This window comes from Mya arenaria, chromosome 9, assembly GCF_026914265.1.
Source record: "Mya arenaria isolate MELC-2E11 chromosome 9, ASM2691426v1".
Lineage (NCBI taxonomy): Eukaryota > Metazoa > Mollusca > Bivalvia > Myida > Myidae > Mya > Mya arenaria.
In genome coordinates, this window is record NC_069130.1 from 29,135,020 (window position 1) to 29,252,519 (window position 117,500).

General features: G+C 37.2%; 11 protein-coding genes, 2 long non-coding RNA genes and 1 other non-coding gene across 17 annotated transcripts in view; 9 read left to right on the forward strand and 5 right to left on the reverse strand.

Annotated features, from left to right (window-relative positions):
* The window catches only part of LOC128245919 (uncharacterized), a 675-nt gene extending 565 nt beyond the window's left edge, over positions 1-110 (forward strand). The window contains exon 2 of the mRNA XM_052964139.1: positions 76-110. Within this exon, the coding sequence (XP_052820099.1) occupies positions 76-110 (35 nt within the window). The remainder of the gene's footprint in view (positions 1-75) is intronic.
* LOC128203132 (rho GTPase-activating protein gacK-like) lies at positions 10-7,612 on the reverse strand. Its single transcript, XM_052904416.1, has 3 exons — positions 7,250-7,612; positions 3,223-4,303; positions 10-412 (listed from the first exon to the last, which is right to left on the reverse strand). Exons 1-3 carry the CDS (start codon positions 7,302-7,304, stop codon positions 151-153), a joined length of 1,398 nt encoding a protein of 465 aa, XP_052760376.1. The 5' UTR covers positions 7,305-7,612; the 3' UTR covers positions 10-150.
* Positions 7,613-27,225: 19,613 nt separating this feature from the next.
* LOC128203074 (uncharacterized) lies at positions 27,226-33,818 on the forward strand. Its single transcript, XM_052904336.1, has 3 exons — positions 27,226-27,281; positions 31,863-32,349; positions 32,846-33,818. Exons 2-3 carry the CDS (start codon positions 31,878-31,880, stop codon positions 33,382-33,384), a joined length of 1,011 nt encoding a protein of 336 aa, XP_052760296.1. The 5' UTR covers positions 27,226-27,281; positions 31,863-31,877; the 3' UTR covers positions 33,385-33,818.
* Positions 33,819-38,379: 4,561 nt separating this feature from the next.
* On the reverse strand, positions 38,380-40,570 carry LOC128202843 (uncharacterized). Its single transcript, XR_008255815.1, has 3 exons — positions 40,475-40,570; positions 39,758-39,828; positions 38,380-39,099 (listed from the first exon to the last, which is right to left on the reverse strand). It is a non-coding gene; the product is annotated as an uncharacterized LOC128202843 (long non-coding RNA).
* Positions 40,571-40,621: 51 nt separating this feature from the next.
* LOC128202842 (uncharacterized) lies at positions 40,622-45,767 on the forward strand. The gene is made up of 3 exons (XR_008255814.1): positions 40,622-40,766; positions 42,815-43,307; positions 44,447-45,767. It is a non-coding gene; the product is annotated as an uncharacterized LOC128202842 (long non-coding RNA).
* A 137-nt stretch (positions 45,768-45,904) lies between these two features.
* On the reverse strand, positions 45,905-58,452 carry LOC128202841 (uncharacterized). Of its 3 annotated transcripts, XM_052903998.1 has the most exons (4): positions 55,114-58,452; positions 51,075-51,567; positions 49,160-49,453; positions 45,905-47,871 (listed from the first exon to the last, which is right to left on the reverse strand). In XM_052903998.1, the coding sequence occupies exons 2-4, from the start codon at positions 51,475-51,477 to the stop codon at positions 47,795-47,797; spliced, it is 774 nt and encodes a 257-aa protein (XP_052759958.1). In that variant the 5' UTR covers positions 51,478-51,567; positions 55,114-58,452; the 3' UTR covers positions 45,905-47,794. The 3 variants fall into 3 exon arrangements, with proteins under 3 accessions (XP_052759958.1, XP_052759957.1, XP_052759955.1); XM_052903997.1 differs by lacking the exon at positions 45,905-47,871 and having other exon boundaries at positions 48,819-49,453; positions 55,119-58,452; XM_052903995.1 differs by lacking the exon at positions 45,905-47,871 and having other exon boundaries at positions 48,819-49,453.
* LOC128245920 (uncharacterized) lies at positions 52,139-53,125 on the forward strand. The gene has a single exon (XM_052964141.1). It carries the CDS (start codon positions 52,139-52,141, stop codon positions 53,123-53,125), a length of 987 nt encoding a protein of 328 aa, XP_052820101.1.
* LOC128245921 (uncharacterized) lies at positions 53,223-54,017 on the forward strand. Its single transcript, XM_052964142.1, has one exon. The coding sequence runs from the start codon at positions 53,223-53,225 to the stop codon at positions 54,015-54,017; it is 795 nt and encodes a 264-aa protein (XP_052820102.1).
* LOC128245922 (uncharacterized) lies at positions 54,115-54,840 on the forward strand. Its single transcript, XM_052964143.1, has one exon. The coding sequence runs from the start codon at positions 54,115-54,117 to the stop codon at positions 54,838-54,840; it is 726 nt and encodes a 241-aa protein (XP_052820103.1).
* On the reverse strand, positions 57,532-61,938 carry LOC128245923 (uncharacterized). Its single transcript, XM_052964144.1, has 2 exons — positions 61,875-61,938; positions 57,532-60,127 (listed from the first exon to the last, which is right to left on the reverse strand). The coding sequence occupies exon 2, from the start codon at positions 60,124-60,126 to the stop codon at positions 57,532-57,534; it is 2,595 nt and encodes an 864-aa protein (XP_052820104.1). The 5' UTR covers position 60,127; positions 61,875-61,938.
* A 4,002-nt stretch (positions 61,939-65,940) lies between these two features.
* On the forward strand, positions 65,941-68,531 carry LOC128245631 (hairy/enhancer-of-split related with YRPW motif protein 1-like). 2 transcript variants are annotated; one of them, XM_052963836.1, is made up of 4 exons: positions 65,941-66,186; positions 66,690-66,785; positions 66,997-67,084; positions 67,390-68,531. In XM_052963836.1, exons 2-4 carry the CDS (start codon positions 66,705-66,707, stop codon positions 68,151-68,153), a joined length of 933 nt encoding a protein of 310 aa, XP_052819796.1. In that variant the 5' UTR covers positions 65,941-66,186; positions 66,690-66,704; the 3' UTR covers positions 68,154-68,531. The 2 variants fall into 2 exon arrangements, with proteins under 2 accessions (XP_052819796.1, XP_052819795.1); XM_052963835.1 differs by having other exon boundaries at positions 65,943-66,182.
* Positions 68,532-90,143: 21,612 nt separating this feature from the next.
* On the forward strand, positions 90,144-92,591 carry LOC128245618 (transcription factor HES-1-A-like). Its single transcript, XM_052963820.1, has 3 exons — positions 90,144-90,335; positions 90,499-90,594; positions 91,200-92,591. The coding sequence occupies exons 1-3, from the start codon at positions 90,255-90,257 to the stop codon at positions 92,025-92,027; spliced, it is 1,005 nt and encodes a 334-aa protein (XP_052819780.1). The 5' UTR covers positions 90,144-90,254; the 3' UTR covers positions 92,028-92,591.
* Positions 92,592-103,530: 10,939 nt separating this feature from the next.
* LOC128245924 (Golgi integral membrane protein 4-like) lies at positions 103,531-111,261 on the forward strand. Its single transcript, XM_052964145.1, has 6 exons — positions 103,531-103,602; positions 105,172-105,267; positions 105,508-105,855; positions 106,579-107,031; positions 107,292-107,836; positions 111,210-111,261. Exons 1-6 carry the CDS (start codon positions 103,531-103,533, stop codon positions 111,259-111,261), a joined length of 1,566 nt encoding a protein of 521 aa, XP_052820105.1.
* A 6,133-nt stretch (positions 111,262-117,394) lies between these two features.
* Positions 117,395-117,467, reverse strand: Trnak-cuu (transfer RNA lysine (anticodon CUU)). Its single transcript has one exon. It is a non-coding gene; the product is annotated as a tRNA-Lys (tRNA).
* Positions 117,468-117,500: the final 33 nt, after the last annotated feature.

A 117,500-nucleotide genomic window follows, 5' to 3' on the forward strand; every position in this document is an offset into this window, starting at 1 on the left:
AGATATGGGTATGCCAAAGAGCAATTTCTTCGATTTTGTACAGATTTTGGACCCGTTGAATACGTATCTCTTAAGATATTGGCTCTACATTTAATCATCCTGCACTCTGAAAGTCATACTGTTAAGCATATCTTTGAAAGATCCGCCTTGTCATTTTCTGCCCATGAATGGGAAGGGATATTGGGCAGACGCCATTCTCTTTTTGTGTAACCTCTGAAGCATGGGTGGCATTTCTTCCAGCTCCGGCATTTGACCGTTGCTAGCAGCTTGTGTTTGTTGTCGTAACAACTGAATTTCCAGCTGCAGCTTTGTGATCTCGAGGTTTTGCTTTTTCATTTCTTTATCAAAGAAAGCTTGTTGCTTTTCCGATGACGGCTCCCAGGCATTATGTTCGCTTGCTGGGTGTGTATCACTGGAAAAGATAGAAAGTATGTTGTATATATATATTTATTCGTATATTTCTATAATGTAGTGAATCAATCATATAATAAAAACCATCTATATCAATTACTGTTACATTTCAAGTATCTAACTTTTGAAGATACATTTAGACAAGCCGTTCATTGATTCATTTAAACGAAACTTTATTAAAAAACAGTATATCTTGAGCAATTAAGGTCAAGAAATATCCATATAAGCGATATCTAGGATAATTAATCCGTTAGAAAAAAGCTTTGTTTAAGTGTTTAATTGACTTTCAATGAATATGTCATAACACTTAAAACAAACTACATAAAATTGACAGTTTAGCTTATGAAACAACAGATGACTTGTGTTAAAGGCACGGAAGTTGCTACATTATACACCGTTTGAGTATGTCAAGATACAATAGTTATTGTACTGTTTTCTGACAAAACTTAGAGCACAGGAGTGAGGTAAACACATGCAATATTTTGTTCATATATATATAAAATACATGTAGTGAAATAACTATGCACATAAGTTAACCACCGCACATGTTTCATGCAATTAACACACTTGGTTCACGATAAATCCTTTCCGTGCCAACAAACTTAGATTCACGATGAAACGAATATTGAAGAAGGCTGGGCTTAATCCAAACATACGACTGTCTTAACACAGCGCTAGAACATTCCTTGTCCAGAAGTTGAACGACAACAATGTTCCTGCGAATCAGACTATGCAAATATCGAGACAAATGCACATGGCATTTGTTAACAACTAAGCCACATAAATCCAAATCAACACACGGAAATATCCAACATCCTGAACACTAGTGAATATACCCTGTTTACGTTTATGCGAAATGTTCTGTCTTAGCAGTTCGCCAGCAATGGTCACGTTCACACAGTCACACTGATTCCACATCAAATCTCACTGTTTCTGGTGGATTTTACAAAATGTTTAGACTTTAGTGCTCCAATTCACAGAGGTAACATCCATGTGAACATTCATCAAAATGACTAAATCCATATGGTAATCCACCAGATGGAAAGCGAACTCATCATTTAAAGCGACAGTGACACAGACTAACGGTCTTCAAATTCCAACCGCCAAACGACATGTACATACTCGCGTTTTAACAGTTTTGGCATTGCTCTTATTATGGATTGAAATATGTATTTTGTTGATTTAAAATGAAAGCTTGGAAAGTCGGTTGATAATTGATACATGTTTTTGTTTGTGAATAAAATTATTTATGTGGGACTATTTTCTTTCCTGCGGAAGACAGCAGCCTAATAACAACCAATGTGAATTATTTGCACTAGGACACGAGAATGTGTATTAAAGACACTTTGTATCAAATTTATTAAACTTGTCGTTTTAATACGACGATGATGATGATGATGAGATGATGATGATGATGATGATGATGATGATGATGATAAAGGTGATGGTGCCAATGGTTCCCGTAAGTATATGTCCTATGCATCATACAGAGTAATACCCTATTAGTATAGGCAACATATTGATATAAAGACAATTTCTCATGATAGATTCTTTAATTTGCTTTGAATAATGTTGTAAAAATTCAGTTATGACATCTTGTTTGTGTTTTGGGTTGTTGTTTTTTTCTAAAAAAATACATCAGCAAAAAAGTAAAATAATGACAAATTGTTAATATCATAAAATGACAATTTCCTTTTTAACGATTGAATCATTTTAACGGTACCAAAATAACAATCACATTAGTAAGGATGTAATACAATGAAGATTTGTCAGTATCATGACTTTATGTTCTATAATTATCATGTTTTCAACAAAAATGTCAAATAAAGTTTCACTGCAAATAAATCAAATAACGAAGCAATTGTTGACAGTGAGTGGCGTGCCTGTACATGTCATGCATATCTCTCAAACATTAATTATCATAAAATTAAATATTATTTTCTGTATATATTATTTATCACAATCAATACAATAAGCTAGTAAATGTCACTCTAAAAATAATCGCAAGGCATAAAATGTAGGCGGCATAACAAACCTTTTTTCTGCAAGGACTCGAAGCTACGATTATCCAACGATGAAAGTAGTCATATGGTTTAAGTAATCGATTTACAACAAACATTAACATTTCATCAACACATTGGCAATAATGCTAAATTGTTATGCCTGGTGGTTATATCAGTTCGGTATTAATTAAACGGCATCGCTTGCTGATTGCTTATGAGAATAATATGTCAACTAACTCACGAAAACACTAGGAATGGGGTTAATGTAGTTTTTGATTTTGTTCATATAATGACCTTTTTTGAAAATAGTATGTTTGCTTTCTTTGCAAATCAAACCCTTGCAAATAGTACCTTAAATGATATGTCACCATGAATCCGAAATGCATCAGATATAGTCGAAAGAAGGTTTTCAAAAAAACGCTGTTGACCCTAACATTTGACATTCTGATCAAAATACAATCTGGGTTAACTTTTTGTCAAGGGCTACCTATCAAGAGGTTTCTTTATCAGTCAAACCGTTCTAAAGTTATTGTACGGATAAGTTTTCATAAGACTGTTGATCGTTACCTTGACATTTGAACTACTGACGTGAAAACAAAATAGGCCGCATTTACTGATCATACGCAACTTACCACTGAAATGTTTAGGTCACAAGCAATTCGACCTACCAACTTTTGAAAACCTATATGCCCCTTTTTCAAAAGCTAGGCATGATTTAACTAAAAAGGATAACGGAGAAACTATGCCATACAGTGATATAGTGAGACATGCTTACGTTTTCCTTATTGCGAATATATATCTAACTTACACTGGAGCAGCTTCAGGTATTGGTAACTCTGTAGTTGGTGTCGTTATTCGCTGTGTAACTGGAGGTTGTGTCGGTGCTGGTGCGCTTGTTGTGGGAATAGTCGTAACTGGAGCAGGTGTTGTCGTTGTAGTTGTTGTTGTAGCTGTAGTGGTGGTTGTGGGTGCTTGCGTTAAGTAGACTGGCGGTCTTGGAGGTCTTTGTTTATGAACATACGGCACGACTGTTGTCGACATTGAGTCTTGAAACACTGTTGGATATGTAAATGGTCTCTGGGGAGGAACAGTCTGACGAACAGCGACAGAGTTTCGTGGGAATGTACCGATTTCTTTGAGCTGTAAGGCGCCCGTTTCTGGTGATCGAATGACAACATATCTTGGTCCCGAAGCGTACTGCTGTGGTGGAGTTTGTTGTGGCATAACACGCGGGAACAACACATGGCGTGAAACCGACTGTGGCAAAGCCTGCATGGGAATCATGGAATCTACTCCCTGCGGTATACTCTGTGCAGCCATCTGAATTGGTCGGTTAACATATGAGCCCTGGTTTGTTAGAAATTGATTATTATGAACAGTTTGAAGGGCAGGCTGACCTTGATTAAGAAGCATTTGATGTAGAGCCTGCTGTCCCTGCATTGCCGGTTGACTAGCAACATTTTCTTTCTGGTGTATTGCTGTCTGAATATCAACACCTACATTATTTGGTACAGGTTGCTGGTAAACAGGTTGGATAGGAACAGTTTGACTAAGGCTTTGCTTTGTTTGAATTGCATTGTCTACAAAATCATTGCTCTGATATCGCTCGGGCTCTGCAATGTTTTTCTGAAAAGAGCCGGTATCGGCAGTTGTTTTTGCTGGTTGATTCTTGTGGATTCGTTTAGCTTGCCTGGTGAGGTAATGAATGGCTTCTGCTAAATTCGGAGGTGGCTGGTCTTCCTCCCCATTTACATTCGGTGCTTCTGCTACTGGTGCTTCTTTTGGGATGTCTTTTACGATATTCCTGGAGTTGACGTCAAACTGTTCAGTGGAAGCGATCTTCTTACTTGATCGCTTCGTGATGTACTTTCGTTGAATAAGGCCGCCATCTATAAACGCAAGATAGTTTGTTTCATAAATGCTAACATATCAACATACTTATTTAGTGTTTATATCCTGAGTGCTCTCTGCATATATTGAGAGCCATACTTAATTCATAGAATTCTTGAGATTTGGGTCGAGCACTCGATATTTCAGTCGAGCACTCGACATGTGCGTCGAACCCTCGAAGTGTAGGTCGAGCGCTTAAGATGGCAGTCGAGCGCTCCACATGTAAGTTGAGCACTCGAGATGGCAGGCGAGCGCTCCACATGTAAGTTGAGCACTCGAGATGGCAGGCGAGCGCCCCACATGTAAGTTGAGCACTCGAGATGGCAGTCGAGCGCTCCACATGTAAATTGAGCTCTCGAGATGGCAGTCGAGCGCTCCACATGTAAGTTGAGCAATCGAGATGGCAGTCGAGCGCTCCACATGTAAGTTGAGCACTCGAGATGACAGTCGAGCACTTAACATGTAAGTTGAGCATTCGAGATGTTAGTCGAAGCCTCTACAATGGTGCACTCCATATGTCAGTCGAGCGCGCAAGATACTGTGTCGAATGCTTGAAATGAGAAACGTTCTTTATGAAACTTAAATATATGTCCTTAAAGTAACACTGTCCATTGCTATAACAACACCGTTGCATGATAGGAGATGTCTTATCCTTGATCATCCGTGCCTATGTATGCCATATCGGTACATAAATCCGTCTTAACACATAACTAAGAATAAATTATCCTATTATTTTCATTTAAGTTGTATTCGCTAATAATTAGTTGAATATTACCACGCCAATCATACCCGTGTATAACGACGTTTGGTTTAAAGACGTATCGACATTTTGACTTGAATTTCATACATGGCAAAGCGAAAAACGTTCAATTGTTCAATACAATGATATTTTAACTCAACAAAAACTTAACTGCGTTTTCCTTTTACAAACTCAATACATACTGAAGTTGCAATTCGGACGAAGGATAGCTTTAGAAATTGATATTTCTAGAGATATTTTATTTCCGTAGAATTTCAATAAGTTAATAATGAGCACTTTAGAATGAACTGATCCCAGTGAGCATGGCCATATCGGAAAGTTATCAGATCTGTTCGGAACGTCGGCAAGTCGGCCAAATGATGGCCAAAACCGTCTGTTTTTCGTTATTCTTCCGGTATTTGTATTGGTACACTGTAGATAAATGTAACTTATATATTGAAGAACTAGAATTATCTTAATATATGTTGAATACTCCATGAGCGCTTTTGAGCCGAACAGGGGCTATATCAACATCGGACCGATATATTCTAAAATCGGATATATATCGATAATTATATAGGTTCGATTTTCTTACGGTTGGTGAAAATATTTCTTCCTGAACATATGTATTACCTCCCTTGATTATAATTGGCTTGATATTTTCGTTCATTTGTTTGAAAAATCCATTTTCAATATCTTGAATATCATCAAAAAAAAATAAAAAATATGAAAGCAAGTATTAAGACTGTTGCTTTAAATATGGGTTCATGTGAATGTCTGTAATTATAACAATCTGAATAGCTTAGAGCATCGTGCCTGCATCTGTGCGGCTGGCATGACGGGCAAGTCCAGAGAAATATGTTAACGTAATTAGTAATGCCCATCATTGAAAAGGTGGATCTTATTATACATATATGTGAAGCCACAAGATATCTGGAAAAATGTCGAACCGATGACGGACCATTGCCATTGACGGAAAATAAACTTAAGTTATCAATATCGATATCGGCCCGATCGGTTGCCGACAAGATATCGCCCCGACTTGTATCTATCCGATATGGAATTGCTAGATGGGGTTTATTTTTGTTTTATAAAAAAAGCTTGTATTCAAATGTTATGACAACTGTTTAATAACTTTAATATAATCATTATCCATCGACAAACACACTCGCATTTGTCTTAAAAGCGGCCGTTTTTTTAACACTATGCGCAGCAAGTTGTTTACAGTACGTAGTTTCAGCATTACATTGTTATTTCCTGGTCTACGCCCAAACGTCCGATGCCCACTTTAAAATAAGTCTGTATTTGTGGGGACAAAATATATCAATCAATTTATCAAAAGCGATGGTAACCTCGTGTCTTGAATGATTTTTGTATTATCTGTTTGACGTTTTGCATTATTCACAACTGTTGAAAACCTTCCACCAGTAAATTCTTTGAGACCATAGACCAGTTGTATCAAGCTGGATGAAATATCTACTAGCTATTATAATGAGGACTTAGCATATTGGCAAACTGTGATTGATTAATATGAATTAATGAATCATTTAACGCTCTTAGCTCATTTGGCAAAATAGCAGTTTTATATCAATTGTATTGAACTTGAGGATGTGCTACGTGTCATTATAAAAAACATATTTTATTCAATGAGTTCAGAAAATTTATTATTGAGGAAACCTTTGGTAGTGTTAATAACAAATTTCCTTAACTCGTTATATAAAATTATGTATATATATTCTATTCCATGTAAAAACAGACTGAATACTGAGATGATATCCAGTAAAAATCACACCATTTACACTATAATTTTAAAGAATTTTGCTTCCTTTTAAATGATATGGTCACATCCGTTAAGATGATGTCATCATCGTGTTGTATGTTTGAGACGTCATTTCATGTTTGAATGCAGGAAGTGACGAACGTTTAAAAATATTTTTATGAAATAGAGAGGAAATATTTATTTTTTTAGTTTTTATTTCAAGATTTCAATGGAAATTTAAGTGCTTTATTTCGACAGTTTTCTATTTAAAAAAATGAGAAATAAATGTATGACTTTTTGGAATATCATTTTACCTATAATTGTTTGTACTAAATTGGTTACAAACAAGTCATATTAAAATACACATATGTAATAAGAAAATGCTTGATTGCTATATTAATCCGGAAACAATGTGATAAAAGGTAAAAAGAAATGAACATAACTTACATGCATCCAACATAGACCATGAGGCCAGAAAGAGAACGAAAGAAACAACTCTCATTGTTATCTCACTATCCACCGTCGTTTATGTTGCTCCTAGCCTAAACCACCGCGCCTACTTAATTCCGCAGACTTGACAGGTGATGCACAGTTTCACATCGTGGTATAAACGTAAACTGCTTTTGAATGATGAGGTGCGATTAAATACTGATTTTTGTTCGGTTTTGAATATCAAATTTGAAAAAATATCGGAATGCATGAATATGGATTTAGAACAGAGAATAACTAAAGAATATATTGTACATTGTTGATATGATAACACCGTATTAAAATACAATCGACTTGTTTCCGTTGGTGTATAAGTGCTCCAACCTTCTGGCCACATTCAGCGCTGTGCCTGAATATTTGAGTCAGTTATTCAGTGAGCCAGTTGCTGTCAAAATTATTAGATATCAAGATTTTCAACTTAAAGTGACTCGCTTAAGATTGTAAAAATTGTACTTTTTTATTTCGAAATAAAGTGTGGCAAATCATAAGGAGTGTTAGAACAATAATACCAAAAGCTGGAACCCTTCAGCAAATATTGATATTTGCTCAAATATCGTTTTTGACCACAATTTTCATTAGCGTTTATAATGCGACTGCGTGATTGGTTGATTTACATTATCACGCGATGTTGTCAATGTATCCTTAACAGGTCAACATCGGCATGGGTTCGAACCTCACTTAAACCAAAATACTTTTTTATGTTATAACTGTATTTTTTTCTGCAATTTCGATATCATTATCGAGTAAAATAATGATAAAAGTGTTTTCATATGCATTACCGGGAAAACTTTTCTTTGGTCCAAAAACATGAGCGAGTCACTTTAAATTCCTTTTATGTGACGTCTGACATGCTCCTCAATGCTACTAGTAAAGCCAGGCATCGTTGATAATTTGATTCGACAGTAAATTAAAAATGAAGACAGCACTACACAAGGTTGGCCTTTTTTGGAAAAAACAAACTAATTTCATGACTTTTCAACATAGTAAATTCATATAAATTCATATATTGCGCCATTCATTCGTCATAATAATCATTAAGTTATTATTATAATCATAAAATAAATACGGCGACGGTAAAGTGACATAGTGTCAGGAAAATTACTGAACCATAATTAATTAATATTTATAATTCATTTATTTCTACAAATGAACAGTGTTCAGCATGTCACGAATTATATTAAACCCCTTCCTGTCTTTACAAATGATTTCGTTAATATGACGTTTTAGAAACTTTTGTTAACAAGGTTTCCGCTATGAATAAAGTTGATATGTGTTTTACTGAGTATTAATACATAGGTAACGAAACGAAGTGCTTGCTTAAATGCAAGTGGTCAATGACTTAACATAAAACTTATAGGAATGATAAAGTTAAATTCGAATCCTCCCAAGTGAGGTTTCCATAGAGGCCGTATTTGTTAACTGCAGGAGACTAGATACATCAAAACAATCGATTTATCATAGCTATTGATTCATTTCAGTCCATAATTAATAAGGAACCAGGATACAAAATCGCCAGCATACTGGATTAATCCCTACATTGGTCGGTTGTGATGGGGGGTCGATTGCTTAAGTTGGTATTATATGGTATTGATGGTGGTCGGTTGCTTAAGTTGGTATTAGATGGTATTGATGGTGGTCGGTTGCTTAAATTGGTATTAGATGGTATTGATGGGGTAGATGCCTAAAGTTGACGTTGGTTGGGCGTGATTGGGGTCGGATGCTTAAGTTTGCATTAGATGGTATTGATGGTGGTAGATGGCTAAAGTTGACGTTGGTTGAATGTGATGGTGGTCGATTGCCTAAGTTTGCATTAGATGGTATAGATGGGGGTAGATGGCTAAAGTTGACGTTGGTTGAATGTGATGGTGGTCGATTGCCAAAGTTTGCATTAGATAGTATAGATGGGGGTAGATGGCTTAAGTTGTAATAAGTTTGTAGTGATTGGGTTGATGATTTAAGTTGACATTAGGTGGTAGTGATGGGAATTATGGCTTAGGTTGATATTGGTCGGTAGTGATGAGGATAGATTTAGGGTATACCGTTCCTATGTAAGAATCTAAACTTGGATGTACATTATCATGAAGTGACACATATAAGATTCTTTTACATATTTAAGAAATAATGCATATACTTAATCCGCCTTATTGTTTTTGTTTGTGATCCCGGTTTCGTATTTAGGCCGCGCCCAATTTATTGCTTTGTTTCAGATCTTAACCAGAAATATTGGATCGAGCTGGCGAGACAACCCATGTTGTTACTCCCATCTATGTAGCCGAACACCATATGAGTTTTATATCACTGGTCCATTTACCCTATAAGTACAAGATAAGGAAAGAAAGTACAATTTAAAAAGTGTTTAATTTGGTGTGACGTCGCTTTACAAGAATAATTCGGAACTCCTTGGCCATTTTTATGGAAAACAACCTCGGATGTATGCCGGCACATCAGTACAAGTAGTTCGTAAATATCATGAATTAAATGTAGTGTTTTAGCTTGTACTTATTGATCTAAGTTTAAATTGATTGCCAGTGAAGTGTATAATTTCAAACATAATTAAGATTCCCAAGACTTAAGTCTCATTAAGTTTAACTGCTAGATTAAATTACTACGCAATATTCTTCACGGATGCGAAACAGTGGCTCCAGCTCTTTTAGGAGCTGTGTATAAAAAAGAGCCAATGACACTTCCGAGCTAGAGCAAAAGAATGGACATCATCGTAAAACGTAAGTATGACTCGTTATTTTATCTAATATCACAATTATGAGGGCTTATTTGAGAAATCGGGGAATGCAGTGCCATATAAATATGTTTAGTCTTCACACGTATTTCGGTTATTTTGTAAACATATTTTTTACGGAGTCATAAAACCGATTCTCCCATCAAACACATGCATGTTTACAAACGAAAATAGAACATGTTCACCAATTTTCAGCTGAATTTCACTCAAGAAACTTACATTTAAGATAAAACCAGTATTGTCGAGTGCTTTTATTTTGTCGGGAATAAAAATGACCGTTTGTTTACCGGAATAAGCATGTTTATACTCTTTTTCTGGGTTGAGCTGGAGCCAAAAGCCAAGGAGCTGGAGCCAAAGCGTGGAGGCTGAGCCAATACGTTGTATAATAATGCACTTAACTGGGCATATTTGGAATAGTTGAAGTTAAACTAGTATTAAGATATTGTTGTATTTTTTAAATATATAATTATTTATGAATAGTTAATGCAAATCATCAGATGATGGGCGTTGCAATCTCAGAAATGTCGATGGAGCAAAGCAATCCTTTAACAACATCTATTTAACTATATGGTTACTGTTTCTTGACCAGTTTTTACTCCAATCAGATGCCAAAATAAATTAATTGTAGTGAATCAAAGAAAGTGTGCCATTTAACAAAGATTAAATAGATAAAAAACTGGTAAACTTAGAAATAAAATGACCGCTAGTACTCCAATCGGATTGAATACGTGTTAGTGTTATTTTTCTTATGTATCTGTACATTTGATTAATATTTGCTATATATAGGGGATATTAGGATTGGACGATTTTCTGGTGACCTGTATCACGTCTCGTTCGGTGTGTAAGCACGTATCCGTCGAGACCGCAGGTTTTCTCACCGAACGAGACGTGATGCGAGTCACCAGAAAAGCGTAATATTCCATTTATTATATACCTGCCTATTTAATTATTCCTTTTTATTTTTTCGGTTTCAATTTGATTTAAATTTACCACCATCTTTCAAATGCGCGTATGAATTCGAATGTGTTACGTAGTTTTGTGTAATGAAGTCAAGGGAGGCTACTACAGCGAAACGAAGTCAGAAGTTACAGAACTCACTTTATTGAGCAAAATAAGAACACATTATTTTATGTTTTAGCATAATTAACAAAATGCTGCTACAAAAACATTTATTAAATGTCACAGCACAAAAATAAATAACAACAAAAAGGCACTTATTTTACGAGTATTCACTAATCGTCATTTCATGTAGGTCTACGTAACGCGGCCATTTTTGGACTAGGGCACTTGTGGCCTAGTTCATAGCCATAACCGCGATATTTGCATTTTCAAGCCGCATCTGTGGGTTCACTGACGTAATGTATTCATACGCTGTATTTTGATTGGATTGCCGTTAGCGAATTTGAATAATCAAAGTAGTACCAGAACTGATTACAATGAAAACATCCAATAAAAATAGTTCTCCTAACAATTCAAGCTAACTGTATGTTCTTTTAATGAAGCACAAGAAATTCATACGTAGCGAGTGATTTAATCGGGTTAACTACATGAATATTCTTGCATACGGTCAGATTATATGCAATAAGAATATGAACATATTGGAAAAGTACGCAGCGAGATGTTTCCGTTCAATGCTCTGTATTGATAGACTGGTACCCTCTTTCTCTTTTATCCGAAAAGAAACCAGTATCAGCTAACCGCGGTGCCCGTCGCGCATTCGAAATGTCTTGTGAATTCATACGTAAAGCGAAGAAAGCGTGCGGTCTAAGAAAAAAACAACCAGGAAATTTGGTTTAAAAACAGTATTGTTATCCTTTACATACAATGTTGGTATTCCGAAGTCGGTCCCTGTTCTTTTTTTCGACATAATTTTCATGTTTCCGTGATATTTTCTTTTCGACACGTTTTTTTTAACTAATCATCGCATGGCACTTAGCACATTTTAAATACAACACGATTTTTGGTATTTATTGTTCAAATACTATTAATACTATTAATGTTTACTAAAAACCATATGCCCCGTAACTGTATAACTTTATATTTTTGAGGAAAAGTAAATCAGGGTACCAGTCTACTTATTGACCTCAAAATTTACTCTGATCAGAGCGGCCGAATGATTCAGACATACATGTATGTTATGCTACTTCCGGATGCTGATGATGTGAATTTCATAGTGTTTTATTGAGGAAATTTATCAATAAAGCCGCCATTGAATGATTACCACCATCAAACGGATTTATTTTCATCTTACCGTGGGTAGCATTTTTAATTTTGACACGTAAATTTTCAAGCAATACAAGTTCGTATGAAAAAATCATGTGATTTCAATTTTGCAAAATGGAGATAAAATTTTTTATCAAATATGCGCATACTTATTTATGAAGTTTCATTCTAAATGAAGCCAAATATATGAATATGTGCACAGCATCTATGAATAAGATGATTGTTTATGTGCATAGAATGTCTTGGAGCCACTCTCAGTGTAAGTACATGACATTGTGATAAACCATCGCCATTGATAAAACAATTTTGCATGCTTAATTTTGATTTCCTCTCTTACCACTGGGGCAGGTTGCGTTGTTTTGACATAAGTTTTGATAAAGTTATGGCTTCTGAAACAGGGTCATGTCAGCAAATATATGGAAATTCAGGGTAAAAAAACAAAACTAAACGAACAGGGGCGTGGTGTGTCAAAACAACACAACCTGCTCCTGTGAAATGCACCAGTCAAAAATAAATATCAACATTAAAGTTATGGAAGCCAGAACTAGTGTCCTCGCAATGCCGGGTGATTGCGGTGGTTTTGTCTTCCCTCAAAATATATCAGGGAATTGCTACTATCTTAGATCCTTTGGGTGCCGGGGGGTTATTCACGGGATTTTACCACCAGTTCGTTCTCGCAGGACAGGGATTTTACCGGGGATTGGACCGAAAGTCAAAGTACCTGCTATTCCCTGGGGGAGGGGGGCGTGGTTTGTGGTTACAATTGACTGGTGCATACTTTACAAGTTCTTTTTCTGAAGACGCTTGTGCTCACTTTTTGTTTTCTAGCCAAGAATGAATATCAAAAATCAGTCAAAGATACTGTATGGTGATGCATTGTTGTTGATAGATCAATATAAATTCGTGAAATATTTGAGGGAAAGGTACTTGGTTAAATAATTTACAAGTGTAACTTTTGAGTTTTATTTAACAATGCAGTGCCGAATATTATGGAGATAGAATTGAATTTGTATTAATTAATCAGTTGACTTGTGGCGTTTAGGGAACAAAATTAAAATCAAAATATTCAATAAAGTTCCCTTATCACCCAATGTTGTGGAATAGTGAAGTAATGAAGATTTAACTTCACAGCAGTCTTTCTCAAATGCTGTCCAGGCTTTTTTATGCTTAAGAATAGCTAACCTCGCGATGTCAGACCAGAAATCATCTTGGCATGAGATTGGATCACTATGGATCATTATGCACCAGTCAAGTGTAACCACGGCTCCCACATCCGAGGGTATACCGGGGATAGCCGGCGAAATGGGCCATGTTTTAACCTTTCAGGTGGCCCCGCAGTGCCAGGTCTTCCCGGAAAATACAGTGTGGATGGGGCTTAACATAATGTCCCTTGGGTGCGGGGCATTTGGTGGGGACTTTACCATCAGATTATCTCTGCAGGGTGGGGATTTTAGCTGGGGTTGGCTGGACCGAAAGTAAAAGTCCCCGCTATTCCGGGACCGGGGGGGGGGGGGGCGCATGGTTACAATTGACTGTCAGATGCATTAGCTTGTGTATTCAGATAAAGTTAAGAATATATATTTATTTATATAAGTTATACTTTCCAATCTAAATCAAAGATTTGAAAAAAGTATCCTTTATCAATAATGCAAGTATACATAAATGACTGTGCAAATCTTTATGTATCATCCAAATATGAGTACCTTGCAGGGTGAATGTTATTTGTAAAAAATATACTAAGTGAGCTTTCAAGATTACCTTTCCAATCGCATACAAAATGCAGTTTGAAACCTGGATAATTAAAACAAATCTTGGTTGTAGACCATTACTATTAAATATTTGATAAGTCACAGACATTAAAAGGTACAGTTTAAAGGGGCTGTACTCAGTTAATGATGAAAAAGCAAAAGTTTAAAGAAAATTGTAGAAAATTGACATAAACTTGGTATCGATGCGTACAATTAATGCATTGAAACTTACTACTGATGATCCCCATAGTTTACAAATGATTTATTAATAGCAGTTATTTCGTGTTTTTCCATTAAAAAAAGATTACTAGGTATGTCTACCGAGTAGAATTTATTCCTTATGCGTGATCTGCCGTTGATGTTATTACATGATATTAGCGAGTTAGGTATACATCTGGAAAATTCCACCAAGTAAAAGTAAGTCTTCATAGCATAGTGGATACGACACTTCACTGCATTTTTTTTGGTATTTTATTTACAATAACGATATCAAAGAGTAAAATATTTTATTAGAAAAGTGTCCTTAGATTCGTTACAGGAAAAAAAAAAACTTTTTTGGTGCCAATCTGGTGTACAGTCCCTTTCATAAACATCAAGTGTAGCCAATGCTGTATTAATTTGAGACAGACAAAAAGAAGACAGCATAAAGTTTAAAAAGTGTGACCAATGTGGGAATACCTTACATAATCTGTAAATTTTCATGCGATTCAGACAATTTTAATGCTAGAATTCACAAAAAAATCATTCCCTTGAATTATTCTTGTCATAGTTTAAAGCTGCACTCTCACAGATTTACAGTTTTTACAACTTTTTTTTCTTGGAAAGAGCAAATTTTTGCGTAAACATCTTCAAACCAATGATATCAGATTGCTGACAAACAATCAGCTCGTAGTTTGTCATATTTCCGTTCGAAAATTAATGTTTTATGGCTTAAACCGTTACTAACAGTTTAAGAATAATGCTTAAAACATCAATTTTTTAACTTTAATATAAAAATCTGCCATCTAAATTTTGGTCAGCAGTCTTATATAACTGGTTTCCATGGATTTTCGCAAAAATTGGCTCGTTCCAAGACAAAAAATAAAAAAAGTTGTCAAAATGAGAGTGCAGCTTTAAACTCATAATAAAATTTCAATGCACTACATTTGACATAATTTTAAACAGATGAAAAATTGTTATTTTTAAAATGCACAATATATCCTTTATGTGACCTTACATTATAATGAATTTATTCAGATCATTATTAAGTGACTTTTCTTGCACTTAAATGTGAACAAGAAAGCTTGGGATTGAACACTAAATGAAACAAGAATGAAATTACATGAATCACAAAATATCAAAATTATACATACAAATGTTCTTTGATATACAAAAAAATTAAACTTTTTAGACTTTCAAATACGTAACATTTCTGTATACGGTTATATAAAATGATGGATACATTTGTAGGATTTGATATCCTACTAGATGTAACTGGGCTTCGTTCATTTTTCTTAACTTTCTCTCAGTGATGAGGAATAAATTTTATTCACTGCAGTTGTTTTTTAAGTTTATGAAAATAAGAACAATTGAAACAACTCTTTAACTACTGTTGATCAGTGCAGATTGTGGGAGGTCATGATTGATTTCAATGAACCACCAATAAGCCTTGCCAAAATTGGATACTGATTGGTCAGTCAGGTGCTTTTGGTAGGCATAATTAGCATGAATGTTAATTTTAACCATCATAATATGAATGTTTACAAAATCATTGAATATTGAAATAACAAGCGAAATGTTAGTTTCAATGATGAAAGCCATGAAATATGTGAAGTATTCAAAAAGAGACCATTTTTTCAGCTTGTGTAAAACATGAGAAAATTGTTAAGTATTTTTTTTTATTGTTTATCAGGAAAATGTTGAAATCTCATGCCTATAGTGATCATACTTGATTGCTATGTTATTGGCACTTATTGCAATATGTTTTATTCATTGCAATATTTATGTAAAACATTAATTATTATGTTGACTTAAGTTTGTAGATAAGAACTAATGGTATAGGTGATGTGAGAATGATCTCGTAAGTCTTTAAAACTCCTTTTGGTATTGTGAGTTTTTTGCTCCAGTCTTGTTCAGTTAAGCTTTTGAAGATTTTTAAAGTAAATGCAAAACAAGTCCAGCACGCTGTCTAGAAAGACTATGTCAAACCCTGACCAGATATAATTTCTTGTCTTTTCAAATTACCAACTTGGCAATGGTTTTGTCATAACATAGGATATTGGTTTTAAAGAACATATTAGTGTTTTTGTATGTGGAATGAAATATCATAAGGCCACACCAAATTAATGTTTAGTTCCTCGGATTTTTGCCAAAAAAAATGGAGCGAGCGAGCGAAAAATATATTTTTCCTTATATTCAATATAAATAAGAAATATTTTCAAAATAATTGCCCTTAAACCCATTTTAATGCCACCTTGAACTGAACCTCTAATGGACATTGGGAAAATGTCGGAAATCATACTATTTATTCATCCGTGTTTAGTACAAACATTATATGGATAAATCTAATTTCTTATATAATTAATACATACTTTAATATGACAATCATTTATAATAATAAATAACCCTGCTTTTAGTAAAAAGTTTGAAACAACTAATATAAATCTACCTGAATCAGTTTAACATAATATGCAACTGTATTTAGACATAACTTAGGATTGATTTTGGACTTGTAAAAAATGATCACTTACTGGCATCATCAAACATCAGACTCCATATAACATAGACTAAATTTTGTTTATATCATCACAGGAAATGCAATGACATGTGCTTATTAAAACAAAAAGAACCAGGGTATTTTTCAGAGTACTTTTTTTGGTTTTTTAGATGTTTTTATGCACCAGCTAATTGTATACGCCCCCCCCCCCCGTCCGGAATAGCGGGGACTTTGACTTCCAGTCTCTCAAAACCCGGATTTTACCCGACTGCAGGGACACACTGCTGGTAAAATCCCTGTTAAATGGCCCCGCAACCCCGAATACATATGTGAGGCCCATTCCCGACTATTTTCAATATGAAGACAAAACCACATTCACTAGGCACTGCGGGGCCACCTGAAAGGTAAAAACACAGCCCATTGCCTCTGCTGTCCCCCGTATACCCCTGGAACAAGGGCGAGGGGTGGGCGGGGCAGTGGTTACAATTGACAAGTGCATTACAATACCGGATTATGCCGCAGATAAAAACAAAATATAAGGTGATAAACTTAGGCTAACTTATGTTGAGGTATATCCAGACCAGTGTTTATATCGCTATTTGTGAAAAGATATTTGTTCATAACTGTTGTTTTGTCAGAATTTGATCAAAAATGAGATTGATACATCAATTTGGACCAAACAATGACTCATGTTCCAGTTAAGTTGACCTGTGACATCTTCAGCATCGTCGTAACGAGGTAAAATTTTGGTCCCTTGTATTATGACTTGAATAAAATAGTACTAAGTTGATCATGCCGATTTCCATTCAAAACGAGTCACTAATTACGCAATATAATCATTACCAGTCTCAGATACACATGCTTTATTGCATAATGATTGCTTTAAATAATGATCCTTTAGTGCATGAGACGATCAACAATGGCTTCAAGCATGCTCAAAACATATTTATTGTCAAAAATAAGATTTAATTTCCAAACTTCGAGCCACATTGTTTATACCGGAAGCGGCCATTTTGATTGAATTTATTGAAACCCATGCTAAACCGATCGATATATAGTATAAAAACACTACCCATCGGTAACTTCCCTTTACAAAAACACGAAAACTAGCGTAGAAAAATTATACTTGATTATTTTTAGCCTTTTAATAAATTATTACCTGAAAAAAATCTGCTTGGCGATCAAAATGGAGGTGCGGGCGCACAAAAAAAAATATTTTTTTTTTTACATTTTCAAAAAAATAGGAGCGGTAAATCCGCGGAACGAAATATCAATTTGGTGTGGCCTAAGTGACACTAAATTGAACATAATTTATAGTCCTCATTGATATTACACATAGCCCAAAGTACATGTTGATCTAAGATTTAAGGCTTGGATGGAGTCAGGGCAAGAAAAATGCATATTAATACATTGTACTTTCCAACGCAAGAACTTGATGACAGGATGAAAAACTGGTCGTGTAACGGGTTTTAAAAGTAGTAGTAGTAAAAGTAATGTCCGGAATACACGGTTAGTCACGAAGTCTTAGTCGACTATGAAGCGATGTTGTTATAACTATTAGTTGTCCAACGCTCACTTCGAAAGTATCCAAGTAAAACAGCATACAAGTTTTAAGTGTTTTATTTGATTGTGATAATAATGAATAACAGTGGTAACAATTCCTTTTCACTAGTTTAAAATGTTCATATATTTTGTAATTTTGATAGGAAATCCTAACAGAGGTGTATCCTCGACGCTTGTCAAAACCAGCATAATGTTTTATCAGTATCTTTTGGTCAGTATCTACCACGTGACTGTCACAAGGCTATTAATAAGTTAATATTACATAACTTTTTTCCATGCTGGACTGCCGCATTTAGAAATAAGACGTTTTAACAACAAAATGCGCTTAGGCCGATATGCATTAAAGATAAATATCTAAAGCATGTACTTGTAACGTGGTGGATACGTAACGAACAAAAGAACATTGTAAAATTAATATGCAATGTACATTTGAATATTGCAAAATATATATGTATTCTTATAAAATAAAATTCAGTGACTAAAATGCTATAAGTAAATTATTGCAAATAATTGGCGTTGTAGCAAACTGTTTGTTTATTAAAGTAAATAAAGCAATCCCCACACCAAGGAAGTGCAGTATTGCTTAACCAGCTTAGTTGACATTATGAGTTGGAGTTCAAATTGCTGCAATTAAAGGCACATCTAGTTTGTAGAATTATTCAAACTCTGATTTAGCAACCTTAATATAGTTATATGAACTACTTTTGCGAAATGAAAGCTTTTTTAGATTTACAAGGACGGGTGAAAAGTATTTGCCAAATGTACTGCAACACCTGATACCTGTTGCCTAGGAATCCAACAAATTATTGGCACTCCAAATGTTACAGTACTATTCAATTTGGAGTGCCTGAAAAGAAAGCTTCTTGATTCTACATTCAATATCTTTTTTCTGTATGACATATTGGACCAGGAGAATCATGAACCTACAACCTTTTGCATCTATTGAGATAGGGAGCTATCAGGACAGTGACAAATAACAATACAACTGCTGCAATTATTGAGTTATCTAATGCATACAAATTAAGATGGAGAAAATAATTCTTAATTTTTCCAAACTACTTCCTTAAGCATCTTGTATGTAGTTGTCTTTTACAATGATTGTTCAAAGTTACAATGGCCGTGTGGGTTAAAGATGCTCTGTCCACGGGGTAACAGATTTTGTTGTTCCTGCGTTTTGATCCAGGAGGTTGTATTTAACTCAAGTAGATTTTTGCAGATTCGGATTTCACAAGGCACAAGCCGAGTAAAATCAAATTTACAAAAAACTACCAGAATCAAATATGACATTCCGCCATATCCGGATCAAAACGCAGTGCTAATAAACCTTTTATTATATACATTACTGATTAGATCACTTAGAAGCCACATCTTTGCATAATACATTTCATTTTAAGGATGCACTCATTGGTTTATTGACGTCAATTTAATATTGCGCAACATACTTGTTATGACGTGACGTCACAATAGTGGTATATGGCCGTATTGCACTGGAGCAGAATATTGGTTCAAGTCTTTTGTGATATGTATTGCATGTGGATTGATGATGGGTATATAATAAAGAATAAAATTATTTTTGGTATTCCATTCTCACTAGCAGTGTGATGAACTGCTGACACCATGTTATGAAATTTGATTGTCAAAGTATTTAAAAGACATTTCAATATTTCATACTTTGAAAACGATATCCATCTCATCTTAGTCTACTCAACTTGCTTTGCTATGTACAAAAGTCTGCAGCAGTAATATGAATAGCATTAGACAGAAGGCAGTGCCTAATATTTATCAACAGCACTAAGTTATCATGGTAACATGTTATATGAATTGAATACCAAGCACATACTAAGAGGAAGAATATTATTCTTCTCTTTTTAAATAAAAACTACTTCCTAGTAGCATTGTGTATGCAGTCTGACATAGGTGTACAATGTAGATGTCTTTTTACAAAGATTGTTCAAAGTATGGCCCTGTGGTTTAAAGCTCCCCTGAAAAAGAGGTGACAGGTTTTCTATATAGTATATAATTACATCATTGAAAGTCTTCTCTGAAACTGCAAATAACAGACCTTTGATATAAAAGGATTTGATCAAATTAAAGAAGTATGTGTGCCCCCCCACCCCCTCACTTTACACACACTTAACTTGATTTTTCAAATTTCCTTTGCAGCTTGCAAGCAGTTTTAGTCTAAAGTTTAAGCTAGCCCATTAAACAGTGACCCCTTGTGATGTGAGCCGATTTTTTCAATGCTTAAAATATGGTTGTCAACATTCCCCTAGTCCATCAGTGCTTTCAGCACTTTGATTAACAAAGTAAATATTCGTGGGATTTTTTTACGATCATAATATCCAGAATTGAGGGAAGTGCGTGAGTCAATCGCTTTTTCTATCGATGACGCGAATTCGCCTTCTTCTTTGTGTTGGCGATCTGCTGATATTCATGATAAGAAACATGGATAATGCAACAATTTATGTACTTCGAAATCGCAAACACCTAGTTCACTGAAGTACATGTGTAGCTGTCTAGATAGATTGGAAGTGTTCACTGTTTCGTGCTTATCGTCATGGTTCTTTGAAGAACATAAGAACCATGTTACATTTTTTTCAAAAACATTTTTTTTATTAAGTTATCTTTATTAATAAAGAATTTAGCGTTCGGAATTTGCCGATATTTCTCATCAAAACGTGCACTATTATACAGCGTATTGGCTCAGCCTCCACGCTTAGGCTCCAGCTCCCTGGCTTTTGGCTCCATCTCAACCCAGAAAAAAGAGTATAAACAAGCTTATTCTGGTAAACAGGCGGTCATTTTTATACCCAGCAAAATAAAAGCACTCGACAATACTGGTTTTATCTTAAATGTAAGCTTCTTGATTGAAATTCAGCTGAAAATTGGTGAAAATGTTCTACCTTAGTTTGTAAACATGCATGTGTATGATGGGAGAATCGGAATTATAACTGCATAAACAATATGTTTTCAAAATAACCGAAATACGTGTGAAGACTAAACATATTTATATGGCACTGCATTCCGCGATTTCTCAAATAAGCCCTCGTAATTGTGATATTAGATAAAATAACGAATCATTACTACGTTTTATGATGATATCCGTTCTTTTGCTCTAGCTCGGAAGTGTCATTGGCTCTTTTTTATACACATCTCCTTAAAGAGCTGGAGCCACTGTTTCGCAGCCATGTACTTGCAGCGGACTTAAACATACCGATTTTGAGTATGTAAATCGTTCATATACATCCGAGGTTGTTTTCGATAAGAATGCCCGCGAAGCTCCGAATGTACAAGAATGTGATAAGTTTTTTTTTTCTTTCGATTTCATATGTGGAAAGTTTTCCACAGCTTTCTGGACAAAGGTGCGGTAAACCCAAACGAAATATCACTTTGGTATGGCCTTATATGTTCATTCAACGCTTGTTATAATTGGGAGCATAACCCTTGAAAGAATCTGATGTAACCGCAAATTTGACGAACCCATAAATATTAAACAGGAAAAAGATAATTCATATGGTTTATGTCGTTGCATTTTCATACTGTTTCAACTGTATGCACGAAATAGCCTAGAGGGCGTTTGCAAATTTATTAGCTTCCTTCTTAATGTCTGTTAAATGTTATCATTTGGGCAATCCCTTTTATTTATTGTCATCAACCTTCAGACTGTACTGCCCGTCACACTCTCATTATACTATAATAATACTAGTAATGTCTGTCACGTGTGTCCCACGGTTCCGGATAGAAAGCCTCGGGCAGCGCAGGTGCACTCGTGACGGATTTTCTGGAACGGACACACGTGATTGATATTTTTCTAGCATACCTTAAATTATATTTTAATTGAGTAAAAAAATACATTTAAAGCTGCACTCTCACAGATTGACCATTTTGACATTTTTTTTTATTTTTGCCTTGGAACGAGCCAATTTATGCGGAAGGAAATTCGTGTAAACTCGCTGTGTCGACGTCGGATATCTCGACTTTCCGGTTGTGCCTTTATTTTATTAATCGATGATAAAATAATTTAATCCATGTAATTCTCCAATACAACAAAAATCTCCCTTGAAAATGCCTAATGCAAAACATATACGATCAATACACTTACTCAAGCTTATTGAAGACGAGACATATTTTCATGATCCCGTTATAAAATGTCAATATATCATACACGTCAAATCTCACGTCTGAAGTTAGTGACAACTGAATATTTGAACTCTTCTAATTAGTACAGTGTAATGTCTATCTGTATAATAGCGGAATCTTAATAATCACATGACGATGGCGAAAGGTAAGGAACAGAAGGAATATATGCCTCACTTTTCAAAACCCTAGGCAAAACGTTGAACTGTACAGACAGAGATTCTATAAGTAGACAGGAAACCTGACGAGGAATGAAAACTATTTTCAATACAGGGAAGTACGGAATTTTCCGGAATGCCGCTGTCTAGTTTTCTTTTTTTTACAGAAGATCGGAGAGAAAAAACAATTCACGAGACGTTCCAGTGGTTAACAAGAAACGTGACGTGTTGAGGTAAAGTTAGAATATATTCCAGTGGAAATTCCAGGGCTATTTCTTGGGGATCATGTTCGTAGTATTTAATGAAGTGGAAACTTACCCAGGTGCATTACATTCAACAAATGCGGGAAAGTGAGATATGTGCACCACTAGCCATCCAGGAGTCCGCCGCCATAGACTATTCAACAGGAAGATAGAAGCTGAACCCCGCTCCATTAGCTCCATGATTCAAGTGGTGTTGTTTCTAAAATGGAAAACTTTTCTGCGTGACCGTATAACTCCAATTGCAAGTAATAACTCTCAAATCCTCTTCAACTTTATAGTCTGAATGTTTAGCATATCTCTCCGATAAGCACCATTAATAACACTGCTTCCTCACCGCGGCCATCGGACATAATCAGCGAACTTCATGCCGTTTATTCCGACCCGAGAAGAGAGAAAAACGTATAGCTGTCATCGGCGATTTCATATTGAAAGCTTTTGACAAACGTTGGTTGGCTTATACGACTGATATAAACACACACCCGAGATATGGTCCTGATTGTATTCCACTCCCACAAATGTTATAAAATATATTGGAGGCAATGATGCTGAACACTGCGATAACAGTAACCCCGACGATACCTCCAGGCATCTGTGTGACCATTATCTAACATGTACGATTAAGGTTGTGTAGCGGTATACCTCTGCACCGTTGCTCCCTGAGAGGATTTGGACGGTACACGTGTCAACGGTATTCTACAAGAAGAGTGTTACTAAGTAAGCCAAGTCATCCCAAAGGTCAATATATACAGGTCGTCTGTGTTCGGCGACTCTCAATAAGGCTCAAGACCAAAGTTATCTGCCCCCGTTGACCCCCGTTGATCCGGATGTTAATACAGAAAAAGAGTGCTTGTGTTCAAGTATCAATATGTTATCAAAGTTGAATGAAAGAGAAGAAACGGGTGTTTTTTTGCATACAGCTTAACATGATTTGACACTGTATTGTTAAAAACGATAGTTTTCAGTGTAAAAATTGGAAAAATCATTGCCTGCGGATCTATGTAAATTGGTTGTTTGTAGCCTTATTCCACCTTGACCTCATGTTCATGAACTGTATTTCTACTCAATTTTGTGGGACACCGCATTGGTCAACCCTATGTTTTCTTGTGATGAAATTTTGTGTCTTGCATTCTACAGCAGCCAGTTACTTGTTTTTCAATTGGGACTGTTTTAAAGTGAAAAGCTAGGTTAGTATATATATGAAACATATAGTAAAAACAACTGTGGTCTTAGGGCATAAGTAGTTTCATGATCCATTGAAAGTGCATTTCAGTGCTAAAACTGAAACGCCACGTCTTGCGTGGCGAACATACAATTTTGTCGGAAATGGAAATTGGACACCAACAGATATTTTCGGGAACAAATTTTTTTGTTCATTATTTCCCAGAAATTACCACATGACGAGAGATTGCCTACGACAATACGTGCGCCAGGAAGTCAGCGACATACATTTACAGCTGATATAAATAACACTACTTATAAAGTTCAGTATTTAAAAACTTTAAGCTGTGGTGCAATCAACCCGTGTGTAGCCGTGATATAGATTCTGGAAATCAGCATTACAGAGATGCATGTCATCATTATAATGATACTTAGTGTAATAAAAATTGTATAAATAATTGTAATAATAATAATATACGTCTTCATCAACTGCTGGTTGAAAAAATACAGCTTTCAATTTTATTTTTACTAACTTGCAATCTAATTATTCAACATTGAATTTCTAAGGAAGGTGAGGTAAAGTGCTAACTAAACTCGCTTGCTATGTGACACATTTTACTATGATGAAATTAGATTAAAAAGAGTGCTATATAAGGAAATATACTATTGTTCATCGGTTATATAACAAAAAGGGGGACGAAATTACCATACACAAACGAAATCTCTATACCTTCAACGTTCAGACAGAACAGAAACATGTACAAATTATGCATCCTTAAACACACTCACTTCGTACCACTTCTGTGTATCGGCCATCAGACTCAACAAATGACTTCATTTTGACATGTTAAAAAGCAGAAGTCTTAAGATTATCCTTATACATGTAATGTAGAATATTGTTTGTGAATTTAACGGGACATATATGTTGAAACTTGAAACACAAGAAGAAGCTCTACAAACCTTGAAAAGTGATGAAGACACGGGATAGAACGCAAAATCTGCGCCCAATTCATGTTTTTGAGAATATAGAATACACAAACAGTACAGTAACAAAGGTCTTAATCTAGGGAATAGTACGTTCAACCACATGTGTATGAATTTTTCCAGAAATGACTACATCAACTAACGTATGTGGGTTCTGGAATTGTCACGTACCTGGAAAATGCACGTTTTAATACTGTTACTAGTAAGAATAGTCTGCTCACTCTAACTCGATTAGCAATACATTAAACAGTTTATCACCATGCCATTTACAGCAGGAACATGCAAACTATACGTAATGAATAATAAAAGCAGTCACAGGGGTTCGAATGGGCCAACAGTTAAAAAAAGGACAATCAGAGGGATACTATTCGGATCCCGTTATTTTTTTTGTGCACACTGATATCACATATTTGTGAATCCATTTAAAAGTTAAAAGACAATGTATGTGAAGTAAATCAAATGCTAAGACTTTTCACACACACCCCAAAAAAAACCCTAAAACAAAGACTTTTCAACCCCCTAATATACGAACACTTTTCAACCCCTTAATTTCTCACATTTTTTCGGTATAACTTCAACAATAAACAATTTATTTTGAAAACATTTTTAAAATCAAGAATATATTAAGACTAAAAATATATCAAACAGATCAAAGAAAATACAAATCTTTAATTGTATTTAAATATCAATTTGTGACTGGCTGACAAAAAATAATAGGGACTGAAAAGTCTTTGAAATAGGGGTTGTAAAGTCTTCAATATGGCTATTAAAATATTTCAGCTAGGGGTTGAAAAGTCTTTGATATAGGGGTTGAAAAGTCCAAACAGGAAGGGGTTGAAACGTCTTCTAAATAGGGGTTGAAAAATCTAAGGGTTGAAAGGTTTTCGTTTTGAGTAGGGGTTGAAAGATCTTGGGGTTGAAAAAGTCCTGCTTCCAAACAGGTGTTTGGCATCGTCGGTATCAAAGCTCCCTAAGAGGAGGCGATAGGTGATGGTAGTTTTAAAACAAATGGAACATACATTAAGGTGATTTATTTGGCTGGTGCTTGTTGAACATTATATTACGTTCTAATCATTGGTTTCCGGATCAGTCCTGATTACACCTAATGAAAATTGTATATAAGAGCAATCCATATATGCTCAACAACACCGATTTACCATAGAGCCGACACGTTGCAATAAATATGTGTATGTACTTAATATAAAAGTTGCGCCAGTATTCAACAATGCCAACTCCTTCTTACACATAGAAAACATATTAAACGGTGGTATAATATTCGATGTTTTTTGCTACCTACAGCACTACAACACCATCGGAATCTCAATATATTTTTAGTAGCAGTAGTTTATTTCGCATAAAATACTTACAAAGTGTATAACGATAACAAACAGGCTGGTAATAAAAGTATAACATTTTCAGAGGAAAACGAAGTGTGGCATTAACATTTAGCATGTGTAAGATTAAATGCATTTTAGATAGTAAAATAAAGCACAAGTTTGTACAAATAACCAAGTCACGTTCTTCTTTTCATTGCAAAAAATATGTATTCATAAATACCGAATAGAGCCGGTTTTGATGTTAATGACATTTTTTTTTAATTTATGTAAAGAAGGCCATCTACAATAATACAACTTAAAATATTTCAAACTTAAATCTCTATATGCTGGATATACTAATAAACAATGATACTCTGATACGCTTGCATATTACAATACACACACACACACAATCTATGTTCTTCAAGGATATAATTGTTTTTCACTGCTTCAATTGCCAAATTATGAGCAGACATTCTGAATTTTGTTAAGGAGATTTTATATTTCAAAATATTAGTGTTATCAAAGTATGATTCTAATGTAAACTCGTGTTTATACAAACAACACGACCATAATTTTCGAGAATTGTGGTTATTTGAGTACCAATGTAGGTAATACATGTCTAATAATCTTTGTTTTATAACAAGAAATATATTATTATTATTGAAATTGTTAATCCATATATATTCTAATCCATGTTCTTGTCTGAACGTTGTTCTAATTTAATGTGCCCAGTTTGTGCCATTGTAGGTAATATTTTGATTTGCATCGTTAATACCTACTAGTTTAAATAAGACTGGTACCCTACGTTACTTTTTGGTAAAAAATAGAGAAGAAAATATAGAATGAGGCAGCAAGTCTATTTTGTTCAAACTCATCGATAATCCCGTTATTACTACTGCCGTTATAACTCTCTTTAAACTTCTTAGTTACGTCCCTTTTTCGTAAATTTGCCATTTTCTTCCAAAATTGACGTTTGAATGGGTAGTGCAGATTCTAAACAGAAACGTAAATATCACACACCAGAGACTGGTAAAATGCCTATAGTATTTAATTATCTAATAAAGCAAGACTTATACTAATACCTTAAAAATTGTAAACTGTCACTTCTCTTCTTATTTATGCAACAGTCATAACCACGGCCCTCCAATATCACACACCAGGGACTGGTAAAATGCCTATATTTTTTAATTATCTAATAAAGCAAGACTAAGTCATCCAGCACTCTACAAATTGTAAACTGTCACTACTCTTCTTATTTATGCAACAGTCAAAACCATGGTCCAGGGGTATACTGGGGATAGCCGGGGAAATGGGCCGTGTTTTTACTTTCCAGGTGGCTCGCAGTGCCAGATAAATGAAGTGGTTTTGACTTCACACCCAAAATACGAGGGAATGGGCCTTACCTAGGGTCCCTGGGGTGCGGGGGCATTTGACGGGGATTTAACCAGCAGTTTGTATGCGAAGATCTTACACGGGCATGGCTGGTTCAAAAGTCAGTCTCCGCTATTCCCCGGACCTTGGGGGCCGTGGTTACAATTGACTGGTACATTTTTATAAGAGGTGCCTCAAATGAATGTATTTAATGTAAGTCAGTTCCAAAATATTGATTTGTATCTCTTTAAGACTTGATTCATTATTATGAAACGTCAAAAGGTAAGGCTAGTAGTTTTATTCTTGGCTAGGAAAACAAGAAGTGGGATATGGACACGTAGAGTCGCCAAAACAAAAATAGTCAAAGACTCTAAAGCGGCTGTTTATATGTACTAGTTAGAATACATACTTTACTTTTGCTTTTAAAAATAATATAAAAAAAAATCCCTATTATCTTTCTCATAGGTTTTGTATGTTTGTTTTCCTTAACGGTAGATTTTTTTCCTTTTAACTTAACTGTTCGGAGCATAGTGAGGCTTTACTACTCACCCCAGAGTCTGCATCGACATTTGATTAAAGTTTTAGGGCAAGTTGGCATTTTCACTTATAACTCCAATACCATTCATTTCATTCACTAAATACTTCACACAGTTTTTCAGGACCATCACACAATGAGGTTACAACTTATATAATCCCATAGTACCCTTAATACAAATTATGGCCCCTGATTGACTTAAGAACTTAGGTTACAGTGTTAAGGCACATTGTGTCAGATTAAACTTAAGGGCAACAATTTGGGATTTTTACTTCAATGGAATTACTTCTATACCCTTCATTCATTTGACTTACTAATTCACGCAAGTTGTGAACGGCCATCACACAATTAGGTTACATAGCCAGACATTTACCCTAAATAAAAATTATGACCTTTGAGTGACTTTTTTCTTCTTTATTTATTGCTCTTGACAGGCACTTTTTTTAAATATTTTTTAATCGAAGTGAAACCTGGTTATTAGAATGATGTATGCTGTTGTTGGGGCGGGCCAGCATGAGGACGGCTTCAAACTCACCTGTGGTGGTATATATAACTTTAGTTAAGGTTTACAAATGGTGACCAAATTTGGTAAATAGACTTGTTATGTAGAGGAAGCGTTTATTGAGGCGTAACATGGGGTTGCATTTGTAGCCCCTAGGGTGCAGGTCAAGCGAACTGTTATTAAAAATTGTAAAAACATTTAATACTGAATCTCACAAGGAAGTTCTTCTGTCAATCATTGTAAACCTGGTTTAGTTGAATTGTCGCGTGTCTTGTTTACTTTTTAATTTGTCCTTTTTAACTCACCTGAGCACAAAGTGCTCAAGGTGAGCTATTGTGATCGCCCTGTGTCCGTCGTCCGTTGTCGGCGTCGTCGTCGGTCGTCTGTCGTCAACAATTTGACTGTTAACCCTCTAGGGGTCACAATTTAGGCACAATCTTAACAACACTTGGTCAGTATGTTGCCCTCAATTAAATCTTGGACGAGTTCGATATTGGGTCATTTGGGGCTAAAAACTAGGTCACCAGGTCAAATTAAAGGAAAAGCTTGTTAATACTCTAGAGGTCACATTTATGACTGTATCTTCAAGAAACTTGGTCAGAATGTTAACATTAACAATCTCTAGGTCAAGTTCGAATCTGGGTAATGTGCAGTCATAAACTAGGTCACCAGATCAAATTGAAGGAAAAGCTTGTTAACACTCTAGAGGTCACATTTATGACTGTATCTTCATGAAAGTCAGTCAGAATGTTTATATTAATAATCTTTAAGTCAAGTTTAAATCTGGGTCATGTGCGGTCAAAAACTAGGTCACCAGGTCAAATCATAGGAAAAGCTTGTTAGCACTCAAGAGGTCACATTTATGACTTTATGTTCATGAAACTTAGTCAGAATGTATATATTGATTAGTTCTAGGCCATGTTCGAATCTTGGTCATGTGCGGTCAAAAACTAGGTCACCCGGTCAAATTTAAGGAAAAGCTTGTTAACAATCTAGAGGTCACATTTATTAATGAATCTTAATGAAAGTTGCTCAGAATGTTTATATTAATACATTGTAATCTCTAAGTCAAGTTTAAATCTGGGTCATGTGCGATCAAAAACTAGGTCATTAGGTCAAATCATAGGAAAAGCTTGTTAGCACTCTAGAGGTCACATTTATGACTGAATGTTCATGAAACGTAGTCAGAATGTTTATATTGATTAGCTTTAGGCCAAGTTCGAATCTGGGTCATGTGCAATCAAAAATTAGGTCACCAGGTCAAATTTAAGGAAAAGCTTGTTAACACTCTAGAGGGCACATTTTCAACTGTACCTTCATGAAAGTTTGAAAGTTGGTCAGAATGTTCATATTGATAATCTCTAAGTCAAGTTTGAATCCGGGTCATGTGTGGTCAAAAACTAGGTCATTAGGTCAAATCATAGGAAAAGCATGTTAGCACCCTAGAGGTCACATTTATGACTGTGTGTTCATGAAACTTAGTCAGAATAGTCAGAATGTTTATATTGATTAGCTCTAGGCCAAGTTCGAATCTGGGTCATGACCAGACTGACATTTCAAATTCTCTAAAACTGTAATACCCTCAACTATAATATTTAACATGTAGCATTGAAAAATTGTCCTAAATTTGTTTTAATTAAGTCCCCTCTCGATGCACTTTCCATCGCTCTGAAAAACACTCATTCCCTCCCCCTGTCACAATTGCCCTCGCCCTGAAAACACTTATTTCACACTTCAATTGGATCAGGTGAGCGACACAGGGCCCTCTTGTTTACTATTGCTTTTGACAGCAACATATTACACCATGATTGTATTCATTTCTGACACAAAGCGGCATATAGTCGAGCGCACTGTCCTAGGAAAGCTCTTGTTTAATTCGCTCGTACTGTTCAGGCGAGTGTTTATGTTTATTATTCTTGGGAAATGTCGTACCTCCAATACAATTCTTAATGTTAAAGAATATATTGTTACATAGTTTTAATGAAAAAGGGCAACAACGATCATTATAGTGTGTTTGCCAAAAAATAGTTAAACGTTGTTTCTTTAGATATAAAGGTATTTGATATTTTTAATACATATGAAAAAACCTTATAACTCAATTGTTTTTAATGAAATTTTTTAATACTTGCCGTGTGACTTTAATGAATAAACAACAATAATTTACTTTTTTTTCATTGGCGTGTTTAAGCTATATGGTGTTGTGTTATATAAACCATAAAAGTGGTTTAAGTGATAAAACAACATTGTGCAAGAAATTTGACACTAAGATATATAAGGTTTTTAAAAATAAAATAAAACCATTAATCTTATCCATGATAAAATGAAAAAAATAACCCTGGTAATCTTTTCGAAAAACATAAAAAAAATCTTATGAACAATGGAATTACACTAAATTTATTAAAATAAGGAGGTCTTAACAGTTGCACAAAAAACAACAACAAAAAAACGTCAATACCCAGCAACGATAGCAATTTTACCTTTCCCTTTATCCACCTCCATGTTGTTTGTTCGTTATAACAGGAAACAGTTTATGTCGTCTGCAAAATAACGGACAAAATTTCCAGCTAAAATATTGTTAGATTTTATTTCAACGGCCTTTTTGGTTTACTCTTTCGTCGCATGTTTATGTAAAACATCATCTTAAAGACTGCTTGTTATGCAAAATGTCTGTTAAAAAGATTTGTAAAGAAAGGGTTATTCAAAATAAGTGTGTTTTAAATACATGGTAGGATACGCATTTTATTACTGATTGCATTTATATGAAATTCATTTAGCTGAGAAAAGCAATAAGGTAAACATGCATAATTTAACACAATTATGTGCGGGCTTTCAAAAACAGTGAAAAATATCAAAATGTTATTTCAATGTTTAAAACAGTGAAATAACATTTTTATTTCACTGATAAATCTCCGTAAGTCACAATTAAGCATATGCTAAAAAGAAATCACTATTGCAACAATTTACAGATGTTCTTGTTTAAAAGGTGCATGTATTATATTATCATTTAAATTTTATTTATCAATATCAACTTTAGTTCAACGAAAGTCCAATAAACTTTTTATTGGTCCCGTTCTCAATTGAAGATTTATTAAGACTTTCTTGTTTAAAAATAAATGTGAGTATATATTATTAAGCTTTTGTGTTTCTTATTAATCTTAAGTGTATGTATCTATTGCAGTTTGAAAACCGAAGAATGTCGAAGCGTACACATTCTGAGATGTGGGAAGATGCTGAGTCAAATGATTCTAGTGAAAATAGTGAAGATGGTGATTCCACTGACGAATGTAATTGTCAAAACCCAGAATATGATGTTGAAAATCATTTTGATGATTTTGCTGTAAGTAGTTACTTGTCGAGTATAGATGACATAGCAGGACTTAAAGAATACTATAACAATGGTAGATTTACGGGCGCCAATGTCCCTATTGAGGTAGAGTGCACCAAATGCTCTAAACCAAGACAAGTTACTGTAAGAGTAAATGCGACCATAGGTTGGGACCAATGGAGAATAGACAATGACAGAAATCCTTCTATCAAGTGTTTTGAAGATATTGAATATGAGGGTGTAACTGACGACAATCCAGACAGGTCGCTGCAAAACTGTTTCAGCTATCCTGATGAAGAGTGGGATGAGTATGATTCGCCTTCACCACGTAGGTACCAAGGTAACTCAATGTTTTGTGGTAAAGATTGTAAGGAAGTCTGAAGCCAGGCCATAATTTCTCGAACAATTTAATGTCTCTTTTAGAATTTATTTATTGTATTATTTTCTCATTGAATGAGTTTCTAAACTTGAGACAAGGAACCTATTGTATACATCGGTCAGGGCTGGTGATATTTTTGTCATTAATCATTCTATATTGACACCTATTGTTTTATAATTAACTACTAGCGCATTAAATCTTTTTAACCATCATTTGTGTTGTAAAATCCAGTTTAAGGAAGTAATTTTGCTTAATAAATTAAGATGCCGCTTAAGATGTTTTGAGAAGATACATTTTTGAAGTGTTTTTTTGTTTCGCTTACAATAGAGATTACTTTATAGACCGTCTCTCAGTCGATGTACTGAAGGTAGCCGGTTGATAGACCATTAATAAAGCTGTACTACTTATTCTTCCTTTAATGTTAATTGATTTAAAAAAATATATATATATATTCCAGAGACGCTGCTGGTGCTACACTCCCCAGTGGACAAACACCACGTGGACAGTTTTTGCAGTTACTTGGATAGGGAGAAAAAGGTCACAGACGATTACTTTAGAACGGAGAAATCATTCCTGTGCCTACCAATGACAGAACGGGACCCGTTGTGTACACCAGTCAGCCTGTGCGAAAATGCCAAGATCCTGGACAACACCCTGATCATACTTACTCAAAGCGCCTCACTTGATTTCCTAAGTACCGTTAAATGCTTGTTGAACCAGACAGAAGTAATGGAAGGGAAGCTCAAACTTTTGTTAATAGGTCGTCAAGGTGGTAAGCAGGCGCTTGAAAGATTAATGGAAATAGAAATAAATATTCCTGTTAAAGAATTTGAAAATGAAGTGGGAAATACATTATCATCATACCAAAGGCAATTGCTTGATTGGCTGCATGATGATAGTGATGATCGTGTTGATGATGATGATGATGATGATGGTGTTCGTGTTGATGATGATGATGGTGTTCGTGTTGATGATGTTGATGATGATGATAGTTGATGATGATGATGATGGTGTTCGTGTTGATGATGATGATGATGATGATGATGGTGTTCGTGTTGATGATGATGATGGTTGATGATAATGATGATGATGGTGTTCGTGTTGATGATGATGATGATGATGATGGTGCTCGTGTTGATGATGATGATGGTTGATGATGATGGTTGATGACGATGACGATGATGATGATGATGATGATGATGATGGTTGATGATGATGATGATGATGATGGTTGATGATGATGATGATGATGATGATGATGATGGGTTATAATAACTTAGGTGTAAATGAAAAACTGAAGAGCGACTCATGTAGAAAGTTTCCATAAATAAAGACGGCCTGTATTTTAAAGCTGATTGTGTATGTCTTGAGATAAGATATTGCGGCAGTAAAATTGTACATGTTCATGTAGCATTAAATGGAAAAACATCTCTCTGTCTAGAAATCTCCTCGCAATAAACCTTCGAAATGCTGAATAAAGTGTCAGCTTTAGGTCTTTCATCATGTGTTATATGATTCTCCTTGGGGCATAATTATGTGGGTCAAAGATAGTGATCACTTTTAAAATGTTATTGTATTTGACTTGTTATAGAAAACAAATCCTGAACCGCTTAGATCTGGCGTTTACACTAAAGGTAAACTAAGACAAAGTGTTGGTTTGTGTCGCCTGGTTAGCACTGCAGACATATATGGAACATGTAATCAGGCGACATCGTTGGAACACATTCATGTCCGCTCTCTAACTAAAACATATCTTCTCCAATCGTTGCCAAACTGTGTCCCAAGGTTTATTGGCAAAATACTTGGGCTTAGAATGCATTTTAGCTCGACTATTCAGAGAATTGAGCTGTCGTAGAGACAGCAGCGTGTTCGACTATTTCATAGCTTTTAACCAGATTTCCTTTAATAGTCCAATAATAAAGGATAAGCATGGATAATTAGGTAAGAAAACTATATATTATTCTAAGTACAAAGTGTGGTCCCTGCTTGACTTAGAGAGTGGGATTAACGTCTTTTGGCACGTTAATTGGGGTCCCAATACAAGTTATAACCTCTGTTTTTCGACACGCATATAATATCAATTTAACGACTACTATTGAGTTATATCTTTCATAGGCAAAGCGACGCAGCGCAGTCTTTAGACAGCTTTTGTTCAATCGGAGTTATGGCCCTTGAATTGTCACAGTTTGACCCGTTTTTAGCTCGACTATTTAAAGTATAAGAAGGGCTATACTACTCGCCCCAGCGTCGGTGTCAACGTCCGGTTAAAGTTTTAGTTTCAAGACCATCACACAATGAGGTTATATAACTCCATATTATCCTTAATACAAGTTATGGCCCCTGATTGACTTAGGAACTTACGTTAGGTTTAAGTTTTAGGGCAGGTTAAAGTTTTAGAGCAAGTTGAGATTTTCACTTATAAGTCCAATACCCTTGACTTAATACTTCACGCAGTTGTTCAGGGCCATCACATAATGGGGTTAGATAACTCCATATTATATTTTATACAAATTATGGCCCCTGATGGAATTTAGGTTAAAGTTTTAGGGCAGGTTGGGATAATTATTGATAACTTTTATACCCTTCATTCAATTGACTTAATACTTCACACAATTGTTCAGAACCATCACACAATGAGGGTACATAACTCCATATTATCCTTAATACAAGTTATGGCCCCTGATTGACTTAGGTTAAAATTTTAGGGCAGGTTTAAGTTTTAGGGCAAGTTGAGATGTTAATAAAAAATCTATACCCTTCATTCAATACACTTAATACTTTGCAGGATTATTGACGACCATCTTACAACAAGGAACATAACTCCATTTTAACCCTTAATACAACTTATGGCCCTTGAATGTTGTTTTTTTATTATTATTTTTTTTTTTTTTTTTTGAAATGCACATTTTTATATTCTTAACCACATTTTCATAAAGGGAAAACAAGTTATTTGAATGACTTGCGTCATTGTTCGGTCGGGCTGGTGAAGGGCAGCGACAAAGTCACCTTATATATTGAATAAGTTTAGCTAGGTTTGACATAATGAGACCAAACTTGGTATATATGAAGAGTTTATGGAGACCTTTTATGGTAATGCGTTTGAGGCCCCTAGGATCAAGGTCAAGGTTACTATTAATAGAAAAAGGGTTGGTATTGAATAACTTAAGTAAGGGTCTACATATTGTGACCAGACTTGGTATATAGGAAGAGTTTATAGAGACCTTTCCTGAGATTGTGTTTTGGGCCCCGAGAGTTATGGTCTAGATCAAGGTCAATGTTGCTATAAATAGAAATATGGTTAATACTGAATAACTCAAGTAAGAGTTGACATAGTGTGACCAAACTTGGTATATAGAACAAGTATATGAAGGACTTCCATGGGATTCAGGGTCACTGCATGTTACAAAAAATAGATGAAAGCAGTTGAAACTGAATCTCTTCTGCCAATCATTAAAAACCTGGTTTTGTCACGTTGCGATTCTTGTTCACTTTTCAATTTGATTGTTTTATTGCTTTTGACAGGCACATATTACATCATTATTGTATTCACTTCTAAGTCAAAGCGGCGTAGTCGAGCGCGCTCTCTTAAGACAGCTCTTGTTACTGGGTCGGCTCTCTTACAGAAGTATTGCTTGACCAAACTTGACCTTACAATATGTATGGGCATAATATCTCGACTAAGTATGTTCAGTAGCCAGAAAGCACTAATTGGATCCTTAGATTGTAAAACCATATACTCTTGTAATAAGCATTGCTTATACGTGATGTGGTGAAACCGTTAATTTGAATAATATCTTGACAGCTTCCGATAAACAGCCGGATTCATTTCGTCCTCTATCGTTTGTTTTCTCTGTGTGATACAGGGGAGTCTACACCGTTTGGGCTCAATCGTAACAACTCGGCCATCTCCGGCAAGCTTCGAGATAGACCTCGTAAATAGTAGTAAGGATATACGAAAGTGCGATGCGGCTGCCGGCGATTAACACCGTTTTCAATCCGCGTAAAGAAGGCCCATTGTAACAACAAGGAAATGGATTGTGTTAAATTAAATGTGCTTGTTTAAGAGAAAATATTTATTGTAACCTCAAAAAATGTTCGTTTTATAAATATTTAGATGTTTTCTTATAGTTGAAGCACTCTATTTCCTCTAGAAAAATCGTGAGCACACAGAAAATGTACTTGACAGTCATTGAAATGATCATACGGTTCATGGCATGCATGACTCATTACATCGGATCAAATGCATGCATGGACTAAATGTCAACATTTTCTCAACAGTTATAGGAATACCCTATGAAATGTAAGTTTTAAGTCATACTTTGCCGTGTTATTTTGCACACCATGCCTTGCCATTAAAACAACATTACTATTCTGTAAAATCATTGATTGCATTGTGCAGACTTTTGTGGATTGTGGTAGGATGGGTGTGAGCTTGGCACCCAGTCAGCTTTACAAACTGAAATCTATGCATGCCTTTACTTCAGCATTATTGGGTTTGGGCTGCAGATTTTTTTTTTGTAAACAGTTCTGTGGGGTTGAGGTGGGGCGGTGACTATCCACGCAGTAAGCTCAATTGTTAGAGTACCAATACAACGTTCATGTGGATATGCACCAGACAATTGTAACCACGGCCTCCCCAGGTCTGGGGAATAGTGGGGACTTTAACTTTCAGTACAGCCAATCCCGGCTAAAATCCCCACCCTGCGCGGACGATCCAATGGCAAAATCCCTGCCAAATGCCCCCACACCCCAGGGACTCTAGGTAAGGTCCATTCCCTTCTATCTATATTTTAAGCGAAGATAAAACCACCGCATTCAACCAGCACTGCCGGGCCACCTGATAGGTAAAAACACGGCCCATTTCCCCTGGTTAACCCCAGTATTCCCCCGGACCTGGGGTGGGTGGGGGTTACAATTGACTGGTGCACTAAGTTGACAGATCTTGTCTTAAAATTGTATTTGTTCAAGGCAGATCATGCCTTACTTTACCTCCTAGGCTGTGGATAAAACCCACTCATTAGAAGTTTCCTTACACATTATACTTGTCTAAATCTATAATTATTAGTCTCAATATCTTTGAGTAAATTGTCATTTTTTATTAAAAACAACAACACCAAAAGAGTAACTGATAAGATACTCAACTGATTTATTTTTTTGTAAATAAAAGCCTTAAACAAATATTTAGCCAGGTTACTAAGCTTTTCAGCAATGTATACCAGACTTTTTTCAATAATACTTAATCTATTTTGAATAATTAGCCTTTAGATCACTCTTCACCAAATGACTCTTTTATGTCCAACTCCATAAAATGCAAACAAGAATAATTACAGTTTGGATCAACATGTCTCTTAATTTTATTTTTAATACAAGTCAAGTAATAGCAGAGCCATGTGTATGCAATCCAATGTAAAACTAATGATAAATTAGGTTTTGCTCCCATTTTTACTTTCATTTCTGTGCTTTTTAAGTGCATTGAGTCTTTTGGGAGACTTCACAATATTTCTGGCGCTTAATCCCCATATATGGCTTTAAGTTGCCATACAAATTTAAGTCTTCATTACAAAATATACTGTATGTCTCCACTTTAACCATAAGCACACAATGAGAGGACTATTTAAAGCATTACCATGTGTCAGAATTATAGATCTTTCTTTACATTTTATTTGTCTAATTGTATTACCGGTCTCTTTAGCAATATCCTTGTGCCTCTTTGAGTACTTGGCTTGACAGTTTGGTTTTTAATACATTGTTTTGAATGTTTTATTTGTACACAACAATGGTAATGATGATGATGACACTATGCTATGCCAAAACCTCAACACATTTTCTTCAAACAAAAAAGGACAGTCATTCAGAATAACTTTTATTACATCATTTGAGAAAATAAACTCATACAATCAACGAAATAAACATGCATCTGTAAAATCACAAGTCTTGTTATGTGTTCGTTAAATTTAACTTAATAAAGAAAATAAATATTGGTTGCAGTAAGCAACGCGCATCACTTCTAATAAACATTCCAACAGACTGAAAAATAAATCAACACAAATGGAAAAACTGTTTGCAAGTCAGCTAGTATCTTATTTTATGCCTTATCAGATTGCTATGCAAGCTGGAAGCTTGCAAAATCACTCTTAAGTCTGTTGCCTAAGAAGAAACAAGTATGGACATCCTTTTCCTGAGGTCAAGAGAAAGTATCTTGGAGGTCTTGAACTCACAACCTTGAATTTGGGGCTTATCCTCTAGACTACTTTCACCTTTTCACATTTTAAAGAGCCCAGTTTACAATATGGCATTCGCAAGGATGTGCCCTATTAACAGATTTTCTGAAGTCTTAAAAATTGAACTGAACAAAATAGTTCTCCTTTATTTGGTCTGCCGATGCCATCTGTTTCTGTTTTTGTAGTTATCTTCCCTCCATATTATAGGAAAACCACTTAAAGCGTATATAAATCCTTTACCATTTTACCCTTTTAAAATATATGTTCGGATTTATTTAATAATCACGGATCAACAGATGACTTTTATCTTCAACTTCACATCAGTATGTAAGTCATCAAATATTTGAGATGACAAGATGTTCCACTGAACGCTTCCATCTTGCACTCATTTTTCCAAGGAAGGCGTTGCAGTTGTGTTAAGATGATTGCCATGCATTGCAGGTCAATCCTCATACAATGGCATTTTTTGATTACATTCGGATTCCAGTGCCTGAAATAGAAAACAGAAAATACAACAATAATAGGAATTATATTTTCAGATCAATTATTTTAAAAGCCTGTACAACAGCAGATAAGTATTCACAAAACATTAAGTGCAACACCAATTTAAAGCTGCATCCTCACAGTTTTACTGTTCTGACACCTTTTTATTTTTGTCTTTAAACGAGCCAATTGGCAATTATTTTGCAAATGTATGGAAACCAGTGATATTAGACTGCTGACATAATATCAGATCACAGTCTTTCATATACAAGTTTGAAAATTTGGTAAAAATTCCTCCAACTAGTCATATAAGGTCACACATAATAGAACAGATTTCAATTGTTTGGAAAATATTTTTTTGCTATTGCTTTAAGCCATATAATTAATTATATGTGTAATTTAATTACTCCTTTGGGCTTTTGAAGAATGACCAAGAAGAACTGTCAATCTGTGAGAGAGTAGCTTTTAGCTCTGGACTACTGGTTAATTAAAGAATATGAAATGAAATTGTTATCATGTTTAAATTCATCTACAATGTTGATATTTTAATACTGTCAATCCTTGTTGGTTAATTGTACAAACATGCAGGTACTTTTGGGCTTAAACCAATAGGATACTTGACTGTTAAATTAATGTCCGAATTTCAAAAATAGCACAACCATTACCTCATCTGCCTTTTTTCATTAGAACAAGCCGGGAATCAGAGTCAGCTGCACCCCTGGTACCATACTCTTCTCTGAAAATGACAATAAGATTAAAATTTAAATGTCTGCATTTCATTGGCACAGTAAAAATGTCAGCATTTTTCAATGTTTCTGCATCACCACCACTGGTGGATATCAAAGAATTTAGTCTTGAAAGAAATGTGCGCTGGTTTATGCGTTCAAACTCATTTTGTTAAACCAATAGAATGAAGATCTAATTTATTTAGAGAACTATATTAGTGAACAGGGCCGAGGTATTCAATTGTGCCATTACATTAAGTTGTTCGCTACCAACACTTACGGACATATAAACCATACATCCTTGGTTAAAAGAATGTAAATTTTAATTATAAAAAAATTAAAGTTAATGATATTAAATGTATGAGATAAATACACTGAGAAAGAAAGTCTAACCCATTATCGATCTAAGTAAAGTCAGATTCAGACTTATTTGTTATTAAAAACACAAAACAAAGAGTATTTGTTTTCTTAATTTTTGCCACTGATCACTGGAGCTTCAAAATTGTTATTTACTAAATTAGAATCTGTCAAATGAAAGAAGACTTTACCCCACCCACTAAGAATTAATGACATTTCCAATTAGTTTCTCATTAGGGCTCTTTTAAAACTATTTTTATATTTTATTAAAATACAATAAGTATAAAAAATAACACTTACACACAAATAAGTGGTAAAAGTTCGCTCCTCATTCTGTCTTTGGACTAACATATCTCTTGGTTGTTTGAACATCTTCTTGGTCGGCCATGATGGACTATTTTCTTACGACCCGTATTATATCCGAGGCCATATCTTGATACTAGCCGAGGAGTTCCGATTGCGTTTGGGCTGTGATAAGTGTTCTGTTGACTGTAACCTAATCATGATTCCCGGTTTATAAATAAACACGGAAGTATGAGAGTCATAAAACAAATACAATTGTTAAAAAGAACAAGGTTACTGGCTAAATAAGGTGAGGATCAAGGTAAATTTAAGCTGCAAAACATAATTGACTGAGTAACCTTTTTTCAAACTTATTTGAAAATGTTTCGATCTTACAATATATATCGAATGTGATGTTAGTGTTCTAAATTATGTTTTGTCCAATGGGGTGGCAGTACCTTTATATTGGGAAATCAGCAGTCAGTCGTTCTAGATGCTACGCAGGCAAATTGGTAGATTTCAACAGCGGCTGGGTATAATCTCAAACACTAATGTCTCGGTCACATTTGCTGTGGGCATCGTGGGGTCTAAAATATATACTGCAAATAGCAATTATAGGGCCATCGCAGCTTTCCTACAGTCACTTACTTTAGCAGTCACAATTGTTACAGTAGCCACACGGCGAATTTGTGGAGACATAAAACATGCGGCTGCTGTGCGGCATATGAAGTGATGAAACACGGTCACCTTAGGGCGTCCCTGCAGCGACCGTAGGTTTTTGGCAAATAATTTGAGAAACAACCAGTGCCATCGGCATAAAACTTTGTCTTTATTCTATTTGACAGATAGGAATGAAAATGTGCATAAGAAAAACTGGTATATTATATACCTGCTTCAAGTACGGTGCATACTGCTACGGGGGCCGTACGGATGGCGTGCGGCGGTCGCAAGGGAGCCGTGCGTGGGCCTTGCGTTGTCTGCAGGGTGTACCACATACCGTAATACCACTGCAGGGCTGTTTTAAGGCTGCACTAAGGCGACCAGGCATTTTTTGGAGGTCCGCCAAAGTCATTTGTGATTCATAAGACGTTATGGCAGCCGCACGGCAAATACAAGGCCACCTTGCGCCCGACGTATGGGCACCGTGGAACAGCTTAGGCCATGTTACGGCATGTCTAATTGCTACGGCAAACTTAGAAATGAACGAAAAGTTATAACACATCGATTAAAATCCCACGGCCCATACGGCCTGTTCAAAATAGGGATACGCCATAGGGCGACCATGAGGCCACCGCAGATCTTCAGCGGCCGCCGCCTGTATCTCTCGATTTTGGAGGCCTGCTGTCGCTGTATCGTAGCCATAGAACAAATGTGACTGGGGCTTTAGTAATTGTTTAAAAGGTTGGTAGTTTGTACTTTCAATTATAAATTGTTTGATGCCATGCAGTCTCATAACTATTATTTTATGTAAGTGCATACTTACTATTTTTAACTTTTTATGTTGATCACATTTCTTGTGTAAACTACCTACTAATTGGCCCATTTACTGTTTTTTATTTATCGCTTTACCTGTTTAACTTAATAACAGCTGATTGTTGATTTATTGAAATAAATGAATTGGAAAACTTGAGAAATACTTCCTTGTCATTGGACAAAATAACATGTTGACCACTTACTTAGTTGAAGTGTTATTAGTATTAATTTTGACCCGTTTCTTGGCACTTCTGAAATTACCACTTTCCGAAAATCCACACTATCGTTTCAACACACCCATACCAAAAACAAGCAACTCAGTTTACGATGTGGAGACATGTTTATTTGGGTAACAACGGATACAAGAGGGTGACACAACACAATAAGAATCCTCTATAACTATTAACTTCTATGCATTTATATAATTGCTTTCTACCATTTCACATATTTCACGGCATACTACATGGATTAGTCCAAAGAAAAGATCGAATATTATGCTCTTGGATACTGGCCGTCCAGGAAAACATCGCTTGTTTTTTTCAGTTATACTTCTTTAATACTACAATATGATGTGACCAGGTGCGTAAAGTGAACAAAATAAGTGTGCACTACGTTATCAGACTCGTGTTGGAAGGGTTGAATTATCGCTTCGAATATTACACAGTTGTGTTGAATTGACCGTAAATGTGCAAATAATGGAAATGTGAACACATTATAATTCAGATCGGTAAAAAAAAAATTGTATAATAATTTAATCATTTTAAATTACATTTTTATATCAACTTTCCAAATCGCTGTGAAGATGGGGGAAAGAGTTTGTCAGAGGTTCACTTTCTGATTAGGTGGAAAGTTTATCTGAACTGTTACAATTTGTTTTAATTTCAGGGTGAACGTATATAAAAACAAAAGATGTCTTCAGAACTTCCAGATAACGACACGGAAAATGATGAAAGTCAGTCTGATAATTTAAGTTTACTCGACGAGGAGCTTGATAATTTAGGCGTAACTGAGGACGAGACTAGTGAATGCATTTGTGAAGAACCAGAATTGGGATACGACGACGAATGCGAAACAAACGTACATGATTACCTAATGAGTATATATGATTTGTCAGGCATGGAGTATACCACCAGTATATTCAAAGGAGCAAATGTTCCCTAAGAGGGCGTTTGCTCTAAATGTTTAAAAACAAAACGCGTCACAGTTCGAGTAGAATGCACACCAGTCTGGGACCAAGAGAGAATAGAAAATGACAGAGTTCCAGAAATAGACTATTTTGAGGACGTGATTATCGTATCAGAAACAGTTGATGATCCTGATGTTTCTTTACAAGACTGTTTTGTTGGTTGTGTTGATGACGACGATGAGATGATGACTAGTAAGTAATCACATTTTTTTTCATTTAAACACACATATTCATAAAGACATTCTTAATGTAATTGTTTACAGTTTATATGGGTAAAACATTCGATCAAGTTTACGCTCAGTTCTTGGTACAGAACTAACTTCCATTCATCATTAAAATTTAATTTACTCCCCAAGCAAATTGGTTTTAGTTTCAAGGACTTTGTAATCTAATGTATTGTGCATTAATTAACAATGTCATTTAAGGCGTTTAATTTAACTTTGGGTTAGTTAAAGGTAATTTGTCGTAAATTGGGAAATAACTAGTAGAAACGTTAAAAAATGAAATGGTTAAAATGGCTAAAATATTTCCCTTGTGCGAATGCAAATATAACAAATAACAAATATATGACAAGACATGCGTTCAGTCTTTTCTTTGTTTTCACAGAAACTAATGGCCATTTATAGGGATACTTTCTCGTGATCTCTCTCTCTTCCCACAAATGGCCTCGAGAGTGATTATAGATTTCAGCTTTCGTCACAATCGAGGTCAAAGAAATTACTATTTATAAACTAAACTAACTATAACTGTGTAAGAACAAATGATCTTCCGACGGAATATTTATATATACTTCTAAAAATCGTTACCTGCCTTGTTTTCTACCAGGTGCGGGTTATTGAGGAAAACGTGAAGAGAATGTGATACCTTCTATCGTGAAACAAATATGAGATAAAACATATGCGTAGCTACTGTTTACCGGTTTGTCCATTAAAACATTGATATGCAACTCTGCGACTGGATTTACTTACTGAAAACAATTACCTTTCTTTAAACCCATTCCAAATTTGAATTTAGAATCCGTCATTGTGTACGAAGACTTAGTTTACCCGAAATACATTGTCTAATCTCGACCCCTTGCAATATTGTTCACACACGCATTTCAAGCACTAGGCACACACACGCCAATATAACTACATGTATATAGCACCGACGATGCTCGAGCTGTGCGTCTAGTAGGTATTATTTAAATTGTAAGAAGAATTACTAGAAGAGAAGATGCTTTTATATTTTCATAAGACTGCTTAGGGCATTATAACAGGCAATTTGTTAACAAGGCCAAACGATTATACATGCTCTGTCATTTTTTTAAATCTGCATGCTTCATATTAAAGGAACGATGCAAGTGTTACACTCCCCAGAGGATGAACTGCCTGCGAACGTTATTTGCAGTTACTTAGAGCGGGGAAAAACATTCCTGTGCCTACCTATGACCGAAAAGGATCCGTCTTTTAAAGCAGCCTCGCTGTTGGAAAATTCCAAGATCCTGGACAAAACCCTGATCATTGTTACTGAACACGCAACACTTGACTTCTTAAGTACCGTGAAAGCTTTGTTGAAACATACAGAAGTGAAAAGGAGTCTCAGTGTTATGCTTATTAGCTTGTCAAGGTGGTCAGAAGGCGCTCAAGCGCTTTATTGGAATACAATTAAATGTATTTGTTATGGAAATTGAAAATGCAGTTGGAAATACATTAACATTACGCCAAGAACGATGGCTTGATAAGCCTAGACGATAACGCAGAGAGTCTGCACGAATTAAGATGGGCTACAGTCAAACATGTATGTTTTAATGCATATGTAATTCACAACTAAAATTAGAATAGGAAATTAGAATAGTCCTAATTTCTGATTTATAATTGCACTTTGATGGGCTTCATCTTTTCATGTAAAAGGTTTCGTTAAAGCTGCACTTTCACAGATATACCATTTTTTACAACTTTTTTTTATTTTTTGTCTTGGAAACAGCAAATTTTTGCGTAAATATCTTCAAACCAATGATATATGATTGCGGACAAAATATCAGATCGTAGATTTTCATGTTTCCGTTCGACTATTAATGTTGTATGGCTTAAACCATTAATAACGGTTTAAGAAAAATGCATAAAAACATCAAATTTTGAACTTAAATATAAAAATCTGCGATTTGTTTTTGTCAGCAGTCTTATATAACTGGTTTTTATGGATTTTCGCAAAAATTGGCTCGTCCCAAGACAAAAAATAAAAATGTTGTCAAAACGTTCAATCTGTGAGAGTGCAGCTTTATAAAATGAAAATATATGTTTAAACTATGATGGACTGTACTTGAAAGATTATTGTGATTTGTTTTAAAAATGATATTGCGGAGGTGAAGTATCAAAGGGACTCGTTCATCATTGAAGTGGTCAGACATGGAAATAATTAATCTCATGTAAAAATGAATAAACGCTTGTAATAATGATAAATCTTTAACAAAAGTTTCAATTCGCGCTCTGATGTTGATATGGTCTTTTAAACATGTGACGGTAAATGTGTGCTCTATGTTGTCGAAATGCGTTTGTAACGGTATTAAAAATGTGTATTTTAGCTCTATACTATACTACTAACCCTAGGGAGTCGGCTTCATGTAAGCATCTTAAGTCGTTATCTCTGCAAATACATAGTGTATTCATTGAAGATACGTGTTCCCAATTATCCAACCTACTAAATTAATTAAGTAAGATAACTCTGTTTTCTAATATAGTGCAAATTTTGGCCCTTTATTATTCGACAAATTTGGTTACGGTTTTGCCTGTAAGCACACTACGTCAATATCTCAGAATATATTCGATTTATTGCATTGGCACTTTATACAAGGCCATTCATTGTACTTAATAAATCAAGTTAGATAGCTCTTTCTCCCACCTCAGATTAGTAGATCCAATAATTTAACCATGCTAGAAATCTTGCCCACGGGCGAAGATAAAATGCCCGTATGGAACTCCTTTTTACTGGTCACCACATTGTAATTACCTTCCTATTTGAAGATTGTCGTCTGTAGCAGCATGGACACCTTGTCTTGTGGCAATATTTAGAACGCTAATAAATTATTTCTCGCTTCAAATGTCACCATAAAACAGTTTTCACGCACCTTTCAAGAAATAATGTTTCACTCTCCCTAGAACTATTTAAAGACCGGTTTGATTATTAACATACTCTGAATCACTGCGCGCATATCCATGACAACCACGGAATATCGCATATCCATACGCGATTATTTTCACTAAGCACAAAAGAGTTCCAGAAAAAAATACATTTTTACTTAATTTTGTTTAACTGAGGTGGGAGAAAAAGCATCTACCATAGCCGCTCGTGTAAGATAGGTTCATCCCGACCCTCGCGCAGGGTGTTTTGCGGAAACTCGGTAAACCTCGTTTCCGCAAAAGCTCGGGTCGGAATGAACCTATCATTCACTCTCGGCCATGGAAGATACTTATATTATTATTCGCCCTTGAAATCCTGGTTAAGGTTTTGCATGTAACCACAATTATGTTATTATCTCAGCAACTACACGATGCATTACACGCCTATACAATGGTATTCAGCCATCCAAACCTACATAAATAGTCAAGTTTGATAGCTTTTTTGCAATTAATTCTTGCTCTTAATTATTCGACTCAGAAATGTTGGGTAAGGTTTTGCATGTAAGCACACGTAATTCAATATCTCAGCAACTTTTTAACGTATTGCATTGAAACTTTATACGTGTTTTAACCATACATCGTTCTTTATGTATCGGGTTAAATAACCCCATTTTGCATATAATGCAAATTATGGCAGTTCTATATTCAACTTAAATACTTATGCTTAAGGTTTTGCATGTAATTTTACAGTGATCCATGCATGTTTTACCAAAATTTAGCAATCTTTAAACTTAAAAGCGGCGGAAAAGTCGAGCGCGCTATTTCTGATTTAAACAGCTGTGCAATTATTTTCGGGTCATTTTTTCTGCATGTTTTATGAGGCCGGCCTAGCTTGGCAGACATACTCATTCCAATATGGTACGGTCCGGTAAGAAATAAGGATCATGTTGTCGGGCGTTCTCGTCTGCGGAGTCACCGTTTCATGTCCACTCCCTTACTGAGCCATTTGTTACCAAACATGATCAAAAGGTCGATTGGCATAATATCCCAGGTGAGTTAGATAAAAAGATAGATAGCAGCACTAGTAACTGACATTGAGTGGTTAGAATTTGACCAAATTCTTTTAGTCCGCTCTCTTACTTGGCCATTTCTTACATGCTGCATTCGTTACATCTGTTAGTATAAGAGGAGTATAATCTACAGTTTGCAATGTTCAGTCCTTTTTGGGGGGTGACTTCATTGCTTATTCCCAGCGGTTAGTCCCGGCGGTTATTCCCAGCGGTTAGTCCCGGCGGTTATTCCCAGCGGTTAATCCCGGCGGTTATTCCCAGCGGTTAGTCCCGGCGGTTATTCCCAGCGGTTAGTCCCGACGGTTATTCCCAGCGGTTAATCCCGGCGGTTATTCCCAGCGGTTAGTCCCGGCGGTTATTCCCAGCGGTTAATCCCGGCGGTTATTCCCAGCGGTTAATCCCGGCGGTTATTCCCAGCGGTTAGTCCCGGCGGTTATTCCCAGCGGTTAATCCCGGCGGTTATTCCCAGCGGTTAATCCCGGCGGTTATTCCCAGCGGTTAGTCCCGGCGGTTATTCCCAGCGGTTGGTCCCGGCGGTTGTGGGTTGTAACCCAACCCCGTACGCACTTTTCCTTCCAGATTTACTTCCTGGAGTCAGACGTAAAAGCATGTGAAATATGTAGTTGTGTTATCTTTTTGCAAGAAATAAAGCATGAAATGGCCAGATAGCACTATTCACGTTGGAGTTATAACCCTTAATGTGTAAAACATGTCCATAATTTATGCACTTTGTCGGCTCTCTTGTTATTAGCATTTCTTATCCAATCTCAAGTGTGACCGCAGTAAAACTGTTAATAGGAATTATTCCTCGACCGCTTCCGATAACCAGCCAGAATACACTTGTCCCATTCGGAACTCCTCGGTCATTTTTATCGAAAACAACCTCGGATGTATTTAGACGATTTACATACTCAAAAAGTGGTACGTTTAAGTCCGCTGCAAGTAGATCGCGTAGTAATTTTATTTAGCAGTTAAACTTTATGACTTTAATCTTGGGTATCTTAATCATGTTTGCAATAATACACTTCACTGGCAATCAATTAAAATTTAGATCAATAAATACAACTCTAAAACACTACATTTAATTAATGATATAATTAAAAGAAATACGAACTACTTTAACTGATGTACCGGCATACATCCGCGGTTGTTTTCGATAAAAATGGCCGAGGAGTTCCGAATGACATTTGTCCATATTCGCTCTGTCGTCTCTCTAACTTGGGCATTTCCTATACAGTCTTTACTAAACTGTGTGAACATGTTCATTATCATAATGTAACAACCATGGTTAATCAACACCGGATAGAACTATTCACTTTGAAGTTATTTCCCTCCTCTCTTACTTGAGCATTTTCTCAGATTAAATGTGGTTATAATGTTTATAGGTATGATGTTTCAACTGCTTTCAATGAACAGCTACATCTCACCAATCATTGAGGTGTTACAGCCATTGTTGAAAATAAACCTAATTCACCTTGAATGCGTTTTGGTTAAAGCATTTCCTTTCCAATACCAAACAACACAAGTAAGCAATGTCGAGTTATCAGCCTTGAATTTTCAACAACAAAAATCCATTCTAAATGACGGCATGCCTAACAGAGGACAAGATATTGTGAATTTCGCCAATTTCTGGTTCAATTGTGTTACAATATTTTTTTCAAAACACAGATTGAAGAAAACACGTACGAAAAAAACGATTAAGGATGCCGTTAATAGTATCACACAAGTGAGTTTTGGTGAGTTGATAGCTTCAGAGAGTTATATAGCCAAAAAAGATGTCTTTTGTCTTCCAAGTTAGTTATATTCGATGGGTCTGTTATTTCTGCAAAAGGAACATTTAAAGTTCCTCCAACAAATGTTTCCCAGGAGTGCTTACCAGCAGGATTTCGACCAATAGATAGCAGGGAGACGTTGCCTAGGGCGTGGTTCTCTAGTTTTAATATTTGCTGGATGCCGCTCATGAAGTTTAGAGGCGATTCCCTGGTCACGACAATCAAGGCAAAATCCACGAGAGCCATGTTTTCTATCCATGATCTTGAATTCAACCAATTATCTTCGTCTAAGATCTTTATGCAAATGATATCCCTCTTTAATGGTTCTTTTTCCAAAAATGTGCAAACCTCATTGACGACGCGTTGGTCTTGCTCCGCGTGTAGAACGAGTAATATTTCTGCAAGATGAATATTTATTTATAAATACCAGAAACATAAATTAAAAAGTTATATACTGATGGTGCAGTCCGATGGAAGTATCACTTTATGTGGTTCATACAACGGGATATATAGGGGATTTATGATAGGACGGTGATATTTTGGTGACCTGTATCACGTCGAGTTCGGTGTGTAAACATATATCAGCCGATACTGCAAATTAAGACGGAAAAGTGTTAACTCACCGAACGAGACGTGATGCTGGTCACCAGAAAAGTGTCCTATCATAATATTTCATTTATTATATGCAATTCTAATTTTTCCTTTCTAATTTTCGGTTTCAATTTGCTGATATTTTAACACTATCTGTCAATTTCCCATAGCTAGAATATGGTGCGAATGAATATGTTATGTACTTGTGTATATTGAAGTCAAGGAAAGCTACTCCAGGGAAACAAGTCAGCTGTTACAGAATTTACGTCATTGAGCAAAATAACATTACAATGCTTTTTAGTTCATATACTACATACTGTACTAGCATATTACGGAATAAAAAAATGACAGTATATATATGCCACCGATATCATCAGTCTGTAAGTGATCCGTTATGTCTTTTAATATATGTCTTCCTAAAAACTCGTTTTTACATATAAAATCTATATTCATAACGTCTGTAAACGCGGTGCTCACGAAATGCAGTCAATGACGTCAATCCCAGTTGATGTCCATTTTTTTGTCACATCGTCACTTTTATTTGTTACGGTTTAAATAAACAAGCATGTACCACTATACCGGTGAATATGACTTACTTTGTTTGTCAGGGGCGGAGCCATGATTTGACTTTAGAGGGGGTGTAACTTATGGGCGTAACTTTTTGACTATCGCCCCTTCCTCTGAACCAGAAAGTATTTGGTTTAAAATGTAGGTTTGGGGTACTCTCCATTTAAATTTTTAACAATTTCTAGTCCGAAATTTTGCATTTTGAGCGTGTTTTATTATTTTTTTCTCCGATAATGACATAAAAAGTAAACTTGGACGAATGGATCCGCTAGTATTTGTCATGTAACATCTTCTGCATTAATGGACAGCGGGGGAAAGAACAAGCATATAGTTATTGCAATCGTTATCTTAAAAGAAAACAATATTGAAAACTGTGTAAGAATAAGATGACATGAATTCAAATCTTAATGATTAAGAATGGGCGGAGTGAGGGTAGCGAACGAGCCCATCTCAATCATTAAAATTTTAATTCAGGTCATCTAATTGACTTAAAATGCAACCTCACTGGCTGACACACTGTCAATGCTAAATCTGACGCGGGCGTGTGGATAGGATGAGTGGCGGGCCTTTAAATACCCGCGAAAATTATAATTCTTAACTTAATGATTGCCTATCTGCAATCTATTGGCTGTAAATGTATGTTTTATTCTAAAAGTGATAACAATATAGATTGCACTAATAAATGTTCGTTTAACGTCACACGTAAACTACCTAATTATCCAAATTTAGGTAGGCTAATTCAAGACGAACCGCAATTGCATTATGAAAAGTAATTATGTATACTATTTCAATCATTGATAGAAGATCGATAACTTCTGGACATGGATAAAAATGTTCTAATATTTATGAAATGATACTTACCTTTAACCTCACCGTATGCACTTGAACTGGCTTTGAAGCAATCTTTTAACGATGTTTCTGGTTCATCAAAACCGAACAAGTATATTTCTATATCCTCGAAGTGATCGATTCTAGGAGGGACATCGCTGCTTATTCTCTCCTTTCTCCACACGGGCCGCGCTGTCAATAACACCGATATTGTCTCCGGTTGCAAACATTTCTCGCACTTTACTTCAAGTGGTACTTTTGCATCTATGGATCTAAATTGCTGATAGAAGTCTTCTTCTCCTTCTAGGTCATAGATTTGTAATAGAAAGCTTTTCACCTTTTCTTCATGATAGCCTTCAATGTCATACTCTGGGTCTTCACAATTACATCTATCCCTGAGTTCATCGTCACTTTCATAGTATGCATTATTTGACATTGCTTCAGTAAGGGTGTATGCTCTTTCTATATCACAATTCGCCGCTTAAGGTTTCGTGCGAGCTTTTGGTACGAAGATGGTGCTGTTGATCTGAAAAACAAACCATTACTTATACAAATATACAAATATATCATGACGTACTATACATACTATTTGAGCAATGAACGCTCATCCTTTGTGAGTTTTTGGTTGGACAAGGGGCATGACTCAACCATTATTAAAATACTATATTTTAGTATGTCTATAGATGTGCGTATTTTCTCTGGCACGTGTACAGCAAGTTCCATTTACATATCTTGCTCGTGTTTTGATTCATGTCCAACTCTAAAGTTTAAGCTCAACGACGACGAGAAGGACTGCATGGCTATGATACTAAAAATCGACAACGACATCATGGCTATGATAATACATATCGACAACGACACCATGGTTATGATACTAACAATCGACAACGACACCGTGGTCATCATACTAGTGTCGACAACGACACCATGGCTATGATATTACATGTCGACAACCACATCATGACTATGATAATACCCGTCTACAACGAAACCATGACTATGATACTGACCGTCGACAACGACACCATGGCTATGATAATACCAATCGACAACGACACCGTGACCATCATACTACTGTCGACAACGACACCGTGGCTATGATACTACGCGTCGACAACGACACCGTGGCTATGATACTACCCGTCGACAACGACGCCATGACTATGATACTACCCGTCGACAACGACACCGTGGCTATGATACTACCCGTCGACCACGACATCATGACTATGATAATACCTGTCTACAACGACACCGTGGCTATGATACTACCCGTCGACAACGACACCATGACTATGATACTACCCGTCGACAACGACACCATGACTATGATAATACCCGTCGACAACGACACCAAGACTATGATAATACCAGTCGACAATGACACCATGACTATGATGATACCAGTCGACAATGACATCATGACTATGATAATACCCGTCTACAACGACACCATGACTATGATAATACCAGTCGACAATGACACCATGACTATGATACTACCCGTCGACAACGACACCATGACTATGATAATACCAGTCGACAACGACACCATGATTATGATAAAACCAGTCGACAACGACACCATGATTATGATACTACCCGTCGACAACGACACCATGGCTATGATACTACCCGTCTACAACGACATTAAGACTATGATAATACCAGTCGACAATGACACCATGACTATGATAATACCAGTCGACAATGACACCATAACTATGATAATACCAGTCGACAACGACACCATGACTATGATAATACCAGTCGACAACGACACCAAGACTATGATAATACCAGTCGACAATGACACCATGACTATGATAATACCAGTCGACAATGACACCATGACTATGATAATACCAGTCGACAACGACACCATGACTATAATAATACCAGTCGACAACGACACCAAGACTATGATACTACCCGTCGACAACGACACCATGACTATGATAATACCAGTCGACAACGACACCATGACTATGATAATACCAGTCGACAACGACACCATGACTATGATACTACCCGTCGACAACGACAACAATGGCTATGATAATACCCGTCGACAACGACATTAAGACTATGATAATACCAGTCGACAATGACACCATGACTATGATAATACCAGTCGACAAAGACACCATAACTATGATAATACCAGTCGACAACGACACCATGACTATGATAATACCAGTCGACAACGACACCAAGACTATGATAATACCAGTCGACAATGACACCATGACTATGATAATGCCAGACGACAATGACACCAAGGCTATGATAATACCAGTCGACAACGACACCATGACTATGATAATACCAGTCGACAACGACACCATGACTATGATAGTACCCGTCAACAACAACACCATAACTATGATAATACCCGTCGACAACGACACCAAGACTATGATAATACCAGTCGACAATGACACCATGACTATGATGATACCAGTCGACAATGACATCATGACTATGATAATACCCGTCTACAACGACACCATGACTATGATAATACCAGTCGACAATGACACCATGACTATGATACTACCCGTCGACAACGACAGCATGACTATGATAATACCAGTCGACAACGACACCATGACTATGATAAAACCAGTCGACAACGACACCATGATTATGATACTACCCGTCGACAACGACACCATGGCTATGATACTACCCGTCTACAACGACATTAAGACTATGATAATACCAGTCGACAATGACACCATGACTATGATAATACCAGTCGACAATGACACCATAACTATGATAATACCAGTCGACAACGACACCATGACTATGATACTACCCGTCGATTACGACACCATGACTATGATAATACCAGTCGACAACGACACCATGACTATGATAATACCAGTCGACAACGACACCATGACTATGATACTACCCGTCGACAACGACAACAATGGCTATGATAATACCCGTCGACAACGACATTAAGACTATGATAATACCAGTCGACAATGACACCATGACTATGATAATACCAGTCGACAATGACACCATAACTATGATAATACCAGTCGACAACGACACCATGACTATGATAATACCAGTCGACAACGACACCAAGACTATGATAATACCAGTCGACAATGACACCATGACTATGATAATGCCAGACGACAATGACACCATGGCTATGATAATACCAGTCGACAACGACACCATGACTATGATAATACCAGTCGACAACGACACCATGACTATGATAATACCAGTCGACAACGACACCAAGACTATGATAATACCCGTCTACAACGACACCATGATTATGATATTACCCGTCGACAACGACGCCATGGCTATGATACTACCAGTCGACAACGACACAATGGCTATGATACTACCCGTCGACAACGACACCATGACTATGATACTACCCGTCGACAACGACACCATGACTATGATAATACCCGTCGACAACGACACCGTGGCTAATATGATACTACCCGTCGACAACGACACCGTGGCTATGATACTACACGTCGACAACGACACCATGGCTATGATACTACCCGTCGACAACGACACCATGACTATGATACTACCCGTCGACAACGACACCATGACTATGATAATACCAATCGACAACGACACCGTGGCTAATATGATACTACCCGTCGACAACGACACCGTGGCTATGATAATACCCGTCGACAACGACACCGTGGCTATGATACTACCCGTCGACAACGACACCGTGGCTATGATACTACCCGTCGACAACGACATCATGTTCCAACAACCGGGCCACTATTAAGTACAGGGCATGTTTTATATCTATTTCAGAGACATAACTCACATTTTAGGTCCTTATAATTATGATCTGAATGTTCAAAACAAAAATCGCTATCTCCTGTTTTAACGAGTATAGTTTGCATGCAGATAAAGAACTTCCGCATTATGTTTGCCAATTTATCTGGATTTTGTTTTGAATGATCAACACATTCTTAACATGGTAGATTCAAGAAAATTGACAATAAATACTCTCACTAAATTTATAAAAGTATAACTGATAAAACAAACTATTTACCATACGTTTCATTCCTATTCAAATTGTATTTAAATCGTGTTTATAAACTATTTGCATAGTGCACACATTTTCTAACCGCAATCAATAAGTTGACTGGTGCACGTATACTCCAAAAGATAGCTTCTAAACTACAACACAGTCTATAAATATATACTGTATATGTATAGAAGGCCGGACCATCTTTAAACATGAAAAATTGACTTGGCAGAATATAAATATAGATTTATTTAAAAAAAAATATATGAGCTTTTTACAGTATTAGCAGCAAATCAAAACTTATGTGAAAGACATATTAAAAAATCACAAAACAAACGATGCGATTTGGTGACAAATACTTTTCTTTTACTTAAGGCCCCTCTGCAATACAAAGTGCGGGAATGTCGAATATTGAAAAAAAGAAAAGAAATTCTGTTTGCATTCAAACGGAAATGTATTTCGACGAAATGACTACGGTTATGTCAAATGTTACACACTATTCGGTCAGCAATGCCTTGTGGATTTTTGGAGACGCCCTTTGAAATCAAAATAAGAAATATTTTTTACATCAATTCACTCCTGTTTACAAAACTGCAAATTACCAAAGAGCAATCACCACAAACCACAAGGAATATTGTTTGGAAAAAATGTCAAACATTTTGGCAACTGAAATTATTCCTTATCTCGTAGCACTTTCACGTTTGAATGCAAATTCCTTTTAACTATATTCTGTTAAAATCTTCTTTCGTAAAATGTGCTTAGATCTCAATACATCATTTATGAAAGAACTCATAGTATGTGATTGCTAAACATAGGACCTTACTTATTTTTTGATTTCTGTTAAATATTGAACCTTAATACTTTTTGATTTCTGTTTTGATCTTTCAAACAATTTTTGCATTGTGGTGATTCATTAAACTAGAAAAGCATTAATACGTTTACTGCAAAAACTGCAATTCTTTGAAAAATAAAGAGCAATAACATGTTTATGTTTTAAGTACAGAACATTCGACAAAAATAAAATTATGTAAAAAACAATCATTTTTTAGTTATTTTTCATAATTTTCAATGAATTTAGTAAATTAAGCATCGAAACTGCGAATATTTGATCCAACCGTGGAACTATATTATTTATGGTGCACTAAATGATGTTTAAGATGCTTGTTTAGGTACACACTAACTAAATAAGTAAGAGTACCTAGCATGTATGTAGTATTCCAATGATTGAATCACTGTAAATATGGATAATGAAAAAGTCTACGGACTATACCATATATCTATAACATACAGTTTTAACAGTAATATTTACAGTAAAAAGTGTAAACGAAGACTAGGGGCAAAATAAATGAATCTGAGAGCAAAATGGAAGCAGACAAATAAACAAGAGCTGTCGTAAGACGTATTTTAGTGACATTCTAACACATGCATTGTATCTCATGACATTTTTGATGACATTCCAAACCTAAAGGTAAGCATGAATTGTTCGACACACAAAAAAAATAATATTAATACATGTAGTATAAACATACGAATAAAGACTAGTAAACTAAATGACTATAACGACAAACAAAAGTCATCTTCAAAATGTGTAAACCTCATGTTAAGCTTCATGAGAAAGGCTGTTTTGAGGGACATGATCCATCGCACCAAATATGTATTCTCCAAGCAGGTAGAATATCAAATTACAGTTTAGCATGTCTGATTTAGGCGCCTTCCACGGCGCCGAAGTTGATTCGAAGGACCAAAACATAAAAAAAAGTTCAGCAAATTATATGAATGAGGATTTTATCATATTTTGCGCATTTCTTCAAAACCATTTTTTAAATGGTTGGATCAACATTATCAAGATTTTCCAATCAACAGTGTCCTGTTGCTTTCTGATTACTTCAATTTTATGAAAGATAAATGTTTTTTTTACGAAGAAGTGAATTTAATTCACTATTTTATTGAGTAGTTTTCGTTTTTGAAAATATGTCACCAAGAAACCATAGGACAGAGTTGATATGGTACTCTTAATGATGTTGATACAAAAACATAGACATATTGTCAACAGACTTTTCCGGAAAAAAACATTCGCCAAAATGTTGTAAAATCTGTTTTCATAAAATTTGCTGAATTCCGTATTGCACAAAATCATGTTGCCAAGGTTGTACATGTACTTTTAGAAAGATTGTTTCGGAAATATAATTAAAACATTTTGAAACATTTAAATTGTTGTCCTTCCCCACCCACTTTTTGCACTGTGGAAGGCTCTTATGTATTAAATGCATTATGTACAATTTAAATACAACTGAGGTCCGCTGCTATTATGTAATCCACACAGACACACACGCATGCACGCACGCACACACGCACACACACACACACACACACACCGATTTCTTGGTCCGCAAGTGTCTTGTATGTTTTGCCGTTAGTCTATTTCTAAATAGCTGTAAGTATTTAGTCATCGTCTGCAAAACACGCCACGTTGCCTATGTATTTCACTTGTTTCGCGTCACCACCATTCAATGTAAAAATCGTGTGAATATTTCCCTTCTCACCAAATGGCTTTTTTGCTTCGTGTGTCTTGCGTTTGTCTTTCTTTTTTGGCTTTTGATCTCCTGATTTTTCGCCAGCGACGCATCTGCTATCCGAATGTGTTGCCTCTGTCGCTTTTTCTAGACCAGTTTTAGACCTTGAGGGGTTTAAAAGAGCTTCTTTTACCTTTTTTATATCAGACCAATCTAAGTTGTTTTTATCGTTGCCTGTGTCTTGACCAGACCCTTCATTGTGACTCGACAGTTTGCTTTTAACTAATTTGAACATGAACTTGTTAAAGCCCTTTTCGTCGCTCAAATCTGGATGTGACTCGTGGCAATCACTTGTACCTGAGTGTTTGCTTTGGAATTGATGACTCGCATCACCACAATTTTGGCTATCAAAATCTTCTTCCTTTCCATCTCTTTTAGATTCAATCTGACCTCCAGCTTCCCGATTTGAACTATTTTCCCCGTCTAATTCCTCCCTTCCTTCGCGTCGCCGTCTCCTTTGACCTCCTCTATAGTTCACCTCTTCGTTTCCTTCTCCCAGCGTTGTATAACCCTCCGCAATTACCTCTCTTAATCCACGACTAGTTCCTCCCAATCCATATACATGTTTTTCATTTCCATTCGACCCTATTCCCCCAACGTTTCCCCGTGTTTCTTCATATTCTTCTTGTCCACATTTGTCTTCTTTTCTTCGTCTATTCCCATTAACTCCTCGACCTTTTCTTTCACCCCCCATTTGTTCTGATTTTCCACTTCCTTCTCCATTTCCTCCTTTACCCCCTCCTGCTGTTGATCCCCTTCCTCCATCTACATTCCCTATGCCTTCTGTTGACTTCCCTCCTTGTATTCCACCACCCCCGCCTATCCCTCCTCCTCCTCCTCCTCCTCCTCCTCCACCTCCTCCTCCAGGAAATAACTTCAAGTTAAGACCAGGTGAGCCAACATTCAAATTCGGAAGACCAGCAGTGAGGTCAATGTTGAAATTCGATGGACGAGTTGATGCAGTTACCCCGGTATTTCTTCTTATTCCTGCAACTATATTGCAATTACTTGAGCCGGTCCTCAAATCACTTCCCACATTCACCCCTTTTGGACCCAAACCTTCAGCTTGGATATTAAACGCATCCACTGAGTGCCCTGTACGGACCTGTGCTCCAAGTACATTTCTGTCGTCTTTTAATGTTGCATCAACATTAAAAGCATTCACCTGAAACAAGGCCGAGTCATGTTCGGCATATCTGGCCTCGCCCGTCTTTTTCTCTGTTAAATGTGCGTTTGCAATGCTTATATCGACCCCTTTTGCCTCAGACTTTAGGGAAAAGTCTTCTTCGTAATGTCTGGCGCGTTCACATTCCAAATTTAATGCTTTAAAATCAAGTAGCTGACAACTAGCTTCAGCTGAAATTCTCTTTCTTTCACCATTATTAACGCGAATATTCGCTTCACCTTTTATATTGCCTGATCCTGCTGCGATGTGTACACCTTGAACTTTGACGCTATCTTTGCTTTTATCTACGGTAAGATCCACCTGTCCTTCTGCGAGCGTAAATTTCATTCCACCTTTGCAGTTTGCTTCAATATTTGTAGCTTTCTCATTACACGCTGCTTTTGCCTTGAAAGATGCTTCACCTTCAGCGCTTAAATCAACTAATTTACCTTGGGCACAAAGGAAATTCTTTGAGTGTTGATATTCAACACCAGTGAATTCTGCGCGACCTTTGGCGTCAGCTTCGAACTCCGCTTTGAGCGACTTGGATTTCTTATTTGCTTGTATACTTAGCAAAGCTTTTCCTGCTGCATGTGCCTCGGTATTAACACTTGCATGCGCATACCTTACACTCGAATTTGACTTGTCTTCTTGACTTTCTTTCCAGGCTGCGTCTGCGTTTACCTTTGCAGTTCCATCTACACAAAGCGCAGCTTTTGCATGGTATTTACATTTTCCTATTTTCGCCGAAGCGGCAACTTTTCCTAAACACTGTCCCTGTGCATTGCAAAAGTGTTCTCTGGAATATTTCTTGTCTTGACTTATTTCTTCTGTCTTTCGCCCTCTTTCACAATGCCCTTCAGCATGTAATTTCGCTACGAACTGGGCTTTTCCTATCTCCTTTCCAAATACACGTCCTTTTAAATCACCCGCAGCAACTCCATGAACAAACCCTTTAGCTGTTTGGTAGTTTTCCTTTTTACGGACAGTTTCTTCTTCTTCTTTCTCACTTGTCTCTTTTGTACTGACTTCACTTGCATGACTGAATGAATGTTTAAGCCTTTTATCAATCCCACATGAGTTGAGTGGACCATTTTTAAATGCCTTCATTATTGTTTCTTTTATATCAAAGTTTTCGTCGGCATCATCGTTCGGTTCTTTTAAAAGTTCTTTCTCGATTTCCCCGTACAATTCTTCAGCTTCCTTTTCTGCTTTAGCGGCGTATCCATCCTGATCTTTCAAGAGATTTCCGTCATGAATGTACGTGTATGGCTTGCTTTTGTCATCTGGCGTAGACATCCTTTATGTGCGGTGTTAACCGCAATTCTAGTCACTGTCACTGCAAAAGAAAATGTTCTACCATAAATGTTCTGTTTTTAAAAGTATCCATTTTATAAAATCTGAATGCTATGGTGACATATTACTGCCGTAAGATAACCTGATAGAGTTCGCGAATACTTAATCAGTGGAATTCGCAAACCATAACTAGTTGAGCTTGCTGTTAGCGCCTGAATCTGCAATGCATGTATATAGCTAAGTGGTAACACGAATCTTATAACGTTAACCACTTAAAGTATGTCACTTATTAAGTGAAATTCGCAAACCATAACTAGTTAACCTGTTAGTGTTGTACAGCTAAAAAAGTAATAGGTGACAGTTCTGGGCTCTTTCAAGCCTGTTTTTAGTCTAATGATAATTTTCTTACCAAAAATGTAACGCGAATATTAACTACATACCTAGATAATTATCGCGGAAATTAAGTGGTTAACACGAAAAATTCGCGAACGTTAACTTACGGCAGTTATATGCCAACATAATATGCCACCTTAGAATGCATACTGTGTCGATCGCTTTTGACATAAATATCACAAAGTGCGACCGTCCGGCTTGTAAATTGGTTTTACATTTATGAATATAGAAATGACATAGAACACAAGTTTGTCGGGGTTGGATGGCGGGTCGCATCGAAGACTTGAGTCTGTTAAGTCATAGCCCCAAATCACACTATCGTATATAATACTAAATGTAGATGGAGAAAGACATGAAAAGAAGATATCCTTATCCTTGGAATAAAACATAAAGAAAACATGTACAAACATTATCTATTCATTTATTTAAGGCATTCTGATATCGGGGGCGGGTCCAGGATTCGACGTTAGAGGGGCGTTACTTAGCAGGCGTAGCCTTTTGACTGGCACCCCTCCCTCAAAACCGAACTTTATTTGGTTAAACTTGATTGGGTTTTTTTGAAGGGGGGGGGAGGGTACTCCCCAAAGATTATTTTTAAAAATATTCAGTCTGAAATCTTTTTTTCTGCTATATTGACATAAAAAGTAAACTTGGCCGATTTTTTTTTATTTTATATTTTTTTTTTTGGGGGGGGGGGGGGAGCGGCGGGTGCTCCCCCCGTTGGATCCGCTAGTGGAGATGCTCGATTTAAAACTGTGTATAATATATCTCTCAATCTAGCGGATCGTTTTTAGTATAAAACTTTACCTAAATATACATTGACATAACTATAAAGATTTAATAGGGGGGAAACACATCAGAACATAGCGCTTATCTTGAATTGTAAAGATGACACATTTGTTATAAATAGAATGTTTAATTGCGCATTCAAATGCTTAAAAAATACTTTCTGTTCCTCTTATGTTCACTAAAGTGTATTTAATAACATGAAAAATAAAGCTTGAATATTTTTGATAAAAACAATGTTTTTTTCGAATATGCACCTTTATTCACTGTGTCTGCTGTTATATCGGCCGGAAATGATTTTTATAATTAATCACTTGACAGAAACACTCCCTACAATGAACCGAGGTTGTTTATGCTTCTGTCCACAACCAACTCCTTTGCTTTACTGTTAGCTAAGAATATAAACGACTTGAAAATAATAGTTTCCTTCCTATTTTGTATCCAGGCGGGGACCAATAAACATAGCCTGTTTCCAACGATAACCTTGTAGCATGTACCGCTCAGAAAAATGTAACGTTAAAATAGTATACAAAATAGAATATAGTATTATCGAAGTAACGTCTGTAACATACCTTAACAGTAGTCCTTGGGAAATAAAATAAATATCTCTAAATGAATCGTATTTTCATTTCATACACAAACAAATGGTTAAGCAATGATACAGTTGTTATTAATAGAATATTGAATTGCATGGATTTGTTTTGGTGCTTTTATCAAGACTAGTACATATTCCGGTTATAGTGTTTATAGTTTTGTACACAAACAAAGCGTTAAATTCAACGTCTGGGTTTTTTTTAAATCACAAGACATTCTGTTTGGGTTCATACCAAGGTATATTCAATCTAATACCAGTCTACTGACAGTATATTTATTTTTGCAGTTTTGCACTCTTTAGTCAAACCAAAGCTTAGTTTTGACATACCCATTAGCTGTGACAGGGCGTCGGCTTCTGAGGGATGTCAAAGTCGGCAGGTCCCGGGTCCATTCAACAGATGCGTCATACCAAAGACTGTCGGTCCCGGGTCCGTTCACCGGCTGCGTCATGTCAAAGACGGCGAGTCCCGGGTCCAATCACAGGTTATGTCATGCCAAAGACGGAAGGTCCCGGGTCAGTTTACCGACTACGTCATGCCAATGACGGCGGGTCCCGGGTCCGTTCAGCGGCTATGTCATGCCAAAGACGTAAGGTCCCGGGTCCGTTCACCGGCTACGTCATGCCAAAGACTGTAGGTCCCAGGTCTGTTCACCGGCTATGTCATGCCAAAGACTTTTGGTCCCGGGTCCGTTTACCGGCTACGTCATGCCAATGAAGGCGGGTCCCGGGTCCAATCACCGACTACGTCATGCCAATGACGGCGGTCCCGGGTCCGTTCACCGGCTACGTCATGCCTAAGACGGAAGGTCCCGGGTCCGTTCACCGGCTACGGCATGCCTAAGACTGTAGGTCCCGGGTCCGTTCACCGGCTATGTCATGCCAAAGACGGTAGATCCCGGGTCCATTCACCGGCTATGTCATGTCAAAGACGGTAGGTCCTAGGTCCACTCACCGGCTACGTCATGCTTAAGACGGAAGGTCCCGGGTCCGTTCACCGGCTATGTCATGCCAAAGGCGGTAGATCCCGAGTCCATTCACCGGCTATGTCATGTCAAAGACGGTAGGTCCTAGGTCCACTCACCGGCTACGTCATGCCTAAGACGGAAGGTCCCGGGTCCCTTCACCGACTACGTCATGCCAAAGACGTAAGGTCCCGGGTCCGTTCACCGGCTACGTCATGCCAATGACGGAAGGTCCCGGGTCCGTTCACCGGCTATGTCATGCCAAAGGCGGTAGATCCCGGGTCCATTCACCGGCTATGTCATGTCAAAGACGGTAGGTCCTAGGTCCATTTACCGCCTACGTCATGCCAAAGACGGAAGGTCCCGGGTCCGTTCACCGGCTACGTCATGCCAAAGACGGAAGGTCCCGGGTCCGTTCACCGGCTATGTCATGCCAAAGGCAGTAGATCCCGGGTCCATTCACCGGCTATGTCATGTCAAAGACGGAAGGTCCTAGGTCCATTTACCAGCTACGTCATGCCTAAGACGGAAGGTCCCGGGTCCGTTCACCGGCTATTTCATGCCAAAGGCGGTAGATCCCGGGTCCATTCACCGGCTATGTCATGTCAAAGACGGTAGGTCCTAGGTCCATTCACCGGCTACGTCATGCCTAAGACGGAAGGTCCCGGGTCCGTTCACCGACTACGTCATGCCAAAGACGTAAGGTCCCGGGTTTGTTCATCGGCTAGGTCATGCCAAAGACGGAAGGTCCCGGGTCCGTTCACCGGCTATGTCATGCCAAATGCGGTAGATCCCGGGTCCATTCACCGGCTATGTCATGTCAAAGACGGTAGGTCCTAGGTCCATTTACCGGCTACGTCATGCCAAAGACGGAAGGTCCCGGGTCCGTTCACCGGCTACGTCATGCCAATGACGGCGGTCCCGGGTCCGTTCACCGGCTATTTCATGCCTAAGACGGAAGGTCCCGGGTCCGTTCACCGGCTATGTCATGCCAAAGGCGGTAGATCCCGGGTCCATTCACCGGCTATGTCATGTCAAAGACGGTAGGTCCTAGGTCCATTCACCGGTTACGTCATGCCTAAGACGGAAGGTCCCGGGTCCGTTCACCGACTACGTCATGCCAAAGACGTATGGTCCCGGGTCCGTTCACCGGCTACGTCATGCCAAAGACGGAAGGTCCCGGGTCCGTTCACCGGCTACGTCATGCCAAAGGCGGTAGATCCCGGGTCCATTCACCGGCTATGTCATGTCAAAGACGGTAGGTCCTAGGTCCATTTACCGGCTGCGTCATGCCAAAGGCGGTAGATCCCGGGTCCATTCACCGGCTATGTCATGTCAAAGACGGTGGTAGGTCCTAGGTCCATTTACCGGCTGCGTCATGCCATAGACGGTAGGTCCCGGGTCCATTGATCGGTTACGTCATGCCAAAGACGGCAGCTCGCGGATCCATTCACCGGTTACGTCATGCCAAAGACGGCAGGTCGCGGATCCATTCACCGGCTACGTGAAATTAGAGTACAAGTGCTATCCTTTAACATAAGTACATGAATGCATGAATACAAACATTCAACCGCGTATACATGCAACTGAAAATCTAGTGACCGTAACTGCATAAGCAATATGTTGAGAAAATATTCTGGATTTGTCTTTCTTTGTGTACATTCCCTTCACGGGGCATCATCCAACATGGATTAGAAGACACATGAGATAATGCAGTTATTTCCCTTAGCATATAAAATATAGCATATAAAATCGAGATAGGCGCGCAGGATTGTTAGAGTTATGCCCAGTAAAAATGCGGAGCTAAGTACGGATATCTTTGTCGGCATCTCGTTTGTTTGGCATCTTTTAGAGGTTGGTACTCGTTATATGATAAGATAAGACAAGCTGAGTATTATGGACCGGCTATCGCCACACGATCCCAAGTCCCTATTCTGTCATAATGGACCGTATATTACCACGTCATGGCCCGTGGTTCGTGATTGTTTCTTTATTCCGTTTGATGCGTGTATTATGTAAACATATCTTTTACTGAAGATCGTGTGATTGATAACTCAGATCAAAACGATAACGACAATAGGAACGTTTATTTTGATTTCGTGTTCTTTTATGTCAAGGTAAGATGAAGAATCTAAGCTTCGGAAACACTGAACAAAATCTGAAAATCTAGTGAAAATGTGTTTTTCCCTAAATCTAGTGAAAATGGGAGTTTTTTGTTCGAAAACCAACTTACTAAACGAAAAATATAGAAAAGAACATAAATTTATTTCAGTATAAACACTCAATATAATTACATACAATGAAATGGTCCTTGATCATTGGCAAGAAATAATGCATGTTCATATAAAAGCCTTCAGTCAAGAACATGTGTAGTCATATCTTGTTTACAGATCGTTTAATGCCAAGGTCTGGTCTAGATAAAATGTGATCTGATTTCTAACAGTTAAACCAACATTACAATACATGAAATATCTCACTTATAGTGGACTAAAATTCACAGGCCTTTTTAGGTTATGAGGAAACTAGTTTTATTGGTATTTGAATAGTCTTATTAGTGGGTATTATTTAACAAACAATATTCAAACGCTGCGTGTAAATGTAACTTTATAAATGCCACATTCAACTCAGATTGTCCTTTTACAAACACGAAGTGGTTTTCCCACGGTTTCAAATCTCTCCGATTACCTAGTCGCGAGTCCGTACAAAAGCGCAGTGTAATTATAAGTCCTTCGTAATACAAACGTTATTGTAGGGATAAGTAGGTATTAGCACGTTTTAGCATTTGGTCAGAAAAAGTGTTGGTTATATGGTATATGGTTTAGAGACTTTGCTTAAAAGTGGGCGTTTAGTTCCCATGGATCGGCATTTGACGTGACCTTTTTATCAGACATCAGGCGCGTGCGGTCAAATTGGTTCATTTGTTGCTGATTTTGATTGGCAGATAAGGGGGGAGTGTCTAATCGCAGGAGCCAATCAGAATTGAGATGACACTTGTTGGCTGCAAACGAGGCGTTGTAATTGGTCAGTGATAATGAGCTATGATCGTGGGAAACAGTAATTGAGAAAATTCTCATTGTAAAAATGAATTGTTTAAACTCCTAGGAAAAGACTTGAATTTTCAAATGAGCAAATTTCGCAGAATCAACAGGTTGCATAGAAGATTTTCCGCGTTTCAGTAGGACATTTGCATTGGAAATTATTTTTCAGCTAGACTTTGTCAATAAGTGATTAAACTGAAACAGTGTGTGTTTTTTCACTGAATGTGCTCAAAAATGGATGATTCTGGTGAAAAACGACAACCTGTTAGCTCATCCAATAGACGTGTAGGTGATACTTTTATTCATCTTTTTTCGAAAATAAGGAAATGACAAAAGGATGAAAGATTTTATTCAGATGTCCATGTTGTTTTGTGAATAATGAATTAAAAGGAATTTTGTTTAGATGGATGAATCAATTTTGTTGGGATTTTAGGTCATCAAATATTCTGCACAAATGCTTAAAGGACACCTGTTATATATGGCTGGATTTAATAATTCCGCAAATGCCAATATTTGCTCAGCTGCATTTTAAATAACTCATAATTTTACCCACATATGTATTTTAAGGACATAAAAAGATGGAAAGAATAACATTTGTGTAAGACTTTGTGCATTTATTTTGCAATAAAAAGAAAAGCAAATACCAACTATTAAACGTTTCCATAACCACGCATGATATATGATCCGAAATTAATTCCATGCCCTCTTTCATAAGAAGGAATGTGTTTGGAAAACAATGTTAGCCTTGTATTAGATTTATAAGTGGCTGCATTGTTTACTTTTTCGTTTCAGAATAACAAGCCGTTGATGGAAAAACGCAGACGACAAAGAATCAACGATTGTCTTGTGCAGTTAAAGTCGCTTGTGTTGCAGGCGATGAATAAAGATGTGAGTGCGAGTTATTTCCCTTTGCTTATCCGGCGTCATTCAAATACCAGCTGCAAATGAAATAGTTGCATCGCACTTTTTCTAAAGTTCATAATTATAACCTATAATCATAGTTAACAATTTCAGAATTCCTTTAACATTGTTAATGACATCTTGATGTCGGAATGTTTACAATCGCAACATGTTGTTTATTTCAAACTCTTTTTTGCAGACGACACAGTATTCCAAGCTGGAGAAAGCGGACATTCTGGAAATGACCGTGAAACACCTCAAGCTGGTCCAGAGACAACAAATGACCGGTATGTGACCACTTCCGGTATAGAACGCTTTCTGCAAGATAATTGAAGGCTGTATTTGTCAACAGACTTGTGGCATGCCAGAACTATAATAACGGTTCCACATCACAATGGTGATTTTCGGAAGAGTAAAAGCAATTTATGAATATCAATTTGTTAAATGAGTCGTAATAGCATACGATGATTTCTTTCTGCTCAATCTGAAAGACGCCGTTCGTAAATAAAAGACATTGATTCGTTGTTTTGTAAAAATCATGAAACGACTCCATCCTTACTATTCCTTATTGACCTCATCTTGCCTTTTTCAGCGGCCATGACCACGGATCCTAACGCTATCAGCAAGTATCGGGCGGGCTTTAACGAGTGTGCGGCGGAAATCGCCCGGTACCTCGACAATGTTAACGGCGGGAATCCGGACCTCAAGTCTCGTGTAATGAACTACCTCGGTAGCAGCATGCTACAGTTTCCTGTGATACCCGTCTACCAAGGTGTTCCGTATCACATGCAGATGACGTCACAGGGAGTGACGTCACAAGGATTCCCTCATCAGTCGTTTACTCCATTATCTATACCAGTGGCAACGAACACCTCCTTTTCACAGCATTACCAGCAAAGTGAACAACTTGCTCAATCTTCAACAGTGCGTAACGTTAACGTCAAGTCACAACCATTGCTTATCAGTCCTATCAAAATTGAACCATCACAGAATGATGTCACAGCGTGTTCTTCACACATGACGTCACCGATTGCACGAGTTTCTTCCCCTTGTGATTCAGACAGTGGACTTAGTGATAGTTCGACATCATTCTCACATGACGAAAACGGCAACTACTCGCATTTTAACGTCAATAACCAAAGGCCGGAATTTGAAAGCAGGCTCCAACAAAGACCGGGTCCTCGTTCGGAGTTCCCGCACCATGTTTCAAACGAACGCCGTTCTAGTCCAAAACGTAAACTAGACGACGCTGCCGGAGACGGTCAACGTAAACGTCAAAACGTGAATTCCTCGAACTTTGATTTACGGCAGGGACGTGACAATATGGTAGACGAGTCTATGTGGCGACCGTGGTGATTTTTGTGCGACCATAACTTCAAAAAAAAATCTACAAATCATAAAAACTGTTACACGATGGCGCCAATTTGCCATTTTGGAGATGATGTGTATTAGGGACATTTTTACGATTGTTGTCGTAACAGTTACATTTATAGTATAACTTATGGACTGTTTAGTTTATAGTATTCTTGCTGGATGTGTGAAATGAATATACATGAGTTGACGGAAGTGCCTACCACTGTTCTAAAACGGAAGTTAACTCCGGATTGTTTTTGTTCTGTGTTTTTTTTGTAATCTCATTTCATGTTTCTGTTTAAAATGTTAATTGTTTGTTTTTGTTGAAATGTTTATGACAAGATCTAGTGCTTCCTGAAAAATAAATGTTATTTAATTATTTATTTTGTTGTTATTCTGCTTGAAATTCAAAGAGACATTTCACAATAATTTCCGTATAAATGATTGCATGGATGTTTTTAGTATAGTTTATTTAAGTTTAAAAGTTACTAGCAATAAAGTTGGGGATGAATTTATCAAAAACGACGCATACGTGCAGGCCGAACAGCATTTTCCTTTCATTTTAAAGTACATATATCTTATCATGTGGTCGTTTCACTAGGAGAGATATAAACAACAGTGGCAGTACTGCTGAAGATCCTTCCTAGTAAAGAAGCCGCACATACGATTGTCATGATGAAACCACAGGCGGCAGTTGCGTTGACATGACCCACCCTATGGCCACACACCCCTCACTAAAAATCAGTATTTTTTAAAAAACCAAAATTAATTGAAACATGATCAACTATCACATAACCCTAATATCAACCACAAATTCTCATTTTGCTTGTCATTTTCAAAATTCATTTCCGTAGATAACTCCCATACTAGTAGCAGGTAGACGTGTGTTCATAATTCAACTTTACCAGACATATCTCATTAGAAATATAAGTATTTACCAAGTTATGTATATTGATGCATAAGATTCTTTTGCAGTTTGAATAGACATAAACATTACAGTTGACCTTACACAGCGACCGGGGCCTATGAGGTGCATGCACACCTGTGTATTTATTCATTTTCATGATTCAGGAAATGTTGATAATAAGACAGTTTTATCATGTTATATACAAAGGTACATCCAATCACATAAGAAACCTCTTAAAGATTTTAAGTGCATGTAGATGGTGTATGTTTGATTCAACAATTATGGCAACGAAAAAGATATCCTCAATGTTGCACAAAACAATATGATTGATTATTTTGATTATTGAGTGAATCGTATTTATATCAAAAACCACGCAATACGTAACTTCGTACTTAATATTACGAAATAAACAATTGCCATTCTATGTCGACAATAAACACGTGATGAACGAAGAAGGAAAGGAAATGTCCTAAGTTGGTAAATACTTGAACACATCGAATAATCGTTATGACTTGGCATAAGCTATCCACATCGCAAGATTCATAACTTTCCATAACTTTTCATCATTTTTTGTTGCGAGTTTATTGATCTTTGTTCTTCTAAGGAAAGATGAGTATGAACAATGTGTTGAAACTTGGATCATTGATGTATAAGCATGTCGCGGCAATGCAATATTGTACATTACAATATTTACTCAATGAGCTTCTGTCAGTCTGTCAATACGAGTATCATGATGCTGTTTCCCGCACAGACGCATGAAGTATGATCGGCATGCTGATGGCAGCCGGATGTTAAATCGCATTGACACAATCTCTCGCCATCTTACCCACTTCAAAGGGCAAAGGGAACGGCACGGAATCGAAGTGTAAATGTGTTTTATGACCCTTGTAAAAATAGGGGTCATATTCCCCAACGCGTTCCCTCGGGGTTTGATTGTATCCGACATAAGATACATTTATATTGCGTAATTTATTTCCTCAACTAATGAATAATCAATTATTTTCTTACCACACCACGAGGCATTAGCTCAGTATGGTGTGAGTAATATGTTCAAACCCCTGGGGGACATCATTGTTAATATATTAATGACAATTAACATGCCGACCTTTGGAAAAAGTGTCTTGACTATCAAATTGTTTTACGACCATAACTAATTACCTTCTGTCAATGTTATGGTCAAAATTACAATTAAATTCACACTTAAAACTGCGTAAAATATTTGGTTCACTAAGGGCTTACAGGAAAGGTTGTTATTAAATATATGTAAATGTAAGTGAAATGCGAAACTATTAAATATTGCTGCAAAGGACACGTACATTTAAGTGTCGGGAAGACATACCATGGCGTTTGTATTACACTTTTAATATTAAAGTAAATATTCAGGTGCCGGGAATCAAACACTGGCCGTCCGAGTGAAAACCAGGAATCCTAACCGCTTCAGTATAGCGGATACAACAGCGCTAAATTATTGTCTACGAAATGGTCCAAAAGTATAAACCAAAATCGATTTCGGTTCAACCCAAAACTGTTATTTAATGTCCGGAGCGCCATGAATTAATAATTGCATCGTTCATATTTCATTTATTTGTATGGGTGCAAGCACATGTTACGGATGACCCGCAGTCTATGGTCGTTCCCATACAGTTACAGCACTCATAACTTTCAAGAGGTCACTTTATCTGACCAATCGCAGCGGTCATTGCCACGGGAATTGGTACTGGTGCATGTCAGCGAATGTCAGGAATCGTTATCGAGCGAATTGTCTTAGTCTGTTGTTAACATATTTTTAATGTAAATAAATCATTTCAATAGAAAAATGTAATATAAATGTAAACAATAAACTATTATTCCATGATATTTCAAACAAAATAGCATACACAACAGTTACAAGATTTTGTTACAAATAATTAGCCTTTGCAAGTTTACTGGGATAAATATATATAAATACTTTTAGGATTGTTAATTTCTAACTATGCAGCTACGACAGTTCGTAATTTGCGTGTTAGTAAAGGTCTAATGATAACAGAGCGAATAGAAATTTACCAACACACCTTTTAATGAAATTTCAATAGCACATTTTGTGGATTTTAATAAAAGACTATGGATGGAAGTCAAAGTGAAATTATTTTCATGCAAATATACTTGGCGACAGTAAAGTGACTTTTTGATACAATTGAACAGGTTTCAATCAAAGCAGAATTGTGGAGATTTTTTTAGATTTAGCAAATCTATATGAAGCTATGACCAGAACTAATTTCATCAAAATCCCCTACGAACATCAGAGGGTTAGTGAACGTTTGATAAACGAACGAATCGGTTTGAACATGTAACGTTAATTTTCCGTAAATCATTTCGCTAATCTTTGGAAAATATTTCCGCTCATTGCGCGTGCGGTTTCTGTAAGTGACTTTAATTCGTAAAGTGAAATATAATCGGATGTGCAATATTCGGATGCTCTTTGATCTTGCTGAAAAGAGTGTGATCTTTTTATTGGCATTAATGGGTGATAATGTGCACATATTACAGATATTATGGGCTCAGATGTTACATTCATTTTTACCAGATGATTACATTATATGAATGCAGAAAACCGGTCCCGCGCAATATTGTCTGCAATATGTTTCACCACCGTAATAATCGCAAATTAATGTGTGCCCTGCATCGCCCACCCTTTATATAGTTTTGTTCATTTCATTTAATTTACAGCGAGAAACTACAAATGTCTTTTGCAACAGGTTTCACTATGGATGACATCATATCTGTAATTTTCAATGTAGAGATTGACAATTTTGAATGTTCGAAATTGTCGAAGCTCTAATTTGATTCAAATAGCAAACGTAAACATAATTATAAAAAGCAGATTAAAGTGTTTGTTTATTATAGTATCCCTCTCTCATTTAAGGGCCAGCCCGTCGGGCTTATGAGACACCTACATTCGTGAACATCTTTACCCCAATTCCTATTCCATATGCCAGGCGTCTGGCAGGAAGGCAATCGGTACCCCTCGATTTAACTATCTCACGATCGGCACCCGGCCATGTCAGAACAATCCCCGTCTGAGACTCGAACCTTCGACCTCCCGCTCCGTAGGCGGACGCCCCAACCACTTGGTTATGTGTCAAAAGCTGACGGAAAGTTATAGATAAACCACGAGGGCTTATCAAAATGAAATAGGATACACCCATATGATGTCGTTTATTTTTTTCCTTTTAGAGACACTTAAACACAATTCTGAATTGTGGTTTCGAAAATTAACTATTTTTGTCGAGGTTGTTAACGGAATAGCAGATACGTACTGACTTAATGCTGAGGTAATAACCAGAAAGGCGCAAATAAGCGGCCCCTCCCTTTTGTGCTTGCGAAAACACACCTAATAGTTGTGAACCGCTAGGCAAATTACTATCATTTGTAGGCAACGTAGTTACTTATTTCGACTGCGCTAGTTTTCAGGATAGACTAATGCGGAACTTCATCTAAGAAAAACATACCACAAAAGACCGCAAATTAACTGCAAAAAATCGATTCGGGCAAAGCTTAGTGTCAAACTGGTTTAATGTGCATATCATGATCCACGACTGATTGCCGTATTCACCGGCTTTCGATAAGCCTGTTTTATTAGCTTATTGGAACAATATCGTTATTTCAGTATTACTTTAAATTCCCGAATATTGGCGATATAATCTCGGCACCCTCGATCTTCGATCTGCCACCTGCGGGGCAGGCTCAGTATATTGCGCAACGTGGCATTGTTGGGGCTGAAATAGATGGCCGATGGAACGGCAATTGGCCGTTTTGTGTCAATACCTTGTGTCCGATCCGCATTATAGCCTGGACAGTACCTGTCTAAAACCCGGCCACCCTGAGCGTGATTAATCCGGTCTCCCGATGGCTCTGTGGAAACTCGTTCTACAGACAATTATGCGGCTTATTGGGTTACCTAACCGAGCCCTTTCAGCCCTTGACGGGCCCACTCAACTCTAAGGGACAACTATGTGTGATACGGGGACACTGCCGTGCACAGGTGGCCGAAACTCTTGGTCAAGTCATTCACGTGTCGGTGGGAAAATAGGGCCCACACTTAGCGGATAAAGAAGTTAGAAAAACAATTTAGAAAAGAAGGAAATTGGAATTGCTGCTTGTAAAAGGTCATTGGAATGTGATGTTAGTCTGCACATTTTGAGTATTTTTCATTTCGCTCATCAATGATAACAGTGATTTTAAATGCTGGTGGATCGATGCAAATAATGCCGAAACCAGAAACGCTGTATAAAGACAAAATTCACCATACCTATAAAATCGTTAATTTTAAGCTTTTGGTGTAGTAGCGATGTCCAAAAGTTGCACCCATTTACGTAGCGCTCCCTTCGCCATACCCCGGTCCTTCTGCAGTAAGGTTGTGAGAGAACATAGATGGCCCACTTAGTGGTGTTACCTAACGCGTTTACACTGAGCAGTATTCGGTTGTTGTTGTTTTTTAAATACTCGTATTGAAGAGCAGTGATTTCAATGACATGGTCCAGGAAAATCAGTTCTCGAAAAAAAATGTTTCAGGTGCCGACATTCAAACCCGGGCCCGTCTAGGTGTAAACCAGTACTCCTAAATACAAGACCATTTAGTATGGACATGTATATTACTTTTAATTTTTAGATATTCATTTCATTGTAATTGATTTAGTATATATGTAACTAATTCTTACATAACAACAAAATCAGCTTAATTAGGAAACAACACTTCAGATACAACCGGGATACTATGGACGATATTGAAGCGCTCTTGCAATCCGGGCATCCGTGTGAATAGCGTGATAGCAGGATGCATTTTGTTTTCAATTTCATTTTTAAATGACTCACGGGGGGATGATCTTCTCTAAAGCTCTTTTCTCAAATAAATATTGCACCTCTCTATCGATTTAGAGCTGTTTATGTAAGCCCCATTTTACCGGTATATAATTGGGCCCATACAGGTGTATAAAAGATAAACTGCAAATCATTTCTCCTTGCCACTTGAGGAATTTTCCCACGCGACAGAACAATATATTTGACATAGCGACTGAGATCCGGCGATAACCCGGCATTGAATAGAACACTTTACCATTGTCAACCCCCCATTTTATCTTTGTAAATGTTTACAATGTAATCTAGGCATTTATGCTCTACCTTCAAAATGCGCAAAATGGGCGGAGTTTTCCCATAGCTTTTCTCTACCATATAAGCCACGTGTTGCAAGTCATTTTAGCAAGATTGACGCAAGATTATCTGTGGTGACACACGATCCGACCAATGAAAACGTCGTTTGAATAAAAGTGAGTGTGCATGCTTTAAAAGATTTAAATTGATTGGCTGATGGGATGTGTTCACTTCACTGCGGGGCGAGTGAGCAGGTGCGCAGTCAATTTAATATCTTATCCAAGTAAGTAGAGAAGAAGACATGTTAGACACTCGTCTTCTACAGATGTTCGATAATATTTAAACCAAGGCTAAAGAGACACATTGCTTAGCAAAACATTTCACATGCACTGCCAGTAAACACCGTAAATTAATGGCTTTAGTCATGAAGTCACGATGGTCATATATTAATATAGTTATATTACATCAGTTCAGTTTCAAATCACATGTGAAATTAAGTTGTAAGGAGCCTTTAGAAAACATATAAAAAGTGTAATACATGTATAAACAAACGAATCACTATCCAACAGCTTTTATCTTAAAATATGTAGACACTCGTAAGATGGCCATTGTTTCATTATTTTAATCAATATACGTATCCAAAAATATCGATCAAGATACATAAGTGTTCAAATTGCCCCAAACACCAGCCAAATGACATTCTCATTCATCAGAGGTTTGAAACTGATTGTATGCATAGCATCATCGCTCTGATGTACGATAATGGCCAAATTAATACTTTAGTAAGTAATTCAATACGTATGCACGCGTATGCACAAGTCATCCCCGCGACTGTGCTTGAAGCAGACACCACTTTCTGGTCCTTTTTTCATTCAATGAAACGACTCATTGTATTGTAATACATAATAGCAGGACCGGAAACCATACATTTTGCAACAAATGGACACGAAATGTGTGCAGATTTTGCGGAAATCCGACCCCATGCCACCTTGTCGACGTAACTGTACTAGTTCCTGTTTAAAGTGTGGGAAAGTTGGTTTGGGATGGCTTTCCCCTTTTATGGTCGTGCAGGCACACAAAGTAGCCGTTATTAATTGTGTCTACTTGAAACCAAACGCCTTTCTTCGTTGTTCATGCGATAACGATTGGATCAAAGACTGTTTCCTGTTCATTTTTTCTCGCGAGACTTTATTGTTCCCGTGAAACGAGGCAACTCCTTTCTTTTGGAGTAAACAAATAAACGAGAAAATGAGTAGAGGTGTTCATTGTCAATTAATTAGTATCATGCATTAGAGGATTAAGCCGTCTATACACAATCCGTAGATTACCACATCTTTTTGCATGCACAAGTGAATTACATCTAGTTGTATTACTACTTCCTGATGATTCATTCATGCTAAAGAAACATAAGACAGACAAACATGTACATTGCCTTTCCATAAACGCATATCGAACAGATTTTAAAGTAACTTGCTCATGGTTTGTAAAATGAACTTTTTAATTACGAAATAAAGTGTGGCAAATCATAAGGAATGTAAAAACAAAATACCAAAAGCTGGAACCCCTCGGCAAATGTTGATATTTTCTCAAATCTTTGAAGACCTCAATATTCATTAGCGTTTAGAACGCGATTAAAATTAATTACGGCTGTGGTGTTGCGTGATTGGTTGATTGACAATTGCACGTGATGTTATCAATGCATTCTTAACAGGTCAACATATCCTTCACTATTGTTCACAAAGTCCCGGTGGCCGTGTGGACAAGTTATCTGTTATCATTTTTTTCCTGACTTTACCTGCGTGGGTTCGAAATCCCACTAAAACCAAATACTTTTTATGTTATCACTAACGGCAGTGTTTGACTCTTTTTTTTACTCTGCCGGCGTGGGTTCGAATCCCACTGAAACCAAAATACATTTTTATGCTATTAGTATAACTGTATTTTTTCTGCAATTTCGATATCTGGAGTACAATAATCATAATATAAGTGTTTTCAGATTCATTCATACCGGGGGGGGGGGGGGAAACCTGAGCGAGTCACTTTAAAATAAGCAGCAAATGCATTCAATGAGAATGCAGCGCAAAAGAAAGAAAGCTGTATTTAAAGCCACTTTACCCGTAGGGTATGCACCCCGTACTTTTAATACTTAAAGATGCAGTGAACAAATAAATATAGCTATGAACTCCAGTATCAGGACATATTATGTTATATAAGTATATAACAACAATCCTGTCCTTAGTTTAGTTCCATCGTTCCAATCCTGAAATTGGATTATGTATTTGTATTGAAATGTTGATAAATTTTGCTCAATAAAATATGTTTAAACCAACCCTGGCGATATCCTGGCGATTTTTAACCGCTGAACTGCGCCCAGTTCATGTATATACATGTGTACGTGTACATACAAATGCAATCAAGTTTACATATACAACATGTATACTGTTGATATGTTTGGTACAAAACTGTTACTGATGTGGTCATTATGTATTTTAAGAATAATCATGCTTTGATCGGAAGGTTAGATGGGCTAAAAAATAAGCGTGCGCACTGAAAATTAACAGTAATACTGGTCAATAAACCCAATGAATACCGATATAAATTCCCCTTGTAAACGTGGATAATAAGCGAGTGTTGTGTCGACTGACTTTAAGTACCCACTCCATGCCTAGCGCAGCCTGCTCTCACGTTATTGTATATTTACATTTTATTCAATTATTACAACCTTTAGCTATGTAAGTTAGCAAATTAAATTAATGAAGTGATGTGGTTATATACAGCGAACGCAGCTGTGTTAACAAATACAAAATTAAGTACAATTTTGAACGCTCTTTGCTCTAACTTTATTTGATTTTTATATAGTTTTAATACCAAGCCACCCATTAATTAGCAAGTGTTTGTTAAATTTTCCTTGTGTGTTTGTATCCGTTAAGTTGTAGCGTGACTACAGGTGAGTTGTGAACCTACAAGTACTCGAAATACTGGCTGTCTTTGTACGGTGTACAATACTGGCCAACACCATATTTGAAATATGGACTACTGCGATTTTAGTGATTTCTATACATTTCCGATGAAGTGCTGCATTTGTTTATCATCATCATCATCATCATCATCATCATCATCATCATCATCATCATCATCATCATCATCATCATCATCAACAACAACAACAACAACAACAACAACAACAACAACAACAAAAATCATCATCAATAACAGCAGCAACAACAACAACAACAACAACAACTCAATAATCATATTCATCATCATCATCACCAGCAGACGCATTTAAATCATAGTGAATCAAATATCTCGTATGCTCGGGTATCCGGTGTGTTCTAAGGATCCCTGGTTTTCACACAGCACATTTGTCACTCATCGATGTATGGCACAAGAACACTTCGTATTCTTCATCGATTTTCCGAAACGGATTGTTAACCATCTTGATGTTTGTAAATAAAAAATATAACATTCTGGTAAATGTATCTAGTATTTTCCTGATAACAATGGTATTTTTCAATGAGATGTATGCGGTCTTATGGTAAGGATTCCTGGCTTTCACCCAGGCCCGAGTTCGATTTCTAGCACTTAAATCTGAAATTGTGTTCTTAATAAGGTATTCAAATTCCACGTAGGTGAATACGGGAATGATCAACTCAGGCATTACAAACTTGGAATATATATCTTGATAATAAACAAGTCCACCCAGATGCGTCATATCGTAGCTGCCCATTTCAATAAAAATGTTTTATGAAATATATCTAGATATGACGTCCACTCCGATGCACCATACCTAAGTTTCCAAGTTTATTAAAAAAATGCAAAATATATCATGACAATGACGGTACGCCATACTTCCGTTTCTCAGTTCGTTAAAAACGAATCATAAACTCTGTCCTTAAATGTTTTCAGCGAATTTTCTGTACTGCTGAAATACTTCAGGATCAGATTGTAACAGGTTATCTACGTGTGTACACTGACTGACCATATCCATACAATGGAATGTTTTACCACTATCTTATTACCTCGCGACTTAAATGTATTTTAGTGTTTCGAGACTCATATAGGGGTTTTCACTCCCGTTGAATTACAGTCGAACCCCATTGGCTCGAACTCCTAGGGACCGGCGAAAAAAAACATCAAGCCTCGTAAAGATCGAGCCATTCGGGAATGCTTACATTCAGTATAAAAAAATCGCCCCTTTACATAAAATACGAGCCAAAATAGTTCGAGCCAGCGGGGTTCGACTGTTCTAGAGATTCAATACTCGGCCCTGTCCGTTTGAACTTTGGTACGTGTATTCTTTTTTACACACTCTATTGTTTGTCAGGGAAAACATGGAAGGCTTTTTAGTTGGACCCCCCCCCCCAAAAAAAAACAACAACAAAAAACAACAACAAAAAACAAAAAAACAACAACAACAAAAAACAAACAAAAAAAAACAAGATTAATATTATTGCTAAATACTACCCCAGTGACCAACCCGGTATTGCACACGTGCTGGACAAAAGATGGACATTTCAAATTACTTGAGATAAATTTCTGCATTCCGTGTTTCCTAATTAATGACCACGCGATCGAAAACTGCATTGGAATGCAGTCGAATGTTTTCTTGTCGCCAATAAAGTCCCTTGGGGGTAATTGAACGTCGTGGGGTTCAAATATGCGCATGTGCATTAATAATGATCAGAATTGAAATCGATACACGATGCTAGTCGCTTTGTCAAACGTTTGTTGGAATGTTTTTCTCATTAATTATCGGGTACACTTTTCGCTTACAAGCATTGTATTGCGAGTGGTGTAAAGAAATGGGTGTGTCAAGGTACTTGCTCGTATAGGCTGGAACCCCTGTTATAGGGTGCGTCGAGAACGGGGTGTTTCTGCATCTTTCGCGGAAACATATTTTAGGCAAACAATACATCTTGTTTTCTTAAAAAAAAAACATTTCAATATGGAGTGCTAGGGGTGTTTTTTTGAAGAGATTAACTTTATTTTACCACCTTATAAATTATAATAAACGGTACAATACCATGGCATGTTTTCAACCCCTTTCCCTCCAATAGAAAGTACACACGATAAAACAATAAACCGAGTGTAAAGCTTACCATTTAAAACGATAATATATTAAAACTAAGGACACATATAAATAATAATTTTAACACCTAGACATAATGCTGGTGGCCAGGTTCACACGTTTCGGACAGACCAGTCTCGGATGCTACCAAAACGGAATTCACTTTCGTCCGGCTAATTTTTCACCCACCTGTCCGGCGCTCGGCGGTTTCTTTGAAGTGACCACTATGATGAAATAACTCATTAATCATGCTTCAATCGCTATTCATTAGTTTTCTTTGTTATCTCATTATTTTGATCCGAAATAGAAGTCCTATCACTTCAGATAAACGGACACTCAAATTTATTTCCTATTTGGAACAGTGAAACGTCTTTAAAAATTGTATTATCTGAGAAATGCTATTATGATAAAGAAATGGATAGTGTTTATTTGAACAATTTAAAAGATATCAGAACTTGCTGTAATTAATCAGAATCCGAAATAAAACCCATGAAGTTTTATTGATGATATCTATTAATTAGCTGATTTCTGAGGAAAAGTGGAAATACAAAGAAGACGTCAGTTTTAAGTATAACCCTCAATCACAAGTTTAAAGTTTATTTAGAACGTTCCTTTCAAAGTCATCACCAATCGTTTAGAAAGTTGTAACATTTAATGAATAACTTGATGATTGGTAGTATTTTATTTCGTTTAAATGAAAAAGGGAGTAGTTTGAAAGTCAAGGTTTCAATTTCATACCGTATCACATTTCAAGTCGCGCGCAAAAATGATTTCTTAACTTTTGCGTTCATGCTTTTTAGCACAAAAGGTCCATTCATCCTTTTTGTGTTCGATAATGTACGAAATTAATCTTTGATCCGAAATACATAGGAAGATTGTACATAGGTTGTCTTTACATTTGGTGAAGAGCAAAGAAGAGAAGCTAAACATGGTGAAACACGGAATACATTTAAAGTGCTTGAAAGGAAAAAAATAAAGTAAGGAATCAGATGGCATGGCTCTTTGAAAATTGTAATTACCTTAGTCAGAAATGTACAAAAATGGTAGAGGATACCTTTGTTAAGAGTTGTACACACAAACGTGTTGCTGCATTTGTTTAATGTGTTCTTTGATTGGTTCTTTATCGAAGTCACTGAGATTCCTTGCATTCCCTTAACCATTGGTAATAGTATTCCTTAATACAGGTGGGACCTGAATGTTGCCCAATACTATAAGCGTGTGGTCGAATTGGATAATAGTTTGCGTCGACACAGATTCAATTCCAAATTTCCAAATTATGTGATTGTGATACAAATACATGACCAAGTTATGTTTTGGTAGGTACGAATTGTCAACATCGAATGAGACCGTATCTTACTTGTTTGGTAGAAAAGAACAAATGATGTTTCGTTATGATGCACGTTCTGTGTGATACTAGAAAAACAAAGACAAAAGAAATTGGTCTCAACATCTCCCGCCAGGCTGTTGTGACGGCTAGATCCCCTCCTGTCAACCAGCTTTCGTCCACAGTAAAGCCTCATTTCCATCAATGTTTGTACAAACGATAACGGTACCACAGTTCTTCCGCTTCAAAACCTCAATAAACAAGGTTACACAATACTAAAAACATTCGGATACTCTGGATGAAGATAGTGTTTATTTTAGCAATGAACCGGTTGATGATAACGATGTTGAAGAAATTACAAGTGACAGTGTTGCATAAGACCACACTTCGAACCCGCTTATGATCGACAAGTTTGCAAAATAGAGTTTCAGGGCATCGAACATCAAAGCGGTGCGTTTGTAAAATTTCGACGTCGGTACATTAGCGCAACACTTAAGGTGTTGATAATTATTCACAATCGTGGGAATAGCATCAATTTTGACCGTTTCATGGCTTTTCCTTACCTGATTAGTATTCGGCAATGGCTTGCCCCTTTAATTTAAATAATTACATAACACGTCGTAAAAATGAAGCGTCTATGACGGAAATTCAATTACGACAGTCAATGTATGCAACAGCCTCTCAATGCAAACTTTTTTTACTTTGAAGATGCACTCTTACTCCCAAATAAGATTAACTACAATTAATAATATTGTCTTAATATTCCAAAAATGATGAAGTAATGTCGACAACAATGGTTCTTATGAAGGATACCGAGTTTAATTTGAAAGAAATGAGCATAAAACACGCAGACCACAGTAAATCTTCTAGCATTCATCAATCATTAAAAAAATTGCGATTTTTGCTATTAAATACACGGTTACAATCTTGTTATAAGTAATTAATATTTTCCATAAAGGCATTAATTCATGTTTGTAATACATTTGTTTGTATTGATTTTGAATAAGAGTGTCACTTTAAGCACCAGTTGCATTATACGCGAATTACCGATTTCATTCTTCTAAGAACTGATATACATACCCTTATGGACGAGCCCACATGTATGTGTGTGCATGTTTGGCAAGATATCGACGAAATCATGGAATACACACGTAGGCAATAAAACAGACATACCATTTAACAATACTATTCTTGTGTTTTTTGCTACTTTCAAATATATGAACGAACATATGCACATTGATTAGTGAAATTGCCTTTTTCTAAGTGGTGTTTTTATGCTTTATTTGTTTGACTTTGTTGCCATCAAGGAGATTGTCCAGTGATCAGATCATCTTTGTTCCTGCATACAATGATTAAAACGCGTGTATAATCCTTCAATTTCAAAGTAGGCCCTTGCATTGAAATTCAACAAGTGCCATGTCATATGTTGACGTAATACTGCGGAAGCTTGCTTTTCAAGGATGTATTCATATACAGGTGTCAGGGTTTGAACTCGGATGCAACTTATGCAATCGTTATGAAATTGTGAGCCCCTGATTCATGGGCACGTAGGGATATTTAGGGATCGGTTTCTTGAAATCAGTTGACATTTCCGCCTTCATGATTGAGCGCCAAGTCCCGCGGTGGTAAAAATTTGTACGGTTATATAAGGGAAACGCAGAACCAACAACATTCTGATTGCAAACTCACGTAACTGGTGCCATCTTGTTCAACTTTGAGTCAGAATTGTTGATAATCCAACAAAAAAATCGACGTTCCCTCAAGTGACATTTCTTGCATACTTAGCTTGCACAGGACTGTGGACATAATTTGGTTGACTGTAGGAATATGGTAAAAATGATAAAAACAACAAAAATAAAATTAATTAAGATAATAAAGATTATTGTTATAATAATAATAATAATAATAATAATAATAATAATAATAATAATAATAATAATGATGATGACGATGATAGTAACCAAACGCACTTCATCAAGGACAAACATGTTCTTTGATTTTTTAAACGCACAACAAACGATACTAGTCACTTCTAAATTTGCAAAGATCTTCCATTACGAAACGTTCTTATCTTTTTATATGTGGAAAACGAGGCTTATGCTACATACTGAAATGAAGTTGTCCAATTTACTTTCTGATGCAATTCTCACTAAAATGCCTGCTGGTAAATTACAAGGGTCGAACCTTTGACCCCCGGGTTGTTGGTGACTCTGAGGCGATTCCTCCCGTGTGTGTATTCACATGCACACTTTAAAATACAAAGGGGTTTTACGCCTAAGATTTTTTTCCCAGCTAAATGGATCTCAAACTATATATTAATCGAATTTCGGAACATAATAAAGAATCAAATTTCATTTCATAACTTTTCACCAACCGTTTGACCTTAATAAAAATAGCTATAAAGTTACGAAAATCTTTATCATAGTTAGTGTGACTAATTTCATATTTTTGCATAATATTAAGCCTTCGGCGCCCAAGAGCAGTGGAAAATACGCCTCCCAAACGCCTACTCAGCAAGGTTTGGCTAAAAGGGAGCCCAAATAAACAGAACACCATTTAACTAAGAAGTAAATGAATACTGCAGCATTTCTGGCCCACCATAGCCTGTGAAAATGAGCAGGTGCGAGTCTTTCAAAGTCAATCCCAAAATCGAAAACATTTTTCTAAAATGCGTCGAATACTTTCGCAATGATATCATGATTACTATCTCTTGACGATTTCATTCATGGCGGTAATAAGGATCTCAATGGCCCCTTTTAGGGATTAAAGGTAGCATGTGGGAGACTGGCACGGGGATCTCAGCGCCAAGGAGCATTTCAGGGTCACGTGGGCGGAAATTGGGAGTGGGAGTACGGCTTGCAACCTAACTGGTCAAGTGTTTGGCATCTAGACATTACTGATATAAATTTTAATTTGTACTTTTTTTAAGAAGTGGAAAAATGCTTTGTGTCATCTTTGTAAGCGAACATGCGTTTCAGAATATTCTCTCCTGAATTAAAACGTGATTACGCACCAAAGAAAGCTTGGTATCCTTTTTCTGCTTCTTTGATTATGTTAAAAAAAATAATTTAAACCCGCCCCATCACACGCAAGTTGTTTTTCCGTTACATAAGAAATGAGATACATTTTCAAAAACACTTACAGCGGTAAATGCTACATGCGTTTATGCCTATTTTATTATCGTGCATTAATATCGCAACCACCTTTGGTCAAAATGGTCTTGCCCCAGGTCATGTGACCTTTTAAAGGATGGATTCAGATAATTACATTAAAGACGCTTGTCGCTTATTTTTATGACCAGACATACATTTAAAACAGCGTTTAGAGGTACCACCATATGCTGTAATAGATCATAATTTAACACTAAATCAACCCTGTTGTACTTTTTATAGCATATTTTTCAATAAGTAGAAACATTTTGTACAGTGTTTTGATCAATTTAATGTTCCGTATGATAACGTATGTTAATTTTACTTCAGAAGAAATTTGCTTTAAACTAATAAGAATATTATTGTCCGCAATAAAGTGATATAAAAACATAATTTCCGAAGCAATCCTTATTACCATAGATCACCGGAAACCTTGACTTATAATAATGAATGGAAAATTACTAAATATGGAAACGAGGTATAACATGAATAGCAATTGTTGTTAAAGTGGCGAAACAGTACGGCGTATCAAGTGGCTTAAAGGCTAACCGTACAAATAGTAAACATGAAACTAGTTGCGCACCTCTATATTAAATAGTGGCGCAACTATGTTCAAGATGTAGAAGGGCTTCTATATATAGGATACAGTAGCGTACCACTCATGATAGAATAAAAAGTAGCGCACCTCTTTATTTGATACAGCAGCGCAGCATTTTATAAATTGCAGCAGCGCAGCTCTTTATTAGATACAGCAGCGCAGCTCTTTATTAGTTACAGCAGCACAGCTCTTTATATGATATAGCAGCGCACCTCTTTATTCAATACAGCAGCGCACCTCTTTATTAGATACAGCAGCGCAGCTCTTTGTATAAGATATAGTAACGAAACTATGTATAAGATATAGTAACACAACTATGTATAAGATATAGTAGCGCACTTATTATAATACCTATAAGTTATAGTGGTGCTCCTCTATATAGGATACAGTAGCGATTATCTTATTAAGATACCGTAGTGATCATCACTCTTAGATACAGTAGCAAACAGTTTCAACATATGTTTTATCCCGGCTTTAGGACAAGAACATGTTCTTCTATCTCACCTATTTTTTCGGAATATGGAGTTTTGGTCTTTGATCGTCTTTAGACAATCTAGAGATTGTTTGTCTTTTCACGGAGACCGCTGATGTCAATTCCGATTGGTCATTTTCTTCACCTAAATTTATATCTTAATATCGAAGTTCATAGCTTACCAGTCAAAAATCAACCACCCACACAAGACAAATGGATGGTTAGCAATGTTAGCAAAATAAGATGTCATAAGCATTTTTCAACATATATTTCAAGTACTTTGATCTTTGCTTTGGCCTTAAGTAAAGTTACAAAACCTACGGGTGTAGCTACCAGCGACTGTTTTGCCATATGCACCGTTGTATAATGTATATATTGATTTTGGTGAGGTACCCCATGTCCACGTGCTTGCTTTGGTGAAGACGATCCGCAAGAGGGCGTGACGACCGTCTGTTGAGCATTCCGCGTAATCAATGACCAGTAAACGCCAGACCATTCGAAAGTGCGAACGCGCAATAAAGCTGAAATAAAAATAATAAACGAGAAATAAAACAGATACTAAAATCCCAGATCAAAGACAATCCGTAACGTTGACCAGCTTCAGTGGTATATTAGAAATGAGATTTAGGGGTATTTGATTATAGAGCACACGGCCCCTTTGGTCAAATTTAACATGTTCAAGATGGCGGAGTATTTACAAATGTCTTTGAGGTACCAAATGTCCTTAGGTGGTCCCTCGGTAATAATTTTACGTTAATGTTTATGCAATGACAGGGGTGTGTTTATTACGGCGAAATAAAACCCTACAGTTCAGGGGCTACCGGGTCCAAATCCTTCTAATGTCCGGAACGAACTCGGATGATTTGAGCAGATTCAAATTACAAACGCTACCGTTGCCCTTTAATGTAAGGAAGGAATAGATTGCTTACACTGTTGTCATTACCACTGAATTAAGAAAGAATGACGTGCTATGTGGATCAAACGTCGCTTTAGCCGACAAGCTTATTTATAGAGGTCTAAATATAGAGGTACATTTATGAAGTAGACGTTCACTTCTAAATATAGAAGTGGAGTTGTATTTACGAAAAATAGTTGCACCTATACTAGTATATTTAGTCCTGCATTTCGAAATCTATATTATACATAACGACTAGAATGGGGCGACTTTTGACCTAAACGATGCTTTTATCGTCATGGTATTATTTTCGATTTCCGATGACAATCGCGTTATCAACACCCGTGAACTGTGGACTATATATCCGCTTTTCCGAGGGGTAGTGGGTACCAACATCCGCGGATTCTATATTCGCTATCCGGTATCCACATTCGTCGACTTACTTTCTACTTCATACAGTTTTCGATTTTCTCCGTGTAGAAGATCATTGTCCGTGGACTATATAGTCTTGATTGCCGAGGGCCAGGGGATAACAACAATCGTGGACAATGCCGTTTTACGGGGGGGGGGGGTCTTCCGTGGACAATATTTTCGACCTACTAGGGATAGGGTGTATCAACACTCACGAATCTATTATACATTTGAGGAGGGCGTACATACAAACACATGCCGTACGGGACTTTATCGTGACTCTGCACTCGTAGATATTGAGGATTGTTTCACAAAAAGACATGCCAGTAGCAAACACGTGTTTTATCCATTATAGACATTGCAGGAATCATTAACAAATTAAGATCAATCCATGATAATGTTTGCTTTCTGAAATTAGTTTTTAATTTTATTTCAGAACACTTCGGATCAAAAGTTCAGGCATTTTGTTTTGATTATTAGCTGTAATTCACACTCGCACGATTTTATTTTAGAAATATTGCAATTTGCAGAATTTTATTTGACATTTCGGGTATTGTTCGCTAATTTGCTCTCACGGTGAAAATCTCTTGCACCCACCGTTTCGACATTCACAACGTGATTTTATTACAGGACCGTGTCTGTGAGGTCCGTACCAGATTCGTGCAGGTGAGAAAAATGCCCGGTAGGGGGCGTTAACTGACAATAGAGTCACCCGGATTACAGGGCCGCTTACGACACTGCAAGGTCCGGAAAGGTCGTTTACAATATCAAAGCCATGGAAACGCGCACGATGCAGACGACATGTGACAATTAGCGCTAATGAAGTGTGGAAAATCAAAAACCTTCGTCACACGTGGTCTAGGTCACCGTTGTAAGTCAGCTGACCTCAAGACGTTATTAGCTCAAAGTTATACAATTTATGTCGTGGTGTTTCTTCGAGACTGCGTGTACTCATTACAAATATATGATATTTCCTTCATTTTAGTATTTGTCCGCACCTGGTGTGAAAACGTTCAAACAACCACATCTTGGAGTAAGAATACATTCCCATCCATGCCATGATAAAACTATATAATACGACAAATTAATCATTGAAATTCCTTAAAAAAATCCAATATGTCTTTTTTCCAGCATTATATTCCGAAAAACAACATCAGCAATGCAACCCAAGAAACTTCTTCTAACCAATGAACATAAAATGTATCAAATCACTTATTTAAATGTAACAAAGGTGTTACGCTGTTACATGCTGGATAAGACCAATCTTTTGTTTCCATTTATGGAACAATAAATCTAAATGGCGCATCGAACTCTAATTATCGATAGACAAATTCGGTACTTGGGCTCAGTTCTGTGGTAAATAAACCCACGACGAATTTATCTAAATTTATTATTATAAAATTAATGCACATTATTTAAGCAGATTTACTGAATAAGGAGCATCATTTTGTTCATTGATTGAACTGTGGTCCAAATGTTGAGCCCCAAATATCCGTAATGGGTTGCAAATATCCGTGATGGGTCGCAAGTATCCGCACCGGGTCAAACATATTCGTAATGCGTTGGTACTTGGTGACGAAATTTATCTTTTGGTCCGTACTAGGAAGTGTTAGGAGACATCATGTAGAACAATGAAGATAAAGGATGTGACTCACCCAAAGAGAGTGAATTGCACACTGTATATCAGAGTACGCTTTTATCAACTTATCATTTAGATAGAAATTACGTTTATTGATTGTGTCATTACAATCTGTTAGTTCACTATAAGCACACTCATGTAAGAACTCTTTGTAGCGAGAACCATGCACAGCCAATCAGTGTTTTATCATGTCAAAAATGCCCTCGAATGTCTGAACATGCCTTTTATTGTCTCCTTTTCGACACGAGCCTATATCACATATGTCTTTATTTCGCTTTTCAAACTGCATTTGAAAATAACCTTTATGTTTTTGTTTACCCGAGTTTCGTACGAAACCTGAGCACCTGGACTGTAGATTAAAACAGACAAGGAAACACTGAAAAACCCGGATTTTCTCAGGGACACGGAGGGTGCACACGAGTATTCGATCTTATCTTTCATACCTCATCATGAAATGAAACTCTAATAAACTTCATATAAAAATGTAATACTCCATTTATGGCATAGGGAACTTTAAAGGCAAGAGAAAGATATTTAAATGGGAAACGGCTCGAGCGTGCAAATACAGCGTCGCTGTGGGAAAATCTTACCAATATTCAAAATCACGGTTAATGCATAATAACTATTTTAATCAAATATAATATAACGAAGATAATGCGCATCAACACCTTTTAACAGTGATCTGTGTCGTGTTTATATATTCACGAAGATCTGGCTGTAACGAAAACAAAAATAACAGAAATTACCTCTATTTTACTGTACACCACTTACTTTTTATAGCAATTAAGGCTCTGTTGTCAATTAGGTTGAAGGAATTATTATAATGTTTCAAAGCAAATACAGACACGTACTGAATGTTTGTTCATCTGCCTGAAGAACGATTTTGCAACATTTTCTCAAACGGAAAATAAAGTACAACGCCTGTCATTTCAAGACACCGTAAGTCAGTGTTTGTGAAAGATTTATTCATGACACTGTTTCAATTCAGCTGGCACTCGAAAGTGTCACCGTAAATCTATCACAGAAACGGTAGCGTACGTACACTAGATTGTACAATCTGGAATTCTCTGTCGCACTTGTCAGCATACGACAATCCACAGAACAGCGTCGCGCGGACCGCACGCGCCATTGGCACGTATCACATGACCTATTAACGAGATAACAAAATATAATGCGTCGCAGGCGAGATTTTCTGCGAGATATGAAGATTCCTCCACAGTCGGTCTTTCCGAAATCTGTGATATTTTGTAGATCAATACGGCACGCCTAAAACCACTTGATCAAATATTGATCTTTGGTAATAATCAATTAGCGTATTGAACACTTGACATGTTTATACGGATGACTGTCACGGACGCAAGACTGGTAATAGATAAACACATGCTACGGGCAATGTTACGTAAAATGAAAGCGGGTAACCATTAATTATGAAAACATATCAAACGATGTGCCGGAAAGATAAAAAGATAAGAAATAAAAACAAATAAACAACACATAGACAAGGTGTCTCTTGTATTTGTCAATATGATACGAAACAAAGTTGTGTTGTTGTTTTTATTTAATTATATTGACAACGTGTATTACGTTTTCTTGATCACATTAAACAAACTTGTATATTTAAGAAATTTCATCGGTCGGTACATGCAATTTTAGAGAATTGCATAATTCCAAAAAAATCGAAACTTTCTGAGTTATCTGTATCATAAATTAGGACCATAATACAATTATCTCCCACAACATATTTGATAAAACTTGCCCTAACAAAACAGTGGCCGATTAATGAAACTTTACCATAGTTTACCAATTTAAACAAGATGCCGTTTGGGATACATCGTTTCCCGGACACCTTCCGTTGGCATACAGGTTGCATGGATTCACGTGACCATTTATTCTCGATGACAATCGCTGCGGCTCTTCACCGCTAGCACGACGACACTTGAGGCATTTTGAACGGTTTTGGTTGATTTTTCCCACGCCAGCGTACAATAGACTTCGCATTCCGATAGACATCTTGCGATAAGCTGGTCGCGGGCGGTAATTCAAGCTTTTGTTGGCCTTCTTCTCTATCAGTTAGATTATTTAGTGACTAGTTCATCTGGAACGTTACGGGATCATGCCGAACAAAAACGTATGACTAGGCGGAGTTTTCCCATGCCAATTCGTGTCTAGTTTGTAAATAAACCGGCACGTGGACCGACCGGTTTTATCACTTGATTGACAGTCGATAGCGCAAATTATCATACACACTCGCTCTCCGCCAATCAGACGCAAGCCGGCACGAGACTAGCGCGACTGCCTACCTCTGATTGGCCGATAGCGTCGGAGCGCGAGCGTGGGAAAGATATCTCAAATTCCTTCACATGTCGATTGTATTGTCGTCTGCCTTGGGTTATAAATACAAACGAAACCACTTGTGGATTCATAATTGCAAACTTCTTCGTATAGTTCACATCATCTGTCAGTGAATTCTACAAATATATTAGAACATATAAAAGTGACAAAGTGTCAATAATGGCGGATACTGCAGTTGAAAAAAGGATTATGTCTCCCCACAATGCAAACATGGACAAGAAGGATTCTGCTTACAAAAGGGTATGTATTAATTACAAATAATTTGTTTCTATTCTAGATTATGACAGCTACAGTAATGATACAATCCGTTGGTTAAAATTTACTTAAGGTATCTTAATAGTCTTGATAGTAGTATAAATAGTCAACTTTCAGCAATTATATTGTGATTATTTAATTTTTACAGAGCAACAAACCATTCATGGAGAAGAAACGAAGAGCAAGAATCAACAATTGTCTCACTCAGCTGAAATCACTCGTCTTGCAAGCAATGAGAAAAGATGTAAGTAGTTTTAAAAAGTTATATGTGTATTTAAGCGAAACCTTCGATACTGAAAATGTAAATAGTAAATCTTTTTTTTTTTTTTTTTTATAAAACACTGAAAACATTTAATGGCTCTTCTTGTAGATCCATTCTTTGAAATAGTGTTGTCAAATGGTTATACCTTATTTAATACTTACATCTATTGCTTACCACAAACCTACTCGATTCAGACTTTGATAGTTCAAAGCTATACTGCTGTGGTTTAAACTTTTATCTGATAAAGAAGATAAAGTATCATAGATCACGTCACTGTGTCTTCTCGCGAGATGTTTGTGCGATTTTCCCACGAGCCAAACGCTTTGATTAATGACGGCTGAAATGAAGATAATTGGTTCGCGTGTTGATAAAATCTTGCAATATTAAATAACACTCTCCTAACGACAAAAATGAAAAAAGCAAATAGAGTCTTTGTGGACACTTTATTCTAATTGTTATTTAATATGTAATTGACCCTTGGTTTTTTGACTGAAATTAGATAAACATCAAGTGAAAAATATAATACCTTAGTGATAATTGGTTGAAATTCTCATCATATTGATTTTTCGTTTTTTTTCTTCTTTCAGACCAATCAGTACTCGAAGCTGGAGAAAGCCGACATCCTGGAGATGACAGTGAAACATTTGCGCCACCTTCAGCGGCAACATGTGTCGCAGGCTATGACCACTGACCCGAACACAGTCACCAAGTATAAGAGCGGCTTCAACGAATGCGCCAACGAAGTGGTTCGCTACCTTGGCTCCGTGGAAGGCGTCGATTCCCAGGTGCGCACTCGACTCGTTTCCCACCTCGGTAACGTGGTTACTAGAGTAAACAGTCAGACTCCAGACCACCAGCCACAGCAATTGAACGTTCAGATTCCGCAGATGAATCAACACCAAAATGGACAAAACTTACCAAATGGTTGCCTGCTTATGCCTGCTAGCGTGCATACGTCACCACTCGTGCTTCAACCCGTTCAAAATGTTACAAACGTTTCTAACGTGTACGCGCAAGGACATAATACCGCTCAGCAGCAAACGACACATCCAAATTCTCAGTTCTACAACTCATTCCAGATCTCAACATCGCCAGTTGCGGTGTACCTTGGACAATCTCAGGTGCAAACTTCACAACCACAAACTATAACATCCTCGCCGGTAATGTGCAGCGCTCAAACCACAGTTCCTGTTTACACTCCGCGATCTCCGCCAAGAACAAAGGCCAGTCTTAAAGCTTACGACTCGTCTGCTTTTTCACAATTGTCGTCTGGTTCTGAACATTCGAACAATTCATCGCCGTCGTGCTCTCCGGTGTCACGTGACACGTCGTTTTCGTCACAATTTGAATACGCCGTCAACTGCGGACGTACGCCAAGCCCGCTCAAAGTTGAAGACGTCTGGAGACCATGGTAAACATTTGCGGCGGCAGACGACAATGAACTTGTTTGTGTATAACGTACTCATGTGCTATCAACTTTTTAACGTCATGGCATATAAAGGTGGTGTGAAGATCATACCCTTTCTCTTATATGATTTCTGCCCTTTTATACGTATTTAATGGAAGCACAATTACTTTCAATTTCTGTCATACATGTGAAATCATCAGTGTTTTCTCGATGTAATGAGAACGAAATGTTGGGCTATATTTGCAATATGATGTTGTTTCTGTTGTATTATTTTGTTAAAATATCAGGGAATCTTTCTTTGAGCAGAAGTTTGTTAAACTTGTTATATATTGTTAAATGATCTTTCCAAATAATGTTTTACCGAGTACTGAAAATATTTTAGTGCCGTAACATTTAGTGCTTCCAATTACTCATACAATTGTATCTGTTATTGGCATGTTGAATACCGTTTTTGTGTGTTTGTAAATGATTCATGATTATTTTACAATAACATGTATATTTGCATTATAACTGGTATCGAAAAGTACAGAAAAACTATGATAAAAAATAATAAAATTCAAATACAAATTTACATATGAGTTTGTTCAGGTTTGTTATGAAAGGTAATGAGGTAATGAGGTTTTCGAAAATCCGATTGTTGATGCCATTATTCAAACCCCGGCCACCAGGGAGAAAACCAGGTTATCACACCAGACAACTGTTTTCCAACAATTGGCATCAGCATATCGCCGGATACTCTGTTACTCTGGTATATAAATAAGGGTGACCTTATGTAAGTAATATCTGCACACGAACAGAACACAAATATAACAAACCATGGTTGACAGTCATGAATGTTGAGGCTGTGTTTAGGGTCTTTAAATGAGTGCTTGGGTTTCCAGTGGCTGGAATACGGTATGCAGAAACTCACAGTATGGCATTATTCGGTACGCAGTGCCATACCATCATCGTTTGATGTAATTTGTTACGCAGACCTTGGGTAGGAAATTAGAATAAAAAGGAGCTTACGGAAATGAGTATTCAGTAGAAATTCGGCCATTTTGAAAAAGCTTTACAAATAATACAAGTAAAAACTTGAAGAAAACGCAAACTAGTAAGTTGTATCACCATGAACTGGAACTCACCTACGATCATTTACGATAGTATAAGTCGATGGATGGTATGTTATTCTATCACCAAATATATAAAACACAATGGTACGCGGTGTTTAATATATTTAAGGAGTCTTCGGTTGAACGCAGTACGCAAAATCTCCAAACGGGCAGTATTTAGTACGCAGTCATGCATATTGTCAAATTCGGTTAAAACAACTTGTTACGATTCTGCGTGAATAAGTTTCATGAGTATTTGGTACCCAAGTGTTTAACCCCAAATCCATGTTCAATGACCAAAATATGGCCAAAAAGCAGAAGTTTATGAATCTATAATGCAACAAAATTGTTTAAAAAATCTGAAAATGAGCAGAAATATAAACGAGGTTAACCGATTGAATAAAAAAGCAAAATAGAAGTGCAATTTAGTAAAAACCCCATCTGACACCACACTTATAACCACGCGTTTATAATCATGGGAACGACGTTACAAGTGACGCAAATGTGTGGGAATGTGGAATGGTTGCACTTGAAACCGGTTTAACATCTGGCCCATATTTTCACAATCAACCACTTGTAGCCATATTGTTTTATTTTTGTAGCAGACGAGAATTTACTCATCGCTGTCGTTCCCACGGCATTTTGGCGCGTGCGGCTCGCGATACGATACACTTCAACCTCTGACCTCCCGCGTGACTTTCACGTGCACTTTGTGGCAGACGATGGGAGATTAAACAGTCGAGAAGTCGTGTGAAAATCTCGTCCAACTTGAAACCCAACACGCATGATATCAGACGAATGTTTTTTTTCAGCAAAAAGACTCATGCCAGCAGTGATAGAGGCAGGTAAAAAGCTTGTGAATATTTTTGCAAATGCCAATCATGAATAAGGCCACAATGATGAATTAAGCGTTTAATTACGTTGATGACTGTTTCACGGACGTAAAGATTCTTTAACCACAACTTTCACAAGTCACATTTTTTACAATGGGAAATAATGCTAAAAAACAAATTACAATTCAGTCGAACCTCGTTGGCTCGAACTCCCAGAGACCAGCGAAAATACCTCGACACTCGACAAATTCGAGCCAAGCGGGAATGCTTACCTTCAGTGTAAAAAAATCGGTCCTTTACATTAAGCTCAGTCAACGAGGAATTCGATCCAAGCGAGTTCGAGCCAACGGGGTTCGACTGTATTAACATTTCTTAGTTAAAACTTGTGATAACGTTATTATATTCTACACTGTTTTTACATTTAATATCGTTAAACAACCACACGATACACAACTGTTAAAACGCCTGATGACATTCTTCGCAAAATGTTAGTATAAAAAAGTTGTGGTCCGACATACGCCAGTGCGAGGTTAAACTCACCATTCTACCCTGTTACAAAGGTACACCAATAAACATCCCAGTATTTGTCTTGGCCACCACTTGGCGCCCGGCTCGAGACTTAGTGCTCATATATTTGGGCAAATGGGTCTCAGATGTCACAACAAAGGTTCTAATAGCCATCAGTCTGGTAAAAAATATAGTTACTGTAGTAACTGATAATCGGCGATTTCCTTCCAAAGTATTTATTTGGTATTTAATCAGTAACTTTAAAGATGTTTGTCAAAGAATAAAGCGGGAAAGTGGTTGATAGGAATCTTAATTTCTTTTTGGAGAAAAGGAAGGAACTGGACTTACCCATATTCTTTCAGCAGAAATCAGTGGAATTTTAACCGCGTATTCCATTTCAACTGGCAAAACATTTGATCAATGTTTGAAGGTGTACAAAAAACTTCTTGTATTACTTAATAACAGTATAAACAATACACCTATTAAATTGTCTTTTTGTTTCAAAAACATTTACGACAATCACTATTATGTCATTTATTACTCATAATACTCAAAATATTCATTTTACAGTGTCATTTAAAGCTGCACTCTCACAGATTAACCGTTTTTACAACTTTTTTCGACTTGGAGTGAGCAATTTTTTTCGTAAATGTCTGCAAACCAGTGATGAAAGATTGCTGACAAAAGATCAGATCGCAGATTTTCATATTTTGGTTCGAAAATTAATGTTTTATGGCTAAAAGCTTTTCTAACTGTTTAAGAAAAATGCATAAACCATCATTTTTTAACTTAAAAATCAACATCTGCTATCTGATTTTTGTCAGCAGTCTTATATAGCTAGTTTACATGCATTTCGAAAATTGGCTCGTTCCAAGACAAAAAAATAAAGAAAAGTTGTAAATACGATCAATCGGTGAGAGCGCAGCTTTAATTATTTGAAACGAATCAGTATCTTAATATCGTTTGAAAGCCCAGTGTTTATAGCCGGTAGATACAGACGGTAATGTACGGGGCACAGGCACACGACGCTTGGTGATCTTACTTTTCCAACCGAGTTGTTTTCTCACGATTTTGAAGTTGGGAAATATTTGCACCTGCTGCTTTGGACTATGATAAATCATTATAAAGTAACGTTGAGAATATGATTATATGCTGGGAAAGTTTACTTAGTACTGAAATCTAAAACCTGTCATTTTAGCATATATCTTTGTTTTGGTTAATATATTATCTGACATATTGCGCATATTGACCAATATAAGTAACTATTCGTATAACCTTGTGGCCAAAAAAGTTATAATAATAAAATAACAACTTCAAGTGATTATTAACATTTCCGTGAATTAAGGGAAAGTATTAAACTACTTAAACATATACGAACATATTTTATATTGACAGACGTCTTCGAGAAGTCTGTGAATTCTCGGAAAATAGTCATTTGTCGCTATCAATTTAATACGAAATGGCATAGCAGCCAATGATTATGCACTAGTCACTTGTAACCATGCCCCCCCCCCATTTCCGGGAAGTAGCGGGGACTTTGACTTTCGGTCCAGCCAAGCCTGGGTAAAATCTTTGTCCTGCAGGGACGAACTGCTTGTAAAATCCCCGCGAAATGCCCCCACACCCCACGGACCCTAGGTAAGGCCCATTCCCCCCATTATAGTGGTTAGGTTTCCTGGTTTTCACCCAGGCGGCCCGGGTTCGATTCCCGGCAAATTGTTGTTTATGGATCCTGGAGTGACATCGTCTCTATTAATTTATTTGGTCACATTTTTGTAAACCTCAACGACGGTTTTATTATACAGATATTTAACAACAGCTAATTATTTCTTTATGATCGCTTAAAGTTTAAATTATCTTAAATCAGTCATTTTAAGGAGTCTAAATTTAAACAAGTACTGTTTAGAATGTATTAGTAGCAAAGATGAATTGCGATCAGGGCTGATAATGTTGAACAAACATATGTTGCAAACGTATTAATAATCTATTATCCAGGTAAAATATAACAGGAACAAAGACAACCGCTGGTTAACGCACCGTATGCAGGAATTATTATTATTCAATTAAGATAGAGAACGCTTGAGGTATTTGTTCCCAATTCGGTAATTTGCATTGCTTGCGATACGTTATCTTGGTTCAAGGAAATATGTTGCCGGTTAAAGTATCTCTTTGAAGAAATACATTTTGAAATACTTAAGTAGACTTGATGAATGTTAATGCTGGCATTTTGAATTGTGTTTACGGAAGGAATATTTTAATGTCGACATTTAAAGAAGTGAAGAGGTACGTTTCTAAGTTTTTAAGAGAGACAAACGATTGAATAATGCCAGGATTATTTTTAACAATGTAAACTTAATATTCTATTAAACTGATAAATGCAGTCTTAATGGGACGTATTATTTTCTCAATCATCCCCTTTAACCACATAGTTACATTTAAGATTAAGGTTTAAAACTTTTAATAAATGAACAAAGAAAGGGCCAGCCCCAGGTTTAAATTTGACCCTCCAAAATGGAAGGGGATTAGTCAAAACACATAAGGGCATTTATTCCAGAGCGTTTTCCATTCAACAAGTTTTTTTTCTTTATCGATTAATGACATAAGTGAGCCATTTGTTGAACCGGGTGCGAATGTTTGCTGTGGGAACGATCTTCTGTGGGTACGAATTGCCTAAAGAAAATGCATCAACGCCCATTTGGGTTATGGACCGACATTTGTATGAAGGAAGGCATTGTGCAAAAGTTAAAACATTCTACTGATCATAAGAGCAACACGGAAGTCGCTAATTTCAAAGTCAGCGGGATGGACGCTTGGTTAAAGTGGATCCCACTCGATGCTGCAAACTCCTTTTGTTATGTGATCCCTTTTACGAACTTCTTCGTGTGAGTTTGGAGAACAATAATTAAAAATATTTTATAAAGAAGTCATGTTCTGTGTTCAATTAGCGCCAAATTGAATTTTGCAGCATTTCCAAGATCAAGCGTCGTCCCATGAATGTTTGAAAATTGAAGGTGACGTTTTCCGGTTCCCTGTGGGGGAACCATTACAACAAACCAAGGTTCAAGTTCCACACCATGCCAATAAAAATACCCTTTTTCCCCATTTGGTCAATATTACCTTCTTCTGATCTATAGATTGTTTCCGATGTTCCTTGTAATATATAGATTGCTGTTTTTTTTTGTTATCTATAAAAAGGTTAATGTTCTATCATCATCATCACCATCATCACCATCATCATCACCATCATCATCATCATCAGCAGCAGCATCATCATCTTCATCATCATCAGCAGCAGCAGCATCAACATCACCACAATCATTATTATCATCATCATCATCATCATCATCATCATCATCATCATCATCTTCATCTTCATCATCATCATCATCATCATCATCATCATCATCATCATCATCATCATCATCATCCCCAGTCCTCCTCATCATCGCCAGTTCTTCTCGTCCTCCTCATTGATTTATCTTCTTCCCTTTCTTTTACATCATTAATATCTTCGTTGTTTAATTCACACCCGCGAATTCATTTGACTAAAATGGTGTTTCCACGTCATCCGGTGCGGACATTTAGGGACATTGTCCAAAAAAGCTACATCATGATGCCTGGTTTCGCATAAAAATGTCATCGAGTACTTGGAAAACGCTAAACAAAACATTATGTACTAATAAAACATATTGATGTTACTTTAATGGTGTCAGTGTAATTTCGCGGCTCAAATAAATTATTAGGCAAAAGGTATAAAATGCTGCTCTATTTACAATCACATAGTCAAATAAACAATATATGGATGTGTCTAATTACGGTGAATAACCTCGTCGTGTTTACAAAACGTTGTGGTAGATCGATGCAAAAGTCTAGAACGGCGCCAGTCCAACAAGCTTGCGAGCCAAACTATATAATAATGTCATTTTTGTCAACCTCATTTTTGCAAAATATTGTCACTGTATGAAAAACAATACATTTAATGAACCCTAAAACAGCATTGCTCATAATTATACTGGACAGACATTTGAGGTTTTAAAGAAACCGTTTTCGTTTTCATGAATTCAAAGTTGATTAATTTGTATTTCCAGAAAAAAGTGTGCATTTTACTTGAATGACCATGCAAAATTATATTCTGTTAGTCTAAGCAAGACTGATGATCACGTTCTTATGTTTATTTGATGCAATTAAAGGCAATATGTGAAGTAAGCGAGTTATTCTATGCTATATAAGGAGTGCAGTTATTTGGCATAAACCATGTAAACTCTAGCTGTAATGTAAGGCTTACGGTAATCGCTCAATGAACGTCAACATCGTCGTCATATATTTCGTAAATATGCCGGCCACAGATATGACATCAAACAAGATAGCTGTCGTTTAAGGAAAAGAACCTTGTTTGTTGTAGTGACGTTTGGAAATAATCTGGCAGGGTCGCAATCTAGGGGCACGTTGTATTTCTGGTGAAAACAGATACATGTATACCATGTCCTGGTTGGATACATAGGTAACAACGACATACGATTAATATCAACATGATTCGGAATAATAAAGCTTAGTGTTGATCATTGGGCGTTCTTGTTCTATGCATCAAATAAAGACGACGTTGGACCAGACGTTTTGCTACTGCTGTGACCCCAAACATTTTGACGTTGAATAAGTACATAAAACATTAGTTTAACAACGACTGTGAAACAAGTTATTACAACAATATATTTAATCACTCTTTGGTACGATGTTACGCTAGAGTGTGGTCTTGTGTTGTGGGCGCACCTGAGTACCCGGAGGAAACCCACTTGTCCGGCTTGGTGTCCACAACCCAAACTCGCATTTGCCCAGTCCGGGAATCAAAAACAGGGGTCGCACTGGTGAGAAGCGAGTGCGCTGACCGGACAACATGGAACATTCAGAGAGTATCGCACAAAAGTGTTTAATCATTCTTAGTCAGAAAGCATGATTACCTTCCTCTTGTATTGACAAAACAGACAAACGTTATGCAAATGAACGTTAATATATTCCACCATCAATACTCCTACACGACGTCAATCAGAATAACAAGGTCGTGAATGCGGAAATGGGCCAGGTTGATTTATATGACCAGAAATGTGACTGCAACATTACCACTATTGATATTGAATTGTTACGCACACTCTTGGTCACAGTATTTAACATGAATGTACTATGCACCAGTCAATTGTAACAACGGCCCCTCCAGGTCCGGGGAATAGCGGGGACTTTGACTTTCGGTCTAGCCAAGCCCGGGTAAAACCCCCGCCCTGTGGGAGCGAACTGATGGTAAAATCCCTGCCAAATGCCCCCGCACCCTAGGGACCCTAAATAAGGCACAATCCCCGCTATATTTGGCGCGAATACAAAACCACCGCATTTACCCGGCACTGCGGGGTCACCGGGATGGTAAAAACACGGCCCATTTCCCCGGCTATCCCCGGTATTGCCTGGTGCATTACTACTATATAGTTTATTATTAACCTGCAAAGATTTGCATTTAAAATGAATGGCAATAATAAAAACATCCTTGCCCATCGAAATTCTGTAAGAACCAGTCAACCGCCACACTGTCAACTAGACCAGTCACAGTGCACAAGTTGAGAAATTACACTTGCTTATCAAGTTTTCCACAACGTAATAGTGGTTTTTAGAATTGTTTCATACATTATGATAGTCGATCAAATGCTTCTCAGAAATCGATAAACGATCGCAGAAACTAAGATAATTTTCCCATCACATTACGAAATTGATTTTTAGAGACAAGGAAGTATATAATGTCACCAAACTATACTTTATAATTGCATTCAATCAATATAATTCACACGTCAAATTAACGGTCGCCAAAAGAAATTATTGAAATGTCATTGTTTTGCTGATGTAATTAAAAATGACAACTATTTCGAATACGTTTCCTTTACGTGATTGACTGAATGTACTTGTAATTAATTGGTGATATTTTGAAAGGAAAACGGACATACAAAACAATAATTGATGTATTGACTATTCTAATTGAGAACAATAACAAACTACAAATAATTAAATGTGTTTGCATGCTTGTCACGTGATTGCCCATTCAAAGTAAAGTTCTAGAATTAGACGATTGGGCATGCAATGCCAAATTATCTTGAACATTCCTTTTACAACATAAAATCGGATGCCATATACAGTTTATAGGAAGGGTTTTCTCGAGGGGTAGAGGTGGGCTTTAATGGCGTTATCCCAAACAAAACAATGCAGAAGGTTAAAAAAGATTAAAATGACGTGTGCTCACAACGTTTTTTGCTCAATGTTGAGTTTTTGTCTTTTTCTAAAATAACTGAACAACAGCCGACTAAATTTATTTAAAACAGATATCAAACTAAATCTTAATTCTAAACGCTCAGAGCCTTTACGACCGTGCAATTAGATACCATTCATCTGCTGTACCGGTGCATGGGGCATTGTCGAAGCTTGCATTAGCCGTTTTCACAATTACAGCTAATGTACGGAACAACAATGACCAGTGTCCAGCTAACAATCGATGGCCTATCACCGACGTCTCCGGTCGTCGGCGGATGCGAGATTTTCCGCTGATAAAGAATCAACGGGTTTCGAGTGTCGCACCTGAAGAACAGTCCTAATTATTAGTTTCTACATTTTGCTGCTAGAAATTTGATTTTTGGACATTTATGCTAATTTGTGAATATTTTATTTTTATGTTGCAAGTGTCCATTTTCGCTTAATTTTTTAGATAAGAGGACATATTGCATTTCAATCCTTTTAACTCAACACCTTCTGATGCCGCGATGGTCATCTTAAAATGCAACAATAAAGGACTTTAGAAGACACAAAGAACTTCTGATGACCCTTTTTTCTAAATTAACGAGCATTTAATGACGACCTTGTTTACCTTGAATGATTGCTGCATCATTTGCAACGGTCTTCATATTTCACAAGAAGAAAGACAGAATCAATGACTTGTACTTATTTTCAGTACCTCTAATCATCTCCGGGGCGCATTCTCGTTGGGTACATATTTTGATACAGAAATAAGTTTTAAGTGCATGCGAATTAAACATTTAAACCTAAAGACATGTACTTTGGTCAAGTTAAATCTTAACACAATCACTCGTTGTCAACTTAACACTTAATTTAAAAGGCTAAGGGTGCGTTTTTGGTAAAGATGCAACAGGTTTTGACAACATTTCATTATCCGACTCAAACCATTAGACTTGCGCCTGTTACCCCTCGTTTGTGCGTAAACGCTATCATTAACAACTTAATTAGACAATTACAAAGTTATTTTTCGGCAATTCCTTTCCTGTAACTGTCAATTACGGTCGCGGGGTTGTTATATGAGGGGCGAGAAGATGATATTTAAGCGCTGCCTGTAGACAGTACAACCAGACAGACAGACGCACGGAACGATTTTATGCTTCCCTGGCTACCGGGCAAAAATATGGCCTGCCAAAAACGTGCATGTTACGCCAGATATAGTTCCTTTGTGGGCGCCAATTGCCTATTGATATGGTTCATAAAACCATCGCATCTCTGTAATTTTTGAATTTAAGTGCATTTTTAGACCCAGAACTGTCTACTAATTTATATCAAGAAGTTAGTGTGTGCATACCGCTGACAGTAGAACTTATGAACAGGTTCCAAATTATGGCAATGACCTGCAAAATATCTGGCAAGAACGCAATATTACAGTATTTAATAAGTAACTATTCTTTAATCGAGTGGAAAGGCATTTTCTCATGTTTTATTACTTTATTGCATATAACACAAAACAGTAAAGGCTGTACATTTCAGTCTCGGAAGGGATCATGAGTAAATAGTAAATTACAATTAAGTACCCAGGAGAGACGGGAAATGAAGCGCATTTCTGTTAATTTCGGTGAGATATCAAGATTTTCATTGTTCAAGTCCGGTTTAAAAATGACCATAAAAATAAAACATTTTTTATAGCCGATGATGATACCGATAATTCTACTTCGGGCCAGGTTTTAGACCGTTCCGTTTTCATTACAGCGCGGGGTACGGCACGGTATCACCTCCCGCCATATCTTGTGGATAATTCTGGTGGAACATAACGAACGGTCTAATTAAAATGCGCGAAAATAAAATGATTTTTAATAGAGTACAGTGCATGTAAATCAACATTATTATTCGCAATAAAGACGGTCATTGGAAACATTATTGTTGTTGGGCCGGTGTAAGATTTCAATCGCGAACAAACAAGAAACTGTCAAACTCGCGGGTTCAAGGGGCAGATATGCTGACAATAGGGACCTTTCGCCACTCGGCTCCCTGTCAGTAATATAATAATCTTTTATTGTTAAAATGAAAATTTTAAAACATTCGTTCCGTCCCCTTTGTTGTAGTTATTCTTTGATAATCACAAGAATGGCTATTGTATGAAAGGTCCGCGACTGTCGGAAATATGATTACCAAAGCAGTTGGTACATCCAAAAAGTAAGAAATTGAAATAGCATCTGAGTAAATTTTCGGAAACAACTATTATTATGTTTTTATTATATTTAAGAGCAGGTAAGAACGACAAGTTGCAAGTAGTCGGATCATCTCTAAAAGCCCAGTATCACTTAGAAGGAGATATTTGCGTATCTGTGACGAAATTGTCTTTAAGACCCAGTATCACTTACAGGTAAAACATGAGCGTATCTGTGACGGATAATCTTAAAAGGCCCAGACAGAGTGAAACACGTGCGTATTTGTGATAGCGATAAATGCATTGTATCATCCTTTGGGTTAGAAACGTCATCAAATGTTAAGAAAAGTCATTTGGATATGCGTATACGTTGATAAGTTTACATTACTAATGTTTACTGGGACTTTAAGGCACAGAAACCTTTGCCCATAAATGTATGAACATGTGCGGTTGCTCCATACTTTACAGATTTAGTATTATCTTAACACCGTTTTGATTTAAACCGTGTCAACGGGATGAGACGAAGTTTAAAACATCCCGAGCCACGACTTATTGGGGTTAATGAGAACCAAACACATCTGCAATTCCAATGAGGGTTCTTGGTTTGACATTTAGCCCGTAGCGAAGTGTCCGGTCCCTAATCCGACAATGACCAATGTCCACCCAGAATTTCACACCCTGTCGACCAAAGCCCCGCGACAGAGCCCGCGGAGTTGGAACGTTTATTCTCCTAGATCTATCATCCGTTATAAACCATCTTCTTTTTGGGAATTAAATGGAATATTAGCCCCAAAGGCCACCCTGGCGTGAAACTCGATTATCAGTAATAATTGACAACAATCGAGTCATTTATTCTATTTTCCATTTTCTACCATCCGCTAGAGGGCGTCTCATCTTACTTTCGTTTGTTTTCTGCGGTCCTTGTGCGTTTTCAATAAAAGTGCGTGAAAGCACGCGAGGGTGACCTCTAACCTCGACATTCCGCGCTGACCCGAGCGCGCGAGAGAAAGGTCACAGGTCACGCCTCTCAAAGTCAAAGGTGGGGAGATCATCATTTTGGAGCTTTGTCAAAGTTTGCGAGAGATAAAAACGTCATTAGTTTCCATCATTACACATTGTTCGTCCTGTTTTCCGTTCATTTATACATCCGTTTGAATCTTGATATCATTATTTAAATGACCTTGGTTTAACATATGCTAGTTATTTATAATTAAAACTTTATACACCCTTAAACTTGCATGGTGACCAAGAAGAACTTTGAACAGAATCAAAGTCATTGAAGTTTGCACAGGAACAGATCTAGCCATAAAAACATAGCACAGAGTCCAGCCACCAGTCCAAATTTTTTAATTGATTGATTATTTGAAACTACAATGTATGCCAATTTTATTATTTTTAATTTTTGTATATGATTTTCTGTTCAGAGAGATAAATGAGAACAAAGAGGACATCTTACCTAAAATGAACCACACATGGGTAGCAATAACAGTACTGGGATCCTCATTGAGAGGTAACGAAGAAGTACCCCTTGTGTGGTTGGCAAACAGTCCCCTTTTGTGGCTCGAACACGACATCGTGCATGGCTAGCAACAAGTATACTGGAATATATTTTAAAAGATCACGAAAAGAGTACCTCGGGTGGGGTTCGAACATACATCACGCATAGGTAGCAACAAGTACACTGGAGTATACGTTCAGACATCACGATAAAGTGTCAACTGTGGGGTTCGAACATACATCACGCATAGGTAGCAACAAGTATACTGGAGAATACATTCAGACATCACGATAAAGTACCTGTGGGGTTAGAACAAGACGGTAAAGGCACACCAGTTGGTGAAACGGGGCCAAGCCAAAACATTGACTTTAAAGATGACCTTTCATTAGTCACGAGTTAATGGTCACTTCTACGAACTATATGAAGATGCAAGTATTTGATACAGTGTAATAAATTTTCTCCATTGAATAGTTACTTATGTAGTCCATAATTATATTGTTTAAGGCATTAAGGTGATTTATCTTGCAAACTCCTGATTTAATTTTACATCATTTTGCAATTACAAGGAAACGAGGATGATAACAATCGAAACCTCACTCTGCTTATCAGCTTATAGAGTTGACAGAAATAATACATGAACAGAAACATTTAAGCCGTTTTATTTTAAAACGTTTTTATTCTTTATTGCTAAAGTTAAGGCACGAAAACGAAAGAACATTATACAACATCACGAGAACATTATACAACATCACAAGAACATTATACAACAACACGAGAACATTATACAACAGCACGAGGACATAGCACAACAGCACCAGAACATTATACAACAGCACGAGGACATAGCACAACAGCACCAGAACATTATACAACAGCACGAGGACATAGTACAACAGCACCAGAACATTATACAACAGCACGAGGACATAGCACAACAGCACCAGAACATTATACAACATCACCAGAACATTATACAACATCACGAGAACATTATACAACATCACCAGAACATTATACAACATCACCAGAACATTATACAACATCACGAGAACATTATACAACATCACGAGAACATTATACAACAGCACGAGAACATTATACAACAACACGAGAACATTATACAACAGCACGAGGACATAGCACAACAGCACCAGAACATTATACAACAGCACGAGGACATAGCACAACAGCACGAGGACATAGCACAACAGCACCAGAACATTATACAACAGCACGAGGACATAGCACAACACCACCAGAATATTATACAACAGCACGAGGACATAGCACAACAGCACCAGAACATTATACAACAACACGAGGACATAGCAAAACAGCACCAGAACATTATAGAACACCACGAGGACATAGCACAACAGCACCAGAACATTATACAACAGCACCATAACATTATACAACAGCACGAGGACATAGCACAACAGCACCAGAACAATATACAACAGCACGAGGACATAGCACAACAGCACCAAAACATTATACAACAGCACCAGAACATTATACAATAGCACGAGGACATAGCACAACAGCACCAGAACATTATACAACGGCACCAGAACATTATACAACAGCACGAGGACATAGCACAACAGCACCAGAACATTATACAACAGCACGAGGACATAGCACAACAGCACCAGAACATTATACAACAGCACGAGGACATAGCACAACAGCACCAGAACATTATACAACAGCACCATAACATTATACAACAGCACGAGGACATAGCACAACAGCACCAGAACATTATACAACAGCACGAGGACATAGCACAACAACACGAGAACATTATACAACAACACCAGAACATTATACAACAGCACGAGGACATAGCACAACAGCACCAGAACATTATACAACAGCACCATAACATTATACAACAGCACGAGGACATAGCACAACAGCACCAGAACATAATACAACAGCACGAGGACATAGCACAACAGCACCAGAACATTATACAACAGCAACAGAACATTATACAACAGCACGAGGACATAGCACAACAGCACCAGAGCATTATACAACAGCACCAGAACATTATACAACAGCACGAGAACATAGCACAACAGCACCAGAACATTATACAACAGCACCAGAACAATATACAACAGCACGAGGACATAGCACAACAGCACCAGAACATTATACAACAGCACCAGAACATTATACAATAGCACGAGGACATAGCACAACAGCACCAGAACATTTTACAACAGCACCAGAACATTATACAACAGCACGAGGACATAGCACAACAGCACCAGAACATTATACAACAGCACGAGGACATAGCAAAACAGCACCAAAACATTATACAACAGCACGAGGACATAGCACAACAGCACCAGAACATTTTACAACAGCACGAGGACATAGCACAACAGCACCAGAACATTATACAACAGCACGAGGACATAGCACAACAGCACCAAAACATTATACAACAGCACGAGGACATAGCACAACAGCACCAGAACATTATACAACAGCACGAGGACATAGCACAACAGCACCAGAACATTATACAACAGCACGAGGACATAGCACAACACCACCAGAATATTATACAACAGCACGAGGACATAGCACAACAGCACCAGAACATTATACAACAGCACGAGGACATAGCACAACAGCACCAGAACATTATACAACAGCACCAGAACATTATACAACAGCACGAGGACATAGCACAACAACACCAAAACATTATACAACAGCACGAGGACATAGCACAACAGCACCAGAACATTATACAACAGCACGAGGACATAGCACAACAGCACCAAACATTATACAACAGCACGAGGACATAGCACAACAGCACCAGAACATTATACAACAACACGAGAACATTATACAACAGCACCAGAACATTATACAACAGCACCAGAACATTATACAACAGCACGAGGACATAGCACAACAGCACCAGAACATTATACAACAACACGAGGACATAGCACAACAACACCAGAACATTATACAACAACACCAGAACATTATACAACAGCACGAGGACATAGCACAACAGCACCAGAACATTATACAACAGCACGAGGACATAGCACAACAGCACCAGAACTTTATACAACAGCACGAGGACATAGCACAACAGCACCAGAACATTTTACAACAGCACGAGGACATAGCACAACAGCACCAGAACATTATACAACAGCACGAGGACATAGCACAACAGCACCAGAACATTATACAACAGCATGAGGACATAGCACAACAGCACCAGAACATTATACAACAGCACGAGGACATAGCACAACAGCACCAGAACATTATACAACAGCACGAGGACATAGCACAACACCACCAGAATATTATACAACAGCACGAGGACATAGCACAACAGCACCAGAACATTATACAACAGCACGAGGACATAGCACAACAGCACCAGAACATTATACAACAGCACGAGGACATAGCACAACAACACCAAAACATTATACAACAGCACGAGGACATAGCACAACAGCACCAGAACATTATACAACAGCACGAGGACATAGCACAACAACACCAAAACATTATACAACAGCACGAGGACATAGCACAACAGCACCAGAACATTATACAACAGCACGAGGACATAGCACAACAGCACCAAAACATTATACAACAGCACGAGGACATAGCACAACAGCACCAGAACATTATAAAACAACACGAGAACATTATACAACAGCACCAGAACATTATACAACAGCACCAGAACATTATACAACAGCACGAGGACATAGCACAACAGCACCAGAACATTATACAACAACACGAGGACATAGCACAACAACACGAGAACATTATACAACAACACCAGAACATTATACAACAGCACGAGGACATAGCACAACAGCACCAGAACATTATACAACAGCACGAGGACATAGCACAACAGCACCAGAACATTATACAACAGCACCAGAACAATATACAACAGCACGAGGACATAGCACAACAGCACCAGAACATTATACAACAGCACCAGAACATTATACAACAGCACCAGAACATTATACAACAGCACGAGGACATAGCACAACAGCATCAGAACATTATACAACAGCACCATAACATTATACAACAGCATGAGGACATAGCACAACAGCACCAGAACATTATACAACAGCACGAGGACATAGCACAACAGCACCAGAACATTATACAACAGCACGAGGACATAGCACAACACCACCAGAATATTATACAACAGCACGAGGACAAAGCACAACAGCACCAGAACATTATACAACAGCACGAGGACATAGCACAACAGCACCAGAACATTATACAACAACAACAGAACATTATACAACAGCACGAGGACATAGCACAACAACACCAAAACATTATACAACAGCACGAGGACATAGCACAACAGCACCAGAACATTATACAACAGCACGAGGACATAGCACAACAGCACCAAAACTTTATACAACAGCACGAGGACATAGCACAACAGCACCAGAATATTATACAACAACACGAGAACATTATACAACAGCACCAGAACATCATACAACAGCACCAGAACATTATACAACAGCACGAGGACATAGCACAACAGCACCAGAAAACATTTAACAACAACACGAGGACTAGCACAACAGCACCAGAACATTATACAACAACACGAGAACATTATACAACAGCACGAGGACATAGCACAACAGCACCAGAACATTATTCAACAACACGAGGACATAGCACAACAGCACCAGAACATTATACAACAGCACGAGGACATAGCACAAACGCACCAGAACATTATACAACAGCAACAGAACAGTATACAACAGCACCAGAACATTATACAACAGCACGAGGACATAGCACAACAGCACCAGAACATTATACAACAGCACGAGAACATTATACAACAGCACCAGAACATTATACAACAGCACCAGAACATTATACAACAGCACGAGGACATAGCACAACAGCACCAGAACATTATACAACAACACGAGAACATTATACAACAGCAGTAGAACATTATACAACAGCACCAGAACATTATACAACAGCACCAGAACATTATACAACAGCACCAGAACATTATACAACAGCACGAGGACATAGCACAACAGCACCAGAACATTATACAACAGCACGAGAACATTATACAACAGCAGTAGAACATTATACAACAGCACGTAAACATTATACAACAGCAGGGGAACATTATACAACAACACGTAGACATTATACAACAGCACGTAGACATTATACAACAGCACGAGAACATTATACAACAGCACGAGAACATTATACAACAGCACGTAGACATTATACAACAGCACGAGAACATTATACAACAGCACGTAACATTATACAACAGCAGGGGAACACTATACAACAGCACGTAGACATTATACAACAGCAGGGAAACATTATACAACAGCACGTAGACATTATACAACAGCAGGAGAACATTATACAACAGCACGTAGACATTATAGAACAGCATGTAGACATTTTACAACAGCACGAGAACATTATACAACAGCAGGGGAACATTTAACAACAGCACGAGAACATTACACAACAGTACGAGAACATTATACAACAACACGAGGACATTATACAACAGCACGAGGACATTATACAACAGCACGAGAACATTAAACATCAACATGAGGACATTATACAACAGTACGAGAACATTATACAACAGCACGAGGACATTATACAACAGCACTATACAACAGCACGAGGACATTATACAACAGCAAGAGAACATTATACAACAGCACGAGGATATTATACAACAGCACGAGAACATTTACAACAGAATACGTTTAATCAGTATACCATACAGTATCGCAGTAGGTTTCTATGAAAGCGATTATTCGTATAATCGTATAATTGTATATTTTGAAGATGTGATCACATTTTGATATTATGTGACAACACGTGATGTGGTGGACTTGTTTTATGTCGGCTTGGTGAACACGTTATATCACGTTCTGTTGCCAAAGTCATATCGACTTGTCCACTTCTTAAGTAGGTAATTCAACATTATATTTTTCGAAAGAAGACTAGTCGACAAGATGAGACATGATTTACGCTTCCATACGTTACTGATTGCTTTGTGTTCAAATTCAACAAGATGGTGGTAGAATGGGAAATTTGCTTAGAAAATAACGGTGCAATTGATGGCATTTAATGGTGTGAGAAGTTTAGGTCCGAATTTTATTTTAACCTTATATCGAATCCGTGGTACAGTTCTTTACTTTTTTAATATGTGTTTCTGGATGTTTGCCGTGGTACAGTTCTTTACTTTTTTAATATGTGTTTCTGGATGTTTCCATACATCACTATTAAACTTGCATTGCAAACGTTTGCTTTTTGTCAATTATCGAAACTGTCGCAGGTTTCCATTACTGTTCCTTGCCCTAGGTCGAACCATTTCTTGAAGTAATTAACTTTCGCGCAGTTTCGAACACTTCCGTTTAATTGCGTACCTTTCACTTTATTTACACTCGGAACACCTTCGCCTTTCACCTGATGAAAAAATCAGAAGTTTGTTTAGTTTCAAGTTAATCTGATCCATAGGGATCAAAATTGATCCTTTTACAAACAAAACCATAATTGGCTTATAATTTCAAGTATGTTACAATAAAATAGGTGTTTATTAGGGTTGCTGCAATGTCAACAAGGGACATACTGAGCCGTACCGGCATATGTCACGATGTTTGAGCTACTGGTAAATTGACTGTATCCGACCGTAGTCTTTTAAAAGGAACTGTTGGTAAATGGTTTAAATGTATTTACACAGGAAGCCCCTTTCCGGGCAGAGGGAGGGTCGGCCCGGGCCGGGGCGCGTGTAGGGTTACGTGACATTGAGGTCAAGATGTTTGTTCGCCGGACTAGTGGCGTTCTTCGCGAATGTACGCCCGGGACTGACAATCTTTGGTTAATTATGTGATTACATGTAATTCAATTCAAACATCGTGTACATATGTCGAAGTAAATGCGCAAACATGAACTTAAATTAAGAAAGAGAAAATGAACTTCACTTGTGATACAAGTATACTATGGGCAAAATGTAGCTGAGACTTAGATATGTACGTCATGCGGTGTGCACATATTCTTTATTGCACCGACAAAATGACACTAGTGTTTGAAACGTAGTACCTTTTTTATTTTCGAATATTTTTAACATCTTAGTGACTTGAAGTCCCGCGGTGCAATCAATTTTCTTTATTTTTATGTACAGCAATACATATTTGATACAAGTAATAAAACTGCCGTCAAAAATCTTAATTTCTTCTATTGATCTATCACTTCTACAGACGCAGTTCTCCTATGATTGTCACGTCCAATATTAGTTGCTATCGTATTATGTTTACAGAGGGCCAAAGGTGCGGTGCAATAAAATTATAACAAAATACCCCGCATGCATCGCACGTGTGCGCGCATGCTCCTTAAAAGATTAGAGGATATCCGAAATGTCCGACTCAATACAGAATTGTTCGTGTTAGTGGGTTGATCTGGGCAAGGGTCACTGTTTTAGGGCTAAGTTTGAGCTCGGGTCAGTTTTGTTGAGGCCACAATGTCAGGTTACCCGAGCATTTTGTCAAGGGTCATACAAATCATTGGTGAACTAGCATGATAAGGCAATTCCGACAAATATATAGTTCCATTGATCAAAGGCTACACTAAAGATTTCTAAATTAAACTTTATCAATAGGAAAAGGCCTTAAATGGAAACTTTCACGTTGATTTATGACTACTAAATGTTTCATTGATGAAAATCGAACTAAATAATCAGTTTCTATTATAAATAAATGTCAAAGCGGTCTGTTTGAAGTGTTGCTGATTTAGGACCACTGCAAACTACCGGAGTCCAACTTCATTCTATTTCGCTACATTGATTTATTTTAAAATAATAATTATATTAACAGCACTCCCTGCTTTACGTCTTTACTAATCTCTATTGTTAAATTGTTTTGCGCTGTGTTTCAAACCATTGCAGATGATAGACATATAGACGAATATGAGATGTATAGTTTCAGCCTAGATTGAATTTCTTTAAGTTCTTTTACGAGCAACAAATTAATGACTAAACAATATTTTATTTATCCATTGATGAACGTTACTATTAAAAAAAAAACATAACATGGCTGCACTGAATGGTCTAGTTAACTTTCAAAGGCGGAGGAAGGAACTACAAACATAAATAAATTGTAAATTTGTCGAAACATTTTTGTACATCCGCCTGTCAAGATGGCCCTATCTATGCGCCCGGGGCTCCACAGCGGGACAAGGCACTCGCACGACAATTGCACCGTAATAAATCGACATTTTTATAATTGATAAATCACATCAACAGTGGGAAAAGTAAACACAATCTGGAGAGAAACACTGATATCTACCTATTTACATACTCGCGCGTGCTAGACAGCGTTGTGTACATAATATCACGTGGCTTTAATCTTATTGACATACAGGTCATGTGACCTATACGAATCGAATTTTGTTTGCTTTTCCCAGGGTTTGGGCTAGCAAAATGGCCCGAGAATTTTCCGTTGTAAGGTGTCTGTAATCCGACAAAATCTCTTTCGTAGTTTTCTCAAACATTTTGAAGTGTCCCGGTGTTTCCTTGTTTTTGTGACCGCATATTAAACGAACACCTGAAAGGGATCAAAGTATCCCTGTTAACAGACATGTTTGCGTCCAAAGACTCTTAAAAATGCAGAACACTCAACCAAACCCATATTATGAGTGTTTGGTGTACACAAATAAGCGAATTAGTCATGGAAAAGAAAATCGCTGGGATTAGGAATTGTACAATTTAATTCAGTAATTGAATGATTAAAATATTTCTTTTTCGCAAATTCTAAAATATGGGTAATACGAGATTTAAGATAATGCAATAAAACATTTAAAGAAAGCATATCATGCATCTAAGGTTTTAGCTAGAGATTTATGGCAGGGTGCTGCACCCTGTACTTTTTGGAAGCACCCTTCTGCCCTCATGGAATGTGCATCCTCCTGCCTTCAAAAACTTAAATGATTAAAATAATAAAGCATTTTGTTTTGTTTTGATCGAAACTTGAAATGTGATTAAGAATACAAATAAACGTTACACATTTCGTAGTTGAAACGAAACATTACTTCACATTAACACAATTTCCAATAATGTTTATGAAAATTATAATGCCTTAAACATTCACTGCCATATACAATGTGCCCTTTTGTCCCTGTCCCTTTTTAAAACCCGGCTAACCTAGATAACCGGAAACTACTTCACAAGAAAAAGCGGTCATACGGATACAGTTCTGATGGTACCATGGGAAAATTTGGATTTTAATTTCTACCAAATTATTTATTACGCAAAATCCTTTTAAATGATATTCAAATATGTTTTCACGGCCTTTTTCCCTACCATTGATTTACATTCCAGATTACCGGCGATATTACAGGCCAGTTGAGTTTCCCACGGATTTAAAAGCGGTGCGGTCACAGTTTAAACATCTTGACAATGGCCCTGAGTCATTTCCTATCGCATCTAATATTTCCTTATGACAATATGTTCATATCATGTCGCGAGTGAATAAATAATAAAATGACGAAAGCCCATCTTGCAATGACGATTAAATCATTGGGTATGATAATGAAAACCACTGCACACAATTCGGATGGATATGTACAAACTTTCTCACGGTTTCAAGTTGTTCTTTACATCTGCCGGTCGATCCACACGCGAGTTAATGATTCGATACAAACACATTTCAACAGTCCTATTACAATCATTACAAGTAATTTATTTTGATATTAAGCACATAAAGATAAATAGAAAATGGTAAAACGCAATCGGATTGTAATGTGTTTAGGCCTTGAAACGATCCCATTTAAGAACGTTTATTTATTAGTTACCTTTTTGATATTCTACCAAAGCACGCACGCACACACGCACACACGCACACACACACACACACACACACACACACACGAACGCGCCCCAACATTCACACGAACGCACCCCGGTCACACACACACACACACACACACACACACACACACACACACACACAAACACGCACACACACATACAAATACACACACACAAACACACACATTCAGACGAACGCACCCCCGTCACACCAACGCATCGCGCCCCCCCCCCCCCACAAACACACACCACACACACACACAGTCACACGAACGTACCCCCACCCCCACACACTACGCGTTAACACTCAAACATAAAATCAATGACCTACGCTGATATTTATTACACGTAACGTTTAATGTCTACAGCACTTAAATAATATGAATGTTAATCTTAAAAAAAAATACGTCGCTATGTGAATTATGTAAACAATGAGTGCAGCCATTGAATTGAAGAAATCGAAGCCATATTGGCCTTACGGTAAAATCTCACGTTAGAGAATTTTCGAGAAATATCCGAGATTATTGATGAACAATTCAACAATTCTTATCACACGATCTATATGTCCGTCTGCTACCAACGTCTGTAAACTGACATCAAATTGTATAGGAATGCCTGCAAACACATACATGAATTTCATTAACAGCAATTATTCTTTCAAATTCCGTCATTTCTACAAGTGTCACCACACATTTAATACTCGGCACGTGCGGACCGCAAGGAAAATGGCCTCGCTTCCGTTGTGGGCGGTGTCATTTAAACTGACACGCACGAGAACAATAAATTGCTATTCTAACATCGATTTTCCCGTTATGACACCAGCGAGGACGCTGTAATAGAATGCCTTCACATTATATGCCAAACAAACGAAATTCCGTTGCTTTGACTGAAATTTCCTTGTTTTACAACATTATAATCAAATAATCAACTCGATCACCTTTTCTATCGGAATTTGTCACTGTGCACCTGTTCATAAGTGCGTTTGTTTCCCTGAATATGCACATTAACATTTGACACGAATGCCACGTGCAAAAGGAAACTTAAAGGAAGATATTCATTTTAGTTTTAGTTTAGAATTTGTTTAAAGAACGATACCTTTTAGATTTGTTTTCTTCAAATATGTGTTCTTTTTCCATGTTAATGGAATTTAAGAACCTTCGGCACTGCAGCATTAATATTTAGCCGAAAATTACACCGTTTTCTGTCCAAGTTCTTGCAACCCGATGCTCTTCGCCAGATACTATGGCAACATACATAGTTGTGCCGCATACTCATGCAACAGTCAATTCAGTAACCACGCCCCCCCTCCCCCCAAGGTCCGGGTGTATACCGAGGATAGTCGGGGGAATGGGCCGTGTTTTTACCTGTCAGGTGGCCCCGCAGTGCCGGTGTATGCTGTTGTTTTGTCTTCGCGCTAAAAATAGCGGGGAATGGGCCTAACCAAGGTTCCTCGGGTGCGGGGTCATTTGACGGTTTTTTTACCAGCAGTTCGTCCCCGCAAGACGAAGATTTAACCCGGGCTTGGCTGGACCGAAAGTCAAAGTCCCCGCTATTCCCCGGACCTTTGGGGCCGTGGCTACAATTGACTGGTGCTTTACGAAATCGCCCATAAGTCTGGAACATTGGGGATGGACACGATGAACGTTGGTAAATGGATCCTTGTCTATTTTCCAGTTTTGTCTTTAAAATTTGCCGACGCTGATAAGCCAAAGGCGTAGTTATGTAATGGTTTCTAATAATACCAGAGCACATGTTTTTGGCCATTCCAAGCAGATATAATACATTATACGAAATTTTAATGTATCCATGTACGCTGGACTTTATAAACTATTACAGGAACAATCAGAAACATGAAATACTGTAAATACTATGCACAACCAATGTTACTATTCGTGTTACATAAAAACTACTCGGTGATTGTATAACATACACGTTTATATATAAATATATATGCTGAATTAAACAATAAAAATAGCTTTCCTTTCGATACCACTTTTGTGTACTGCATTTGGCACAGCATGAAGAACAGTGTAGTAGTACGAAATGCGCTGTGTATGGTCCAAGGGAAGTTACCGCAATTTTGCCTGCATTTCATGACATACTCGTACAGAATACAACTTAAATATACTTATAACATTGGTACAATCAATAAAAAGTTATATTTTACCTCTGTTTTTTTACATGAAATTCTATGTAATAACACATTTGATTGGACACAATCTAAATTATATCAGGGTTAGATTTTTCCATACAAAGACTGTGCCGGTACACCGGTATATCTGGAAGGGTTAATTTAGCATAATCATTGTGCAAAAACAAAAACAGTTGTTCTGGAATCGAATGCAGTTGATTACACAAAGTACGTTATACAGAATTCAACTGCATGGTTTATCCGTTGGGCTAGATTCTTGCCGTCTTTGGGGACTTTTATATGTTTATCACACATACTTAATTAAATTTGCAATGATTGCAATAAAATCAAGCAATACACTCTAGTTTAAATAAACAGCAAACTTGCTTTGGTTAAAAAACACAAACTTTGGAGTTGTTCAAAGTGTTAGAGTAGCTATAAGTTTATATTGCATATTTGGGATCATGACAGCAGTTCAATTTTGTCATGTTTCAAAAAATTGTAGGCCCAGGCCAACAAGGCCTATACGTAGCTACGCCACTGCTGAGGTGTTAACGTGCTATATGCACTGCAAAGAAGCACATGTTGATGTCTATATGACTGTAATGTCACAGACACTGTCACGGTAATGGCTAATGAGCAGCATAACTGTGTGACACTTTTTAATGCCTCTTTATGACAATGCGCAGCATCACTGTTTGGCGTATTCTGATGCGCATATATGACAATGTGCATCATAACTGTGTGACGCATTATGTACAATGCCGCACATCGGACAGAAAGGATCATACCACATACTTTTATAGGCTACGATCGGTTTCATGATGTACCCTCATTTGTCATTTGTTCAACAGCTATTTTTCATTTTGAGATTCTGGGAAGAAATTTTTATTCAACATTGAACAATTTTTCTACTAAAAATTAAGAAAAAATGCTCCCAACGTGGGGCTCGAACCCACGACCCCGAGATTAAGAGTCTCGTGCTCTACCGACTGAGCTAGCCGGGATACATACTAGTAACGTTATGTTTGTTAATATAA

Bases quoted from the DNA above. Each gene is read 5' to 3' on its own strand.
- LOC128203132 (XM_052904416.1), bottom strand. From the start codon at position 7,304: ATGAGAGTTGTTTCTTTCGTTCTCTTTCTGGCCTCATGGTCTATGTTG. The intron at 4,304-7,249 runs GTAAGTTATGTT...TTGCGTTTATAG, and splicing joins ATGGTCTATGTTGGATGCAT to ATGGCGGCCTTATTCAACGA. The intron at 413-3,222 runs GTAAGTTAGATA...TATCTTTTCCAG, and splicing joins ATACCTGAAGCTGCTCCAGT to TGATACACACCCAGCAAGCG.
- LOC128203074 (XM_052904336.1), top strand. From the start codon at position 31,878: ATGTCGAAGCGTACACATTCTGAGATGTGGGAAGATGCTGAGTCAAAT. The intron at 32,350-32,845 runs GTAACTCAATGT...TATATATTCCAG, and splicing joins TTCACCACGTAGGTACCAAG to AGACGCTGCTGGTGCTACAC.
- LOC128202841 (XM_052903997.1), bottom strand. From the start codon at position 51,477: ATGTCAAATAATGCATACTATGAAAGTGACGATGAACTCAGGGATAGA. The intron at 49,454-51,074 runs GTAAGTATCATT...TTCATCTTGCAG, and splicing joins TGCATACGGTGAGGTTAAAG to AAATATTACTCGTTCTACAC.
- LOC128245920 (XM_052964141.1), top strand. From the start codon at position 52,139: ATGATACTACGCGTCGACAACGACACCGTGGCTATGATACTACCCGTC.
- LOC128245921 (XM_052964142.1), top strand. From the start codon at position 53,223: ATGACTATGATAATACCAGTCGACAACGACACCAAGACTATGATAATA.
- LOC128245922 (XM_052964143.1), top strand. From the start codon at position 54,115: ATGACTATGATAATACCAGTCGACAACGACACCAAGACTATGATAATA.
- LOC128245923 (XM_052964144.1), bottom strand. From the start codon at position 60,126: ATGTCTACGCCAGATGACAAAAGCAAGCCATACACGTACATTCATGAC.
- LOC128245631 (XM_052963835.1), top strand. From the start codon at position 66,120: ATGTGCTCAAAAATGGATGATTCTGGTGAAAAACGACAACCTGTTAGC. The intron at 66,183-66,689 runs GTAGGTGATACT...TTTTCGTTTCAG, and splicing joins TTAGCTCATCCAATAGACGT to AATAACAAGCCGTTGATGGA. The intron at 67,085-67,389 runs GTATGTGACCAC...TGCCTTTTTCAG, and splicing joins CCAGAGACAACAAATGACCG to CGGCCATGACCACGGATCCT.
- LOC128245618 (XM_052963820.1), top strand. From the start codon at position 90,255: ATGGCGGATACTGCAGTTGAAAAAAGGATTATGTCTCCCCACAATGCA. The intron at 90,336-90,498 runs GTATGTATTAAT...TAATTTTTACAG, and splicing joins AGGATTCTGCTTACAAAAGG to AGCAACAAACCATTCATGGA. The intron at 90,595-91,199 runs GTAAGTAGTTTT...TTCTTCTTTCAG, and splicing joins TGCAAGCAATGAGAAAAGAT to ACCAATCAGTACTCGAAGCT.
- LOC128245924 (XM_052964145.1), top strand. From the start codon at position 103,531: ATGACCAATGTCCACCCAGAATTTCACACCCTGTCGACCAAAGCCCCG. The intron at 103,603-105,171 runs GTTTATTCTCCT...ATTATACAACAG, and splicing joins AGAGCCCGCGGAGTTGGAAC to CACGAGGACATAGCACAACA. The intron at 105,268-105,507 runs GTACAACAGCAC...ATTATACAACAG, and splicing joins TACAACAGCACGAGGACATA to CACGAGGACATAGCACAACA.